A 139558-nucleotide genomic window follows, 5' to 3' on the forward strand; every position below is an offset into this window, starting at 1 on the left:
ATTTTTCAGGACAATATTCAGCATGATTTAACAATTAAGGGTTGTAGGTCAACGGAATCATCTATCACCGAACCTGTAAAAGCGAAAGTCATTGATGTTTAGACGAGAAAATTCTGTTTTCAAACAAAGTGGTTGAGTTCATTGTCTGATTTTTTGAAAACCCAAGCAGCCAGCCAGTTTTAATAAAAATACTCGAGAATAAGCTTACAAAGGGTATTTTAAAATGGATATGGGGATAACGTGAATGGAATTCGGAAGAAAATAATGAGCTCCCGGACAATGACAATAGAAATAAACTTGAAATGAAATTTAAGCGACAAAATAGAATTTCTTGATTTTTTCCTCAAAACCGGAGGAATGTCCACGTGGACAACAGGGGGAGGGGTATAAGAAATGTCCACGCTTGTCCACGGAGGGGGAGGGGGGTGTCTAAAATCATGCTTTTTCTGTCCACGTGGTATGTGGACAGCCCCATGACATGATACATGCTACAAGTTAGAGGCGAATGAACTGCAAAGTTTAAAGCCTCTTATTTTTTGTAGAGTTCTTTTGTAGTTTATAGAAATAAAGAATACGTAGTGATAGAGTGAAGCTTAGTAATGTGCGATTCACATAGCACGTTACGGAGAAGAACGTCTACGTTCCGTCAACGTCTCCACCAATTCACACATGCAGTCAATGCTTCCACCAGCACCGTCACGTCAAATGCCAAACGAATGATTTATTTAATTTTATTCATGGTGTCGCCACCTACAACAATTTTAAATTGCAATGCCCTCTTTCAAATCAGCATGCCTAGAATCAGTTCAAAATTTTGAAAAATTCAATGTGAATCATTGAATTCAATTATTTAAAAGCTTAAACCCCGTAGTCCGACCCTTATGCAATAACAATAATACATAGAATAATTCTTTCAACTAATCGCGAATGATTTTCACTCCGAAATTTGGAGCTAAGAGATATGTTGGCATAAAAAGTACAGTTAGTTACTTATAAAGCGATATGCTGAGGCACCACTCAGTGTCGCATTGGAGTCGGTTTTGACCAGTAATTGGACATTTGCGACTGGTGGCGACTTTCAATGTGGTGCTATAATTTGGGCCCCGAACTCAATGTTTACAAAAATGTCCAACTAGAGGTAAAAATGTCTAATTAAACGTGTTGCATCACAGATCTGTTCAATTAGCCTTATGTCGATGTAGATGTAAATTACTGTATAACCAAATCAAAACAAAAGCCGAGACACAAAGCCCAGACAAAAACCAAACGAGCCGTCCGTCTCCGTCAATTATTCTTTTCTACAAACCCTGCCGGTCGTTTTCGTTGAACGTATGCTGACGGGTCGTTACGTTGCTGGTGTATGTGAATGTTTTCATGAGAATTGCATGGTAGAATCATTGACGTATCGTGACGTGACGGGACGTGAACGTGACGTGTATGTTGTATGTGAATTGCACTTAAAGCAGTTTTTACTTCAGATTTATTTATTTATTTATTGCATTGACACACAATACAGACTCGAATAAGAGTACCTTCATTGAGACTAGCATGCTCAAATGCAGTTGTAAATTTTTATACATTGAATGAAAATTATTTTCAAATGTTGTTTGCATGGTCAGGTTACATAGTCCGGATCCGTGTATAATCATCACTAGAAGAACTCCTAAATCTTTTCACCAAAACCTTTGAAAAGTGGACATCAAAAGTTGGACGAATTGTCTTTACAATAAGAAAATTCCTTTTGTTAGTAATACTGAAAAATATGATCATATCGCTGAACCTAACTGTCGCTCGATTTATATAGTCGTTCCAGATTATAAATTAAGATATTAGCCCAGAATAGTGTAACCTTTCATCAAAAACAGATGAAACCTGATACCTCGAATAGCTTTAACGGCTCAGGATGGAGATTGAGCCATTGATAAACAACCGTACCTGAAATCTTCATATCAACGCGTTGCATTTCTTTCCACCAGGTATGTAAAATTACCCTCGATGACCAAACGACTTCCTCCGGCAGTGAAATTAAAAATATCTCCCAGACCCACAAATACATTGCATGTTGCGTTTTCTCCCAATAATGGCTCCTGAAAAACGCGAAAAAAATCATTACTAGACACTGTTTTCGCTCACGATATGTTTATCACTTGTACAAAACTCGTTACACTTTTACTTAGAATATTCATTTGATACGGATAATTTGATTTTCAGAGAAAGTGTCATTGTTATTAAATTACTCGTTCACGAACTAGGTTGGAAGGGAAACCCAGTTACCAAATTCCACACACTAACTGGGCTGACATGCTAAATGTCAAATAAAACTGAGTGGAACTTCGATGGATCGTATGATTGGCACTAAAAATAACACGTGCGCTTGTGAACGGTCCAATCTGGCGCTTTATGACAGTGCAGTGTACCATTTCTAATTGAATTCTCTCAGCGTGAAATGTTTCCATTAAAATTCCATGCAATTTCATCAAGTGTTTTTGTCAAGCGAAAATAATGTCAATTTTCATAACACCAAATTGTATTCGAATGTTCCACACATCTTTTGACAGCACATGAATTTGACGTCTATTATCGATCCAAGCTGGAGCTGGAGTTCGATCCAGGATCATTGTTGCTGCAGTTTGTGAGACAGGCAACGCCCAAGGGAAATATTTGGAAATGCTATTTTTTCAGGATAAATAAATTTGCGCTTAGTTTATTCCATTGTTGTTGTTGTCATTTTTATCGGCCGATAGTTTATTAGGGCTGCTAGTGCAAACACCAACCTTTCTGAGTTGGTCTAACCTCTCCGTACTGATTGAGAAGCCGACCAAACTTTTGGACGACAAAAAGCCTGCAGTCCGTGGGGGCCGTATTTCCATCGAGGTGACACTGAACAACATTTGATATGATACTTTACTGAGTGAAAAGGTATCGCTCCGTCGATGGTAACACTGCATTCTCCACTTCGGGACGATAATATTCGGCTACTCGTTCAGTCTGATCGATTGGTTTTTAGTGTCAAGATGTACAATTTACGAGAACGTGTATTTTTAGTGAAATCGTATTACTCGAGCAATCGAAGCATTAATGAAAATTTGTCCTTTATGGTAAGAATTTCAACATTTCTCGTCGTCGATTACTTCCTCTGGGGGTACGCGAAGAACCATTGCTATGTTAATAAGCCACAAAGTTTGGAGAAACTTGAAGAATAAATAACTCGGATTTTCAACTGCATCGAAGTCGTAATGTTAGAGTTCTGCATGAAGAAATTTGTTCACCGTTTAAAATTTAAAATTTAAAATAAGCTTTATTTTCGTTTTTCAAAAATAAAAAACGGTTCACTTTTGTAAAAGTTATTAAAATTTATTGCGTGAGCGTTTAATCTGAAAGACCCTGTATAAAAAAAATCGAAGATGGATAACGAATCGACGTCTGGTGGCGAATTTTAATTTGGGGCCATTATTAAGAGTCCCAAACTCGATAGAGAAATCTCTAAAAGAATTTTAGTATGAGATTTTTTCACCACCTGCAAAAAAAGTGTTTTTTATTTAAATAGAATACTAATTTGATACGGAGAATTTTCATTTATAATTAAAATTTTAAAAACGTGTTCACTCCGCCTAAAAATCAGTTATTCATCCTTATTCTTTTTTTCGAACGAATATAAAAGTATCAATGTATGCCCCATCATTCCATTCGATGACACATACTCTGGCTGATCAGCAGTTCCGTTCATTTGAAGACATTAAAAATGGCTTGATTTCCAAAGCAGACTTTTACCCTGACGATATTCGAGTTCTGCCAGAAAAATTGGAGAAACTTGTAGCTAGTATAGTAAGTTACATTTTATGCGACATTCCGCTAATTGGACAGACCTGTAATGCGACACGTTTAATTACATATTTTTACCTCTAGTTGGACATTTTAGTAAACATTAGTTTGGGGCCCAAATTATGGCCTCACATTGAACGTTGTCACCAGACGTCGACATTATACCACTCTCATCACCAATGTACAATTACAGGTTAGAATCACCTCCAATGCGACACTGAGTGGTGCATCGGCATGTAGCGTTAAATGTAAATTACTGTAATTGACAATATTTTTTTCTCAGTAAAGTTGAATTCTCATGAAAGAACAACGAGAACTTAGTCGTGCATCTAATACCTATATACACATTGTCAAAATCGATCGATTTAATAGCCTACGCTAACCAGAAATGTCTCAAAAATATAAAAAAGCTAGGGAAACTAAAACGAAACAATTACAAGACTCAAGCGAATTAAACACAATTCCTCTGAACATAATTTTTCGAGTATTCATTAAACAATCTCAAAATGCTATTTGCCTTTGATTACAAATGACACTCAAAATCGTCCGCTACCAAGAACCAAAGACCTTAAGGCCTTATGGCAATTGGACGGAACCTTAGCCATGGCCGACGAAAAGATAGATGTTGGCATGTTCTTCAGCTCTTTCGTGGCCGCTTCGATGTCAGCTGCTTTCCCGCTTTGGTCACGAAATTATTGAAGTAAATTCTTTGTTTAAGGTTCGGCCAAAATTTTTCTATCGGCCACAGCACTGCGTACTGTATATCTTCCCGTTCACCACAAACCCCGAAGGAAAGAACAGCTGCTTGCACATTCCTTCTCGCTGATCGTCACTTACAGAACGGCCTTCTTTGGGAAATTGGTGTAGGGGATATATTTGACGTCATCGCTTACCTCCATGATGGGAGACGTAAATTATCTTATTGCCATCCAGCATCACGGTTTCGTCATCCATTTGAACGACGCCGCGCTTCGCCGTAAAGATGCTTCTCACCAACACCTCAAACCGCTCCTTCTGTGATTGTCTGCAGCTCAGACACAGCCGGCCTCAACTGACTCTTCCACATAAGAATGTCTAATTTGCCAGGTTTGCCAGGTTTCTTCATCATTTGGCCGGTTGCTCCAACCTCCCGACTCAATGGAACTGATGAGGTCATCTGAGAATCGTTCTATCTTTTCGAATGTGCAGTTCAAGCAAAAAGAGTTCAAAACAAGCTGTAATAGTTTAGAGTTATCCAAATACGTAGAAGGATTTTTCTATCAAATAAAGGGTGTGTCACATCAAATTGCATCACGAAAAAACGCTGTAGAAATTTAATTTTTAGGAATTATATCTTCAGCTTTCGCTTATAATCAGATAAGAGTGTATAGATCACGTTGGCCATGCTTCACTGTCAATTTTTCGTAAATTTGGAAAAATGTCGTCGAACGAAAAAAAGCGTCGTGAATTAATCCTGTGCACTCATTTCGAGAATCCGGAGTTGTCACATCGGGACATCGGTAAGATGCTGGGAATCGTCCAATCCACGGTCAGCAGAGTACTAAAACGATACTTCGAGAACCTAACCATCGACCGGAAGGTGAAGAACGGCAAAAATGGATGCTCCGTCAGTGAAAAAGATCACAAGCGCGTAGTTAAGCAGTTTAGACGTGATCCGAGAAGTTCGGTCCGGGATTTCGCCAATAAGCTGAATTTGTCAAGTTCATTCGTCCAGCGGACCAAGCAACGGGAGGGCCTGCGTACATACAAGGTTCAGAAGGCTCCTAACCGCGACGAAAGGCAAAACATGGTGGGGAAGACGCGAGCCCGGAAGCTGTACACCGAAATGCTGACGAAGCCGCATTGCCTTGTAATGGACGACGAAACCAACGTCAAAGCGGACTTTCGTCAGCTGCCGGGCCTGTTGTTCTTCTCCGCAGAGGACAAATTCAGCGTTCCGGAGGAGATTCGCAAGCAGAAACTATCCAAGTTTGCCAAAAAGTACATGGTGTGGCAAGCGATCTGCTCTTGCGGAAAGCGGAGCGCTCCCTTCGTGATGACCGGCACGGTAAACGGGCAGGTTTACCTTAAGGAGTGCCTACAGAAGCGCTTACTACCACTATTGAAGCAGCACGAGGGCCCGACCATCTTCTGGCCGGATCTCGCTTCGTGCCACTATTCAAAGGACGTGTTGGAGTGGTACGAAGCCAACGGGGTCACCTTCGTGCCAAAGGAAATGAACCCGTCCAACGCGCCGGAGCTTCGCCCAATAGAGAAATATTGGGCGATTATGGAGCAGGCCCTCCGGAAGAACCCAAAAGTTGTCAAATCGGAGGCGGACTTCAAGAGAAAATGGATTTCTGTTCAAAAAAAACTACAACCTGACGTTGTACAGAACCTTATGGACGGGGTAAAGAGGAAGGTGCGAGCATACGGGCTTGGGCTCGAAATATGAATAAAAAGAAAATGCCAAAAGTTGTTTAATAGTTTTTATTTTACTGTCTAAAATTTTCAAAAGGATCGGTCTACTGGGCGAATTTCTACAGCGTTTTTTCCGTGATGCAATTTGATGTGACACACCCTTTATGATCCTCTATCTCCTCCCGCTCCTCCAGCTAACTAACACCCGATATATGCAAGCACTGCTGTATCTGATGCAATATGGATCGTGCACTCTACATATTGCAAGCCAAAATTAGACTTTTGATAACATTTTATTTTTACAAATTGCGTTACTCTCCAATTTAATAAAAATTCACTCACCCTGCTGATTCGTTTCATTCAATTGCTTCAAAACTGTGAAAAATCGAACATTATCGAAGATAAAGTACATACCTCACACAATTTACTGTTCTCGAATTCCTATTGAAAAATTCTGTCGGAGCGCCATGTGAAGATTCAGGTAAAACAAAATCGAAGAATATAAAATAGTCAAACCTTGCTTAGCAATTAGGCAAATACAGTTTCACACACAAATTTCCCTGTGCATGGAAAACCCAGTCATTACATCTTCAAGCGCTGGCTGAGCAGAACAAACCCCAACTGCAGGTAATCTAGCAATTCAAAGCAATAATATTTATTACTGTTCTCTTGGTGAGTTTCTAATCGAAATTCACATTGAAATAAAGAGAAATGAATGAACTAGTCCACATTCTGTCTCTATCGCTCATCCATGTATTTCTTTGTGATGTATCCTCAGAAGAAGAATAGTATTCTGTTGTGAAGATATATTCTGGGAATGAAAAGCATTTAAGCCAGCTGTATTCAACCCTTCAACCCTAATAGAACGCTTAATAACAGAAAACATCAAAGATATGCAATTAAATCCTATGAAATTCTGAATTCGATCAGCTCCTTGAAGTCACAATAAACGAGAGGCATTTCATTTTGTATTAAGATAGCCATCCAAAGTGCTTTGAGCTAGTTCATCTTTTTGCTTCATGGTTTTTACGTTTACCCAAGTTGAAATATAAATTCCTTTCTTAATCCTTGATTTTTTCACTCTGTAATTTTATGTGGAACGCTTCAATTCGTTTCAATTTTCGCTAAATTTTCATCTAACAAAAAGTTACTTTCGACTTACCATATTTGGTAGCATAAAAAAACTATTCTGGAAAATCATACAATGCTTTCATATACAAGATTAAATAATTCTGCTATGCCTGATGCTAAGATGTGAAATGTAGAAATGTCACGTCGTTAGGAAGAATCTCAATCGGAACTGTCAATGGGGAACACAAACAAAGAATGTTAGTGGGGAACACGATATGTTCCCCACTAACATGCTTTGCGTTCCCCACTGTGGTCACGCGTATTCTAGAGCTTGCCACTCCAGAACACATTCAAGGCGTGTTTTTTGGCACAGAAATCTCAGCTAAGTACTACTAATAAACACACACAAGCCATGACACAAGTAATATTTACGCTGAGAAGGCCAAAGTTTCACTGGGAACGTTAGTGCCATCCAAGAAGAAGAAGAATCAATGTCAAAGTTCAATACCAGGACCCTGCAGGACTTGCTATTGCTTCTGTCAAACATTGCGGTTTTAGTGTAAAGTTATAGTCTCAACAAACAGAAAGAAGTGTCATGGCGCCAAATCAAGTCGTTTTTCGGCGTGAAACTTGTGGAATTGAAATTGAAATATAAAAAAATATATATTGCAAAAAACACACACTTTATATACAGTCAAACACGTTATGTCTCTAAAATATGTACTCTATGAAAGCTCTGATGGCATCAGAAGGCCCTTTTTCTAGTCCTTGCAAATTTCTTTTCAAACTCTCGCTCTCGCTCTCCCTCTGTCATCAACGCACTCTCCCAGCTTTTTCTCATTCGATGCAAATTGAGTCCTTTCCCCCATTTTCTCTTCTCTCTTTTTCTACTAAACCAATGGGTCCTTATCCGTCTTCCGCGGAGGGTTGATTTTCAACCAGCACAGCTGTATTCGTGGAACCATTACGCTAACGTGGGAATGTGTTGCTTCCGCCTTTGATGTCTGCGCGCGTACAACTTTCGATTGGGGACGCAAGGGTGAGTGGGGCTGCATGGTTTCGGAAGGAGTCTGGCCAATAGACAGACAGTTTATACACATAGGCAAAGAAGGTGTCATGGGCGTGCGTTCGTAAGCCGAGGAAGACAACTTCTGGCCGCAGCAATTCTTGGAAAAGAATCAAAATTTTGCGTTTGCACGCCTTGAATCGGCTGTTTACATTAGTCATCTTGTGATTGTGCACTGTGATCGGGTTGAACGGATAGTTACTAGCGGTCGTGATAGGTGCAAGGAAGTGATTGTGATTCATAAGGGATAAGCTTTATTGATTGCACACTCTTGCAAGGGTGAATGAAATTTTCACTCACGGTGCATTCACTTTTATTTAGTTCTGTGAAAGCTGAGGGGCGCGATTCGAAAGAAAGTCAATTTGTATTTTAAACTGAAGCTTTGTTGGAAATCATTCTGATAGTATGGATTTGAAACAAAAGGTAGCACTCGTTACGGGTGCAGCAACAGGCCTTGGTCGGGCGTTTTGTGAAGAGCTTCTGAAGCATGGTGGCAAGGTACCATTTAATTTAAAATCGCGAAATATGGAATTGAATATCGAATGAGGATAATTGCAGGTATCAATTTGTGACTTGGACTCGGACGCAGGTGAATTAACGGCAAAAGAGCTGGAACATGAGTTTGGAGCGAATCGAGTATTATTCTGCCATTGCGACGTAACCGATTACGTACAATTCGAAGGTAGGAAACGCCAACGCTATGTATGAATCTCGATTTACGTTGTTCTTTCAGAGGCGTTCCAATACACAAAATCAATATTCGGCAGCATTGACATTGTCATCAATAATGCAGAAATCATGAACGACAAGTTCTGGGAACTGGAAGTGGACGTTAATTTGAATGGTGCCATCCGCGGAACACTACTCGCCCAGCAGTTTATGAGCAAAGACAAGGGCGGTAAAGGTGGGGTAGTGGTAAACATTGGCTCTGCTGTCAGCATGAAGCCGCAGCTGTCGACACCAATTTACACGGCGACAAAACATGCCATTCTCGGATTAACCAAATCATGCGGCGATATTTATCACTACAACATTACGAATATCAGAACAATCGCATACTGTCCCGGGCCAATTGAAAATTCTGTCTCACACAACAAGCGATTTAGTTCCCCTGCTCACGAAAAAGCGTGGAAACTTGACATGTCAGATGTTCAATTTCAGAAGTGATTGAGCCAACCTCGATTACCACGCATCAAAACAATTCTAATTGATCCCTATTTTCAGGTTAGAGCATGTGGCGAAAGAGTTGATACCCTTGTTGAAGAGTGCACCAACGGGCTCTATTTGGCTCGTTAGTAGCGGCAAGCCACCGAAAGAGATCTCCTACAGTAGCGTCTAAAGCCAACTCAACTTTAAGGCTCGGGACCCACTAAACACACAGTATTTCGGGATTTACCGCATGAATGAATTCCTCATTAGCTACGAAATCATCTAAACTATGGCGCAAATCATCAAAGTAACACTTATTTATCCGTTACAATATAAGACAACTAATTGCGAGGACGCAACTTATTACATTACTGTCTCCTACTCAGTACTATATGACTCGCTTTTTGTACCAAAACTGGAAATAAAACATCCATAATTTAGGCGTACAAGAATATAAATTTTATATGACACGACTGGTTTGGAAAACCAAAAAAAAACAACACAATGACAACGGTATCCGTAATGCAAACACTCGACAAATTTATATATTTATAATCAAGCAACATTGATATGAAGCAACTACTATCGCTTTTGATACCATACCATTGCAACAATAAATTTAAAGAGGTATAGAGTAGAAAATGCTTTTACTTGTTTTCTATTCGATCTGGTGACCAGGTTTCATGCGCAAATTACGTAACGCATGACGGAGGAGGGAAGAGGATTGAGCAGACGCTACTGTTTTTTATGGGTTTCTTAAGGAGGGGAAAGGATTCAAACTAGGATAGCTAACCCTCCTGCAAGGGCAAGTATTTTAGATATGTCTCTTTGCTCTTCTTCATTATCCATATTTTTATTGACCGTCAATGAATCAAGTTCTCGTAAGTTCGACATAATCCGACAACCCTGGGTTTGCCCTAATCGTTCTCAACACCTTCAAGCTTCCGATCGTTAGTTCCATTAAGATGATTGCTATGATCCTGCCGATCGGCAGTTCTTGAACCTGGCCAAGTCGAATTTTTAAAGTGGATGTCTAAAACTAGTTTTCGATTCGCATATTCCATCAAGCATATATTCTTTGAAACTAAATGAATCGTGACGGATTTTAGATTTTAGATCCCCTGCCCTCCCTTAGGCAATGCAATTCCTATCTCTAATACACAGAAAGTAACCCCATCCCCAACCCGTGCTTTACCAAAGCTGGAGAAATAGATAGCCCAAAAAAATGGAGTATCGTCAGATACCTTTAGAGGTTTTTGACAATCTGGTCACTTTAATATAATCGATCTTGTCGAGCAATTCTGGCCTTATCCAATAGTCAGTGGATCGGTGCGGCGTGTTTAGCATGACATGTACGGCAATATATTACGTAATTGATCGATGGAGGGACTACGTAATTTATTAGCGATAAAGAGTCATCTATTAGCGACCTAACAGTTTTTTGTCTTCCTGTGAACGAACCATTAAAACATTTTAATGATCTGTCAATGTCAAAACGTTAATCAAAATCCTAGTTTTCATCATGGTGAAATACACGAACACGCAACGCCTAATAATTATTAAAACCTTCTACCGAAATTCGGAGTCGGTGGCTGCAACTTTAAGAGCGCTTACTTCAATTTTCGGTCAGATGCAAAAATCACATGTGCTTCAACATGTAGTTAATAATACCAGAAAGCGTTCAAATTATTATTTTTTTTTATGTTTTTTAATGATTTTCTCCAAAGAGAAATTATGATTTTGATTTGTCCACCTCCGATCATGGCTTTTCCGAAAAATGATCATGGTTTGTTCTGATTTAGAAATCACCATTTTTGAATGAAAAATTGTTTGTCCATCTATGAACATGGTTTATCCAAAAAATGATCATGGTTTGTTCGGGTTTAGAAATCATAATAATTGAATGAAAAAAAAAACGAATTTTCAAATAGATGTTGCATTTCTCATCGCTTGAGTTCACTATCATCATATTAATCCATTCATAATTTAAGCTTTCTTCAGAATATTGCCTTTTCTTGGGCATTTTAAAGGTGAACATTACTCAACACAGAGAAACTTTATTTCTGCTTCGCGCGAAGGTCAACAAAACAAAACGAACAAACTGCATTCGGCCATAGTTCTGTGCGCATGGTATCTAAGGAATTTCTCGTGAAATTTAGTTTATTCAATCTGATATGTTGGACAAATCATGAGTTTGGACGACATAATCTAGGATAGGTGAACAGATATTTTGTTTAATCTCAGTGATTAATTCGCATAGAAATTACTTTGATGTTTGGGGGCAAAGTGGTCATAGGTGCATAACGACTCACAATGTTCTGTTTACTAAAGCTAATATACCTCATCACATTCTGCTCTTGAAGATGATCCTTTTGTGGCTTTGACCCTGGAAAAATATGCCACTCAGACTAAACCAAGCCTCATTAGGAGCTGTCCACATACCACGTGGACAGCTTTAGAGGGGGTAGAGGGGTATCAAAATGTCCACGCTTGTCCATGGAGAGGGAGGGGTGCTATAGACTATGTCCACGTGGACACGAAGAATAAATATTTTTTTCAAATATAATCACCGATACATTCTAAATTAAATAAAAATTTCTTCACTGAAATCCATGCTCTGAAAATAACTCACGTAAACTGTGTACAGCCGTGCTATTTCATATGATCCTATGACTCTTATAGTTACGGGCTATGCATAGACGTTCATAACCAAAAACTATGAAAATTAAACAATTTCATGATGGTTGAGTTTTCATGATATTACGCATATGAGTTTTTCATCAAATATAATTTTATTTATTTATTTATCACCGTCTCGAATTGTTTATAACTCCTCAGACTGAATCCTTATATTAAATTCTTAATCCTATTTTTAAAGACAGTTTTGGACACGTTAAAATCGAACACAGCACAAGCACTATTGAATTCACGGAAACAATTCTCTAAGGGGTTATGGAATCCGTAGGAAGTCCTATGGCGATTGATAAACAATCGATCTCACTCACGTAGTTGTCGAAATGGTACATAGAATGATACATTATATAATAAGGATGGACAATCAAAATTTCCATTTAACAGATCAAACACAAATATTTTTTTAAGGTTGGCACGCTTAGAAGCAAACGATTCCAACGCGATCAGTCTGCAGCGGCTCGAGTAGTCGGGGAGATGGTCTGGATCTATCCAAGGCAGTTGTCGGAGAGCATATCTAATGAAACTACGCTGTACTCTCTCCATTCGTGTGATTTGGGTGCTGTGAAAAAGAGACCACACACAGACAGCATACTCCAAAATGCTACGTACTAATGAGCAGTATAGCGATTTGATTGCGTAAACATATCTGAAGTTATTGGTGCACCGACGAACAAATCCAAGGGCAGCAAACGCTTTAGTGGTAGTGACGCAGATATGCTCATTGAACCTTAGTTATTTTCTATAGATTTTGTTCTATCTCGAGAACAGTTAGCCTTAAAACAAAAATGTCTGTTGTTTACAATGCAGAATTTCGTGTAAAATCAATTTTTTGTATTACTTTTTTCGAAAAAATACAATTTTTCATAGTATTGGAATTTCGTCAATTCCCAGGATTTAATATTTACATTTGCGTAAGATGATCCATGCACCACTAGTCGTCATAATTTCCTATGAAAGAGTTCCTCTCATCTCTCCCCGCTAGTTACCTTTTGTTTACACCGAGTACCGTTATCTATTGTCCATAGAAGCAGCGTATTAACTCGTGATCAACTTCACTAGACATTAAAATTCCTATATAAGAAGTGTAAATCATTGCATGTGATTGGATAAAGTGTTTAGTATGATTCCTTGCTGTGATGACTGAGAGTAGACATACGACCGCAAAGGATTAATGAATTGCAGAATGGTCGATAAGGATTTGAAAAATAATAAATTATTTTAATACGCTTTCAATACCCTCTGAAAAATTTCCGAACTATGGCGGAAAAGATTTCGTATTGCGCTACCGACTAAAGGTGAATCCGAAATTCAGAGTGAAGATGAATCGGCATTTGCTGTGATCGATCATATTCCAGAGTGAGCAAAGATCTGCACTCAACAAAAAAAGGGCCAGAATGCAGCATCGAAAATTCTAAGTGGGTTTTGGAACGATGTAAAGTGCGATTCACATACAACATCCTCGTCACGTTCACGTCCCGTCACGCCACGTTACGTCAGTTATTCTACCATGCAATTCTCATGAAAACATTCACATACACCGGCAACGTAACGACCCGCCAGCATACGTTCTCGGGGTTTGTTTTGATTTTAGTTGTATTTTGACGTAGGACTACGTCTAACCGGAAGATATCGGGGGTGAAATGGAAATCTAGGCACTGAACAAGTAGGAAAAAATGCAAGATTTGGAACGCTAATAACTCGAGCATTTCTCAATAGATCGCAAAGGTTTTTGCATCAATTGATAGGAAATATATCTACACATCTATCATAACGAATAACATTTCATTTTTCTTGAGATAAATAATTGAATAATTGTGAAATATCAAGCATTGTCCAAATGCACTATGTGCCCATTTTTGATTGGTCCATTTTGTGCTCCTCAAATCGTACCGAATAAAACGGGCAACCAGAGCAGCAGCGAAATAGAATGAAGCACGATTGGAAAGGAAAAAGAAAAAAAATGAACGAAACATTGGTCGCAGTCTCACACATGCGTAATTCTCGAGCCAGCCAGTCTGCTTAAAAATCCCCGCTCCGCTGCCGTAACGATCATTCTCATTCAAACCGTACACCACATCGGTTCGCATCACAACACATCAACAAACCAACCCAAGCAGCCATGTCTGGACATGGCAAAGGAGGAAAAGTGAAGGGAAAGGCAAAATCCCGCTCGAACCGTGTTTAGTTTCGGCCGCCGAAGTGATCGAGTTAGTTGGCAAAGCTGCTCGCGACGATAAAAAAAACTGCATTCGGATCAGAACACATTCGGTGGACATCAAGACAACAACAGGCAGTTGCAGCGAGTGGCGAGTGGCAAACGCAATCGCAAAAAGGCAGTTGGCAGCAGAAAAAAAAAGTTTGTTCTTTTTACAATCTGCTTTGGTGGCAAATCCAGAACAAGGCGGCATCGAGGGCGTTCGAAATGGTTTTTTTTTCAAAACCACGAGTACAAAGTTTTCTAAATTGGAACCATTCCATAAAACAAGGCGCTTATCAGGGCCATTAAACCTTTCAAAAAAGAGTTTACGAAATACAGTTTAATGCTTTCTAAAATAATATCCAAAATAATAATAAAACACAAATTGATTTTTTTCATAATTTGTTTGCCAGGATCTGATGCGTATGTGAATTTGGCAGTTGTTCTGAGCTTATTGATACTTGGGAACTTTCCTGATTATTCAATTTTCACCAATTCTTAAATTGTTTCCAGATTGAAAGTACAGCGATTTACAATTAGTTCGACATTTAGCTAATTGGACGGACATGTAATGCGACATATTTAGTTGAACATTTTTGTAAACATAGAGTTCGGGGTCCAAATTATGACCCCACATTGAAAGTCGACACTGTATCACTGTCATCGCAAATGTTCAATTACAGGTTAAAATCGCCTCCAATGCGACACTGAGTGGTGCTTCGGAACGTCGCATCGAATGTTATTTACTGTAAAACAAGTCACAAAGCTGGATGGGAAGAAATTTTCCAACTGTGAAAGCTGTGGCGAGTGGCAACAAATCGCTAAACAGGAAGGTTTAGCCGAACAAGATGGGGATATCGAGTGCTAACAAAACAATAAACTCTTTAGATAATTTTGTGATCCTGAAAAGGACCCTTTTTAGCCTGTATGTGATCCAACGAGCGAACAAATCGTAATGAATGTATTTTTATGCCATCGCTGCCTTTAAACGCTCATTCGTTCGTCTGGTTGGACTCGCCCCTTTGGCTGAGTCTGCCGATTTGTCTCTATCCTGTGAGTGTGTACCGCTAGAGTACAAAAGGCGCGAATCCGCTGAAAAATATATCATTCTCTTTCAAACCGTAAATCAGTGTGGTTGTATGGCATCGTTTCACATCACATCGCATCAACGGATTGGTGCCGGAGCCAGTATACCTAATAGCGGTTATAGAATTTCGGCCGCCGGAGTGCTCGAGTTGGCTTGCAAAGCTGCTCACGACAATAAGAAAACCCGCCTACAGAACAGAGCACATTCGGTTCGGAGGCAACAACTAGTTTCAGCGAGTGGCAAACGCAATCGCAAAACGGCAGCAGGTAGATGAAGGAAAAAGTTTGTTTATACAGACTGCTTTGGTGGCAAAACCAGCCACCGTAAAACACCGCGCTTTTCAGGGCCATTAAACCATTCAAAGAAGAGTTATTAAAAGTTATTCACAATACCAATGCATTCTAAAGTGACATAATATAACATATAATATAAACTGATTTATTTTGTTTATGCTTGTTCTTGAACTTATTGATGGTTGGGGTCTTTTAAATTGATCATTCAGTTTTCACAAACCCATGCTTGGTTTCCGAATTAAAAGTGGCTTCAAATTACAACACATTGTATGCAGGATGGCATTAACGAATTTTCTCGGTAGCAAGAACTGCTTTCTTTGGTTGATAACTGATGTTGAAAATTGACTGACGTTACATCTGCATTGTATAGAAAATTAACTAAGGATCAACATGATGAGCTATGTTTTTCCAGCTGCTCTGTTCTTATTTTAAAGGACTTTAATCCGAAGGTCATCCGTCCCTGTATTTACTGTTGGTTTTTCAGAACGCTTCTAGCTCGTTTATTTCTCGACAGATCGTAGAGTTCGTCTCCAAAACCTCAGTTCTTTTTCATTTTTATTTACTCTGTTTGCGGAGACTACAAATCTTACAATTCATTTGTCTCCGAAACCACAGTTTAAGGTACGATAATATGCTCAATAGTGAAATATATGATAGTGAATGAGCTGATAACCACCGATGCATTTCCTATCACAGCCATCATTTTGATTGTACGATATGTGCATACGCCGAAAGATGTCCGGCGTTGAACATTTAATAAGTACAAAGCCTTCAGAAAAAAAACAAGAATCAAGTTTGTAAAAAAAAAACGCAAAAACACAGAACCCCCAACATGTTCATGAACAGTAAACAGTAAACTAATCCATTTTTCAGGTAGATAGGTAGGTATTCACGTAGGAGAAGAAAATAAAAATATATATTCGAAATATATATTTAGCAAAAGCTGTCCCCTTTGTATAGTCCTACGTCACTCCGGTTATGTCCCTGACATTACCCACCCGTCTTTTTTATACCAACATATCTCTTAAGCCGGGTTCAGACGGTGCGAGTAAGCATACGAGTCGATCTAGTCAGTTACTGCAGTGCAGCTACTCACACCGTGTGAACACATCATGCCAGTTAGTGTCATGTGTGATTCGGCGTGCGAGCTACTTCAAAGTTTTTTGAATTTACTCGCACTCGCATCCCTCAAAACGTCAAAAAACAGAATTTAGCGTTCGAATCAGGGATGCCAAATGTAAACAAATGTCTCTATTTTTAAGATATTTGAAAATATGCGAAGATATTTATAGACTTGAAAAATATTGGAAAAACAAATAAAACCCTAATAGTTTCTAAACGGAATCGTTGTTATTTTGTTTGGCACACTGGCGGGGCACGTTTTCTTATTGAGACAGTTTTATTGGGAATCTAAATATAAAATCATCATCGGGCACAATTTTCATTCAAAATTCACTCACAACTTGCAAAAAAAAGTATTGTTCTAAGAAACAGAATACATATTCGATTTGAAAAAAAGTATATTTTCATTCATTATTTTAGTTTTTGAGACGTATTTATTCCTCCGGCGAATCTACTATCATTTTCATTTCACAAATTGGTACACGAAGCTGCTGTCAACGCGAAGTAAATCAAATTTTGAAAAATCTTTTAGACTGCCATTTGTAGCACCACATACTTTCGGAATTAATTAAGCTATGGATGCTTTCGAGGTTCTAAAAAATAGCGACAATAATCTGATATATATTCCATATTCCAGAAGAAAGGCACATCATTTCTAGTTTCACTCATGAGTGTATATTGGCGTTGTATTTGTGGAGCAATTAAATCCAACAGTTTTTTCACTTTTTCAGGTGTTATTTCCAACACTGCTCTGTACTCTCGGGGATCATCATCGTGGAGTTACTCCAGTATTGTATTTGTTACTCCTTTTCTTTGCATCCAATTCCTGGCCCGAATCCTTTTTTCTTTCTGCTTTTTTCGGATAGTACCCTCAGTTCAAAGAAATTCAGCACAAAGTATTTGTAAACACGGCCAGCGTGTGTCTCGCGATAAAATTTAAAATTGTGTAATGATAAATTCAACTGAAAACCTAAGCCGAAAACAGCCAATAAATAAGTTGATTTCGGATCAATCATCTGTCAAATTCGGACCTGATTGCTGTTTCTGACTATTTGATGGACATTTGAAAAATCGTCTGGCATCTCTGGTAAACCCGTACTTAGTATCTAGTTTCTTGTCAGCAGCTCACATTGTGTGAACGGACAAGGCGAGTCAACCATTTGTCAAGCGAGTTCACCGGGTCAGTAGCTGCTCGTTGTGAAGTCAGCTACTAGCAACGTATAAATGGGCCTTTAGTTCCAAATTTCGGAGTCAAAGTCATTCGCGACTAGCTGAGAAACAATGTCTATTATTGTTGAATAAGGGTAGGGACTACGGAGTTTAAGCATTTAAATAATAAAATTCAATGATTTGCATTGATTTTTTCTAAATTTAGAACTGATTCCAGGCATGCCGATTCGAAAGAGGGCATTGCAATTTAAAATTATTGTAGGGGCGACACCATGAATAATATTAAATAAATCATTCGTTTGACATGTGACTTGACAGTGTTGGTGCAAGCGTTAACGTAACGGAGACGATAATGGAACGTAGACGTTCTTTTCCGTAACGTTCTATGTGAATCGCACATAACTCTGTCTGTTTCGAACGATGCATTTTGTAGAACATTTCACAATTGCCCATTGATTTGCTGTGCAATCGTTATGTCATGAAATATTCATAATCTAAAATGAAAGGATAATTTTTCATCCGATCACGAATGTGAAAAAGATTTCAATTCGAAAGATTTTTCGAATGTGAAAAAGAATTTCATATGAATCGAATGGAAGCGAATCAATCAGGTTAATTGCATTTTTACTGTCGAAGATGTTCGGATTGCGGATGTGCGGATTTCCAGAAGGAATAAGTCCACTTCTGAAATAAAGCTGTGAACTTAAATTAACATTATTGTATCTATGTATTCTATGTGATATCAACACTGAACTATATGAAAAAAAAAACCGTAAACTAAAATTGTATTTGGAAATGATTTTAAATCTATTTAATTTTATTCGATTGGCGTTTGCAATCACAATTAGTAAAGCTCAAGATTAATCTTTGAAGTTTGTGGTTTATATTCAGATGCGGATTGTTCCTCATCTGGTCAACTGTAAATTACGAGTTTCCGTGTTTGCAAACTAAATAGACTGCATATCTTCGCTGACAATTGAAAAACAAAAAAAAATTTGTTTACTCACAAGTAGGGTAAATGATCTTGGTTATAAAATATGATCATGATTTGCCCACTTTTTTGAATGCTCTAATTCAGCGCTCCTGTGTCAAATACGGCCTTCGAATGTTTCGAAACATATAAATGAAATTGTCTTTTACATGATTTATAGTAGTTTGATAGTATATTTTTACGAAATCACATGTTTTAAAGGATTATAAAATACACCTTCTATTTGTGTCAATGCGCCCCTCATTCGAGTTAACTTTTAATCGATAACCAGATGATTATTTGGCACGTATTCAGACCTTTTCTGGATATACACTAGAACATACAACACTTATAAATATTGTAAACATCATGCTTGCTCACCATTTGTATCGGATTTACATAGCTAAACCATTAAATTAACGCATTTTGATGAACTCAATTCTGATCATGAGTTGTCCAATTCAATAATGTTGTTTTGTCCACATGATTTCTATAGCAACCGCTTGGCGCGCTGCGGTTTGTTTATGTTTGTTTATGGTGTGCTTCGCGCATAGCAGAAGTATGGTTTTTCTGTGTTGATTGTGTTGAGGTGAACACTTCTAAAATGCCCAAGAAAAGGCAATATTCTGAAGAAAGCCTAAATTATGAATGAATCAATATGATGACAGTAAACTCAAGCAATGATAAATGCAACATCTAATTCTGAATTCGAATGTTTTCATTCAAAAATGGAGATTTCTAAAACCGGACAAACCATGATAATTTTTTGGGCAAACCATGATCATAATTCTTCTTTAAGGAAAATCGTTAAAAAACATAAAAATTTGAATAATTTCAACACCTTATGGTAGTATTAGCAAGACTTGTGGCTTTTCAACAAACCCAAACTCGTATCGATTATGTGTGATTTTCATGAAGAAAAATCGATTTGCATTTACTAGTTGCGTAAAAACACCCCAAATTGGACAAACCAAGATCATTTACCCTATTTCTAAATTAAATGAAACATGTACTGAGTTAGGCGCAATCCTGTTATTTCCTTAATTATTTTAATTAAAAAAGGAAAAAATGTCCACGTGGACAAAGGGAGGTAGGGGTATGAAAATGTCCACGCTTGTCCACGGAGGGAAAGGGGGGAGTCTAAAATCGTGCTTTTTCTGTCCACGTGGTATGTGGACATCCCCTAAAGGGATTCATTTTCACGATGAAATCACAATATTTTGATTCAGCGATTAATGGTAGATACACCCTATCCAATCAATAGGACGTACACTCGCGAAAAAGAGTATAGCAAGCAAGCTTCCAAATGAACGCAATGTATACAAACAAAGCACTTATCATTCTTGTTTTTTGGTACCCGAAGTAAATGTATTGATCATTCTCATTCTGTAACAAACAAAAAATATTCAATGTATTAACCGTGTAGATGCAGAACAAATGAGTGAAATCACCATGAGTGACGACGAAGAGCAGGAAACGGACTTTCAAGCCAGTGAAGATGAATGGCTTCCGGAAAAGTCCGATGGACGACGACTGCAAGTGGATCGCTCCGGAACGGAGTCGGACGAGATTTCGGGTGAAGAAAATAAGCGACCAGCGTGGAAAAAACGAGAACATGGCGGCGCCAAGGGAAGATCTAGCAGGACTACTGCGACAAGGTAGGCAAATATGTTCTCATATATATATATATTCTGATAATACAAAATGTTTTATTATAGAAAAACTCGTGGATCGATTAAACCGACTGTATCATTCAACGCACAGCGCAAGAAAATGGTTGTCGAAACAAATGATAATTCGGAAAGCAGCGGTGATGAGCATCTGGTGAATCCTAATATGTTAGATTTAAATTCGGACTTCTTCATGGAACCAGCAAATGATGCGGCTTCTAAGGCTGTCCCAACATTTGATTGCAATGCTGGGACGCATCTATCGGATTCATCGGGGGATGAACATGAGGGCAAACAAACTGCTACTGAGAAGGACAAGATTGATGCACGAGAATCGAAAAGAAAACTAATCGCCAAAATCAACCAAAAATCACAAGGTCTAGTAAATTTCGAAAGTCTCAATGAATTCAATCGTAAGATAGAACAAGCAAAACAACAATTACTGATATCTAAAACTAAAAAGTCGGATGGAAGCGGCTCGTCGAGCATCAGCAATATTCTCGCGATGGGTGAGCATAAAGGAAGTGACACACAATCAACAAAAACAGGTGAAAAGAAAAAGGATGAGTCGGACTCTGATTGGGAGGATGTTGAAGAGAAAGAGGAAAACGGTTCTCATAAAGACGTCGAAATCACACTGGATATGAGACCTGTCGTGAGCCAGAAAAAGAAACGCGATGGAATCGATGTAGAAGCATGCATCAGAAGAATTGAAAACCGAAGAAAGCGTGAGAATCAAATAGTTCTCCACAAGGTAAACATTCTTATGGCTATCAGCCACGGCAACTATGTTAATAATACGCTCAACAGTACAAAATTACTCTCCTTGGCATTAACTTTGGTCCCATCCAAGAAGTGTTATCCAAAGAATCGAACCAATCTGGAATACTTCGAGCAAGTTACCAAATTCTATCGTGAAATAATTGACCTCAAAGATAAGCGAATGTTCAATCGGTTCAAAAAGCTTTCATCGCTGGAAACATCGCTTCGGCTGGAAATGCTCACTAAAGCTACCACCTGCAAACGAGATCACATCCTCATTTTCATAATCCTTCTACGAGCGATTGGGATCCAGTGCCGTCTGGTGATGTCGTTGGTCGTGGCTCCCAAAAAATTGCCCCAAAGTGAGTTAAATCCATCCCAAATGGAATCGACTAGAAAGGTAGATGCTAAGGGATCAGAAACTTCTAAAAGTTCTACAAATCAGTCAAGGCAGGCCATTGTGATCCCCCAATTAGACGGCAATGATGATTCTTGTGGCGAACCATTCAAGAAAAGAATATTGGACAACACAAAAAAGCAATCGAGCAAGAAGAATAATTTAGATGCGAAACCTGAATCGAACACGAAATCGGCGCTATCACCTAAAGTAAGTGTTATAATCCTCTCACGCATTATTAACCCATTAACATACGATTAAATTTTCAATTGAGCGGACCAGATTGACACGCTTCGGACAGTCACGCATCGTGCTATTTCACTACATTGCTAATCGCTCTAGAACCCTTTGATATGCGAATATAGCACGAGTAAGACTAGATGTTATAATTTTTGTGGCTCGATGTTGTAGGTTTAAGGGTTAAGCAACATCTGGAGAAGATGACGAGTGCTCACCATGTGTTAAACCTAAAGTCCAAAGCGCTCAAACGCCTATCGAAATATTTTTCAGGTCATTCTCGCTCTGGAACAGATATACTCAACCTGTGGCCCACCAACCAACCTCTTTTGGTTAGCCCGTCTGGCCCGTTATCATTTTGTATGTGTAGAAATCACAAAATCGCTTAGGAAACATGAGACGGAGTTTAAGGCCTTCTACACATTGGGAAACCGAAACCCGATTATTTTTTTTATCTGTATTATAGTAACTTTCAACCCATTTGGCTGGTTCGTCATTTTTACTTACATTTTTGGAAGAATGTCGGGAGTGAGAATTGAACTCGTGACCTTCAGCGTGAGAGACATGAATGTTACCACTACGCCAGATCGCCTCCCCCAAACCCGATCTATGTTGGCGATGTCAATCGCATCTCCAACTCAGCTCTGCATATTGAGACAACTCAATTTGCAAGCGAAAATTTAATTTTTGTTAGTCTTTTTTGCGATAGCAATTAAAATTCATAAACTTCTGAAATTGTAGGAATCATAATTGAGGGGCTTAGAATGCAAGGGGTGTAAGTGACTTGATCGATTTCTCTTCATCAACTTTTTCTTTAGTTGATAACTCAACTGCAAAATCGTTCCAATATGAGTTTGCTATACCATCCGATAGATGAGGTTCTGACCTTTCTTCAAGATTGTCAAATACAGCTGGGAATGAATTTGCTGCTAAGATATGACCAAAAGAGAGAGAGTCGATGTAGAGAAATCGATCAAATCACTTACACCCCTTTCTTTCTAAGCCCTTCAATTAAAAGCATTACAGGTCCGTCCATTTAGAAAAATGTCGCATTACATGTAAATCAGGACACGAATCAAAACCTCAAAGTAAACTGACAATGTGATGGTGAGAGAGTGAATGAAAATTTACAACGTCTTAGGAATTTTTTAACGTTGAACTCGGTCGTTCTTTGCGCTAGCGAATGCACTTTAGTCTGAGTTGTGTGTTTCTTCACACTCCGCTATAAAATTTGGAGAATGAAAAGATCTGGGAAAATCACAGGTGAAAAAAACATCACGTGTTAATTCAAGTTAAAGTAGAATCTCGATTATCCGCGGAATAGTCGGGTAAACTCACCGCGAATAACGAAAATCGCGGATGATCCATTAAAGGACCAAAAAAGAAATGCAAACACGAAGAAAGATGTTTCAACATAAAAACTATGTTTTATCAATACAGAAATCATTAAACTATTCAGGAGTTCGGGTTGAGCATCGGTGCGGACTAGACGTGCTCGTTTTTGCTCTATCTTTTCTCGTAGCAAGTGTCGGTGTTTATTTGGTGTTCGGTTAAAAATGTGTTAATTTAATGTGAACATGTGCTTTCTGTCTAGATACAATGGGATCCAGTGAAATTTGTTTCAATTCCCTGGATAATTCATGTAAATATTGAATGCAGAATATGTTGGTGTGGACGCGTCCGTTGTCCGCTCGGTTCGTGTAACGACATGTTCGTTTTTTTTTCATCGCGTGTTTATTTTGTATATGTGTATGCACATTTTGGAATACAGAAGATAGGGCATGAGAACGTATGAGTGTTCGTTTTTTTGGTATTGAGTGTGAAGTTATAATATCGTTGTGACTGTATCACACCACAAGAATCATCGACAGGGATGGACTGAGCGGGAAGCTGCATCAGAGGTGTACACATTCTCTCATATGGAGAACCTGTTTGTACGCAGTGAATCACAAAAAGATACACAATCCGCGAGGAACTGTGGACAGAGAAGGTGGAAAAGAAGAGAACGTTACAGAATCGGAAACCAAAGGAATAATTCACGAGCATGCAGTGGCGTCAGCTAAGTTTTATTTCTTTCGTATACATACATTATCTAAATTCTTTCGTTGCATAATTGTTTAATCTCTTATTTCTTCATTTCTCCAATTTAATTTCTTAATTTTTTTTTCTTGAATGTGTTTATCATTTCCTCATTAACTCTTCAATCTTGAATACTTTAATTATTCATTTCATTAATTATAATTCATCAATTCCGTCCAGCCGTCGCTAACAGAATATATCGCTAGTACGAATCATTTGGGGGTAGTTCTCTCGGTTACCTTCTCAGGTTTCCCAAATATAACTCTCCGCCATCGCAACTAGAGTTCAATAAAGAAAACTCGCGGTGATCAGCGATATAAATTTTCGGTCTGGGGTTCTCTCGGTTACCTACTCAGGTTTCCTAAACATATCTCTCCTTCGTCGCGATTGGGTTTCGATGAAAACTACGTGTTATAAATAATAGATGAAAACGGAGTCAGAGCAATAAACTTTGTAGGTTTTGCTTCTCAGAAAAAAAATACAAAAATCTAAAAATTTACAAATCTAAAGATACAAAAATCTTAAAATCCAAAAATTTAAATATTTACAAAGCTCTAAATCAAGAAGTCTGAAAATATAAAAAAATATAAAAATATAAAAATCTAAAGATTTATTAATTTGAAAATGTAAAAATTTTAAACTCTAGAAATCTAAAAAATAAATTTAATAATCCACAAATCTAAAAATTTGAAATCTAAAAATCCAAAAATAAATTACCAAAAAAAATTGTTCAAATGCTACTTTGCAGCATTGTGTACGCACTTCTAAATATCTAAATATCTAAATATTCATTTGGAGAAAATTGAAAAATTAAATAAATTGAACTTGACAGGTAGTTTGTGTGTAGACATGTGACATCATTGTAATGTACGTTGTAATTTTGTAATTCTTCCTTCTCTAATTCTTTAATTGTTTAATTATTCATTCTTCAATTATTCAATACTGTAACTCTTCAGTACTTTAGAGTTTTTATGAGTTATGGCCTTCTCAGGTCAGGAAACATATCTATGTACTACGAACAATGAATAACGAAATGCATGACCGGTCCGATAACAATGTATATTTTCTTCTAATCTCATTTCGCCGAATAGTTGAGAGTTCACGTTTTTAGAATCACATCACTTACCGCAGTGAATCCTGATTTTTCTTAACCATTCCCACTAACAAATATCCTTTCTATGAGAAACGCTAGGGAACCACGCTATAGAGGCGACCCTTCTGGCCTTCGGGCGGCGAATATCATACTAACATTCCTTCCCTTCCCCTGGTGACTGTAAGGACGTGGCCGGCGTCGTTATTGACCATTTAAAGCTCGAATCACCGAAAATTGCACAACGAGAATGATTTGCTAGTCCCAAGCGTCATTCTGTGTGTTCTTTATGCAATTTGGTTGGTTCAGGTCAATCACGGAGAGCAACTACGAAATGTACAGTCTACCTAAGCTCAAGCTCAAGCTCAAGCTTACAGAAATCATTAAACTATTCATCTATAAGGTCGTGTATATCAGTGGCTGAATAATGTAAAAGCCATGATCACAACAAAAGATTATGGGCCTACCACTCACCAACAAATTCCGGAAAGGCCTATTGATTTACTATGGAACTCGCAGTCGCAAATAATCCGCACGGCGGATCACCCGCTCGCGGATAATCGGGGTTCTACGGGGGTCATAGTCTTAATTACGGAACAAAAACATTTGCTTGCAGATAATATAACTTGCATATATTTTCGCAAACTAAAATAATCTGGCATCTCTGAAACTGAAAGGAACAGTCTGTATTTGTGAAGCGAGTATTATGATGTGTTTTTGAGAAGGAAAAACGAGTTTCAAAGTATAAATTATAAATGAAAATTAACTTTTCCGAATCAAATTAGTATTCTATGTGAATGCAAATCACTTTTTTTTCTGCAAGTGATGAGAAAATCCCATACAGAAATTGTGTCCGAAATTGACGTTATATTATATTAATAAATTTTAGTAGAAATATCTGAAAATTCAGAGGAAATAGGTTAAGTTAGGGTTAGGACTAAGCGCTTCAACTAATTAAATAATCCCAAGTAGATATTTTCATTCAAATATTACCAATTAAAAATTGCCTTTTAGCCTTCTAATCTGATGGAGAATAGTTTGGATATTTTCGTTGTCTCCGGTTGAGGGCGATATTGACCGTGTAAAGGTAGGTTTAGAGTTCCCGTGAACGTGAACGCGGACAAACACTTTTTTGTTAATAATTCATCAGTCCATATATATAACGCGAGGACATCTTGAAACGATAGGAAAAAACATATTCTAGTTGAAAAACATGTTTAAACACAATTCATATTGATAAAAGTGGAATAATTCAATATTTCACAACGATTCTGAATTTCCACCGTGGAATCGAGATGTTGGTGAACTCACCATAGTTCACCGACTTCGGTGAACGTGAAAACAGTGGTGAATATAGACGTCAAAATATTTCCCCGTTCACGTTCGAATGTCCCAAGGCATTCTGAAAATTATTTCACCGTGAACTTAAAAGGATTTGTTTAGCAATTCTCAAGTTTTCAATGAAAATTTTGATATGGATGCAATTTCATTCAATCGGATCTTTCCGCGGGCTAAAAACCTTCGTTGGTTTGGGTTGATTCGTGAACAACTGTATATTTTATCCGAATAATTTTATTGAAGATCGATGTTTATTTACTTCACGTTCACTGTCGAACTTTTAATATGAACGTGAACGTGAACAAAATCATTTTATTCAGCACGATTTTTTGAGCTGTTTGTTCGCAATGTAATTCACCGTGAAATGACCGTCCTATTCCACCACCTGTTCAAGTTCACGTTCACGGGAACTCTAAACCGGCCTTAAGGTGCAAAATATTGATTCAGGTTAGATCGGATGTCGAAAGCCTAGCTGTCACGATATTGAAGACACTTATTGTCAATCATTTTGATCGTGTAAGGGTGGGTTTAGACTAGTGATATATTCATGTGAAGAAATATGATGAGATATATAGAAATCGCATCAAACGTTTACACTAGCGTGAACTTCTATAATGAATATATTCATATTTTCGGTGAACTTATTCACCTGAAGTAGAACTGCAACCACCTTTAGTGATTTCTCATTCACAAGCGTTTACATATGCTGAATTTATTCAAGTTATATATACCTCGAATAAGTGTATCATATTTATTCTCACCCGTTTACATCTATTTTCACGTGAATAAATCCATCTATAGCTATAGATCTCCCTAATGTAAACCGGCCATAAGGTGCCCAAAACGTGATGAAATCGTTCAGTTTTTATCCGTCATCATACACTAGCAGTGATGCCGTTCCGTTAACTATTGAAAGAAATCATATGAGAAGAAATTTATGAAAAATGTTTTTGAAAAAAAATAGAACTTTACATGAGATTTGTCTTAACATGAGCGAAATTAGAAAACAAAAGCATTTAATTTTTGCAAATAGCATCAAATAGAATGTATGCGCAACTTTTTAAAAAATTGTCCAAAATTAAGTTATGAGTTTTAGTTTCCTTCAATATGGCTGTGAAGACATTTTTTCGTACAATGTGAAAACATCTGAAAAAATCCCCTGGCATCCATGATTGAAACTCAACGAACGCAGAAATTGAAATGTTAACAGGTTGCCGACACACATCACGCGCGACTCGACATGCTAGGTTGAATCGAAAAAGTTGGCCTGACCTAAGTTGGCAGTTGCCTAGTGTGTATGCTCCCATTTGATTACACATGCTCTCAATTTTTTTGTGACATTCGTTAAGTTGGTTTCCAACCCAGGTTGCCTAGTGTGTAGATGGCCTAACACATTACACCTCTACACATTAATTAGTTGTCTAGTTAAGTGGTATTAGTAGATTAAATATCATTTAATCCGATCATTAGGGCTAATCCTGTCGACACTAGTGCATCAACATACAAATATCGATATGAAAAAATGAATATGAAATCGTTACCATTTTTTGACATAAGAATACGTCTTTCAGTACTGATACCAAATCATAAACTGGTCGCGGTTTTCTATGAAATTGTTTTACCGTGAATAATTATTTTAGCTATGAATGAATTTTGATGGTTTGCATTCCAATCGGATCGTAAATTCTTTAATTTTCCGGTAATTTATACACTACGGTTCCCAAACCCATAAATGATGTATTTAAAAAATTGGAAATTGGAAGAATACACATTTTCCTATCGCGTTCTGGTGCCCAGGAATATATGAGGGAGGTACAATATTCAAACATCACTGCTAATAAGGCAGGCGTTAATCGGTCGCTCGAGATGCAATTGCAACATCGTAGAAAGAATGTGACAATGTGATTCACGATTACAAAACACAGTATTCACAATTCATCAGTCATCTAGCTAGCGACCAGACGGCAGCGAGTATTTCGAATAACTTTTCTCAAGGCCGAGTGTTTAGTTGGGTATTCCGAATTGGTCTTTTTCAAGCCTAGTGACGAATGAATCGATGAATTTAAAAGCCTCTACTAGAATCTCAACTTAGTGGACGCGGGGTTGAGTAAAGAATCACTAAGAGATGTTTCGTGGAACGATACATTCATATATACGGCTGACCTTGAAAGTCATGAAGAACTACATAGCAACACGCCGCACCAATTCTATTTTTATTTACACCTAGCTGACCCGACGAACTTCGTCCCGCCCAAAATAGATTTTTTTATGTGAATACTAACTCTTACTAAGTGAACGTTAGTGAGTCCAATCACTGAACTCTTCATTGATTGATTACCCTTTGACCCTTTAAAATTTCCTTTTACTATAAATTGTCTAGTACTTCTACAAAAATTCGTCCTTATAATATAAAATTATTTTCAGACACAAGACTCGTTCAAGACTCTTCAAGCATTTGGAAATAACATGTTTCTCCGTTGCATGGAATACATGTTTGATACAGAGAATATTACAAAATAAAGACAGCTCAAATCGGACCATTCCTTCCTCGGGTTTAGGGCACACCAACACATTTGGCCTTCCATTTTTGTTTATATAGATAGAAGATATAGTAATGCGTTATTCCGTCTAAAAATCCTTTTCCATTTTCGAACAAACATCAATTTCGTTAGCGCCAACATCAAATGAACTGAAAACGCTTAGCTAATTGTAGAACATATGAGAATTCAATTTTCCGAATTTTCCGATTTTTCTCTCCGCTATATCTTCAAACATTCACGTTTTCTTACTATGAGCAAGTTCATGGGTTCAATCGCAGAACTGTTCAATGATTGATCTTCTAATCGACCCCGTTGAATTCACCTTTTACTGTAAAATTCTTAGTATTTCTAACAAAACCCATCATTATAATATCAGATTATTTTCAGACACAATTCTCATTCAAGATTTTTCAACCACTTGCAAATAACATGTTTCTCCGTTACATGGAATAAATCAGCCCTAAATCGGACAATTCTTTCCTCTCAGAAAAATGGGAGGAGTGTTGAACCACTTTAGAAATGTTACTTGCCCCCTAAAACCTCCACATGCCAAATTTGGTTCAGGTTGCTTGATTAGTTCTTGAATTATACATAAATGTATGCTTCATTTGTATGGCAGTACAACCATCCCCCCCCCCCTCTAGAGAGGGGAGGAGTGTCTATTCACCATGGAAACGTTTCGTGTCCCCTAAAACATTCGCATGACAAATTTGGCTTTATTTGCTTGATTAGTTTTCGAATTATGCTGAAATTTGTCTTTCATTTGTATGGCGGCTCCCCCTAAAAGAGAGGGGTGGAGTGTTTAACCACCGTAAAAACATTTATTGCACCCTAAAATCTCCACATGACAAATTTGTTTCCATTTGTTTGATTAATTCTTAAGTAATGCAGAAATTTGTGTTTCATTTGTATGGCAGCAATATGAAATCGTTACCATTTTTTGACATAAGAATACGTCTTTCAGTACTGATACCAAATCATAAACTGGTCGCGGTTTTCTATGAAATTGTTTTACCGTGAATAATTATTTTAGCTATGAATGAATTTTGATGGTTTGCATTCCAATCGGATCGTAAATTCTTTAATTTTCCGGTAATTTATACACTACGGTTCCCAAACCCATAAATGATGTATTTAAAAAATTGGAAATTGGAAGAATACACATTTTCCTATCGCGTTCTGGTGCCCAGGAATATATGAGGGAGGTACAATATTCAAACATCACTGCTAATAAGGCAGGCGTTAATCGGTCGCTCGAGATGCAATTGCAACATCGTAGAAAGAATGTGACAATGTGATTCACGATTACAAAACACAGTATTCACAATTCATCAGTCATCTAGCTAGCGACCAGACGGCAGCGAGTATTTCGAATAACTTTTCTCAAGGCCGAGTGTTTAGTTGGGTATTCCGAATTGGTCTTTTTCAAGCCTAGTGACGAATGAATCGATGAATTTAAAAGCCTCTATAATTCAAAACATCATCATCATCATTATTAAAGTCGTCTCGCTCCAGCTATCAAGCAGCCGTCTTTCTCAATAATAATATCACACAAAATGGTTTTGCTCGATTCTAAAAAAGAATGAATGATATATATGGCACTGTATGGTGCAATTTTGTTCGGTGGGGTGGGCTTTTATGCATTCTGGAGCGTGTTTGGATGTTTTGGTGTGATGATGTCGTTTTGAATTGTAAAGGGTTTAGGCTTTTTAGTTTATTCGTCTCTAGCCTTGAAAAAGACCAATTTTAAATATCAAACTAAACAACCCGGCCTTGAGAAATACTATTTGGAAAGCTTTGCTGCTTGGATGACTGATAAATCGTGAATTACTGATTTGTGATTTTTTCAATCGATCATTCAACTTTCGTGATTTGTGATTGTTTGTTTTCGGGTTGAAAGTGATGTGAGGTACTTTTCATCGTTGAGAGTTGTGTTCTACAGTGAAAAAATTAAGCTGAAATTTTGTTTCGATGGTATTGCTTTCGCCTCCGCAGTCACCACAAAATAGGTTTGGTTTGGATTTTCTGTTACCGTTCTGCGTCTACTGAGATGTTTTGTTCTGCATTGGAGATGTAGTTTTGCTACTGAAAGACTACTTAGATATTCAAGAAGTTCAGTTTTCCAGTTTAAATGCATTAGACAGCGAGCAATCAACAGAACATGTTGATGCTTAGAATTAATTTGACAGTGAAAGCAGTCATTTGTCGGCCCTTGTCATTACTATCAAATATTTGTATCAAAGAGTTTTATTATTAAATTTCTTCAATGTTTGTGCTCGCCGGCAATAATTTCGTAGTTCTATGTGAACAGTGCGGTCATGTCTTGAAAATTACCTTCTTCATTTATCTTTTTTTCTTTGCGGTACGCGACACGTGTTTGTGGCCCCTATAAAAAAAGGCTGAGTACCACTGCTCTGGAAGATCCTATCGCTCAGCTAATCTAAAGTCAACATGGCTTACTGAAATTTTTCGATCTTCATCACGCTCGCTCTGATTCCGAATTTCGTGTGCTCACCAAAATTGGAGACTCCTTTTTTCGACTTTCGAACGACCTGTTATAAGCGATAGTCAGCCAACACAGTCAAATTCTTGATACCTTGCGAGGTGAGATAAAGAAAAACGCAGACAAAATAAAAAAAGGAAAACAACAGCAGCAGGGTTTTTCTAACCGGGGTTCGCCAAAGCGTCCCCGCATCCAAATCGATCCGCCCCAAGTCGAAGAGGGTGCCATATGTACGCTTTGTGGTAGCAAAGGGTCAGACCCCTCCTTTTCGTTGTATTCGCAAAATGGAGTAGCCATTGCTGAGAGTTTTGCAGAAATGCAGAAATTTGTGTTTTATTTGTATGGCAGCCACCCCTAAGAGAGGGGGGATGGGGTATCTAACCACCATAGAAACATTCATTGCACCCTAAAGTTTCCATATGCCAAATTTGGTTTAATTTGCTTGATTAATTCTCGGGTAATGCAAAAATTTGTGTTTCATTTGTACGGCAGCCCCCTCTAAGAGAGGGGGAAGGAGTATCTTAACACCATAGAAACATTTATTGCATCCTAAAACATCCACATGCCAAATTTTGTTTCATTTGCTTGATTAATTCTCGAGTAATGCAGAAATTTGTGTTTCATTTGTATGGCAGCCCCCCCTTTGAGTGGGGGAAGGACTGTCTAACCATCATAGAAACATTTATTGCACCCTAAAAGTTTCACATGCCAACTTTGGTTTCGTTTGATTGATTAATTTCCGAGTAATGCAAAAAATTGTGTTTCATTTGTATGGCAGCTCCCTCTAAGAGAGAGGGAAGGAGTATCTTATCACCATAGAAACATTTATTGCATCCTAAAACCTCCACATGCCAAATTTGGTTTCATTTGCTTGATTAATTCTCGAGTAATGCAGAAATTTGTGTTTCATTTGTATGGCAGCCCCCCCTTTGAGTGGGGGAAGGACTGTCCAACCATCATAGAAACATTTATTGCACCCTAAAACTTTCACATGCCAACTTTGGTTTCGTTTGCTTGGTTAATTTCCGAGTAATGCAGAAATTTGTGTTTCATTTGTATGGCAGCCCCCCCCTTAGAGAGGGGGGAGGGGTCTCAAAATATCACGAAAACCTTCCCCGGCCCCAAAAACCCCTACATACCAATTTTCATGTCGATCGGTTCAGTAGTTTCCGAGTCTATAAGAATCAGACAGACAGACAGACATCACTCCATTTTTATATATATAGATTATATATATAAATAGATAGATAGATATATATAGATTAAATTTTTGCTGAGAGTTTTCGTCGTTTAGGTTGATGCAAGTGTGTGATATACCGAATCAAAACAATAATTGTTTGAATCTGGTGTTCACTACTAATAAGAAATCCTGTCATGTTGCTGCGACGAACCCAAAGCACGAAATTCACCGCGTTGCGATTGCTACTGCTTCTTCTTGAATGGCGTTAACGTTCCCTGTGGAACTTTTGCCGTCTCAACGTAAGCATTAACTAGCGTCATTTATTAATACTTAGTTGAGATTTCGTAAGCCAAATAACACGCCTTGAATGTATTCCGAGGGGCAAGCTCTTGAATACGCTTGACCACAGTGCAAGTCGAAGGAAATTTCTTTGACGAAAAATCTCCCCGGCCAGAACAGGAATCGAACCCGAACACCCCTCATGATAATGTGAGACGCTAACCACTCGGCCACGGGTGCTACTGTTACTCTGCGCGAAGTGGAAGTTGGGAAGTTCAGACTAGAATCTCAACTTAGTGGACGCGGGGTTGAGTAAAGAATCACTAAGAGATGTTTCGTGGAACGATACATTCATATATACGGCTGACCTTGAAAGTCATGAAGAACTACATAGCAACACGCCGCACCAATTCTATTTTTATTTACACCTAGCTGACCCGACGAACTTCGTCCCGCCCAAAATAGATTTTTTTATGTGAATACTAACTCTTACTAAGTGAACGTTAGTGAGTCCAATCACTGAACTCTTCATTGATTGATTACCCTTTGACCCTTTAAAATTTCCTTTTACTATAAATTGTCTAGTACTTCTACAAAAATTCGTCCTTATAATATAAAATTATTTTCAGACACAAGACTCGTTCAAGACTCTTCAAGCATTTGGAAATAACATGTTTCTCCGTTGCATGGAATACATGTTTGATACAGAGAATATTACAAAATAAAGACAGCTCAAATCGGACCATTCCTTCCTCGGGTTTAGGGCACACCAACACATTTGGCCTTCCATTTTTGTTTATATAGATAGAAGATATAGTAATGCGTTATTCCGTCTAAAAATCCTTTTCCATTTTCGAACAAACATCAATTTCGTTAGCGCCAACATCAAATGAACTGAAAACGCTTAGCTAATTGTAGAACATATGAGAATTCAATTTTCCGAATTTTCCGATTTTTCTCTCCGCTATATCTTCAAACATTCACGTTTTCTTACTATGAGCAAGTTCATGGGTTCAATCGCAGAACTGTTCAATGATTGATCTTCTAATCGACCCCGTTGAATTCACCTTTTACTGTAAAATTCTTAGTATTTCTAACAAAACCCATCATTATAATATCAGATTATTTTCAGACACAATTCTCATTCAAGATTTTTCAACCACTTGCAAATAACATGTTTCTCCGTTACATGGAATAAATCAGCCTTAAATCGGACAATTCTTTCCTCTCAGAAAAGTGGGAGGAGTGTTGAACCACTTTAGAAATGTTACTTGCCCCCTAAAACCTCCACATGCCAAATTTGGTTCAGGTTGCTTGATTAGTTCTTGAATTATACATAAATGTATGCTTCATTTGTATGGCAGTACAACCATCCCCCCCACCCTCTAGAGAGGGGAGGAGTGTCTATTCACCATGGAAACGTTTCGTGTCCCCTAAAACATTCGCATGACAAATTTGGCTTTATTTGCTTGATTAGTTTTCGAATTATGCTGAAATTTGTCTTTCATTTGTATGGCGGCTCCCCCTAAAAGAGAGGGGTGGAGTGTTTAACCACCGTAAAAACATTTATTGCACCCTAAAATCTTCACATGACAAATTTGGTTCCATTTGTTTGATTAATTCTTAAGTAATGCAGAAATTTGTGTTTCATTTGTATGGCAGCCCCATACAAATCACGAAAACCTTTCCCGGCCCCAAAAACCCTTACATACCGATTTTCATGTTGATCAGTTCAGTAGTCTCCGAGTCCATGAGAATCAGACAGACAGACAGAAATCCATTTTCATATATAACTAGCTAACCCGGCAAACTTCGTCCCGCCCATTTACTTGATTAAATTTCGAGTAATGCAGAAATTTGTGTTTTATTTGTATGGCAGCCACCCCTAAGAGAGGGGGGAGGGGTATCTAACCACCATAGAAACATTCATTGCACCCTAAAGTTTCCATATGCCAAATTTGGTTTAATTTGCTTGATTAATTCTCGGGTAATGCAAAAATTTGTGTTTCATTTGTACGGCAGCCCCCTCTAAGAGAGGGGGAAGGAGTATCTTAACACCATAGAAACATTTATTGCATCCTAAAACCTCCACATGCCAAATTTTGTTTCATTTGCTTGATTAATTCTCGAGTAATGCAGAAATTTGTGTTTCATTTGTATGGCAGCCCCCCCTTTGAGTGGGGGAAGGACTGTCTAACCATCATAGAAACATTTATTGCACCCTAAAAGTTTCACATGCCAACTTTGGTTTCGTTTGATTGATTAATTTCCGAGTAATGCAAAAAATTGTGTTTCATTTGTATGGCAGCTCCCTCTAAGAGAGGGGGAAGGAGTATCTTATCACCATAGAAACATTTATTGCATCCTAAAACCTCCACATGCCAAATTTGGTTTCATTTGCTTGATTAATTCTCGAGTAATACAGAAATTTGTGTTTCATTTGTATGGCAGCCCCCCCTTTGAGTGGGGGAAGGACTGTCTAACCATCATAGAAACATTTATTGCACCCTAAAACTTTCACATGCCAACTTTGGTTTCGTTTGCTTGGTTAATTTCCGAGTAATGCAGAAATTTGTGTTTCATTTGTATGGCAGCCCCCCCTTAGAGAGGGGGGAGGGGTCTCAAAATATCACGAAAACCTTCCCCGGCCCCAAAAACCCCTACATACCAATTTTCATGTCGATCGGTTCAGTAGTTTCCGAGTCTATAAGAATCAGACAGACAGACAGACATCACTCCATTTTTATATATATAGATTATATATATATAGATTATATATATAGATAGATAGATAGATATATATAGATTAAATTTTTGAGTAAGGTTTTCTAACAGTGCATGTAAAATGTTATTTTTCTAAAATAGTTCATTATTACTTTTCCAACAAACTTGTCAAACATCATATTTAAATCAGACATCTGGAATTTGAGTTACGATTTTTTTGAAAGAAAGGTAAATTATTTTGAATACGCCCTTTTAAAAAAACAGTCGTAACTTACTTTGGACATAATGTTAATGTAAAATGTGATTTTGGGTAGTTTTTGGGTCAAAAGTACCAAGTACCAAACACAAACGAACAATTACACCAACCGGTTTTATGCAGGCTTTTTTTTAAGAAGCCTGCCAAATTGGCTTCAATTTGATATGTCAATCGTCTGAATTGGTCCAGTAGTTCAAAAGTTATGATTTTTTGAAAGTCATTTTTGAAAAAAGGGGAAAAAATATTTTCCGGCCTCTTTAAAATGGAAATGGGAACCCTAATGAAAAATTAAAAAAAAGCCAAAAAAAGTCTAGTATTTTGCGGCTAGGAATAAAACTATCAATTTTTATGAAAATCTGAGAACCACGGTTCGACATGGAATGGCTGGATTGGCAGAACATTACAACATAAATAATCATTCATAGATTGTATTAATTTAATACATAAACATCTTCTTCATTCCAGACAGCACCAAAATTGCTGGAAATATGCAAGTTCTCACCTAGGAAGACGCGTAAACAGCGTCAAGCACAAGCGGAACCTTCCTCCTCCACTGGAGCAACAGATTCAAAAAAGCAAAAAATTAGCAATAATACTGATGCACCCTCGTCGTCATCATCGATTAGTATTGTTTATACGAAAAAAGAACCTTCAGACCCTGCTAGAGATAAGAATAAACGAAAGCAATCTTCCAAATGCGCTAACACAGATACCGTGCCAGCTTTGAGCCTTCAACCAACCCAACTCCCTAAGAAGTCCGACGCGGGTGACAAGCAATCACGAAAATCAACTGTCGAAACAAGCAACCCCACAAGGGCAATAAAGACTGAGAAGTCCGGCAAAAGTAAGACCCCTCCCGAGACCAAACCCCCTAAAATACTCAAAATCGAATACATTGATAAGAAATTAAAGCGGCGTCTGGATCGACGGGTTCTTTCCACCGACGACGAATGCATGGCCCAGTCTGGGGATAAGCCGAAGTTGAAATCCGGTGTTAACTTGTGGGTCGAAGTGTACGCCGAGGAAGAAGAACAGTGGATCCCAGTCGACGTGATTGGTGCAAAGGTACACTGTGCTGAACAGATCGCTAGACAGGCGTCCTCTCCACTGGTCTATATTCTCGCCTGGAATAACGATGGGACCATTAAAGACGTAACGGCGCGGTATTGCAAAAATTATGCCACCAGCACGAAAAAGTTACGCATAGAGCAGGAATGGTTGGACGAGACATTGCGAAAGTACAAGGGCAAACAGAGTGCTCGCGATATCGAGGAAGATCGCAGCTTGAATCAAACTCAATTGGAGCAACCTCTACCTACGGCCATCGGCGAGTACAAGAATCACCCACTGTATGCACTGAAGCGTCATTTGCTCAAATTCGAAGGTATTTACCCACCGGACGCCCCCACCCTTGGTTTCATAAAGGACGAACCAGTGTATGCCAGAGAGTGCGTCCATACGTTACATTCGCGGGAAATTTGGTTGAAGCAGGCCCGTACGGTGAAAATGTTCGAAAGCCCATATAAAGTTGTTAACGCAAGGCCAAAGTTCGACCGGGTAAGTTCTCGAAATAGTTACAATTTTATACATTTTTATGTACTTAAAATGATGCTACATGAAGAGATTGAATCTTATTCACAAGATTGTTCCGCCAAAGAACTCGGTCCATAGCTGCACTTCTCCAACTCCCGGGTGCACCTATTCTTACCAAGTTTTGCTCCTCCTGGTCCAATCACCTCGCTTGCTGGGTTCTTCTTTTTCGACTTGGCGACTTTCTAGATACTGTGAAGATGCGTGAAGCTGCGCCGGTTCGGGGTTCATTCATTCTGCTTCTCCATACTCTGTTCTCCTGTACACAACCGTATATTATTCTGAGCACACATCAAATGCTTCCGAGTCCTCTTTAAGCATCGTCCATGCTTCGTGCCCATAGAGAACAACCGGTCGAATCGGGGAATTGTACATGATACACTTCGTTCGGGGGTCTCCTGCTAGCGTTTATTTAGTCTTAAACGCGTTGATTCTAAGTCCTATCAGCTCTGTTTCGTGTTTCAGTCGGGTATACAAGTCCGCTACCTTCGCATGTGTTCTTCCGATTATGTCCACGTCATCGGCGAAGCAGATAAACTGACTAGATTTGTTGAAAATCGTGCTCAGCATGTTGAAGCCTGCTCTCAACATAACACCTTTCAGCGCTAAGTTGAAGAGCAGATAGGAGAGTCGAAGTCGAAGTCTCCTGTGAGTCCAAACGACTCCGACAGATCGCCTAAGATCCGCACACTACACCACACACCGTTCATCGTTGCCTGAATCAGTCTTGTCAGCTTTCGAGGAAAGCCGTGATCGTCCATTATTCTCCATAGCTGTCGTCGGTATAATGTGCGATACCAGGGCTGTGAAGTCGGAGAAAAATTGACCCCGACTCCCCAAAATTATTAGTATCGCCTCCGGATCCTGTTGAAAAAATTAAATATTTCGAAACCAGGTTTTTCATTAGGATGTTTTTTAAAATTTGTTACATCCCACAACCACAGCTTTCATAAATTAACGACATGAATTAAGGTGAAGACGGTTATATTTTCTTACTTCACGATTCCCTATTGTTTGTTGTTTCTCCTATTGATTCACAGATACAATCACATGTTTATCTTGTATCAATGTCGTAACGCATCACAACTAGACCCAAATTTTATTCAATTTTAGTAAGTCTGCAGTGGGTCAAGAAGTGGTGACTGAATACAGGTTTAATAATCTCAACGTCACTGGTTCGAATCTCGATGTTGCTTTTATTTTTTTTTACTTTCGGAAAATGGAAAAATGTTTCCAAATTGATTAGTCCTTGGTTGGGTGTTTCGTAATGCGAATAATTTTGCTGTATTAAGCTTGTTTTTCAATCCTTCACAATGAAGACAAATTCATGCGAATGTTTGCGAACTTTTTTCGCCAACCAATCAGAACGAAGCGCGGGATCACTAGCGAAAGAGCGAAAAAAGATAGAACTTCCCAAGCTTTTGCTGCGAAAAATTACGAATTCACGGTACATTGACAGTTGTCTCTGCCCACATCAGAAAGTTGGAACGAGTCAATCAAGATGGATGCAACAAGATATGAAAAACTTTGCTCAGCTTCACATCGATGGAACGATGTAAGCAATATTCAAGTTTGCGGCAGGATAGTAAATAATTTTCCGAATTTCTGTTTATACTTTACTGAATTTTCTAACATTGAACTGTATGAAGTTCAAGATATACTTGAACTCACATTTGTGAGTAATATGAATTTGATTCACCAATCTCGTACAACTTGTTTTCGTTGTAAGGACGATAGTTTGACAGATTCGCATGATTTCGTAATTCAATGTGAATGACTTTAGCGAAAACATTTCGCAAGGACGAATTTCTCAAGTGAAAAATTCGCTCATTCTGAGCAAGCTTTATTCCCACTTAGTTCGCATTATGACCCACTATCAGGGTTTCCAACTATAATTTAAAAAAAAAAGAAGAATGAAAATAAAAATCAGCAGAGCTAACAATGGGTTGTCCGAAGAGTTCGTGCTGATTTTTTAGAAAACAAAAGTATAATTTTTATAGGGAGCCATCTTTTACCCAGCCTTTAAATTATATCCTCCCATGTGACATTTTTATGATTTCGAGAAAAACGAAACTTGTAGTTCAGTGCTCTGCAATTTTCAAAGCATTTAATTTTCTCGTTCAATGTTGTTCTCAGAAATGTTAGCTACTCTCTGGCAATACTCTGACGCATAATAATCGTAAAAAACATCAAGTATCATGCCAAAACGACAGTTTTTTGACTGACTATACGTACATGGTCCACTCAAACTGAACCAAATGAAGCATTTTTTATGATTTGGTTCACTATGACTGGATAATTTCGAAATATTTCTCAATCAATTAACAGTTGAGTCAAAGTGTGCCATTCTGTTATGAAATTTAGAACGAGAAGCGGTGTGAGATTGCAACTTTGTAAACATTTGATTGCGATCAGCGTAATAGTCTCTGCCATCTATTACAGGCATGAATATGGTTGCACGGCAAACATGTTAGAGCATAAACTTCCCATTTTCAATCATCTTAGACAGTATTCGTCAGGAGAATTCGAATTCATTGTCATCGTTGCTGTCTAAATCGAACTCAGAAATTGTACATTTGGCGATCATTCACACTAAAGACCAGCATTTTTTACTGATCTGTTCAGTCAGAGTGGACCAAGTTTATTTTAACCCATTACTGCCCAGGTGTAGGTTATGTTTCCTTTGCGACTTTTGCGGGAAACTCGAACTTTGCATGCTTCAATACACAACAAAACAACAAAAATGTCAACATAAATAAAAAACATAAAAAAACATAAAAAAAACTACAACATAAATTGTCATGTGGTATCATTTAAAATGCGCTTAACACTTTAGTTTCATCAAAAACGGGCATTTTCGCGTATTAAATTTCATAAGCTGGGCACTAATGGGTACTCAGAATGTGCACATTTTACAATTACAATTACTTTACCAAAACAGTTGCAACATTCCTCTCCCGTAGGCTTCCGGCCAAATGCAAGCAGCCCAGCCTTTGGATTTATTCGGTTACTGGCAAACTCAGGACTACGAACCACCAACGGCCGAGAACGGAATCGTGCCCCGCAACGCATATGGCAACGTGGAGTTATTCAAACCGTGCATGCTCCCAAAGAAAACCGTTCATTTGCAGCGTAAGACAACCCCCCCCCCCTCCCAACCAACTTTTGATTCTATTCAATTTATTCTCACTGCTGTTTCTTACGCATTCACAGTTCCAGGGCTGAATCGCATATGTAAGAAGCTGGGCATCGATTGTGCCCAGGCGGTGACCGGATTTGACTTTCACGGGGGGAGCAGTCACCCGGTTTATGATGGCAGCGTCGTTTGTGAAGAATACAAGGACATCGTGGTGGACGCATGGTACCAGGAACAAGAGGAAGGAGACAAACGAGAGCAGGAAAAGTACGAGAAAAGGGTGTATGGAAACTGGAAAAAACTCATAAAGGGTTTACTGATAAGGAAGAAGCTACAAAACAAGTACAATTTCGATAACTTGTAAGGAGTGTGAAATAATCACTGATTAAATATTAATTATCACCTACCGATTAGAGTTCAATGGTTTTTATTTCAATATTTAAATAAACAGTACGCGTTCTATCGCATAGTTTTTTATGAAGTGATGTTTACCATACGAGTGAATTCAAGCTCAAAATAATAACTCCGCAATCTCTTCAACAACTGAATGCTAATTTTGAAACATCACAAATGATGTTAAAGTTATATGGAAATATGTATGCAACTTACTGGACCCGTAAGCTAAATTCATAAATACTCTACCTTTTAACCGATAGTGGAATAATGCGTGCTCCCCGTTGACGTGAAGTTCAAGGGCGATTGACAGAACGCCGAGCACGGGATGATCGCGTATTGCGGCGGCCAGATGGTGGACTATCCGACTGTTGCTGATACGACTGATGGAATGGTCTGGTTGGACTGTCAACTGATGAGCCCGACGGCTGAAGCATTTGTGACGCCGATGGACCAGAACGGTTGAGAGCTAAAATGAACAAATTGATAATTTGTCTACCGGCGATCCAAGCGGATGCCTGTATACTTACAACGGCTTTCGTTCCACGTGACGTTTCTTGCAGTACTTCCCCGTTGGCCAAAGCGACGACCACGGCGCGTAACCGTGGTTTGCCTTGGAACGCTTCGAGATCGCGTATTGCTGCTGGGTGTCTCCAACACATCAGCTTCACTTCCCTCATCCATCTATGAAAGAAAGCAAATCAATCTTACAAATCTCATAACGTAACGTAACTAGCAGCTTACCGGGGCCGAAACAGATGCTTGTGGTCTCTCGCCTTCTGAAGTGACTCCGTCGACGGATTCTTCTTCATCGGGAATTTCTGCACTCCTCTCTCGATCTTCTTCCATATCGGTATCTAAGTCCTCATCGTCATCATCATCGTCAAGTTGATCTCTCGATTTATCTTGACACGCAGCCGTAGCTTCAGATGTGCTGGCCGTTTGTTCAGCTTCAACACTTTCCACTGTATTTGACTCTGTGATGTCGTAGTCGTTATCTAGCCACGGATGAGTATTAACACTATTTCCTACCGTTCTCGCGTCTGAGTTACCTTCAGCAACAGAGATGATGATTTCTGGCACCTGTCCTTCCGCCTCATTAGCTGTGCCAGTTGTACTAAGCACTGAAGGACCTGCAGCTACCGATTCATCTCTCTCTTCCTCGGATCTAATTTCTCTCATGATTCCGATAGTCACAGATCTACCACTCGGGGCTAGCTGTTCCCCACCAGCTTGCTCAGCCTCGTTGCTACTGTTGGTGGGTACCGTGGCATCCGTCGAGCCATGGATGATAGCCCGTTGATGTTCGTTCGGGGAGGTTTGCTGCGGAGTGGTTGGAACACTGCGACCAGTGGCACTGCCACCGATACCGGACGATTCATCGAGTTGAGAATAGTCCATCCGGGTTTCATCGATGTTTTCAGGCATAAGATGGGCCCGCACAGAAACAACGCTGGACGACGAGCGAGCTGTTTCATTGAATGTAAACCGACTGCTTGGGACCTGGGGATGTGGCGAGCTCACAGCATCGCTGGAAGTAGATTGTTAGAGATTTGTAAGTACAGTTCGACGCTCGACCCATTTTTTTATTCCAGGCCTTAGGGAGTTCTGAAAAATAGTTTGTTTCTATGGTTTTGCGAACATGCTTATTTCGCAATTTTCGAACCGCCCAACTGATTTCTGATCTTTTTCACATCAGATAAAAACATTATATTTGTTCAAATATTAACTCTATGTTTTACCATCATGTTCGACTTCCCAATCGGGATTTATTAAGATGTCTGACATTGTGGACAAATCATCACGTGTTTTAATGTTCCCGACTCCGTCAGATCCATCCGCCTTGATGGCATTGAGCTTCGTAATACGGAATGGGAGAGTAGGCATAACAATATGGGTTTGCAGAAGATATGAACACACTTTCAAAATAAAAATTATTTTTCCCAAATCAAATTAGTACTCTATGTAAATGAAAATCACTTTTGCTTGCAAGTAGTGAAAAAATATCATACAAAAATTGTGTCTGAAGATAATTTTATTGTCTGATGTGTCTGATTTATATAATGGTAAGTTTTGGTGAGAATATCTGAAAATTCATAGAAAATAGTTTAAATTAGGGTCAGAACAACGTACTTAAATAACGTCAAGAAAAAAAATTCTTACAAATTTTAGTAATTTAAAACTGCCCTAGGGACTGCCACGTCAGTCACCGGTGACTGACATATAACAAATGATAATAAAGGTAACTAATATAAGCATATAAGCTTATAAGCATTCCCATTCGAATAAAAATACCTTCCAATACGATAATACACGTTGGCCCTAATACATTTAAGATATCCATAGAGTCGCTATAAAACCGTGGCACTCAACATGTAAAAGATAATTTTGCAGCAATTGATGCAAACATGGCCCTTCCTTGCAATGATAATCTTTTTCGATGGCTAATTTTAACTTTTTGCGGTCGCTTGTCTGCTCTCAGTATGATCTTTTTTACCGTTCTGGTCGTTTCTCTGCTCTCAACCACCACAGCAAGGAATCATACTAATCTTACACTTTATTGAGCCATGTATCAATTTAGACTTTTTCTTAACGAATCTTAATGTCTGGTGAACTTGTTCACGAGTTAATATGGTGCTTCTATGAGCGGTATTCAGTATAAACAAAAGACTATTAGCGTGGAAACATAAGAGGATAGTCACGATGCACCATCTTTCAATGGATACGTGTCAAAATTTGACAGCAATCGATAGCAATGATTCGTGAGTTACAGCATTGAGAGTGAAGCAACTTTTGTTATTGTGAAAAAATGGAAAAATCACAAATCAACGAAAACGATGGCAAAATTGCATGAATTGGGCTTCGAATTGCTTCCGCATCCACCGTATTCTCCAGATCTGGCCCCAGTGACTATTTTCTGTTCGCAGACCTGAAGAGAATGCTCGCTGGCAAGGAATTTAAGACCGATGATGAAGTGACTTGTAGGTTATTATCGTGTTATATACACGAAGGGGAATTTTAAAATATGTGATATATGCTTTTCCAATACACCCATATAAAAATTTAATACGACCGCAAGGGGCTCATAGAGAAGCCGGAGATATCACTGTTTTACAGAGGAATTGTCGTAGTCTTATCACGAAAATGGATACGTCCAAATTTTTGATTAATAACACTAATTGTGATGTTTGTCCGAAACATGGCTTTCTTCGCGAGATGATCTCTTTTTCCATGATTTTAATATTATAAGTTTGGACCATGATGACAGATACGAAGAGGTGCTATTGGGGATAAAGGGTGTGTCACATCAAATTGCATCACGGAAAAAACGCTGTAGAAATTTAATTTTTAGGAATTATATCTTCAGCTTTCGTTTTTAATCAAATAAGAGTGTATAGATCACGTTGGCCATGCTTCACTGTTAATTTTTCGTAAATTTGGAAAAATGTCGAACGAAAAAGAGCGTCGTGAATTAATCCTGTACACTCATTTCGAGAATCCGGAGTTGTCGCATCGGGACATCGGTAAGATGCTGGGAATCGTCCAATCCACGGTCAGCAGAGTACTAAAACGATACTTCGAGAACCTAACCATCGACCGGAAGGTGAAGAACGGCAAAAATGGATGCTCCGTCAGTGAAAAAGATCACAAGCGCGTAGTTAAGCAGTTTAGACGTGATCCGAGAAGTTCGGTCCGGGATGTTACCAATAAGCTGAATTTGTCAAGTTCACTCGTCCAGCAGACCAAGCAGCGGGAGGGCCTGCGTACATACAAGGTTCAGAAGGCTCCTAACCGCGACGAAAGGTAAAACATGATGGGGAAGACGCGAGCCCGGAAGCTGTACACCGAAATGCTGACGAAGCCGCATTGCCTGGTAATGGACGAAGAAACCTACGTCAAAGCGGACTTTCGTCAGCTGCCGGGCCTGTTGTTCTTCTCCGCAGAGGACAAATTCAGCGTTCCGGAGGAGATTCGCAAGCAGAAACTATCCAAGTTTGCCAAAAAGTACATGGTGTGGCAAGCGATCTGCTCTTGCGGAAAGCGGAGCGCCCCCCTTCGTGATGACCGGCACGGTAAACGGGCAGGTTTACCTTAAGGAGTGCCTACAGAAGCGCTTACTACCACTATTGAAGCATCACGAGGGCCCGACCATCCTCTGGCCGGATCTCGCTTCGTGCCACTATTCAAAGGACGTGTTGGAGTGGTACGAAGCCAACGGGGTCACCTTCGTGCCAAAGGAAATGAACCCACCCAACGCGCCGGAGCTTCGCCCAATAGAGAAATATTGGGCGATTATGAAGCAGGCCCTCCGGAAGAACCCAAAAGTTGTCAAATCGGAGGCGGACTTCAAGAGAAAATGGATTTCTGTTCAAAAAAAACTACAACCTGACGTTGTACAGAACCTTATGGACGGGGTAAAGAAGAAGGTGCGAGCATACGGGCTTGGGCTCGAAGTATGAATAAAAAGAAAATGCCAAAAGTTGTTTAATAGTTTTTATTTTACTGTCTAAAATTTTCAAAAGGATCGGTCTACTGGGCGAATTTCTACAGCGTTTTTCCGTGATGCAATTTGATGTGACACACCCTTTAAATAAGTCCCACTCATTTTTTCGAATTGACCTTCCACCTATTGGAGGAATCGAAATTGTTGCTTGTCATGCAAACATCAGAGTAGAGGTGGGCAAAACGGTTCATTTTAGTGATCGAGTCAGAGTCATTGAAACGAGTCGGCTTTTTTTGAAACTCCACCCTTTTTTGAGCCGAGACTCTTTCGAAAAGCGGCTCTTTTTTGAGCCGAGACTCTTTCGAAGAGCGGCTCTTTTTTGAGTCGACTCTTGAAAAGCGGCCCTTTTTTGAAACGTGGTTCATTTGAAAAAAACCGTGGATCGTACGCTCGTTCTGACGAACCGGCTCAAATGAGCGGCTCGTGAGCGTTCGCCCATCTCTACATCAGAGGCAAAGACCTCGTATTGTCAGCTTGCATTGGCCTCCAGGAACTGCGGTTAGCCGCGACAACTTGTTGACATGTGCTCATTCCTTCCTGAGCCACGATTGATCTTGGGAGACTTCAACCCTCACGGAACCGCCTGGAGGAACAGTACGACGACAACCGTTCATTGTAACAGCTTCAAGATGACCGTTTTGAACACTGGAGAATCAGCACGTGTATCGAAATCTCCTGCAAGGCCAAGTGCTCTTGACCTTTTTCTTTCAATCAAAATTTCCCTTACCACTAGGTCGAATTCTTCTGAATCTAAAAACATAGCATATGACCTCCCAAGACACATTGACTGGAATGAATATATGGACGCGATTGTTCTAGCCATCAATTCCAGAGATGGTTTGCCTCCATCGTAGGAGTATAACTTCCTTTCTCGTTTGATTTATGACAGCGCAGTTCGCACTCAAACGAAACCCATCCCAGCTTCCACCATGGTGGGATAGCCAGTGTTCCATGCTTTATGTAGATAAATCGAATGCATTTAAAGCTTTTCGGAAACGTCGAACCATTGCCAATTTTCAAACGTATTTAGCCCTTGAAAATTAAATCAAAAAGTTGATCAAAGGGAGAAAATGTGCTTATTGGCGAAATTTCGTGGAAAGTTTGTCACGAGAAGCGTCAATGAGATAAATAAGGAAAGTGGCTCAAAACATGAGAAATCGCTCTTCAACGAATGAAAGCGAAGAATATTCACATCGAAGGATTTTAAAAATCCGACATTTCGGAAATCTTATGTATTGTAATAGGCGGCACAAATGTTGTTTTTGAATGTAACCGACAGAGCTTCTCATAAACCAACCGGACTATACATTTCGTTATTCATCGCTCGTAGTACTCCTCACGGTATATTTCTAATCACGGCGACAGAGGTTACCTTTGGATCACCTGAGAATCTAAAAAAATTATCGAACTAACGATATATTTTGTTATTCATCAAGCGTATTACATGTTGACGTATTCTTCCAATCGCGGCGGCAGAGATTATCCTTGAACAACATGAGCAGATCACCGAGAAAACTCCTTCAAATTTTATCGAATCGATACTATATACTTTGTCCTAGACTAGGAATGAAACGGATATCTGGTAACTATCCGATATAGAAAAAAATCAATAATAATCAACAAATATAAATAAATGATTTTTTTTTAAATTTAATTAATACCAACTCATGACATTGGTTCATGAGCACTATTACTTTTGTTATAATTTTTTTAACTGACCGTTTTCGGTTTGCTTTCTAGACCAGGCCAGCTTCAGAGAACAGTCTTTCACTGTAAACACTACTGCAAGGAACTGGAAGATAAACTCCTGCACACCTTGCCAATTGGGGGTACTGCTTAGAGTTTAATGACCACCAAACGTAAGGGACTATCTTTTTCATTTGCCACAGGTAAGCTGATTATCTTTTTCATTTGCCACTTCCTTGGAACTGTCCTAAAAGGTCGTCGTGAACTTTGTTTGTAAGGTTTTTTTCAGTTTCGTCCCTGTTGCTTCGTTGAATTTGATTTTTGGTGGATTAATCATCCGATTATCATCCGTTTAGACAGCTCGAAGTTTTTCAATCTTCAATGAAAATAATTGATTGATGTTCTTTGATTGTTTGAAACAATAATACTCACTCTCCCTCGACTAGCATTAAAATTATTTCAATATATCCACAAAAATTTCATCATTGTAAGATGAAATGAAAATGAATCTGTTCAATATTTCTTGCAGAAAATAAATGATACTTTAAAGAGATATTTATTCTATACCGAAAATTTGATCATGGCTCATTATTTGTATGTAAAATGTGTTTATTACTCCCTAAATGTATTTTTTTATTTTCTACATGCACACATGCAGTTTCTCTCAGTTTGGTATTCGCAAATAGAGAGCCGGATATCCGGTTGCCGGTATCTGGCCAAACTACTATCCGTTTCATCACTATCCTGAACACACCCGCATTGTTACCGTAGGGCTACGAACTTTTAGAATTTAATTCGTCTGTTCATCGATATTATCTAAGGAAGGAACAAAATTTTATAATTAAATCTTTAATTAAATTTATTTTATAACTCCAAAATCACACATTGTCATTTTGTTGATACCTTATTGTAGTCTTCCGAAATGAATTTTCTAATTTTCATATTAACCCTTTCTTGTACGACATCGAGTCTCACTAGTGATGTACATGCATAACATAGGGCGCTAGAACGCTCAGCAGAATAGTCAAATCACTTGATGTGTGACGTATTAAATAATACGGAAAAATCACACAAGGGGGAAGTACATGAAATCGTGGTTCTAAAAAAACAATTTTTTTGATGCCAAGTGTCTTAAAATTGCATGAAAAGTCGAGATTTACTGTTATTTTATCTTTGTCTTTTTGACACTTGGTCGTTATTCCGTCTGAAAAATCGATTTTTGACAAAAAAAATTGTTTGAGATAACGTTTCATCCAATTTGAAGACATTTGGCATCAGCAATTATTTTAGAAACCCCGATATCTTGTAAAAAAAATTATTTGCTGAATTCAGCTGAAATTTTGCATAGGGTACATTTTTAATAATTTTAAAATTTTTAATTATTTTAATAATTCCGTCGATATGAATCAACATTTTTAATCAAGTCTCGTTTGAAAATTCGAGATGTCTATTTTTATTGGCATTCTAATGTGCATACAAGTGATTCCTACCAATATCATAAATAATAAACCATTAATTCATTTATTATTCTTGTGTGTTTTGATTTCCGAAGGATTTTCCATTCTCCAGTACAAGCTGGAAGGAGTCGTGCACAAATTACGTAACACGATAAGGGGGAGAGGGGGGTTGAGGTTGCGTTACTTTCTGTGTATTAGAGATAGGAAATTGCGTTACGTAAGGAGGGGAAGAGGAGGTGGTCCAAAATATGGATTTTTAGCGTTACGTAATTTGTGCACGACGCCTAAAGAGAACCACAAGGTGTGTCACACGAAGCAGATAAGTACTAATCATAAAAATTAATTACTAAATATTCAAATCGCCAAACATATGGTTCAATTTTCGCGAGACTTTTGGAAGCGACCTGTCTGCTTTTGTCGGTTCTTCATTAATTTTCTCTTCCGATAACCACGGTCTTGCAGACAAATTTTGCGCCAGTCTAGCCACAAAGTTTAATAAACGAGATTCTCTTCTACGCTGCTGATCGTTGAACACAGGAAGTGCTTCTACCGCTGAGTAAGCCATGAATCATCAACAGTGAATTGTTGTATGTTGTTGATCGCGTAGTAAAGCTAACGCGTATTTTAAAAATTCTTAATTTAAAATTTTAATTTTAAAATTTTCGAAATTTCGTTTTATCGAGTGTTCGATAGTTCGCGTCTACATAATCATATCACTTACCTCCGTGAATCCTGATTATTACCTCTCCCCACTAACAACTCGCTTAGGAACCACGCTATAGAGGCGACCCTTCAGGCCTTCGGGCGGCGAATATCATACTAACATTCCTACCCTTTCCCCTGGTGACCGAAACTCGCACAATTAGTATGATTTGCTACTCCCAAACGTCATTCAGTGTGTTCTTTGTGCAATTTCGCTGGTTCAGATCAATCACGGAGAGCAACTACGAAATGTACAGTCTACCCAAGCTCAACCTCTCCAGCTGTATCCAAACGGTCTTTTACAAGACATAAGTATCAATTTTTAACGAATCCTGAACTATCAACATCGAGGACTCCTCCAGCCGAAGGATCCGCTGTTCCTTTCAATGGTCTCTCTAGATATTCCCTGCTCTCCATTTGACATCATCCGTTGGGAGATCTACCTAAGTTGGGATATAACCTGTAGAAACCCCCGCCTCCAGACTGGTCATACTTTATATACTCACTCCTACTTAACCCTCTATAAACCAACCTCGCCTTTAGACGGGCTTCCCGGATTTTCTTTTCAAATTATTCAGACATTATTTTCAATGTTCATCCCCACTAGAACTTCTTTAGAATATTTTCATTCCTCACACATACACATTGGTTTTACGCTGGCAGCTTTCCAGGAGCTAGGAGTATTTTTATGTTGAATGTCGGAAATTCGAGATTAGACAAATAACAAAATTGGGTCTTAGAGGGTTAATGTACAAAATAGAACAACTGTTATGTTTTTGTAATGCGGCTCCCATATCCGTTAACCGAAGAAAAATAAGAAAAAACGCATAGGCGAATATGCTCAGCTTCGGGGACATATGTCGTGAATTTGTGCAGGGCAACGCAGGTGGAACGGTAAGCACCAGCTGCTGAACGATTGAGACAACAGCGTTATCGCGATCTGCAATCGTCGATTTTAAAAAAAGTTCCACGAATGTACAGTTATAATGCGCCGCTTTCCAATATGACTGCACGTTTGACTACAGCGAACTGTTTCTATATTGTTTGAGCCCAAAGATGTATATCGCCAATGTAGCAAGAAGCTAAAGTTTCATTAGGAGACACTATTATTGTGTTGCGCAGGTGGCAAAATCAAATTACCACCATTGTCTTAACCGGAGTTCTAGTGCTATTTGTTTTACGGCCACTCACCCAAATCAACAGATTTCTTGACGAATGCCCATTATTTGGTTGCAAATCACGTCATTCGGTGCGAATATTGCTGAAGAAAGTAGATTTAATCCTATATTTGGATTCACTCACCATAAGGCTGCATATCTTGAGAACTAATAAAGCAAATGGAACCAAACTTGGCATGTGGAGGTTTTTTGGGTACGAGAAAAATTTCTATGATGGTTTGACACCCCTCCTTCCACTGGAAGGGGAGACGGTCCCATAAAAATATTACATATATTTAAACCAAACATTTGAAAATTTTCGGAAAACTTTGAAAAAAATGGGAAAATTATTGATAACAAAAAATCCATTTAGGACGGGATAAAGTTTGTCGGGACAGCTAGTATATCATAAATGCTTCAATTTTTGAGGAAACAAAACTGTGAAAACATGACAACATATTCGAAACAGGAATAACACATGGCAACGTCTAAACAGTGAAAATATTCGAAATATTCGAGAAAAACTGAAACTTCGTCGAAAAGTCAGATTACACACACACACATATATGCACTAACAGAGCACTGCCAACCACCAAGTCAACAATATCATAGTTAGAATAGATGGACTAAACTATGTAAGCTTTGAACCAAACAAAAACATTCTCCACTAAAGCACGAAACGAAAATCCACTCGATGACGATAGAACCAGACAGGCAAACTATATGTGTGTGCATGTAAACATAATCACTAGTTTGTGTTTAACTATGAGGAAAAAAATAGGAAAATAAAATAAAAGAACTAAAACCACTGGATTGATTGCTTTCACGAAAGTGACCGTTTATTTGATTTGTTTTCCATTTCCGGATGTAATTAATGTTCCTGACTACACGTAGCTAAACCGTTACACAGTTTACAACTTCCAATCATGCTCGTATCTAGCAGCGTATCAAATTTGTTCACTTTTTTTTCTTAAATATTCATCATTGTAGAGATATCAATAAGTCTTACGTTTCCATGCATGTCCTGTTGTCTAATCGATCCTTTAAAAATCATTAGTGAGGCTTACCTACCTAATCAGAAATCTCACATTCCCCGCTCATTTTTTCCTTCCTTCAATCATTTGTCAGAGTATACACCAATCAGCTTGATGTAAGTATTCATTGCGGACACACTTCAGAACAATGAGCAAAACGTGTACACTCGATTGGTTTCAATTTAATTAACTTTTTTGTTCTTTTCAACATGAAAGAACTCCTGGTTTCTGGTTCTGGTGCTATTTTTTTCTCATAGCTACGATGGTTTGCTCCAACAAGAACTTTGTTCACGAACTAGCTTAGATTATGGTTAAAACACATATGTTGTTTGCCTGTACTGGACTATCGTCATTGAAGATTTGTCGTATTATTTGTATTATAATTAGGATAGTTATGGTTTTCATACTATGAGCAGAGACGGACGCACGTGGAGAGAATTATTTCCTGCGATGCGAATATTTTCACATAGTCATTTTCGCCTTAACATTTGTTGTTTTTATCGTGGCGGTTAGTATAGTATATGTAGATATGATGAGAACGTGGGGCTAATTTTGAATTTGAACCGTAATTTATTCGACTATATTCAGCAGCTGTGGGAGCCCGATGTGGCGCGATCATAATCTACTGTGCTAATGCGATACGGATGTGGTGATTTACGTCCTTTAAATTTTGGATGAGAAGATACATAATAGAAAATACAGATTAAAAATAAGTTGAGCCAAATGCTAGGATTCCGATAAAAAAAAGTCCCGTTCAATGGTTGGACTTAGCATCGACGCAATGTGTGAACACGGGAACATAAAAAGCTTACAAGAAAAAAAAAACAATTTACTTACCCGTCAGTTCGTCGCGGAACGTAGAGAGTAGGGGTGCTGGGCACTATGCGATCGTCTGAACTTTCTTCATAGTTTTGTTGCATGAGAATGAGTTGTTGCTGTTGCTGTTGTCGCCCTAGCGGAATCACGTGTCTTCGGCTTTGCGAAGGCGATGCGGCCACCGCTTGCGAGGTGCCAGAGGAAGCTGCAGACGTACTTGCCGAAGATGGGGAAGAAGAGGACATAGATGAGGACGAAGTTGAGGCGGCAGTTGCGGCAATGGACGAGGAAGACGAAGTGGATGGGCCAGACGGTTCACCACTGCCACTGGTAATGCTTTGAATCTGCTGAACATCATCAGTGTTCTGCTGGCTGCTACTTTCCAGCGTTTGACCATCCGTTGAGGTGGATGGCCCGGCATTGCTGCTCTGTCCCACACTGGTACTGGAAGTCTCCGCATCAGGAGTGACCTGTGCGGTCGATGTCAACGACGAGGATGTGCCGGACTGGTTAGGAACTTCATTATCGTCATCTATGTCGACTTCATTGTTCGCCGACTGAACATTGTCTTCGTCAATATCGGGTCCCTCGCCCTCGTCACAATTGCCAGCCATTCCTGGCTCGTCCTGTTCATAGGCCTCCTCCGCTTCGTACCCCTCAAAAGGACCATCGTCCGCTTCGGCGTTACCCTCGTCGGCGGTCCCCTCGTCAGCCATGCCTTCTTCGTCCTCTTCCGAATCTACGACGATGATATCGTCCTCTTGATCCCGCTGCGATGACGTTGGGACCTGGTACTCTACATCCATGCCGGACTCGCTGACTCCCTACAGAATAAAAGTGTTTCAATTAATTTATAGCGAAAATTTTGATGGTTTTTAGATATACACAGTTCTAAACACAACTCACACGATATTCCGAATACATAGAGGAATTGCAGGAAAAATGTATCTGAAAAACGTCATCGACAGTAGAACGACACCGGGGAAAAAGTTCCACTTAAGATATCGGAACCAAACGGTATGTTGTGGAACTATGGGCCCTATTCTATATGACGAGACGAACGAGTCAATGGCCTCAACTTTAAGAGCGCTATGTCCAATTTATGGTCGTCATAATCGTCCAGCCAGGTCAACAATTGAGCGTCTAGTGGAAAATTTGAATCCACAGGCACAGTACAAAATGTTCCCGTGCCGATGAGACAAAGAAGTGCCCGTAGTGTCGAGAATATTGCTGCCGCTAGCGCATCAATTGAGGAAGACCCAAATCAGTCTCTCAAACGTAGTCTCAAGCGTTGGGTATCTCTGTGACGTCGTTGTGGCGAATTTTGCGAAAAGATCTTGGCCTACATCCTCACAAGATCAAATTGACGCAAGAACTGAAGCTGCTTGACCAGCAGAAGCGTCGTATGTTCGTGAATTGGGCTGAGTAACAACTTGAAAATGATCCGGATTTTCATCGAAAAATCATCTTCAGCGATGAGGCTCATTTCGGCCGATTTATGCTCGAAAACCGTCGAAAATTGGGTTCAGCGTCTGGACTTCTGCAAGCGTGCCCGTGGTGGTTAAGCAAATAAATCGAGTTCCATATATAATGGCATCAAATGTACTTGTACCTGAATAAAGAATTTCATTGATATCCGAAACAGTTTTTGTTTTATTTAAAAAAAACTTTTGTGGCGCTCTTATTGAAAAACCCTGTAAAACCCTATTCCTCAACTTCTGAAGGTTATACACGTGAAAGAGATGGACGTCATGTGTTCACTCAGTAAACACATCAGCAAATATAAAACTGTCAAAATTTAGACTTTATTTTAATTAGACTTATCCAAGAGCGATATGTTTCACAATGCTTTGTGAGAATACGAGATTCAGTTTTTTAAATCTCTGGAACAGAAGCAGCGAAACCTAACCACTGTAACATGTGAGCATAACGTCAGATTGTCATGGAGTTTTGTTTGAAGGTGAGTACTATACATAAATCACATTTAAAACAAATGGAAAATTTTCACCAATTTTTCAAGCGTTAATCTTAACACATTGCGGACCGCTCACGAGTTTTCTCGTATTTCGCGTTCCGTCTATTACGGATGGATCACGAGATAACCCGTGTTTTCTACACTTGATGGTTAAATCCTTGATCTGCCAAGAACCTAACAATGTCTAGCGATGACTCGCCTTCGCGTCATCCACACTGAAGGAAACGATCCCATTCGTGGTATCCGAACAAAGGAAGCGTACAAGTTTGCCCCAAAACGCGCGGTCCTTAATGGTTAACACTTGGTGATGAAACCACTTGTGTATCGTCAATCATAGTAATCCATGAGTTTGCAAACAACATTTTACAGCGCTTTCAAGTAAACTGTTTGCTGCGAAAACAGTAAAAGAACGGGCATTGGGCCGGGAGGTCGGTTCAACGGGCCAGATAGTGAAAAAATACCTAGCGGAGATGGACATCATCAGCGGAAACGTAAGTCAAGATCGGTCGTGTCAGAACAGCAAGCTTTGACCCAGAAACAAAGGCTGAAAGTGATGTTAATCGATTTTTTCCGGCGAAGCGGAAAAACGCAGTTGTCATGGACGACGAGACGTATTTGGCAACGACTGGCAGAGAAACAGGTACGTTACGTCCCCCACCCAGCCAGGTAAGTTTCGACGTGAAGCACATCTCCCACACCATGTTCCCAAAAAAAGTCATTCTGTGGCTAACCATCAGCTAAAGCCGCTCTTCTTCTGTTCGGAACATGCGGTGAACAGGGAGATTTACAGCAAAAAGTGCCTGTCGAAAATTGCCTGCTTCATCCAAAAATATCATCCGAACGAGGTTGTGGTGTTTTGGTCGGTCCTGGGCTCCGTCTATTACACGGAAAAATCGCTAGATGAAATGAATTGTTTCCGCAGTCCGCCAACCCATCGAACATCCCCCACCTTCGCGGAGGGACAAACCTCCAACAATTTCGTGGATTTTCAAAAAATAAATTTCAGTGCAAAACAAGGTGAGTCGCATTTACATCGTATTTCAAAAAGTTGGAAAAATTCGTGCCACGCTATGAAAAATACTTCGAACGTTACGGCGATTATGTAGAAAAATAGAAAATAAAACGTAGATCACCTTGTTTTTTGTCCTTACTTTATTTTTCCGCGATTTCTGAGCCACTGAAACTTATTTTTGAACGACCCTCGTATGTTCTCGACAGCAATGGCGAAAGTTTCGACCAACTGCCATGACCATGATCATGTTGGTCAATAAAACTATTTAGGGGAAATTTGTTTCATTTACCTTTTGTAGTTTTTATTTATCGCTATCCGAAAATTGTCATTTTCAGCATTATGGCAACAGTTGCTTTATCTATGTTCCAGACCGGAATCCTAATGCATTGTAATACATTGTTGAAATTCTCTAGGATTGATTACAAATGGTTTAAATTGCGGAAGTTAGAAGAATTCCCATTTTCCAATACATTCGTTCTGTTCATTACTATGTTTACCTATCTGTGCTGTCAATGGCGAACAACTAGAGTATCAGCGAGGTGCAAAGCAGTGTTTGCTCTAAAGACAATGTGGAGGGAATAAAAATTGCAATGTATGCTCCGTCCGTTTTCAACAGAGTTTTCCTATCACAACCTGAACAAAGATCTGAGTTAAAGCTTTGCTCCTGTGACGCAATGTGTTTTATCACTCTGTTCGCCTTAAATATTTTCCACTGTAGATATGCAAGTACAAGCGTCCAGATGCGCGTTTTCACCGGAAAACCGACCAGAGCTTCCGCTTTTTTTTTGGGTAGGAGGTGAGAATCTTTGAAGGACAACATGTTGGTTGGGGAGATTTTTACTCACTAAACCCATCCCCTTGTATTCCTGTCTACCCCCCGGTATCACAGATTAGCGACTTCTTCTAAGAGGGTTGGGCTCTTGCACTTCTTCGAGTGTTATCTTCCATATCCTGCTGCCATTTGGCCATCGCCTCCGCTTTCATTATTATTCGGATACCTCCAGTAGTAGCACTTGCTGTCTTCCTTCAGAGTGATGCAAATACATACACAACTTCCAACGAGATAGTCATATATACGATTCCGACACGCATAACGATGAGCCGGAACCATCATTTGGTTTCGGTAGGTATCAAGGGACGTCAACCACGTCCAGTGCTATTTGACATGATTCTGGACACCACGTTGATGGCCTTGACGCCTTCTCACAGACACTTAGTCGATGTGATGGTACAAGTTTAGCTGGTCGTGGATAATCACTCCAAGATATTTTACTGCACGCCTCGAGGCAATGGTATGTAATCCGACTGAGACTTCTGGCCGCAGCACTGTTTTGCGATTGTTCACAAATAATTTTTTTTTCATTTGTTCACTCCACTTTGTGACGTGCCGTCTGGAGCTTTGCACCTTCCTTCCAGCTACTAATCGAGTGTTTTGCCTCCGACGCCAACATCTCCTCTTCTTGGCTCGTCTCGTCGATTGCCGTTGTTACGGTGTCGTCCGTGAAACCCATGATCTTCACGCCTCTGGGTAGCGCTTCAGTGTGCATTGTGTTCCAATTGTACATTTGTACATTGTACATTATGTTCCAAAGCGTTGGATCTAGGATGGAACCGCCGATATATTGTTCAGTTTCTATCCTCTGTCTGTATTGTATACCAGAATTATGGAAATAAATCATAATCCTGTACATATAGCTAGGGACCTTCATTCTGCCTATTCTCTCCAAGAACTTCACTAGAGTTTCTAGCAAACATATACGCCTATAAATGTTTCTCCTGTTGGCTTCTTGAAGAAAAGAATTAATGTTGCCATTATTATAAAGGCGCCGGTGTGCACGCTAATGCAGGATCCGTAATTGTAACCGGATTCCCTTTCGCTCATTTTCTATGTGTTACGAACGTTGTATCTTCATGTGGCTTTCCTCGTTTCGGAAGCAGCAACAACTTTTGGATTCTTCACTCTACAGGGAATTGACCGTCGTTCAGGCATTTTGCCGCATCATTCTGAACATGTTAAGTATCGCCGAATTCGAGGCCACGTTGGTGGTTCCTTCGGGAACAGGTGCTTTCTTTCCCTTCAATCCTTTCGCAACCTCCATGAGTTGCATCTTGGTGTATTGTACATGTTCAGTATCTTCCTCACTGTACGGTATATGCAGCCACGTTGGTGCGTCGTGTTACTTTTCCGGACATACTACTACTATACCTGATGAAGCTGCTCCGTTGATCATTTCAGGGTTGGATAGAAACTGCACACGAAAATTCTATTGATTTGGCAATATCATCCAATTTAAAATACCAGATGTTTCATGCAACTAGTGATCCCCGATAATCGTTCGATTAATAGAATACTTCCTACATAAATCGATTATTAATCGAACGAATACTGTGCAACCAATAATCGAAGTGAACGAATAATTTTTGTCGATTGATCGATCCAAATTCAGAGAAAAAACACCGGTATTATCTCTGCATTTTTGCAGAGATAATACCGGCGTTTAATTGTTTTAGAGGTGTTTCAATTATATTGAATTTACAATGTAGTGGCTAATTCGATCTTGTAAACGCTTTGGTCTGCATGTTTTTGTTTTCTTTTTCATTCAATACTTTGTTTCATCAACTTTTCCGTTCAGAATGTTCTTTTGGATGGTAGTAAAAAAATCAATGCGAGAGAAAAAAAAATGAAAATCGATGGGCAGTAAATGAGCTCAGATAAGAAAAAAAAATGAGCAGTAATCGTTGCTTTCCTTGCAATCCATCGTGCTCGTGCTGATCTTTCGAATAAAATATTTTGTTTTATTTGTAAGTTGTATCTTTTAAGCGCGTTTGATGGCACAATTCGACTCTGGACATTCTTATTATAAGAAAGGCCTTTTTGAGAAAATTCTCCCCTAACCATCAAAAATTTATCTCCAAAGATGCGAGTCGGAAAACAGCCAATCCCATAGGGTTCACTATTTCAAGTGATCTCCTATGATGAGAAGAAATTCAAAAAAAAATTTTTTTTAAATATCATGGAGTGATTATCCATTCTATAGTAACATGTCCGAAAAAGAACCTGAAACTATTGAAAACCAGAACAGAGGGTCCAAAGCCCCTAAAAGGAGGAGGATGGTTGTAATAGCTGTTATCCATGGTTATTATGAAAAGAAAGAAAGGGATAAACTCTTTATCACAATACTCACAACAGTGGATCCTGATTCTTATCTCTCCCCCCACTAACACCTATCCCTTCCTTGATAAACGCAAGGGAACCACGCTACAGAGGCGATCCTTCTGGCCTTCGGGTGGCGAATATAATACTAATATTCCTTCCCTTCCCCTGGTGACTGTGATGACGTGGCCGACGTCGTTATTGACTATTTAAAGTTTGATTTGCCGAAACTTGCAAAATGAGAATGATTTGCTGCTCCCAAGCGTCATTCAGTTCATAAAAACCGGAAGGCCATGGCTTTAGAATTTGATTTGGGCAGCTTGTTACCATGTGACCTTTTTTTGATTTCGAGAAAAACGAGCTTGAAGTTTGGTGCTACAAGAGGTTTCCATTGAGCACTCGAAACCATTTCGATACGTTATTCCTGCTGCAAGCGTGATTTTTCAAATCTGATTAATGTGGTATGTAGCTTACGACATGGTTAACCTAATGTAATCAATAACATGAAATTTTCAATTTTGCGACTTAAAACCGACCATGTGCTAACAAGTAGTATATATGCTTTGAAAAGCTTAATCGAGCAGTATCCTATGCATGCAATGATATACAAACTACAACATGCCGCAGTTTGGAGGAAACCACATCAAATAGGTTATTTAAACTGATTGAGAACTAAATGCGATTCAAAAATTAGAAACTGGTTGTAATTCACGCGAAATTTCAATACTGTAAATCGTGATAGTTTTCCATCTGATTCTACTCATGTTACTCTACTCATATCATGACGGAACAATAATGTAGAATGTCAACTTTCAGAAAATGATCCGTTTTTTATTTCATAATAAATAATAGAAAACGTACATTGCAGCTGAACATTACTGAAGTATAGTATTACTATATCATCCACTGATTACAGTACTTCGGCGACTTCTTCATCTTGGTAGAATGAATGATCTTCTACTGCCAATATGAATAGCTGGATCGCTCCAAGTTTATTTCTTCATGAATATCGAATATGTAGAATTTCAACCAACTAGTCCAAAAAGTTACAACAACAATCTTATTCCACATGCGAATTCGTCAGAACAGCTGCAAAAGAATAACGATGATCAACGATAAAGAGAGGGGGGTCTTCGTAGCCACATTGGTTGCGCGTTCGCTTAGTAAGCGATTGATCGTGAGTTCAAAACTCAGGTCCCTCATTGACCATCTTTGTGTTGTTACAGAATAACTACGTCCACTCAACAATCATCAGCGATGGAGATCGATCTACGATCGAAATAAGATCGATTCATCCATATAACTGCTCTGATCTGCAAGACACATCGGGCTGCTGTTCTATAAATAACTCAACAATGATCAATCAACTGTCTCCGCTGTCCGGTCTAACTAGTTAATGGAAGAACAGAAGGAAAACTCTTACGCCTAAATGGCTACTGTGTAAATATGTACCATACGCAATGGTATAGAAGGGAATACTCTAACGCCTAAAAATGGCAACTGTGTAATGTGCTAATTATAGATATGATAAGCATATGACATGTACACGACTAAAATTCGGCTCTGTTGCAGCTAAAATGCTAATGAGCCTAAAATAAACAAAAGGGTTAAAAAAACGATCAAGAGAGCCAGAACACCAATTTTAACGACTTGTGAGTGATTCGCGATTAAATTGTGGCTGAAAGCATTCATCTGCATGGAAATGACAAAGCTGAAGAAACCGGGCTGTTTAAAATGTTTTCGCACATTCGTGCGGCACTATGCGATGTATATCATGAATATAAATAATATCCAGAATTGAATGGTGTACAGAATAATTTTTTTTTTATTTTAGAATTTGAATTTGAATCCAATTACAGGTCACAATCGCCTCTAATGCGACACTGAGTGGTGCCTTGGTTAATTGTTGGTAAACAGCAACCGTAGCACCACTAGTAATTTAAATAATTACAAATACAATTAATTATAACGGCAAAAAAATCTAGCAAATTAGTAAAATTAGTCTAGCTAATAATTATTTCTCTTAGTGTGGCGATTAATCGATTAATCGATTATTTGGGTCGATTAATCGTATCGAATAACGAACAGCTGAAAAATATTCGATTAGTCGATGAACGATTAATTTCAAAAATCGGGGATCACTACATGCAACCACAACGTTTTTGTGTATTAAAAATGTTAAAAAATTGTGCCTACGAACTACAATCTGCTCGCACATTATTGATTTTTTACAATAAACTAAAAAATCCGCTTCCGATTCGTATATAATGTTAGCGAAAGCTCCTGGCGAGCATTCTGTCAGTAAGTTGTGTTGGTTCAAAACTAATAAATTGCGTAGGAGAGAGTAAAGTGAACAACCATCGAAAGTGTGGAATTGAAATCTTTAATGAACAAAGCCGATGGCCAACCTCAGCAACAACTCGCAGAACAGTTAAATGTAGACCCATCAACCGTTTCCTGACGTTTTAAAACTTAAAGGTTGGAAGATGAGTTCAACATGATATGACCGACAGACGACAAGAAAACCGGAAAAGCGTTTACGAAATTTCGCTTGTCATGTGCGAAGGAAAGTCATTTCATGATCGGGGATGGAAAGTTGGAATATATTAGGAATCTCAAGAGCAAAAGATCGTTTATTTACAAAGCAGAACGGCCATATTGATTTGAAAGGCACAAGGGGGGTCGAAGTTACGTTACGTAATGTGACATAGGAGAGAGGGGGTAGCCGTGATCGTTACGTAACAAAATTCTATTTTTATTCCTAAATAAATTCACACGAATCAGGTGTGTAAATGCATGTGTAGTAATGCGTTTAACAACAGCCAATGAGCAGGCACCTCGTGTTCGTTTAGAAAGGTAATAAATATTTTCGATTTATCATTTTAATCATATGAATCTTGATGCAAATATTTGTTGCTACAAATGCTCCAGGACGCAGTGCTTTCAACCGAGTTGAACGTCTGATGCTCATCTTTCCCGAGAGTTAACAGGTTCAACAGGATCATGAGGAATATCACTTAGCATTAGCATTAGCATTGAGCAAGTTGCATAATATCGTAGGTGGTATGAATTCAGAACAGTTAAGTTAAAAGCTAGCCTCCAACCGTTGCTGATGATAGGCAATATCTCATGATCATGAGGGATATCACTCGGGTGAAAAACTCAAAACTGGAATAGAAACATTTTGAAAATACAGGGGAATCGAAAGGAACCGGTGCATTGTACCAAATACCGCATTTTTAGCGTTACGTAATTTGTGTACCTCACCAAAGGAGATAATGGGCCTGATCACGAACGTCACTTCACGGTGAAAACGAAGTGAATTGTATACAACCTTATTACGGCTGTCACCGTTTGTGTAGAATCCAGAAGAGTTCATCCGTCGTGACAACTTTGATGAACTCGGTGTTATTATGAATACCACGATACTGTCATGTCACGGAGAAAAACAGGTATATTTGTCACTTGTGTTTAAGATGGTGAAAGCTAGTCACGCGGAATGAAATAAGTTTAATTTCGTATTTATTTAGCTTTTCTGCTAACATTTTGGATCTTGTCTTGACTTGTTTAAGAAACAAAAGATAAACAAACAGCAATTTACCCGCCTGGTGGCGTTTTTAGAACGAAATTCTGACGTATCCAGAGGACGTAAATTTGTTGATTTGGATTCGGTAAATGCGCTATGGGATGTAATTAAGAATTAAAAATGTAGTTCCCGTAGGCCCATTGAAACATGGTGAAGGTCCACTTTCGATTGTCCTGAATGAACAGTTTTTTTTTGTTTCTATTTTTAGGATTAGACTAAGAAAGAGTTGCAACACCATAAAATGGCAATGAAGGCCACTGGCCCAAATACGATCATTATGATTGATTATGTATAATATTGATTTGTTGATATTCTGAATATAAAATAATAACTGTAAAGTTTTTCCAACATTGCAGAGCTAGTTTTTTGTAATTCAAACATTCACAATTGGCGGACCAGACGAAAGTTATAACTTTCTACGTTATAGATATTTTGAAAGGTATTGTTTTGAAGACATACTTTGAATGGAAGAATATTAAAAATGTGATAATAAGTTTCAAACAAGGAAAAAATGAGTCTATCATTGCAAAGCATTCACAAGGTACTGTTTTTAAATTCTTCTCTAGTTCTTTTTCCATAATTTTGATATCCGTCTGAAAAAAAACCTGACTCACTTTCCGCTTTTGTCAAATTCCTTGAAACCCATCAGATGTTTTCTATGAGGATTATGCTTCTTACCGACGCTGCTGACCAGTTTCTGTGTAAATAATTAAATCAAACCTCATGTCCCGTATATCAAATTACACGAGAACGGGAAGGATAAGAGGATTAACTTCAAAATCCCATATGGGAGTAGCTCCGATTATATTGATCGTAAGGTGGATAAATTCGGGTTTGTTCTGAGATATAGAAGATATGATTATTCATCAAAATTTTAGAAACGGTTTATAAAAAATAATTCCAAAAAAAATTTTCACTATTCAAATGAGTAAGACAGAGCTAAGTACAAGAATATGCGAGATTTCGATTATTAAACATAATAGCCATGTTTTATCTGTAGCGTAAAATTACATTCACATATGTTCAACAACTACATTATTCCCATGAACCAAGTATTCCTCCTCATCTTTGAGCCAGAATTCAGAATTCAATCAGCAAAATTATCATCGAGGTATAATCGCAAACTTGTCATTCTAAAATATACGATTAATTAAATGGAATATTATCTAATACGCTGTATTAATTTTACCTACATTACGTTCAAACGTCCGAAATTATGCAACCGACACAACGTTCAAACACCCGACATTATGCAACCAACATAAACGTCTCTTATAAACGAGAATGAACACTTTCACTTCACGGAGTTTATTTTTACACGCAACTGTCCGTGACAATGATGATAGACACAAGAGGAATAAGTGAAGTGTAAGTGACGTGAAAGCGTACGTGGCTTTGATGTTCGTGATCAAGCCCAATGTTGTGCGTTTTCTGGGTGTGGTGTAATCGGTGAAACTGTTAATACAACAATTCCATGTTCTGTAAAATCTCATCTCTTAAATCATTGTATAATGTGGCGTCTCGTCCACCTGTTTAAACTGTTCATAGAACAATCTCAAAAAAAATATTCTTTTTCACATTTGTAGATGAATTATCGAAGGTAATTTATTTGTAATATCCATATGATCCCGAAAATCCTTAGTTTCTTCTCTATTTGGGGGAACATTGTCCACCGTGAAGAATGTGATCTGATAAGCAGTAATGTCTACAGTGTTCAATCCTTTCGTCTGAACCCGCCGTCATTCGACCAATTTTCCGCATTTTCAAGTGCGACAGGCAAACGCAATCAGCTATGTATGAAGCGATCACTACTACTAATGCGCACCTTGCGTAAAAATATTTGAGGCTCAAAGTTCTCTGCTAAACGAAGCCGATGGAAACAATAGAACACACACACACACATACCATTGATGATCGAACAGGTAGCTCACTTGGTCACGCGTCGCCTCTGCCAAATGATTATACGAGATTTGTTAAAAGAAAAAAAACTACTTTTGAATTTCCGTGGTTTACGTATATTCGATTATCCTTTTTTTGTGGCGTTATATTGGTATTCATGTCTCTCACTCATGTCGACTAGAAGTTGAATTCCGAATTATTTACTCTATCTCTACCAGTATTCTCCACTAATTTCAATTCACTCCTTAATGTACCGAAAATAGAATCACTTGATCGGCAAGTAACAAAATTTCCCACCATCAACAACTACTCTTCGGACATTGTAGAAAAATATTGATCAAGACCGAAATTTGGGGATAACTTTTTATAGAACAAAATAATTCACATGATACACGCAAGATAATCAACATGAAATCATCTCCTAACCAAAAAACATCGAAATAAACACAAAAAATACAACAAGATGCAAACATTTCATACCTGAAACGTTTCTCCACCCTGCATCCGCGTCCGCTTGTTTACCGGGACGGACTTATCGCCTTGTTGTTCTACGTTGTCCGTCGAACTGTCCCCCTCGACGTCCCGCGGGCGCTTGTGTCCGGCGGCAGCCTGTGTCGTGGTGACCGTGTTGCTCGAGGTCGAAGCCTGATGATGACTGCTGAGGGCAATCTGTTGAGCCTGAATCAAATCGTAAAATAACATCAATGTTTAACTCTCAATATTCAGGGTTAACAATCGTGATAAGATACTCACATTGGACGAGGTTCCACTGGTGCTGGGCGCCGGGTTCTGTTGCTCTTGCGGTGGTTGCTGCAGTTGTGGCGAAGATTGAGCCGACTGGGCAACGCTGCTATTCTGCGAAGTACCCTCAATATGTGGCGAAACGAGAGCTACCGCCTGCGAGGGTTGACCTGCCGAAACATGAAGCTGGGATGGACCCGGTTCGTTGGGTTGTTGAACTGGAATGCTTTCATTTTCCTGCTGCGAGCTGCTCTCGGCAGTGGAGGAAGTAGACGCCGTACCCATCGGAGGGACAGCGGCGACTGCAACGTTGGCAGAACTGGTTGCGGGCATGTAATCGGTGTGAGAGCTTGTCGGGGATGAGGACATTGATTCGTTGGAATTGTTGTTGCTACCGGTGGTGTGCACCTGTTGCTGGGGAGGAACCAATGCCGTTACACTGCTGCTGCTACCAGTACCCGTGGTGGAGGAGGAAGACGAGGTTGACCCCTGCACGATCGCGACGTTATTCGAAGTTTGGCTTGTGGGGAGAACCGCTGCGGTGCGACTGCTGGTCTGAACCGACATTGGACGGATACTCGCGAGAGGAGTCTCACTTCCCCGACGAGGTGTCACCGTTGCCGATTGCTGTGCACTTGGGCCCGGAATGGGCTTCACATTGGCCGTGCGTGGACTTTCGGTGGATGCTTTCTCACAAGTACCTGAAGCACTGGTAGTAGGTTTTGATGCCTGCTGTAAACCCAACTGTCGAGTCAACTGATTCAGTCGAATATTTAGCTGCTCGTTCTCACGTGTCAGTCGAGTGATTGCATCGGCCTTCTCCTTATCCTGGTCGGCGTTTTCTTTGCTGATTCTAGAGATGCGCACCTCGTATTGTGATTTCAACAGTTCGTTTTCATCCCGCACCTGTTCCAGAGATTGTATGTGCGCCTTCGCGTTGGTCAGTTCTCGTGTCACATTGTTTTTCATCTCAGTGAGGCTGAGAATTCTGTGCTTAACATCCTTCAAAATATCCTGGTTGCGTTCCGCTTTCTCAAGCTTGCTTTTGAGCAATTCATTTTCCTTCCGAAGAGTCTCGTTTTGTTCCTGTGTGGAAGTAATTTGGGTTTTCAGCTCGGACAAATTATTTTCCACGGCCTTATCCTGCTGTTCGCTGGTACCCTCACCCGACGGCTCACCGGAGGCAGCTTCACTTGCAGCAGCTTTGCCAACATCACCCTCGTCGACCTGCTTCTTGAGCTCGATGTATGAATCCTTGTATCGCTTCGCAATCTTTCTGATCTGCTGTTCCTTGCTTTTGGCGTCAGTCAGCTGCTCCTCTTTGATGAGCATCTCTTCGGTAAGTTTCTTCAGATCTTCATCGCGTTTCGATAGCGAAGCCTTTACCTCGCCAATCTCATTGGTCATCTTGGCACCAGCCTGACGCAACACATCCAATTCTTCGGCATATTTCTTACTCTGCTCCGTTGCGCTTCCCAGTTGTTTCGTCAAATTTGACACCTCCATATCGAGCTTGCACTTTTCAATTTTAATAGAGTTTAGCTCATCGTTGGCCTTTTTCAACAGCTCCTTCTCGTTCGTTAGCATCTTGGCGAGATTCTCACGCTCGGTTTGCAACCGTTTCCAATCTTCCGGGCTAGTTTTGTTCGAACGCTCGACAAGTAGATTCGCCCGTTGTCTCCATCTGGTTGCTTCCAAGCGCAACGTGGAGCTCTCATTCGTAGCGGACTCGATCTTCACCGTCAACTCACGAACCTTCTCCTGCAGCGGGAATAACTCATCCTCTGCCTTCAACAATCGTTCGGATAATTCTTTTATCTTCTTGTTCATACCATCGCGCTCCTCTCGCAGCACCCGATTGCTATCTGTGATCGCATTGAATGTTTCCAATTTTCGCAGAATCTCGTCGTGTTTGGTAGTCGTCACAACACCCGTGACGGACTTTTCTCTCTCCGAAGTCAATTCGGCTTGTGACTCTTCCAGCTTCTTCTGGAACATCATCAGCTCCGACTGAACGCGTACATTCTCGGATCGTAGAATGTCAAACTTCGCCACGGCGATATCTTTCTCCTTGCGCAGGTACTTGATGATTTGAAGCAACTGTTCGACGGAACGTTTCTCCTCTTCCGAAATCGAATTGTTCAGCACGGTGGAATCATCCATGTTGCTGTCATTCATCGATTCATCCGCCGCTTTTTGCTCCAAGCACTTCACCGCACTAATGGAAAGCTTCGTGCTGAGACTCTGAATTTGGTCGTGCAGAGCGGCGTTTTGCGAATTTAGATCCGCCAACCGCTCCTCCAGCTGATCCGTTTCCTTCCGCATCATTTCCTCACGATTCTTCCAGCATTGCTCGCTGATGTTGAAACGTTCAACAGCCTGATCACGGGCCAGCTTGAGTTCATCGAATTGCGCTTTTGTCTTCTGCATTTCCTCCTTCAAATTGGTCAACTGTTGGATATCGGACGAATGCTGCACCATTTCATTCGCATATTTTTGCTCCGCCACCTGCAGCTGCTCGAGCAGTGAGTTGTTTTTCTCGCGCAGCTCCCGAAGATCTTTGTTATTCTCGCTGATTTTCTCCAGCGCTTCCTTCAGCTCAACCTGCGCTTTGTGCAACTCGGACTCGCTGTCGGTCGACGAGGTCAGTTGGTCACCAGTTTTCTTGAGTGAATTTTCCGTCTTCAGCTCTTCCACTTGTGCTTTGAGATCGGCTTCGCTCTTCTTGAGTGTACCCAGTTCCGTCTCACTCTGCGTTTTGTAGCTACCGTGAAGCTCGGTAAGTTCCTTCAGCTGCTTCTCGGAAGACTCCGCCATGTTGCAGTACTGCTTGACATGTTCCTTAGCGGTAGCCAACTCCTTGCGGAGAGATTCAACTTCGATATCACCTTCGCTCAGTTTCTGCTCAAGTTGACGAATCTTTTTGTTGGCTTGGGTGACCGGGTTGTCCTCATCGTTGGGGGAAAGAGTGTCCTGCAGCTTTCTGCTAAGGTCATCAATTTTTCTCGATTTAATTTCCAGCTCATCGCGAGCGTTTTTCAGTTCCGCTTGCACGGTTTCAGCGATGGCAATCTCTTCTTCCATGCGCTGTTTAGCGGTTTGCATCTGACGCTCGAGATGCGTTGTTAGCTCACGGAAACGATCCTGTTCCTCTTGTAGACGTCGCCTCAGCGCCGAGCATTCGCGGGACGTCTCATCCAAACGTGTCTCCAATCGGATACGTCCCTCCGCTTCCGATCGTTCCATTGTGACTTTGATCATCTCGAGATTGTTCAGCAAAAGGTTCTGATTTTGTCGCTCACGGTTCAGTATCTCCCGCTCGGTTTGCAGCCGCGATTCAGCATCCTTCAAGATACGGCACTCGTGCTTCAGATTCTCGACCTGGACTTCAGCACGGGCGAGTTTCGATTGTGCGCTCATTGTCTCGTCCTTGAGATACATGATCGTAGCTTCCTGTTTGGAGATAGTTGTTTCATAATTTTTGTTCCTTTCCTCTAGCGTGGAAATCTGTTTTTTATACGTTGCGACGTTCTTTTGCTGGATCTTGATTTGTTCGTTGTTGTATTCCACCGTTGCTGCGAGTTTGATGTTCTTCGAAGATAGTTCACGAATTTCTGTTCTCATTGCGTCGAACTGTTCGTTCATCATCTTATCGTTGGTGAGTTTTTCCCGGCGATAATTATCATGCTCCTCCTTGAGGGTTGTAATCTGTTGCTGAGTTTCTTTAATCTTTGCCTCCAGCTCTGCAATCTTCTTTTCTTTCTCGGCCACTGCCTCACTGGAAACTACGCTCGCTGTTACGGAAACAGTTGGAGTCTCTTCGTCCAAAGCAACGTCTATATTTTCGCCCGACAAAGACCCATTGAGGCTGGCAGTCAAATTAGCCTTATTGCCGGCTGCGTTGTAGCTTCGCATCGCATCGTGGTACATTTTTTTGTACCGATCTCTCTGCTGAATACATTGTTGCATCATTTGCGTCTGATAGTCCTGCGTCTCTTGCATCTCCTGCAGCCGTTTGTTATACGAAGCTATCTTGGCTTCAAACGTAGCCTGACTCATCGCGTTTTGGGCAATTTCCAATTCTTCCAGTTTAGCGCTGAAATCCCTCACCACCAGCAGAAGCTTTACGTTGTTTTCCTGCAACTCTTGGATATCGCTGAACGTCACAAGCTTCTTCGTGATCACCTCGTTAGCACTCATATCCGACGAAATTGATTGATCCGCCTCGGAAGCATAGCCTCCTCGCATCTGTTCTATTTCACGCAGCAGATGGCAAATCTGGCGACTCAAATCACCCCGCTCGAGTTTGAACTTTTTGTTCTCAGTGTCCAAGTAACGAACCTTGTCCTGCAGAGAACCCAATTCCGAACGAACTTCGGCGTTTTCTTCGATCAGCTTATTCAACTGCAAACTCATTTCCTCGTTGGCATCCTTCAGATTTTGGTACTCATTCTGTTGACGCGTGAGTTCAGGGGCTCGCTCTTCTAGCTCCTGTACGATGTTTTTAATTTGCAGCTGCAATTTGCTGTTTTCCTTCTTTTCGACCTGAAACGAACGGAACGGATTGATTACTGCTGGTGTTATCGGAAAATCCTTTTGCCCCACTTACCTGTAAATCCTCAGCTGTTCTAACGTACATCGTGTACAGCTCTGTCAGCGTCATTCCGGATTTGATCAGGCGACTGGTGGCCGCTGCTGACGGCGCTAACTTTTCCACCGCATGTTCCAAGCTTTCCTCTCTAGCAAGCTTCAGCAGATCGTTTGCATTCTTCAGCTCGTCGTTCAGCTGTTGAATGGTCTGATCCTTCGCCTCGAGTTCCTTCTCATGCTTAAGCACCAGAGATTTCTGCTGGGTTTCGAGTTTTCCGTAAGCGTCACTCGCCTCGTTCAGCATTTTTTTCAGCTCCGTCACGGCATTGCCCAACTCCTCGGTCTGCTTCTTATTGTCCTCACTGTCATCCTGGTACAATTCACAGAGCTTGGTCTGCGACTGCAACTCTTTACGGTAGTGATCCATCATTTTCCGAGTTTCTTCACTCTGCTGAAGCATCTTGGCAGCTAGATCCTCCGCCTTAGCGCTCAGCTCTTGGTTTTGTTCGTTCAAGTGAGCGATCTGAGCTGTAGCAATCTTGAGCTCTTCAGTCTTTTCGGCCAACTTTGTCTCCGTGGTCAGAGATTTAAAATTCTGATCGCGGCGAACATTCTGCAGCTCCTGCACGGTACGATTCAAATCTTCGGTCAATCGTTGAATCTGATTGTCGCGCAAGGACAGCTCCTTATCCATGCGTTTTTCTTTGAAATCCAGCGAAAATTCCTTGCTCTGAATCTCCTCCAGCTTGGCCATCGCTTCGCACTTGTTAACGTTGGCGCTTTTCAGCTTCTGCTCCAGTGCAATAACATCGGCCTGCAGTCGTTCAATCTCTAAGGTCTTACGCTCAACAGCATTAAGCAGCGTATCGCGCTCGTTCACAGCTTCGTTACGTTCTCGGCGGAAACGGGCCGTGTCTCCCTCATTCTGTTTAACTCGCTCTCTCGCTTGAGTAAGCTCTTGTTTAGCATCCTCCAGTTCCAGGCGAAGCTCCTTGATACTCTGCTGGGAGAAGTGAAACTTGGACGATTCATCCTGGTACTTTAGCGTAAGTTGCTCGATTTGCTTCTCGTAATCGATCTGGAGTTGCTCTGCGGAGGAAACAAAAGTGTTTAGATAATTCACCCTTGACCACGAGACACACACAATTCATCTGCAGACCGGTCGAACTTGAAATGTGTGGAATCAAAACAAAAACAAAAATACGCGCCCCGGCAAATTCTCATGAAAACAATCGACAGTGCTGACATCGTTCGACCAAACTTGAAACTAACACCAGTGGTCTAAGTTCATCGCTGACAATCAAATGAATTCCTAACTGTAGCCAAAAAGATTCCTACTCATTCACTCCCTTCCTCTCGCTTCAACAATGGCTGTCTTTTTGCTGACAAGCAAACTTCCGAAATAACCCAAAAACTGCACCAAATTTAGTGGGCACTGCTCGCAATATGCTTACCAACATTCGTTTTCGCCGTTTCGCAAAGAGCCTTCGCTGTCAAAAACTCCTCCAACTTGTGCTCGTAATGGGCTTCAATCTTCTTTGTCGTCTCAGCTGGAATCGAACCTAGCTCCTCGTCAGATAGAATCGACCGCAGGGTTCCTGCATTCTCTCCTTTCGGAATAGTTTCCTGTTCGGATGGGGCACTGCTGTTAGCACCAGCAGTCACTTCTGGACTTTCGTCCACTTCCATTGCAATGTTTTAACTCGCTACGAAAACTGTTCAGAAAATGAAGTTCTGTATCCGCAGAATTGCGAACGGTCGCAAAAAGTCGAACGCAACTGTCTCGATGGTTGGTGAAAATATATGTGCGTGTAATCTCAGGTAATGGAAATCAGAAAAAGGTACGGAGAAACACCGACGGTATCACTTTTTTGGTTGAAATAACATTTAAAAATGCTTTAGTCAAACTTTCCACCCGTTTTCAAGTAAATTTAATCGTATTTAATACACCGATTTTTTCTATCGTTGGAGACAACGCAACGGCAGAACACGCACACGAGCTTAACAATAATGTCGGCGTTTTGTGAATGATGGCTGCCCAGCTCGCTGCATCGTCTCGAGCTCAATAATCATGTCAAAGTGTGATCTTATACCTGTAGGAAGTGGTATACATTCATCGCTGGCGAATCTTCGTGTCCAAGGTCTACAAAAATGGTGGGACAATAGTGCTGAATGTAAGGTTTTTTTTTGTGGGAAATAGTCGGCTGGAATTGAAACAAATTTGTTCCACCGACGGCGAATTTAAAATATTCACCCTTATCATAGTTTTCGAACGAATAGGATACGTACGCAAATCCCATCCTTGTTTTCGTACGAGTCATTCGTCGTATTTTCAATTTACAGTCGTACTAGATCAAGTTATTGGTGTACTACTTTATCGACATCGTTGACAGTCAGGCGGTGTTTACGTTTACAATGTTAAATGCAAATTCTCAGGAAAAACCAACAGACCGGTATTTTGTGCCGAATGCTGATGAAAAACAACGTTGAGAATGCAACTGATCCACCACAAATGCAACAACAGCAACGATCAACCCAACAGCCGCACTATCCATCCCAACGTAAGCTTCAGTTCCATACCCAATTCATAATGCAGAACGCTTTACTCCTTAAAAAACTGCAGGATCAACGCAAGACGCTTTGTGATCAGAACAGTCGAATTGCTGCCGCTGTGATTAACAACGGTGAACCAAATGCAGCTGTGCAGCAATTCATACAAACATGCAGCGAAGTCTTTTGGTTCTTAGTCAAACTGCTAACCGGCCGGTGATATATTTCTACACATTTCTCGGCAAAGCCGACTACAGGGGCAACTACCTTCCGTCACGCACAAATTTTGTCAACAGAAATGTGGTGGTCCCATGAGCGCTAGAACATCTTAGGAAGCATCGAATTTCACAGATCAATTATTACATGTTACGAGAGAACCGGATTCTTACAATGCATTTACCAGTGCAGAATAGGTTATCTCTTGCAACATTCATATTTAATGTTGTTTTGTACTATATATTGCCGCTATTTATATGATCACATTTTTATATGTTTGTGGATATTCTTTTTCTTTTCTTACCTTTCATAATAACGTGCTTCGTTTCATCATTGTCATATTTTTTATGCAAGCGGAATTTTAGATACAAATTCTCACTGTCAGATTTATATTTTGCAAAATTGCATCGATTGATTTGTCGATAGGTTTTCCCATCAAGTATATTAGTATGAGACGATTGTTTATAAATTATAGGAACGAATGTTCATTCTTTTCGCTTTGTTATTTTTTGAGACTGCAATTGGTAAATATTTTTCGGAAAAAGCCGTTGTTTACCCTCACCACCAGCAAGCGTTTGCATCTCGTATATTGCCTAAAAACTGGCTCAACTATTCTCATATGAAACTTTTATCCCTAGCTTCGCGTTCGAGGTCTCGAGGAGAAATCGAAAAGTGGTCTCGATGGGCACGCTACCCTACGGAGGTCGGCATATTCGTCGGAAAATTTCTCCAGGAGTTGGATGGCACCCGGAACAGATTTGCTCACGTCGATTTTTCGATGGTATGCTTGATCCTAGGAAGATCCGAACGATAATGGCGGCACCTATTCGCCCAAATGGTCGCCCATTCCAATGCACACAGGCTTCAGTGGGAAACCACCACCAGCTTCAGTTGCACCAACAGCAGCAACAGGTACAGCTGGTCATTCTAATGTGGTTCCTCTGTTGTCATCTGCAGATGGAAATGGTCTTTCAGGTCTGCTCAGTGATGAAAGCCACGGTGGTGGTGTCATAATAGATTCGCTTGAGGCGGAGCTCAAGAAAGGCATCACACTGCAGGATCAGCTCGAGCGAAAGAAACTGTCGAATAAGAATGAGTAATATGATCGCATTCGGAAGAGTCAACTAACCTATTCATTCATTCGCAGGGTCGATAATGGCAAGTCCGATAAAAAGATGCGAACGCTAGGAAATATACAACATGATTAATGAGTTGATTCATTAATAAACATTTTTAGAAAAGTGTTTAATTTCTCGTTTCTACGACCGCTTCCTCCTTAGCTCCATCCACGTCGATCCACAACCCTAATGCATCGTACATTTATTCCCGAATTAAATCCAGAAAACTTACTACAAGGTCTCCATCAATAAATCCCTCGCAACGTTCCGTTCTCATTTCGGTGTGTAAACTAAGCTAATACGAATAATCAATTCTGCCAACAGATTTGTTTATGTCAGTCAAACTTTCTTGTAACTTTCGAAGAAATTCATAGTTCATAATCAGGTGGTATTCGTGTGACCAGATCAATTGCACCGCTGATTATGCCAAATAGCACACAGCCCGTTGTCGGCGTCGTTCGCTCACCGATGTTGTGCATCACGAGCGAACCGTGGCGGAATATATTCATCATATCACTGAGATGGGATTAAGCTACCTCTGGTATTTGCTGTCGTTCGTCATCCGTTGTTGCGCCCCTTCAAATAAATACAAAAATTGTTCATATGATAAACCGAGCTACGGAAATCCTATTTACCCATCTTTTAGGCAAACAAATACATTGTTGCTGTTATCCGCCCCGAGGAAGGCACCGTCATCTAATATTTTTACTGCTGTCATTCAATTTGGATTATAGTCGCGAGCGGTCTCCTCAAAACAACTTTCCGTTGGATAGCCAATGCAGCAGCGTGATAGATCGCATCAAATCAAATCAATCAGAAAGAACGTTACTCTGAGGAAGACAAGTGATTGCATTAATCTAGCTTACCCCAAATTTTACAATATAATGCCAACACATTATTGAAATGGCTACATTCAAGTCGCAAATCCTGATCATCAGTCCATTCATGCAATCGTACTTTTTAATTGAGGCTAGCCAATACTCGGCCGTTGAACTCATCGAGGGAATAGCACGCACCCTTGATGTCCTTCTCGCTAACTTCTCGCTAGTGATAGATGATAATCCTTTTTACTTTGGGTTCTAGTTGCTCTGGATTGACCAATGCTGTGCCGACAATGTAAAAGTATTCGAATCGTTACACAACTACACCGAAATCAGTGACATAGTCTACTCCGTTTGCATGAATTGAGGTGCATGTAGCACCTCGAACGTATTCTGCTCGTTGATATGTAGACTTGAATTTCAGCTTCTTAGCCGAACTTGGCATTGCTGGCTCCTGGATTAAGCAGACCCATGTTGTTTGAGGAAGTTACATTTGTCGTCAGAGTTGGCGCGCTCTAACTCGAAGGAGTCAGTCCACTCGAGTCCTGAAGATCCATTCGCACCGTTATAACACCGAAACGACGTACCGACTCACCCATTGGTACCGTTCGAATGCGCAACTTTTGAACCTCATCAATTATACCAAAAATAACAGAATTTTTGATTGCAAGAGCCTGATCGGCATTTAGTGAGCACATATGATTTACTTTTTTCACGTTGACATTCGAGAAAACCAACTTGTTGTTAGAACTGTAATTATCGGTTAGGCAATCAGAACAGGCGAACACGTTTGTTGTCGAAAGTGACCGGAAAATTTTCAGAAGTCAGCTGGATTCCAAGCGTAACTTTCTTTGGTCTATTACTCTGTTGGTATTTTTCTCCATGACGAAGCAAACATAGATATCGGTCCAAAAACCTACTGCAACCAGTTTCGAACGGCTGGAGCTTTCATTCATGGGTGAGTGTGATAGTGCTGAGGGAAAAGAACATTATTATTGTGAACATGTTCAATTAGCCGTTTCATACCTCTTTTGCACCAACTTGTCTGCTTTAATTGCAATGTAATGTCGTAGGCAGTTGCACACAAACTGGCATGGATTTCACGCGACTACGCCCATGCGCTTATCATCCGGCGGATTCCATTCACATACTATCGATTTGTTATCACATTAGATCAATCGTGCTGTCATTGGAGTAACACGATAAATTTGCCTATAATCGACATTCGCACAACAAAATGTCTGTAGGAAATCGGGAACTTCGGTTTTTTTCTGTTTCTTCCTCCGATAAAGACTGTACACAATGCTCCTAATCGAAAACAAGTGTAAAAATAAAAAAAAATTCTGTCATCGATGTCGATAAAGCAGTTTGCTCAAGTAAATCTAGTACACAGAAATACGGCCGTAAATGAGGATAGCTTTTTCTATGACGACGTATCGCATCCGACGAATGAATATACGGATACGGCCGTAAATGAGAATAAGGGTGATTATCAAGATAAGTACCTATTGAGTGCATGCTGATAATTATTGTGCGTTTTTAAATCAAATTATAATCACGGCTGTGCTGTGTTGTGTATCGTTGTTTTGTTTTTTTGTTGTCTCTGCTTTTGCCATTGCTGCCGCGCGGGGCACTCTCGAGATGAACGAGTGCAAGGCGTGCGACGGCAAAGTAATGATCAGTGATGATCCTGTTGTTTGTGTAGGTAAATGCGGTGTTCGATTTCATCGGCGCTGTACTTCGCTTACAAAAGCAACAGCGAAACTGACAACAGAGAATCTGAACATTCAGTTTATTTGTGATGAATGTTTGTCGGACCAGAAATGTGACGTGCGAGGTGATGCTTTAGACGTTGGTGGATTGCAAAGGGAGATGGAAAAGATCTCACTTTCGCTCTCTGGTGTTCGAGAAAGTTTCACCGAGCAAAAAAAATCGCTCAATTAGTGCTAATTTGGACACTCCGAGCAAGAAAATTATGTTAACGAATAAAAATAATGATTTGAAAGAAAAAATGTTTAGAAGTAATAATAATAATATTGAAAGTTTCGCGAATGTCGTGGCTCGTAAGGCTCGTCCAGTCATTGTGGTACAGCCAATAGAGTCTGACAAGAAAAATGATGATACAAGAAAAATGTTGAAGACTAAATTAGATCCTAAAATACACAAAATAGAGAATTTCAGGAACGGTAAAGATGGCTCGATCATTGTTGAGTGTGCAGCAGGGGATAATATTGAGCAAGTGAAAAGTGGAATTGAAAGCAATCTTGGAAAAGGGTTTAGTACTTTTATTCCAAAGCCTATAAAACCAAAATTGAAAATTATTGGGATGAGTGATCGATATTCCTCTGATGTTTTCATTGACTACATAAAGAGTCAAAATGAAAACATTTCGATCAAGGATGTCAAGGTCGTTGTTGAATATGAAAATCCACGCTTGAAGTATAATAAATACAACACAATAATTGAAGTTGACCATGATACTTACAGAAACCTGATGACTGCTAGTAAAGTAATTGTCGGGTGGGATAAATGTAGCGTGGTTGAGGCCTTTAGTATTTTGCGCTGTTTTAAATGTGAAGAATTTGGGCATAAGAGCACAGATTGCAAGAAAGAACAAACATGTTCAAAGTTTAATGAGAAACATTAAACATCTGAGTGCTCATCAACTAAATTGAAATGCATAAATTGTTTCAAAGTGAATAATGAACAGAAGTTGAATTTGGATGAAAATCATCCAACTGATAGCACCCAGTGTCCTGTCTATCGGAGACTGCTGAAGAAGAAAAAAAAGCGTCATTTTTCAAACCAAATAGCAATTCAAAAAAAATATATGTGTGAATAAGTTAGCATTAATTTATCTGAATATAGCTGGGTTTTCTACAAATTACGCAGAAATGCGTAAGAAAGCATGTAGAAAGCATGCGTCCTCAGATGGTTTTTCTTTCTGAAACTCACATAATCGATGAAGAATCATATGATCAGTAGAAAATTCCGGGCTATAAAGTTGCTTTTTGCTTGTCGCACTCCAAATACACTGGAGGTGTTGCAACTTATGCAAAAGAATCAGTCAAATTCAACATTCTTTTAAACGAAGCTGTTGAAAATAACTGGTTCTTGGCTATTTCAGTTGAAAGAGGCATGCAGATGGGAAATTATGAAATTATATATCATTCCCCAGTTCTAGTGACCAGCGTTTTCTAGATATTTTGGAAAACTGGTGGGAAAGCATTGTTGATTGCAGTAAGTTAAATATAATTGCTGGAGATTTGACCATTGACTGGCTTAATGCCCGAAGTTCGAATTAATTGAAACAATTATCACATTACTTTACCTTGAAACAATCTGATAACGAAGCCACTAGAATATCTAAATATAGTAGAACTCTCATAGATCACGTGTATTCAAATTTTGCTACTGTCCATTCTTTTACAGAGGCCAAATTCAAAATAACTGATCATGAGACAATTTTTGTTTACATTGAGAATGGACAGGATGACCGTGATGGAAATAGAATAAAAATTAAAAACTGGAATAGATATTCCAAAGAAGCCATGTCTCAGCTTGTTTCGACAAGCCTGGATTTTGAAGCAATGATGAGACATCTGAATGATAAAGCAGCTGTTCTGACCGATATTCTAAGAGAGTGTACAAATACATTAGTCGTTGAAAAATATATTGAATTGAACAATTCGAACAGCTGGTACTCTTTTGATCTGCTGCGTCTCAAACGCAATAGAGATAAAAAGTACAGAAAGTTTATAAGGACTAATTTAGGAAATGATTAGAATAGATACACTTTCGCGCGGAATATATACTCACAGGTCTTTAAAAGGACTAGAAGTGAATATATACAGAGGAAAATCGATGGGCATCAAAATAATAGCAAAAAACTATGGAAATTATTGAAAAAGTTATTAAATTCTAAAAATAGTACACCGCGATCCATAGTCAGAAGGGTCAGAAGAACAGTCAGACCAAACTATTGCCGATAAATTCAACAGTTATTTCGTTAATAGTGTTATGTTGATCAACCAAAGTGTTGACTTGGTCAGCGAACCTGACGAAATAATACAGCCGATTAATATCAATTTTAGACTAGATTGTTTTTCACCCATCACTTTTGCTGAGTTAAGAGATATTTGTTTTTCATTGCAAAAATCGGCTGGTATCGATAATGTCAACGCAAAAGTGATACAAGATTGCTTTCATGTCATTGGACACGATCTACTGGACCTAATTAATGAATCTTTACGAACTGGGCACGTGCCAACGGTTTGGAAGGGATCCCTTGTGATTCCGATCCCCAAAGTTAATGGGACGGATAAAGCCGAAGAGTACCGCCCTATTAACATGTTGCACACATTAGAAAAAATACTAGAACTTGTTGTGAAAGTCCAGCTGATGCATTTTGTAGATAACAACAATTTGCTAATACCAGAACAGTCGTGATATCGAGAGGGACACTCTTGTGAAACTGCTCTGAATATTGTGTTAGCAAAATGGAAAGAGAATATCAAGGCGGAGGAGACTATATTTGCGGTATTTCTGGATCTTAAACGCGCTTTTGAAACAATTTCTAGGCCCTTATTGTTACAAACATTGGAGCGCAATGGAATTGTAGGAATGTCATACAAATGGTTCGAAAGCTATTTGTGCGACAGAACTCAAAAGACTCGTTTTAATGATTCTATTTCCGATCCCATCGGCAACTCACTCGGTGTGCGCCAGGGAGGTGTCTTAGGGCCCATTTTGTTTATTTTATATATAAATGATCTGCGACGGGTTTTACGATATTGTGATATTAATTTGTTCGCGGATGATACTGTCCTGTTCATCGCAGCTAAGGATATAAAAGAAACCGAGGATCACATAACGGGTGTTAAATAAAAAATGAGAATTTTATCAATACCTTTCAGTAACTCAAATAAAGAGCGTAAAATTTTCTTTCTCCAAGAAAATTGCTCTTTGGGTTCCCTAGAAACAGTAGGCGTGTTTGGTTTTGCTAGTTTGAATTTAGTCAAAGCAAAGATGGAATCGAAACAGCACGTGCTCCGCGAACGCATTGTACGGTTCTACGAAACGCATTTCCAGCAAGGAAAAAAATTCAGGGTGGCACATTTTAAGGAAGAAAATGTACCTGTCAGTACGGTATATCGTATCCTGGGTTCCCTGAACGTAGAGCGGAAGGTCGGAAGTGGTCGTCCGGTGACGATAATGACGAAGCAGAGGAAGACATAGTTAAAGAAGCTGTTTGACAACAAGGACGCAACCAGCCTGCGTGACGCCGGTCGAAAATATGGCTGCTCCCACGTATTGATCCATCGGACCCTCAAGATGGAAGGAATCGTCTGCAGAAAGAAGACGAGGTCGACGGAGTACACGGAGGAGCAGATTGAGACGGTTAAATCACAGTGTCGGTGGATGACCAAAAATACCGCGGGACGTCTTTCGTTCTGGACGACGAAAGCTATTTTTCGCTGTCCAAAACGCATATTCCAGGAAATGATAATTACTACTCCAGCGACAAGTCATCCACACCGCCTGAAGTGAAATACAAGTTCAAGCACAAGTTTGAAAAAAAGGTTATGTTGTACATCGCCATTTCCGACCGGGGCATTTCAAAGCCTTGGTTTAAGCCGAGCGGTCTGACAATCAACCAACAAATCTATCGAGAAGAGTACCTCGAGAAAATCCTGCTGCCGTTTCTGAACGAGCATCACGCGGATGGGAAGTACGTCTTCTGACCGGACAAGGCGTCTCTCCCTTACGCCAAGAAGACGCTGGCGTATCTTGAGGAGAAAAAGATACCGTTCGTGCCGAAAGATCGTAACCCAACAAACTTGCCCCAGTGCCGCCCAATAGAGGATTTCTTTGGCTCCCTCAGTGCCCTAGTATATTAAAACAATTGGACACGAAGCAACTGACTACAAGAATCCGGAATTGTATCCGGAAAATGGAAGTAAGTGCCGTACAACGTTCTTATGAGAGCATCGCGACAAAGTTGCGTCGAACAGCAGACCACGGCCCTTATTCAAACATTCACTGACATTTTTTTGAAGAAAATACATTATATTATTAATAAAAAATACTGAAATTGATGAAAAAATTTTTTTTTTCTTTTATATGTGATTGAAAAAATTCTCATTTTTTATTTTACACCCGTTAGCTACTTAATTCGTATCGTACCAAGCGTTCCAAAAATTGAACAGCAACTTTGATAATTTTTCTTGTCTTTAGAAAACAAGCATACGGTAATTCCACTACTACAACTCTTACAATCCGTCGAACTTCAATTCAGTTCATATAACAAACGATTATTCCAGAACCATCCATTGGAGTATTGAATGAGTTCAATGTTACTTTTCTTATAATAGTCTACTACATAGGAAAAGTGTTGTTACTAAAGGTAAAAATAAGTAAATGAAATGAACGAACTAGTTTTTTCCACTAGAGGCGAATGAACTGAAAAGTTTAAACCCTCTTGAATCCAACAAGAAGAAGAAGAATTAATTTCCTAATCAATGCCTTAACCAATGCTAGCTTTTTCCTTAATCAATGCTAACGTTCAAAATCATAAGGATCCAACATTTTAACAGAAACTGAAATTTGAGTGTTTTTGAAGTGTTCTTAATTTCAATTTAATTTTACTTCTCGTTACGTCTACCAAAAACGTAAACGAACAAAGTCAGAGTCACACAATCTTTCGTTCCTTTGACGGATAAACATTTGACAGTGCATGGGAAAAAAAAGTAGCAAGTTTTTTTTCATGTAAAATTAACTTGAAAAATAATTTTAATTGACTCTGTATGACTTATATTGAGACGAAAAGTTTTCCGTTTGCGTCTTAGTTTTAGACGACTGAAGTTTTCATCATCCTAATTGTGAAAAAAGTATTTACAATTGCTGACAAAAGTCAAACTTCCATAAAGTTGCTCTAGAATCCAAACATAGTAGACATTAGAATACTATTTCTGAAATCAAAGAAAAATTTAAACATTGTAGTTCGTGATGTTGTTTTTATTTCATAATGCGGAAAATATGATTTGGAAATCTGTAATTAGCTTCTGTATATTCTTTTTCAACGTTACTCGTTGACACATTCAATTTTGTACCATTTGCGGGCGCTACACGATTCGTCCAACGTTTTACTCGAATGTTGGACTCAAACATTTGACTCGATGAATCGACAAATGTTGTGATGAATGTGCTGCTACACGGTGAAGTGAATGATCGATTCAATGCAATCGGTCCAAACAATCGGCGAGTATTTGGATCGAATGTTTATTGTTTTTATTTACCATCAAAAACGTTAGGAAACTGGATGACGATGCGAGTATTGAAATTGCTGCCGTAGCAATTGTACTGATATCGGGCTGTAAATTAAAAATGCTTGAAATCAACATTATTAAACTGCAATATTTTGCCGAATATTTTGAATTTTATGAATCGATTTCATAGTTCCCTCATCTAAAACTTGTAAACAAACCAATCTGTCAAAGATATATTCGGACGAATCGTGTAGCGGTGTATCGAATGTCGAATCAACGAATGACAAAAATTCTTTGACTCGTGCCACTCGTGTTGGAAGGTAATCCACAACGAACGGATTACCTTCCAACGCGAATATTCGACACTTGACATTGGAGGTACGTTGCTCGTCAGTCGACTACACGATGCGTCGAATCATCGAGCGTCCAACATTCGAGGGTGTTCGTAGCATCGTGTAGCGCTAGCTTAACACAATCAAAGTTCAACACAACCAAAACCCGAGAATCTTCCCACCTTCTATTCTTCATCTCGGTGATGATGTACACAACTCTATCTGTGTAAGTCGGGGCTCTGGCAACCCTATCCCATCCAATGCAAATTGAGCGTAGGCAGCATAAAACAGGGCTCGCGCTTAGGAGGCTCACGTATTGTTTAATGTTTGGAGTCATATATGTTAATATTTGATTACGTTGGATAGTTTTTTTTTTGGCAAGCGATGTTTGGATACCCATCCGGAAGCTTTCTTGACGATTTGCAATTCAAATCACAGCCGAAGAATCGCGCGGAGCACTTCATTTTGAATTTTAGGTTATGATTTCTATGCTCATGATTTTCTATGCTGGCTACTGAAAGGCGGCCATCTTAGCAATCCCTTGGTGTAAGTAATTGTGACCAAGATGCTAAACTATAGGTGTTTCGTTCTTGACACTTTCATGACAATACCTGAGACGAGTAGCGAGACGTAGCTTTCTGAATTATTTACTTTTTGTTTGGTTGTGTGGTTATGGTTTCATATCAACTCGCTGAGGAAAACAACTGAAGGAAGAAATAAACAAATATATATTCGTGAAAAATAGTGTACTATAGCTGCAATAAGGTATTTATATTATATATTATAACCGCTCCATGTAATGTAATTAAACATACACATACTCTTTACAGATACACAGGTCGGAGGCCACTGATCATTCAACAAGAGCCAAAGGTTGTACCGCTCATGGCAACTCTACACGAGCTGAAGATTGTACCGTCCAGTGACCATTCTACCCTGGATTCCTCGAGTCAAGAGAGACGCACCACGATTGATATGAGGTACAGACTAGGGGGGCGTCGCTGATCAATGGTCAGTTATACTCCAATAGGAAGTATCCCGTGTCGGCCACACATACATAGTACTGGAGACTGCAACATCCCAATTATGAGATCTTTGTAATACTAACCTCGAGCCAACCGCGAGTAATCGGTTACATATTACTAACATAGTTGTAAGACAAAAATTGTTAAAATATTGGACTCCCGGCCCCGTCAAGCTACGTGCCTTAATAAAATATATATTTTGGTAAAAAACTTATATATTATTCAATATTTTTGGGGGACAGTGAGGATTTGATTAGCTTGTGAGTGTGATAAAAGTGCTATAAGTCTAAGAAATCTGTTGTCCAACTCCTCCACAGATAATCGTTCATCTCGCGGTTCTCTATCATGCCAAAATTATATTGTGAATATTTTATTTACTTCAGATGCCGTATTATTGTGCAGTAAAAGGATGTGGAAACAAGGTTCTCATAACGAAAAATAACCCGGACATTGTTTACCACACTTTTCTCCGAGATGGAGATAAAAATCAAAAATCAAATCATATGCTCACGTCATTTCCATAGAAGCAGTTACGATGACCGACATCAAATGCGCCATGAACTTAATGGTACGAGGAAATATAGGATGTTGAATTCCAAAGTTAAACATTTTTTCTGCCTTATATGTATCAGCCATTCCATGTCTAACCGATATAGTGGTTCTCCGATTTTCGTGGAAAGTGGTAGATTGTAGACTTTATTGTAAAATATTAGACCCGTCTTTTCTTGTTTTTTTTTTTATTAGGGCTGTGTGGTATACGTTGCAAATCGTGAATATTGTCACCGGATTAAGGGCATTGTAGTGATGTAGAACGTTGAACCTTTGACTAGTCTGAAATCGATCCACCGCCGCAACAATAAGAAATTTCTCACCGTGCAATTTTTCAAAATGACTGGTATACTCATCGGCAGTGCGGAAATACTCTCGGCATACAAAGCAGCAGCGCAAAGAGGGGTCCAAATTGTGTTTCAGCATACGTTCCACCGTAGTAACATAACGAATTTCCGATAGAAGTCGATTCACCGCTACCATCTCTTTAATTTCCTTCAAAACTATGTCGTTTTGTAAAATTGCATCCAGCATACGCAGGAATTTGTTTTGCTTTTTGGAAGTCAACTCTGAAAAATCAACAAATATAATCATTCTTTAGCGTAATAAATATATCAAACCGACCTACCAGCGTGATTGTTCTGTTCTTGCTGCTCCAGTAGGTTTCACAACCGCTCCATGTTCAATTTAAAATGATTTGGTCGATTGCCATTGGCATGCTGTTGGATTGGCTCATTACGTGTTATCAAATTGTGGTTCATCAGCACCCAGCCCAACTCGTCCATTTTCACACGAGTGTTGCGGCGCAGTTTTATCTCTACGAAAAGTTTTTCGCGTAGTTTCCGTTTGATGATGCCTCCGTCCTTGATCAGATTGTGCCGATAAATTCGTACCACGTACGATTCTATTTCATGCTTTTGCCCTGGTGATAAAACAAAAAAAAATAACACTCTCTTTTAAATGCTCAATAAAACCACATACGAAAAACGCTGCTTGCTTGGAAAGAAAAGCATTGATTGCGTGGCTAGAAGGTAAAATATACTCAAAACATCCTTCTGCACTGTTTTTAATTCGACCGCTGATTGTAGATATCTGAAAAAGTAGAAGCAATTATGAGAAATTGTTATACAAAAAAATCCAGAAAATTACCTGCCTACAGTGAAGCGCGAGCAGCTATTTTGCCAACAAATGCATTTGTCACCAAAAGATATGATTTGCTTTGTAAACAAATTTGTTTTTTCACGAGCAATGGCCGAACAGCAATTTTGACATTGCGGTCCACCTATAGTATAACGCCTTGATTGTGACGATTAAACAAATCTAGCACACCTGTAGTACTACTTTGAACCAAACCAATTTAATTCACATGGCGATAAGTGTTTTGTATTTGGCGCGCATATGGATGTTGGATGAACACAATTGCACAAATTCATGATTTCACATGTCTAAAGGATTCTTTGTACATTAAAACGACATAAAATTTTGTGCATTATCCAGTTGGAATGTTTTGTTAACATCGTAGTAACCAAGTTTCATAATTTTCATTATCATAGTTTCAATGTTCAATATTTCGTATACCTCGTAATCCAGCAAAATGAATCGTGCGCGTCGCAATGTAACTGCTAAAAAGAAACCTATCGTAGAACACGACGAAAAGGATGACGACTTTGAGAGCGACGGTTTCGTTGATAGCCATGAAGACTTCTCGGCAAGTGAGGATGAATGGCTCCCAAAACCGGAAGGTGAAGGTAAAGGTGCTAATCACACATCTCCATCGGATTGCGAAGAAGTAGATACTTCACACGATGAAGAAACTTCAGATGACGACGGGGACAGCGATGGGAGCGTTGTGGCACCGTATCAAAATTATAAAAAGAAGCGGTATGTTAGAACTTGACACGCTGGTTATGTTTTATACTGTAGCTAATATTTCAGGCGTATGAAAAAATCATCTACGCAAGTCCAGACAAAAAGAAAGCGCCTTTCACCAGGAACAAGGAATGAGCTATATAAGCGAACTAAGAATCAACTGCTGAAGGAATTGAATCCCGAGTTGCCGCCGTTGAATGCAAGTTTGACTGAAATTCTTAAACAGTGTCAGTTCAGGAAGAAAAAAGTAATCACTCGGTCTGCAGAACCAGCGGCTACTACGAGCAAGAAAAAAGTGAACGATGATTCGGATAGCAGCGGTGACGATCATTTGATCAATCCCGAAAAACTTGATTTGAATTCAAAATTTTTCGATAAGGTTGAGTCGATGAAAAATAACACACCGCCGCCAGCATTCGACTGTAATGCCGGCATGAGGCTTTCAGATAGTTCCGATAACGAGGAAGAAGTTGAGGGACAACTCCCGATATCCATAGAAAAAAGTGTAGCAGTCAAGCTGATTAACAAAATTAATGACTGCTCGAGCGGTTTCATGAATTTCAATAATTTGGGGGACTTCAATAAGAAAGTGGAGGAAGCGAAACAACTGCTGAGAGATTACCAAGAAAAGAATTGTTCGAAATCGAAATCAGAACAGAATCCAAAGACAGATGACGTATCAAATTTATTGGCCCTTGGTGAGGCGGATACCAGCAATTCTCCTGGAAAAATGATAGAATCCCGTAATGCTAGCGACGAATCGGACTGGGAAGAGGTGGAAAACGTGGAGAAACATGATGCTTCCCAAAAAATAGCAGAAGACTATCAAGTAACGGTGGAAGTGGGAATAAATAAAACGAGAAAACAACGTTGGGAGGAAATCGAGGTTGAACTTTACATAAAGCGTCAGATTAATAAAGTCAAACGGGACAACCAGTTGGCTTGGCACAAATGTAGCGTCTTGTGTGCTATCGCCTTGGGACAAAGGCTTAACGAGCTAATCAATTCAAAGCAAATTCAGGCAATGACACTATCCCATATGCAGTCTAAGCAATGCTTATCTGAAGGAATTTCGGATTCAAAATTTGTGGAACAACTAATGAAATGGTTCCAGGGTGTATTTCAGCTGAAAAGTCAGCAAATGTTTGATCCCAAAACATTCAATGTACGATTCAGTTTGGCTTTAGCATTGTTCTCTCGCAACGTTACCTGTAAACGGGATTATATACTAATGTTTTTGACATGTTTGAGGGCAGCTGGGGTGGAATGTCGATTAGTAGTTTCCGCCAATGTTCCACCGAAGCGACCCCCTATGAAAGATCTTTGTCCCATATCCGAGCGAGAGTTGATTGAAAAATTCGAAAAAGAGTTTCGCAAACATGACCAAATAGCGGAAGATGATGCTCACGATACATCTCCAAGTGCTAAAGATTCAAATGATGCGGGTGTTGTAATTGATATTGACCAAAAATCTTCAGAGGATGGCCCGAAATCGAAAAGTCCCAGTCAACCTGAAGCCAAGTCAATGGAAAGCAGCATTACCTTGCGAAGCACACATAAATCTGAAGTAACTGACATAAAAAAAGAGAAAACACCAATCAAGAGTGACAATCAAACGATGAAAAGAGTTCGCACACGAACCAAAAGCAATGATATCAAACAACCTAGAGACCTCCCGGAGGTAACCAGGAAGAAAATTCGACTTTCACCCGTACCCAATAGACACGATTCTGAAATCCCAACGACAGCTAGTCCTCCAGCGAAAGAAAATGACAAACCAAAGAAATCTATCCACAAGCGAGTGTCGCCCCGAATTGCACAGAGAAGCATTCGAAACAATTCTCAAATGAGGAATGTCCTCAATAATATCAGTATTCCTCAGTTGGATGGTGTCCATGACTTAGACTCCCCTCCAAAAAGTATTCCACTTTCTCGAAGATTACGTAGTCGTGCCACGAAGAATACGGAAGCAAGCAGAGATAAATCTAACAATACCGGAACGCCTTTCTCCAAACGTGAACATAATACACCTCTGGGAAAACAACAAACTGAGAAACAACCACGAAAGGTGTCTAAACGAAAATTATTTGTTGTGAACAATACAGTTCAGGAAACTGCGAAGAATAAAACGAACCCAGTAAAATCGACTAAGAACAAAGTCCCCACTAAACATTCCTCGTCTGATTCGGAAAACGATGGGGCCTCTGTTGTATCAGAAGCTTCATCGGTATTTGGACAGACACGACCGAAGGCTAGCGACAAAACAAAGCTGCATTCAGACCTCGATAGTGATTTCGAACCGCCCGAAGGAAAGAAGTCCAAGAAAATCGTTTTATCATCTGGGAAGGCAAAATCAGAGCCACAAACTAAGACTAAAAAAGTAACCGCAACGAAGAGAGGCGGCAAAAAAACGACGCGAGACACAAGCGTCAGCGCAGTTTCTGCAAAGACCGATTTGTGGATTGAATTTTTCTCCGAAAAAGATCAGAGGTGGATCACGGTGGATCTTTTCAGTGGAAGGATTGATTGTGTGGATACCATAGTGGTGAGTCTCATTCGAAGAAATTGATGTCGTTGTTAAGGAATTTAAAACAAACTAATTCAGCGAGTAAATTCATGTCACGCTTTCCGCCCGCCTCGCACTAGAAAGAGACAAACAGCTATGTGTGGTTCCTGTGGTTGTTCTCCTGTTTGTGGGCGTTCTTAGTGCGAAGTGTTTTTTTCATTTGTTTGCGATGAAGATGAGAGTTTTTTTTCGAGAGCACGTCTTTAAGATGTTTTGACAGCATCCGAAATCGGGTGTGGCTACACTGTTTGCCAAAAATGGTTGCATTTCTAAAAAAACACCATATGGATGAAGGTATTGTGTTCTGGACCGAGCTTCGTGCATTTACGCAAAGGCCACTCTGAATTGGTTCGTACACAAAGAAGACGATCCCCAAACATATCCCAGGCGCCGCCAACCTAGTCGTATTGGGCCATACTGTCCTAGTCGGTGTACGAATATGGGAAGCCACCACAGATTCTTGCCGAAGAACTTGTTAATACCAAAAGAGCCCCATGTCACATTAGCTATAAATTCGCTCATCGCTCGCGTATGATCAGAATTTTACATCATATGCAAATACACCTTCTTTATATATATTTATATTTGCAATTGTTCATCAGAACACGTCGTTCATACACCCAAAGTTAATTTTAGCACATGTTATGGCATCCCGATTTATTACATTAAATGAGCCGAAAAATAACAGAAAATGCTCTACTCCCCAATACGTGTGTATCATTTGTATAATATATATATGCTAGAGCCAATATGAGCGAGCAGAACAGGAGACACATTGAAATGAAAACATATGAAAGCTTTTCGTATAATTTATTAAATACACGGCCCAGACAGAGGAAGATATATATTTTCGTTTATGCTCTTCTTTTTCCTTTTAGAAAACACTTTCAAAATTCATTTTACAATGAGGTGTAATATTATCACGCTTTTATACAACAGCACTAGATATGGATAGCGTGGTCGTGTGAAACAGCTTTGCATTTCAGCCGGCCTTGGTTCGATCCCCATTGACATTTGACCCTCCAGCACACGAAAAATTTTAATTTTTCAAAAATTGATTCGGCAAAGATCGATTCTTTGGTACCGATTTAATCAGTGGATCGATCCCTACACCGTTTGCAAAAAGCAACCGAGTGGATTATACAATCAGGAACAACTTGTCGACATCTGCCAGGTGTTTTCTCCCGAAGCTGTGGGAATCTTTGAAGCTACCACTATCCCGTCAAGCAAACCGATCCTGATAGTTACCGACTCGGCTAGCGTCATCGATGCCGTTGGCGCGGCTATATCTAGGCACCCATGGATACAAGCTATCAGAAGGTATCTGCTGCCGGATACGATCCTCATGTGGGTCCCCGGACATAGTGGGATAGTCGGACATGAAGCGGCTATCCAATTAAGAATGGGCGCAATATATCACACAACGGGGTTTCTTTCATCCTCTTTGCGATGTGTGAGAAGTTTGCAATTCGCTCGAACACATCGTTTGTGTTTGCCCGAAATACGAGAACCTTCGAGACTTCCACGTGAGCTCGTGAACATTCGTGATGTGCTTGATGATTACCCTTCAAAAACTGCTGCACTGCTCTGTCTTTTAAAAGATGCCGACATGTATTTCAAAATGTGATAAAAGGACTTGTAATCAAATCGAAGATCCTTGTTGTTGTCCTTCGCTATAAAGGAAACAAGAACAGTCGGTATCTTCGAATGGCGCGGATTGCCAACGGTGGCCATGGTCAGCTGAAATCCTCGCCGAACAACCAGGGAGAAGAAATCAAAAGTTTAAATGTGTGGAAATTCTCAGGATAATTTGTGACTCGTAACTCAAGTTACCGGACGCAGACTAAGACGCATCAAACCTGATACTGACTGATCAAATCCGTTGCTTCGTTCTCAAGTTAAATCGTGAGGAACGAACACCAATTCATTTTCATTTATATAGATTGCCAATTGCTTATCCGCATATTAATGTTAGTAATAAGATTATTGTAAGCGCATCTCGCGGTACTGTTTCATTGTTGTTGAGACAACCAGACATTTTTCAGTCATTTCGATGTCATTTTTTTGTATAAACACTAATCACTTTTTCCCTATTTTGCAGCGTCATGCCACCACACCGATTAGCTACGTGTTTGGGTTCGACAACGGGAACCACATCAAAGATATAACGCCACGCTATGTACAGCATTGGAACACGGTTAGCCGTAAACTGCGAGTTGAGCCCAAATGGCTTAATAAAGCCCTTAAGCCATATCTCGCGGATAAAACCGAACGCGAAATGCGGGAGGACACAGAGCTGAATAAAATTCACATTGACAAACCGTTGCCAACAACCATCGCTGAGTATGTTGAATGTTTCTAATAGCATAGGGTTTTATTTAGATTCAATACCCTAAAATTCTAGAAACCCACGCTTTCTTCATGATATTGGGTGTACAAGTGTGCTTTGAAAAAAATTATATTAAGTTTAAACGCCCGTTGCCTTTAGACACAATGATATGGCCTGTTCAGCCACTCCCATACATTTGCTAATTTCATTTCAAGATTGACACGGAACATAGTTCAATCTTGTCTTGTGCAGGCCTTCCTTCTTCGCTTGTGTCGATATATCTATCCTCTATTGAACAGTTGAAACCAATTTTCACATGATGAAATTGATGAAGCATGGTCCTCATTGAAATCATACAGCATTCTATGACGTTTTGTCGTTCTTTTCCACAAATGCAAACAAAACATCAAAGCATCCCGCTTTGATTACAAAAATAGAAACGTTGTTTACAGTACAGTTACCCACTAAAACAAAAAAACAATGACGCTTGAACAAGAAAAACGTTAAAAAATGCGCGATACGTTTTAGTGCCACTAACGTTTTTTTGAAACTCACTTGTACACCCAAAATAACATTTATTGTATTGATTAAGGCTTGAAACATTTAGAAATCCGAACCACAAAACCAGTTGTAGCTCAGGATTGGTCAAAGGTACGAAAAATGTTTTTATACCCAAATGCAGATAATGTATTGTTCGTTTCCGATATAATGCTGGAAAATTGAATCGCTTTTTTTTTTAACCAGTTCATTTATTTGTAAGGCTCAATCGCATAAGCTTTGCGGAGCCGCTAATTCAAGGTTTGTTTATACAAAGTTTCAACTAATTTCTATGTTTAGTAGGATTCGACCGAATACTCGCGGTTTACTCGAGGTTAAAAGGGCAACATTTTTGTGGGACGGGTCAGGTTGGGGATATGGATATGAGGTATCGTTGTCTCAACCGAGGGTTGCCGCACGCACTGTAGCATAGTGCATAATGACCAGGGATAGCATCTGGTGTTCGACTAGCTGTCGAGGGTGGGCGATGGTGAGATGGGGGGACAAGACAAACAAACTAATAACGAAAAAGAAAAACACAAAAGCATTAAATACTTATACTAGACCGTTTCACAAACATATAGATCAACTGCATATAGCAGATGTCGCGAGTTCCCAACACGTCTCTAACAGGAACATAGGGTTGTCTTCCTTGGACCTCAAGGGCATTCAAAAGGTACTCTCTGGCTGCGTAATTATCCGTACATTGCCAAACTGCGTGATCGATGTCATCGTAACCGTTTCCATACCGACAGACGTTGCTTTGAACAAGATTTATTCTGTGGAGATACACATCTAGCGAGTAGTGGTTGGACATAAGTCTACTCATTACACGAATGAAGTCACGACTTAAGTCCAAACCTTTGAACCACGCTCTCGAAGAAACCTTTGGAATAATTGAATATAACCACCGCCCAAGACTTCCAGTGTCCCAATCGGTTTGCCAACTCAAGAGGGAACTCTGACGCAGTAATTGGAAAAATTCATCGTATGAAATCTGTCTATCAAACAATTCGCCTTCCTGGGCACCCACCTTTGCGAGAGTGTCCGCCTTCTCATTGCCAGGAATTGAGCAATGAGAGGGGACCCAAACAAAGGTTAACTTATAAGATCTTTCGATCAGTGCACTCATCTGCTGTCTCACTTTTGTGAGGAAATAAGATGGGTGCCTACTAGTTTTCATCGACTGGAGAGCCTCAAGCGAACTGAGACTATCCGAGAAAATGAAGTAATGGTCTGCAGGCTTGTTGGAGATCATCCCCAATGCGAAGTCGATTGCTGCCAGCTCAGCAACATAAACGGAACAAGGTTCCTGCAGTTTACGGAAGGCGCTTGAATTTTCATTGAAAACACCGAAGCCAGTGGATCCATTGAGGCGAGACCCATCAGTGAAGTATCTTTTCATGCAATTGACTTTTTGGTACTTTCGGTTAAAAATACGGGGAATGAAAGTTGGTCGAAGCTGATCTGAAATCCCAAGTATTGCTTGTTTCATCGACAGATCGTATTCAATTGAGGAACTGCTGATGGTGAAGTGAGCACGGTCTGGAGTAAACGATGGAAGACAAATATCTGATGAAATATAGTGATGATAAATTCTCATAAACCGAGATTGTATATTTAGATGAAGCATTTTATCAAAGTTTTCAATCACAAGTGTGTTCGTGATACCGCATTTCACCAGTATTCTGAGAGAAAGTTCCCAGAATCGGTTCTGTAGAGGAGTTACTCCTGCCAGAACCTCGAGACTCATGTTATGCGTTGAGTGCATACAGCCGAGAGCTATACGCAGACAATGATATTGAATTCGTTCCAATTTTAGAAGGTGACTTTTAGCTGCTGAGAGAAAGCAGAAAGAGCCATACTCCAGAATAGATAGAATAGTTGTTTTATAAAGCGTTTTGAGATCTCCCGGATGAGCTCCCCACCACGTGCCGCAAATCGAGCGGAGAAAGTTGACCCTCTTTTAATATTTTTGCTTCAAATACGTAATGTGGGTATTCCAAGTGCATTTTGAATTAAACCAGACACCAAGGTACTTGAAGGTCAATGATTGGGTAATGCTTCTGCCCAAAAGCTTGAGTTGCAGTTGGGCTGGGAACCGCTTTCGAGTAAACACTACCAGTTCTGTTTTCTGCGGCGAGAATTCGATCCCTAAGTTCCTTGTCCAGGAAGACAAGTTACCTAGGGAATTTTGCAATGGTCTTTGCAAGTTTTCGGCATGGGAACCTCTGACGGAAACCACACCATCATCTGCAAGTTGTCTTAGCGTGCATTGTTCTGCCAAACAACTGTCAATATCTTTCACATAAAAATTATAAAGAAGGGGGCTGAGACATGAGCCTTGGGGTAGACCCATATAACTATTTCTGGAAGTTGTTAGCTGTCCAAGGGTGAAGTTCATTTGCTTTTCTGACAACAAATTGTACAAGAAGTTATTCAAAATTCCAGGAAGTCCACATCTGTTCAGATTGTCTGACAGAATTTCTATGGAAACTGAATCAAAAGCTCCCTTAATATCCAAAAATACTGAAGCCAGTTGCTCCTTGTGCGCAAAGGCCAGTTAAATATCTGTAGAAAGCAACGCTAGACAATCGTTTGTTCCTTTGCTCTTGCGAAACCCAAATTGTGTACTTGATAGTAAATTATTTGTCTCGATCCATTGATCGAGTCTTCGAAGGATCATTTTCTCCAGCAATTTTCTAATGCACGAGAGCATAGCAATCGGGCGGTATGAGTTATGGTCAGACGCTGGTTTGCCAGCCTTTTGAATTGCTATCACTTTGACCTGTCTCCATTCGGGTGGCACAATATTGTTTTCTAGTAGAGTATTGAATAAGTCTAGCAAGCGTATTTTCGCGATATGGGGAAGATTTTTTAGAAGAACGAATTTAATCATATCGCTTCCGGGTGAAGAGTTGTTCGATGAAAGAAGAGCCATAGAAAATTCCAGCATTGAGAATGGTCTGTCCAGAGGTCCACCGCTTGGAGACGTTTCTCGAAGAATATGTTGGGCTGGAACTGAGTCTGGACAGACCTTTTTAGCGAAATCGAATATCCATCGGTTGGAGTATTCTTCACTCTCGTTGGTAGATGAGCGGTTACGCATGTTGCGAGCTACCCTCCACAAGGTGCGTATTGAGGTTTCACGAGAAAGACCATCGATGAAATTGCGCCAGTAACCGCGTTTTTTTGCTTTAACTAATTGTTTCAGCTGTATTTCAAGCTTTGAATATTCCTCGAAGTGTGTGGATGTTCCATGTCTGCGAAAAGCTTTGAAAGCATCAGATTTTTTCAAATACAATTTTGTGCATTCATCGTCCCAGCCAGGAGTGGCTGGTTTTCTTTTAAATGAAGCACTTTGAACTTTTCTTTTTTGTGCTTCCAGTGAGCTTTTATACAATAAATCGACGAAGAATCGATATTCTTCCAATGGTGGAAGTATATCTATTGATTCGACACCGATTGTTACCGCCGTTGCAAATTTTTGCCAGTCGATGTTCCTAGTTAGATCAAATGGAATTGAATCGCTTGTTTGAGAAACCCCTTAAGTCCATTTGACGCACTTGCGAGAAAACGCAAAAAACTGTTTTTTCTCAAAATTTTGATCCAAAACATATTATTTGGGACCACTACTTCACCAATATAACTTATTCAGCTCAAAGTATAACGCTTTGAAGTTGATGGACTTAGGGGAATTCTCAAACAAACTAGAAATTATCGGTATATTTGACGGTTTTGAAGTGATTCAATTCAATTTTATGTACTTTTAATGTTCATGATGCTCATACCAAGTAAGAAAAGGGCTATTTTTATGTTATGCTCTGCATTAAAGGAGGGATGGGTGGTAGGGGGGCCAGATAAGTGTTATTTATTTTACTCTTAATGCATAAGGAATTTAGCGTAGCGCATGTGATTCTTTTCCACCGCCAAGTCCTTCAAGAGCGAAAAAGCTGGATGAACGAAAACTTGAAGTGGATTTTTTGGTCATTTGGGGTTTTCCGGCCACTGCTTTCCAACGAAATGGATGTTTTCTCACGTAGTTTCTGGTGGTTTTCTCGATGATGATATGGTGGGATATTTTCACGGGAGACGACGAAATGTGTTGTATTTGTACATGGTTAGTTACAGTTCTCAGCTTGGGGTTTCCGAAAGATGATTTGTCTCTCAAATCGATTGAGTAATGTCACAGCTGGAACATCCTTTCCTTTCCTATTTTTGTGTCCCTTTCCATTGACTCTTGCCCTTTTTAAGCCTTCCGCATTGTTTTTCGTTGTCTCCCAAACACCGCGCTTACATTTCGCGGTCATGTCTGGGTCACAATTCAAATCAGAAGGCATTCCGATTATGTTGAGTTATGCATGCTTCTTACGACATCGGATGTAATCAATGAACGAAATTGTATATCTATCGCAGCGTTGCCCATAGTGATAAGTAGAAACATGGACTTATGGGGTTTCTCAAACAAACGAACATTTGAAACCCCAATTTGAGGGGGTTCGTAGAACTAACTTTTTCTAAAATTTTGATAGTCGATGTAGGTACCCTCAAGGACTCAAAATCTGCCAAAAAGTCAATTTTGATAAAAATGGCGTTTATGGGGTTTCTCAAACAAACGATTCAATTATTCTGTAACAGTTTTGATGAATTTTCGTACTTTTCTTCGGTTTGATTGTAGATTGTATTCTCTGTTGATCAAAGATTGTATTCTCTGTTGGTCAATCTCAGCGACCATTTTATTACACGATATCTTCATTCTTCTTCTTCTTCTTCTTCTTTGTTTTTAAGAGGCTTTAAACTTTGCAGTTCATTCGCCTCTATATCTTGACGTCTGCAGCATTCCGAGTCACTTAGGCACATTTCTTCAATTTCCGCTTGATAAATACCCAATATTTTTTAATTGGGCGGAATTGGGGGCAATTCGGAGGATTGAGGTCCTTCCCAATGTAATCGACTCGATTGTCACGGTACCACTGAAGCTCCTCTCGACTTGCCAAAGCTTCACCGGGCCTTTGTGAGCTTTAATAAACGGAAGGAGATGTTTTCACAGACATCTAGACATTTTCGAGTTGTTTTGTTTGTGACGAAAAACTTGGTTTTTCTATCCACAGACGCAAATCTCTTGACAAATCAAAAACTTCCTGGCAAAATTGTTAGCGAAAAAGAACTTCAGTTCGCTGGGGACATCTCCCCTGGCAGTGGCCTTATTAGAATTATTAGAAATTCAGAACTGGAACCTGTTCAACATCCATCTTCAGGTACGTTTCGTCATCCATCAGCATGCTTCCATCGTACTTCGTCGAAAAATCGTTGTACAACTTTCGATCCTTTGGCCACCACATTTTGTCTCAACTTCCTGTTTGGTTGTTGGAGGCACGGACATTACCATAGCCTTCTCGCATGTGGATTCTTCGGCAGGTTCATCGATTGAAGTTGTGTTGACGTAGTACGAGAGTCACGGCTTTGCCCTAATTGCTCTCAACATTTCCAACCGCAGGTTCTGGTCATAAGTTCCATTACGGCGCGTCCTCTGATCCATCCGAACAACAGTTCGTGTGTTCACGGAAATGATTTAGCATATCATACACGGTGGATTTAGAAAAAAAAATAGAAAAACCGGTTGAAACTTCTTCTCTCGGTTTTAACGTGAATTTTTTACCGTCGAAAGATACAAATTTTCAAACAGCTTGCTGTCGAATGATTTCAGATACGCCTATTAAGACCGCTGCTATGAAATGAACAGTGATTCCGGATTCTAAATGTTTCAAGTTTAATATAATATTTACATCAGAGAAAAACAATAAAAAAAAACTATATTTCAGGTGCAAAAACCACCCGTTATATGTGTTGAAACGCCATCTGCTGAAGTACGAGGCTTTGTATCCACCGGAGTTACCCAGCCTGGGATTCGTGCGTGGAGAGGCGATCTTTGCACGTGAGTGTGTGTTTGTACTCCAGACTCGAGAGAAGTGGTACAAGCAGGGACGCGTAGTGAAGCCTTTCGAGACAGCCTACAAGGTGGTGAAAGCGTGGAAATACGACAAACCAAACAACGAGTGGAAATTTCTACCCTGTGACATTTTTGGAATCTGGCAAACGGAGGAATACGATCCACCGACAGCTGAAAATGGCAAAGTTCCACGGAACGAGTACGGCAATGTAGAGCTGTTCACGCCGAAGATGCTTCCGAAGAAGACGATTCATTTACAACGTAGGTGGAATGTTATCCCAGCCTTATGAATGTTTCTTTGATCCTTCCTATAGTTCCAGGGCTTAACAAAGTTTGCAGACGTTTAGGAATCGACTGTGCCCCAGCTCTAACAGGTTTCGATATGGCTCAGAAACGCATGGTGCCAGTGTATGATGGGTTCGTCGTGTGTGAAGAATTCGCCGAACAGGTCGCTGAAGAGTGGCTGAAAGAAATGGAGGAAGAGGAACGCAGAGAACAAGAGAAGCATGAGAAACGAGTTTACGGTAATTGGAAGCGTCTAATTAAAGGACTACTGATACGCCGAAAGCTGCAAAACAAGTACAATTTCGATAATTCGTGAGCTTTGATAGCTTTCTTTATTATATTTTAATATTTGTATGTTATTGTTTGTGCTATATCACAGATTTTTGCGTTATAAATTAGATGTTGCTAATATGTTTGTATATTTCACTTCAATAGTTTCCAAAATTATATTTGTTTCTCAATCTGTTTCTTATTAACAATCCTTTGATCAATTTTGCCCACCTATCATAGATTACTTTTTCTCTTTTCTCAAGTTTCCTCCTTTCTTGTTCAACCTGATCACGCTCGTACTCTTCCAATACCTGTTGTTCAAACTGCTTGCAGATGACAATCCCTTCAAAAACCGGATGATTACCCCCAGCATGCAAGCCGAATCCCACAACTGCTGGTGCGTAATCCACTTTTAACCTCCGGCATATACGCGATATATTTATTTCTGTAAAAACTATACGTTGCAATCCTTCATTACTCCCGTTGAGGCAATACTTACGCTTGAGATGTACCGTCCCTTTAGGCAGCATGCAGTCCTTGAATATTTCGATATTCCCATAAGCATTTCGCGGCACACGCCCATCTATCGGTTCCGGTGGAATATAATCTTCCGTTTGCCAGTAACCGAACAATTCTAGTTGAGTCTTCTCGCGCTTTAGCTTCGACATAACTACCTTATAAGGTTGCTCATGCATTCGTATAACTTTCGCATGCCGCAACCATACTTCGCGTGAATGAAGAGTGCGGACACAATCGCGGGCGTAAATTGGCTCGCTACGGAAGAAACCCAATGGTGGGATGTCCGGTGGATATATGCCCTGGAACTTCAGCAGATCTCGCGCCAAACAGTACGACGGATGGTTTTTGAAACTGTAAAAAACGGGTTGTTAATATTCAGAGCCGAAAACTATATAATGCAAAAGTAGCAAAATTACTCCGAGTATTTCTCAGGGACAGGAGCTTGATACCGCAGTTGCTTAAACTGTAGCTCTTCTATCAAATCTTGGATTGTCTTACGTCGTTTGCCGAAATGATGAGTCACTGATTGTAACCATTTCTTATCCACTCTCAATTTTCTTGATGCCATCTCGTTCCGCCACCAGTATCGAGGTGTTACATCTTTCAGTGAGTTATCATTACCCCAGGCAAATACGTAAACTATAGGGTGTTCAAGAGATGCTATAAGATCTTCGAGACAATCGACCTTTCCGGATACAACGTCAACCGTTACCCAGCGTTTTTCGATTGGTACAAAAATTTCCACCCAGCCTGAGATTATGTTCAATGAAACTTTCAATTTGGTATTGTCTCTCGTATTCTTCTTATGTGTCGTTTTTTTGTTCGATACGTCCACCCGTCGATTGAAAAATGATGATGTTGTCTCCCGATTTGTCTGTGGTGGACATAATTTGATAGAACTCAAACCATACTTAGGCTTCTTCAATCTTAGTTTCCATAGCTTTGGCTTTGATTCGTTAGTGCCGTGGTCGAGACGGGTTCTCTTATCAGGAATTACATCGGCATTACCGTCCATTTGTGGTATTCGAGAAAAATGGATAAACTCAGGCTTTCTTTTTAGAATTTCCGTAGTTGTGAGAGGCACATTCGGATACCTTTCCTGGAAGCTAGACTTCATGTTTCTTTTTCTACTACCATTCACAGAGGGTTTGATTTTTGATTTTTGTGGGACAATATTCTTCGAGGGCACATTCAAATGCATAACCAATCGAGTTTCAATTGAAATAAAACGCATTATAGCAACAAATAAAATAACCAGCCACTCTTCTGAATTTTTCATGTTCCTATCAAAATTCACTGGTTTCCAATTTAGAACATTTGCGTGATTATCGGTTATTACTTTTTTAAATATATCACAGATTGTCTTGAGACATAATACATTGATTGAATCTAAATCGACCATTACCATTTTTTCGAGAATTTTAAGAATTTCCATGCTGTTATTTGATATCAGACGACTGATAAGCTTATTGAGATGAAACCCTCGACCGATCAAACAAAGTAAGGAAACACAGTGTACCTGTGAACGCTTCTCCCTTTGCTCACTTTGAAGCAATCGCTTCAATTGCGCTTCTACATCAAAAACCTTTCCGTTTTTGTTTGGTGGTTGACTAACAATTATATCTACATTATGCGGCTCGTAAACTCCTATCTGCTCCCATTCATCATCGGATGCTTCCTTCTTACTACAAGTGCTTTCCATGTTTTCATCTTCGATGCCTTCAGTTTTACAAATAACCCGCTGAATATCCTCATCTCTTTCTGCGTCGCATCGGTCTTCAACCTTTTTCTCGCTTATATTCGTTCCTGCTAAGAGCTGCTTCGACTGTCCAAATGTAGCTAATTGAGTCAACATTAGATTCACCCGATCATTTTCTTCTTCATCAAAATCCGATTCGTCCTCACTCGATACTACTTCCGGTTTGATGTTTTGATCTTTTCCAACTGCTGGCTGTGGATACTGTTGACTAAAAAATTGCGAATCCAAATCGATGTTCTCCAGGCTGACCAAATGGTCATCTACACTACTGGAGCTGTCGGAATCTGGACCATCGTGTCTAGGATCAACAGTTGATATAGCGCTTTCAATTATACCATTCGCCGAAACATCTGGTCCAAATTTTTTTGGAAGTCTGTTGAAAATTTTCGAACGAAGCGACGGATTGCTACCACAGAGCTCTTTCGACATTTCAATGATTTCAAAAGCTTTACACTAGAAAGGTTCTTTTTGCTAGAAAATAACCAACATACTTTTGCTTTGTTGATATTTTTGTGATTCGTGTTGTTTTTTCTTTTTCGCACGGACACCAATGATGCCAGATATTTTTTTAACATCATTCCAGGCTCAAAAAAATCGTAGGGTTGTATCCGAGATACGACCGTTTAGGACGTAGGACCACGCAATCTTTTTTGTAGTTTGTTGGTTTATCATTTCGAATATTATTTGCGAATACGTCAAAATTTCATAAATAACTTTTCGGTAAAAAGTTCCAGGAACCCTGAAAGGGTTTAATGGCTTGCGTGGTTTTGTGGAATCATTTCGAGAAGCAACGATCCTCTTGTCAATACACTAATTGATCATATGCCGCAATTTATTTCTTTATATGAATGCAAGCATTGCACTGAGAATTCTACGAGAGGCATCTTCCGTGCATCGCCATACAACGAGCATCAAACACGCTTCTAACAGATGCACATAGTTGCAGCGATATACTTCAAGTGAATATTCGCCAGCTTTCACAGCTCGAGGGGGAATCTTCTAAAACACAAAACAAGCAGAATCATCGTCCTTTGAAAGATTCTGAGAATTTTACTTCTGCTTTTTCTCCTTCTTCTGCTTCTTGAATTAAAGAGACTTCAAACTCATAGAGTTCATTCGTCTCTCCAAGAATTTTACTCGGAGAAGATGCAATACTTATACGCTAGCGACAGCTTACTTACTTCGCAAATATTTTCTTTTCGCTATTCCCCTTCGTTGTTTCTATTCTTCTTCTTCTGCTTTTCCTTTGTTTACCGAGACTTTAAATCTAACAATTCATTCATCTCCGACTGTTTCTATTCTAGCTGCTGCATAAGTTGCTCGTTATAGACAGCTCTGTTCGGGAAAGCACACAAATGGACAGAACAAATGTGTGGGGAAATGGGAATGCTTCCAATTTTCATCAATTTAAACCATATAAAGACTATGGGATTGTAATGTGTAGCATACAAAAAAAATGTCGCTGTTGTGATGAAGCTCTTCGTTTATCATGAAAGCGCGGATGAACGGTGTCACCAAGAGCCTGTTTGTGCACCTTAGGCCAGACACGAATCCATCAGGAGGAGAGTGATGCCACAAACGGTTCCCCGGAAAGATCTCGAAGCAGCCGCTACACACACACACACACACACACGCGCGGAATTCTTTCCGTTTGGATGCCATTCAGCATCGAGAAAGATCCGGAAAATAATCTGCCAGTTCCTCTAGGAATTTAAAAATACATTCATGTGAAAGAGTTTATTTGAATGATTTCTATCCATGTATTTTTTTTTATAAATTCGTTTATTTTTACAGGCTCAGTTTCTTTTCATGTAACACTGTGACCAAATATGTTTCAATCAAGTGCTATTAACAGATGGTTATCGAGTTAGCATTCACCACTGGTGGGCTTCCAGTATCGAGGAAAATGTGGAAATATCCAATCGTTACTGAAAATAATCTGCCAGTACCTCTGGGAATTTAAAATTACATTAATGTGAAAAAATTTATTTTAATGTTTTCTGTCCATGTAACACTGTGACCAAATACAATTGGTTTTGTGATTTTTTAATTAATCGCCGCAATTAACAGGATAGCTTCTGAAGATTATTCTTCCCCATCAGTAGGATATTTCCGTATCCAATATTGTATGCGCCCGCAATCGATTATTGCTCAGTCGCCGAAAGTTCCGAGCTCAGAGAGTTCATTCCCCTCTAGTTTGCCTTCCAAATTGCCATCGTAAACCACGACTTCTCTCGATTCAATCACGCACAAAAAGCATACTTAAGCGATATTCTGGTGGTGAGACGCATTAATTTTTCGTGAGGACATCGACAAGACAACATCGTTGCTGAGGATGCTGGACGGCGAAGGATCGAGATTTGCCCTGAAACGCGAGCAGTTTGTTTGAAACTGTGAGGGAGCACAGAGAAGCCGATCCTTCAGGAGAAGAGAAGGTGACCATCGAAGCAGTCGCTACACACACATACACGCAAGGAATTCTTTCCGTTTGGATGCCATTCAGCATCGACAAAGATCCGGAAAATAATCTGCCAGTTCCTCTGGGAATTTAAAATTACATTCATGTGAAAGAGTTTATTTTGATGTTTTCTATCCATGTAACACTGTGACCAAATATTTTTCAATCAAGTGCTATTAGCAGGTGGTTATCGAATTAGCATTAACCACTGGTGGGCTTTCAGTATCGAGGAAAATGTGGAAATATCTAATCGTTACTGAAAATAATCTGCCAGTTCCTCTGGGAATTTAAAAATACATTCATGTGAAAGAGTTTATTTGAATGTTTTCTATCCATGTAACACTGTGACCAAATACATTTGGTTTTGTGATTTTTCAATCAATCGCAATTAACAGGATAGCTTCTGAAGATTATTCTTCCCCATCAGTAGGATATTTTCATATCCAATATTGCATGCATAAAACCTTGTACCTCCAACGTAACGCTCTCGTTTTCGAAGTCCCCCAAATATTCATTAATTTATCCATTCAGAATGGATTCCGATTCAACTTCAAACAAAGGATCACTGAATCAACGATAATCCTACGTCACCATTGCGGTTATACCATAGATATAACCCACTTTCTGTTTTTTTTGACGAAGAACTACGTCTTTCAGGAAGGTGCCAAATCAGAAAACAGGTCACGTTTTTATGAAATAAAGTTAACGTTAATAACTATTTTCACTGTGAACGAATTCTCATTATTTGCATACCAATCGAATCGGAAATTCTATTTTTAAGATTTGTCTGATATGCTATACATTACAACTCGCTAATCTCTAAATGATTTAAATTCATGAAAACTGGAAGAATTTCTTTTCTCCCATATATTTGTTCTGCCGATTTGTGTGAACCCTACCCGTATTTCGAATGCTTATAACTCGCACATTTCTTAACAGATCGGAAAGATTGTTTGCATCAATTGATTGGAAATATTTCTACGCGTCTACAATTAATAAAATGTTATTTCTCATGAGATGAACAACTAATAACTGTAATATGTCAAGCGTTATCTAAACGCCCTAACTGCCAAGGGTTGATTGGCCTGATATACGGTTTCCCCAACACAAACTTCAAAATCGATGTACCTATGGAAATTCGCTTTGCAACTATACATGCAAGTCGGGAGTATTTTTGTTCCCACTGAACTGTGGTATCAAAATTAATGTGCCTGGGGGAATCCGCTTTGTCAAACCATGCAAGTCGGGGGTATTTTTTCCCACTGAGATGTGTTTCCCTAACACGGACTTCAAAATTAATGTGCCTGGGGGAATCAATACAATGATTGTTTGGAATTTTTCCGTTCACATATTTTGGTAGTCCTAGGCATCATATCAAACGTACTAGGACGTTCATTAAATTATCCATTACATCATATCCATAATCCATTACAAAACTTCGAAGCATTCTGAAATAATATTCGAAGTGGTAAACAGGTGGATTGCATAATATAATTGCGTATTTCTACGTCGAAAATATGCGGTCGTGTCCTAGATACAACCCCTTACAATTTTTTCGTTTTCGTTTTTCGAAGTTTATTTTGAGGTCAATGTAATGGTGGTGAAGTTTCCAGTTGACGAGGATAAGGCATCGAGACGACTCATGCCGCCAAGATGATGTGATCGTATTTCACCGCCGACCAACCGTTGGAAGCGGCGGTCTTTCGTATGCAAACCTGTGTTCCACTGATTGCCCGGTTAGTTTGAAACTGTATCCTACCCTTTAGCAAGGTCCGACCGAACTTTAGCGATCGTCGGACGGCATACATTTGTCTGGTGCATTACGTTTGCCCGGTTAATTTTGGTTTTGAAATATATCTAGAGCAACATGTCAAAAGGGCCTAACTTGAAAATGTAAATAAACTTTTTATTGCATTGTTTGTTTGAGAACTCAAATATCTATCCATATAATTAACAAAAACTACTAAGAATACATGGAAAAACACGTAAAAATCATTTTGAAAAAACGGCCTAACTGATAATACTGAACTTTGCAGATAGACCCTTTTATGAAAAGGGATCTAACTTCAATTGGATCTAATAAAAAGTTAGGCCCTTTTATTGAACACATTCGTTTTATATTTTCTGTCAACTGTCTGTTTTTATACGGAAGTTATAAGATATATATCTGCAAGAGTATACAAATCCAACTATTCTGTCTTCTTTGGATCTGGCATTGTCCTTCATAGAAAATTTGCCATTTAATTTATCGCGCAAGAGTGACGAGACGAGCTATAGCAAATATCAGTGTACCTTCGTATCCACCACTCAATGAGGCTCCTGTAAATATAAGTATACCTAGATTGTCTGAATTCCATCTATATGTCAATAATATTCAGCATGCTCATAATCCAAGATTTCTCATATGGTTGGATATGAATGCTGGTACCTATCGGGCAAGCTTTCAATTTGAGAACCCTACAGTACACTATTCTTCACTGAAATCCAGTCCATATAAAGACAGGTGTGCCACCATAACAAACCCACTGATTCGTACCATCTTATAGTTCTATTGATAACATGCGAATGTTTCCAATGTTAAATCGCTGAAGTGATTTCGACATATAGGTCGCTATTCATAACGCGCCCTTGCGATTGCGATCGATCGCGTACCTTTTGTTACACATCTAAACGTTTTGAAATATATATTTCTCGTGTATCTCGTGTTATAGGTACAATGGTCGCCAAAGTTAGTACATTGTAAAGAGTATTGTTTGTTCCAAAATTAAGGAAATTAATCGGGCTTATACAAAGAGTCATTTCGTTCCATCCAAATATATATATATATATATATATATATATATATATATATATATATATATATATATATATATATATATATATATATATATATATATATATATATATATATATATATATATATATAAAGAGCGGAAGATGAGTTTGTTTGAAATTTGAACGGTGTTCCTTTCAGCAAAATATGAAATCGTTCTGCATTTTCGTGTTGGTTACATCTGAATCTCTATTTGCTGGCGCTTGAGGTCGCACTGCTCACCGCACTCAGCATGAGCAGTTTCCTCCTCCTATTTATTGATTTATTTGTTTTTTTTTTATAGTTTACATGGTCTCGGGACCAAGGGAATCCTATTTCTTATAATTTTTTTTCTTGAAAGCTGTTTGTTCACATAACATATCCGAATTACAGGGAGATGTCTTTTTTCGTTTATGCGTTATGATTTTTCAGAGTTAACATATTTTAAGTTTTCGTTCAATATTCCTATGAGACTATACTACATCTATGCAACTAAAATCCAACTTTTACGCAAGTGTTCAGCAAAGTTGCTTGACTCTCAATGCTGTAACTCACGAATCAATCGACCGATTGCTATTAAATTTTGACACGTATCCATTGGAAGATGGTGCTTTGGGATAGTCAAGTAGATTTTTGCAAGAGGCGTCATCTAGTCGTCAACCTTATGAACTTTTTAGCTGAACTGTTATATAATATAATTTGACATATTCGTATATCGCCCTCACTTTTGCATGTTGTACGCATCATATATCACTCAAATGTGACTTGGATATATGTATATCGCCTCCGTTTATGGCATTTGATACTATTTGATGTTTGTTGGGGTTTAGATGTCTGGTGGTGATTTTCAATCTGGGGCCATGATTTTTGAGTGGCAAGCTATAGATTACGCGTGACTACAGTGTTAAGTGCGATTCACATACAGTGCGCTACACATGCAACGTCCCGTCACAGAAAATTCAACGTAAAGGAATGAAATGTCAAATATCCTCCCATGGAAATCGTATGGTAGCATTCACATATACCATCACCGGCAACTTTGACCTCGGCAAAATAAGTCCAAGAGCATAGTTGACGGGACGGTGACGCTATATGTGTAGCGTACTTACAACATTCACGTTATGTCAATTATTCTCCCATGCAATTCTTATGGAAACATTCACATACTCCGGCAACGTAACGACTCGTCAGCAAACGTTCAACGAAAACGATCGGCAAGATTTGTAGAAACAAATAATTGACGGAGACGGACGGTTCGTTGGGTTTTTGTTTGGGCTTTGTGTCACGGCTTTTGTTTTGATTTTGGTTGCATTTTTTATGCCAACATCTCCCAGTTTCATATTTCTCAGTGAAAATCATTCGCGACTAGCTGAGAAAAATAGTCTATATATTATCATTATTCTTGAATATTTTTTTTTTAATTTAATTTAATTCAGAACTGATTCTATGCATGCTGATTCGGTAGAGGGCATTGTAATTTAAAACTGTTGTAGGTGTCGACTCTATGAGCCTGATCACGAACGTCACTTCACGATGAAAAGGAAAAGATTTGTATGCGATTTGTATGCATTTCATTCCGTTTTCACCGTGAAGTGACGCTCGTGATCAGGCCCTATGAATAACATTAAATAAATCGTTCGTATGACATTTGACGAGATGGTGCAGCCGCAAGCATAGACTGCATGTGTGAATTGATGAAGATGTTGGCGGAACGTGGACGTTTTTTCCGTAATATACTATGTGAATCGCACATTAGTCGGAAGATGTTTCTTCCGCTTTGATACATACATTTCGTAAATAAACGGTCTCCGCGAAGTGATCCACAATTCGGAACTTAATTGTCTTCAAAATAAAGTATGTTTTCACATTTGGCATCCCTGCCCCCATGTACTTAAGGGCAAGATGGTGGAGTTAACAGGTGGCTCGTAATTTACACTATTTAGAAAAGACGTATGAGGAATGGCAAGACGAAAAGTTTGGATTTGTTTATGTTATTACTTACGTTGGTATGGTCACATTTGATTTCGCCGAAGGTATTTGAAGCAGTATAATAAATAAACAGTTGTCGTTGAAAATAGTAACCTAGTAACCTTTATGCATATGCTTCCGCCAGCTGGCTCGGCTAATGTGATATGATTTTTTCAAGGAATGCTTTGATCGTGGTACCGCCACTGGGACAAAATTTGCAGCTTTGTTTTTTGTGCTGGTTCATAACGGCAATCAACCGTGCCGGTGAAACTGTAGTCAATGTTTAGTGTTGTTTGGATACCATCCAAGGTTCTGGAAAAAAGGTAATGAAGATGGTGGTTTTTTAAGCGACATAGCATGCGCTGCCATAACTATTTCTCAAATAGTGACGTCAGTCGTTGTGTTTATATTTGATTGCATACCACATCCATGTGAAAATGCTATTTTCAGGAAGTGTTTTATCAATTAAAAACGTACACTTTATTAGTGTTTCTGCTGAATATGAAGCTAATGTGACAGCAGGCAGTGATTATTTGTGAATTCACATCGAAAAAGACGGATAAAAGTGATATTTCCATGTGCCATATTCACTCCCCCACGTTCATAGAAACGAACGAAATTTCATCATTTTAACGTTACGAAGTTGATGTTTTGAAGGCTTTCAGTGTCGGTGTGTATATTGTGAGGAAATAATCGGCAATTGATTAAAAAAATCACCGAAAATGTTACTGCTTTCGAGATCTAAGTATACGACTGCTCTTTGGACCTTTTTACTACATAAATAATCGAAATAAGCCACAATACAATTATCATCTGTTAAAAACAAACAGTTGAATGATTTCATGGGAATTTCGGCTCAAATTATCATGCAACCGTGAGTACTTTGAACATTGTTTTGTTTTTTCCATATACGTTCCATATCGAATGCAAATAATGACGACACGATATTTTGCTTTCCAATACAGATATACTTCGCCTACTGCTCCACCTCAATATGTACTTCATTGGATACCATTTATGTAAATAGTGTAAATAAGTTCAAACCAAGGCGTTGTACTATAGGTGGACCGCAATGTCAAAATTGCTGTTCGGCCATTGCTCGTGAAAAAACAAATTTGTTTACAAAACAAGTCGTATCTTTTGGTGACAAATGCATTCGTTGGCAAAATAGCTGCTCGCGCTTTATTGTCGAATCATAACAGTGCAGAAGGATGTTTTAGTATATCTTTTCGCCTTTCTTTCCAAGCAAAATGTACTTCTGTTTGGCTCCCATCGGCGGGGAAAAGAGTATTATCAGCTTACGGCGTTGGTGACAAAAAATAACGCTGATTGTGGCTCCACTGATTTCGCTCAGGGAGGAGGAGAATGCTGTGCATATACCGGGAAGGAGATCCGGAAAGGGCCGTTACAAGTAATTGGCTAGAGCAAAAGAAGGTTGTGCACTATATTCCACGAATATATATTTGCTTATTTTTTCCTCCAATTATTTTCTTTAGCGAGTTGACATTGAAATCATAACCACACACCCAAACAAAAAGTAAATAATTCTGTAAGGTTACGTCTCGCTATTCGTCTCACGTCATGTCCTGAAAGTGTCAAGAACGAAACACCTATAGTTCAGCATCTTGGTTCAAACCAAGGAGCTGGAATTGACAGGTGGTTCGTTTTCGACAGTATGATGATAAGGCATGGAAGATGCGAGAGGGGATAATAAATGACAGCGACTATTTTTGTTTATAAACAAAGCAGGTCTAATTTTTATGCTACATAGCGGTCCACACCAACATATACATACGCTGGGCCGGTTTCAATCGAACTAGCTGTTGTGTCTAACAACCCGCACGATCATGTGAGTCTCCAGCTAAAGCAGCAGTCGCCGGGAAACGATATGCATGGATATCCACAGCGTATCGCTATCACTCAATCCTAATGGGTCGCCAACGACTAATTCCACCAAAGCGAATGGAACTTAGAGCAGTACGGCACAAGCCCGCCGGTAGTGACCCTTTCATATACCCACTAGCAAAGCTCCCACAATCGCTGAATTGCCAATCCCAGTAGCAACAGCAACAACCCTCACGTTCCGTAAAACAGCAATGCAGCCAACAACTTGCAGCAGTCACCAAAACATAACAATGATGCCAACAGCGTAAACAAAACCAACGTTTATGCGCAGCAAACACATAGCGGTATGCACTCATCATTGCATGCCATTTGTTATCTTTCTCGGAAAACTCTAGCCGTTCGTTTGGTCGCTGTCAATTCGAACTCAAGTAATGGCTGAACAGCAGTTCTGACATAACGTTCCACCTTATTATACACCTTGGTTCAAACTTACGGGATACGTCCTAACGGCGATTCTGGCATTACGTTTTACCTTCCACTTCACTTACCTTGCTTAAGGGATAACTTCCCTTACTTCAAATGAAAACACAATTTATTTTTGTTTGGACGTTTCAATCTGCACTCCTCTGATTACATATTGTTTATCTAGGCAGATGATAGTACACGGTCATGTTTTCGTTTCTGTTCGGCAAAGTTCCTCAAAGAAAAATGATATTTCGCTATCGATTCCCTCAGCTTGCACAGATCATATTGGAAACCACTCGTTACTATTCCAGTGCTCACCGAAAATTGCAAATGGTAAGACAACCATACGACCAGCTTAAGGACCTGAAGGAAAAGCTTTCAAAAAATTCGACTCCGTCGTCTGTTGAATGGAATGAGATTCGAAAAAGCCTGATAGACGAACGACGATTCACGTCGTCAAACATCGATAGTACAATTCTTGGGCTCTGCGAGACACTGGAGAGTGGAAAATCGTATCTAAACTTCCTACGTTCCAAAGAGGTACGTCTCAATCTTGCGGTTATTGGCAGATTGCTTAGGCTGTACCGTTGCAAGAGTAATTTGAGTGAGCAGGAGCAGCAAGAAATTTTGGATATCTATACAGAAATGAGGGAGAATCATTCTGTTCTAGACGCCAACACATGTGAGCATTTAGTGGTAGCTCTGACACTGACCAACCGTTGGCGTTTGTCATTTGAACTACTGGATATGATTAAATTAACTGGAATACCCAACAGTGTGGCGTATAGTTGCATAATTGCAAAGTGCTTCAACGATGGAGAGCCGGAGACAGGTTGGAAAATGTTAGAGGAACTAGCAACAAATAAGAGATATCCTAGTGACGATGTGTTCATGGCTTGGATCGATTACAGCATGAAGGATGGAAAAACGTTTGTACGTAAGCTAAGCTAAGAGTTGCTGCTGTAACAATCAATAAAATTCCATTTTGTTTTCTAGCAATCCAATCTCCTGAAAATGCTAGCGTTCACTAATGACAAGGGATTATTTGTATCGAAACAAGTTGGGAATGCATTGCTGCAACTTCCTGTCACCGTGGGCATTCACGGGATGGAATGTCGCATTACTGATAAAGGAAAGTGTTCCCATTGTAAGTCTTCGTTAGCAAGTATAGCTGTCCCAGAAGAATCCTTCCGAGCGCTCAAAGATGCTTTCCTACAATCAGTGATAGTGAAAAAGGAGATCTTCAACAAAACTACACCCGAAGAGCTGAAACGTTTTCAACATTTCGTTAAGCAAACGAAACCGTACGATGTGGTCATCGATGGTTTAAATGTGGCATTTTCCACTGGAAACCAGAAATCTCCAGCCACTTACGCGATGCAGCTTGCATCCGTTGTGCGTCACTATGTGCAACGCAACAAACGTGTGATGGTTATTGGCCGGCAGCACATGAATCGATGGAAATCCAAGGACATGAAATACATCAGAGAGAAGAGCTATCTGTTTCTGACCGAGGACCTATCTCAGGACGATCCGTTTCTATTGTATGCTGCGCTGGAAAGTGGACCCGATACAGATTTTTTCTCACGCGATCTGATGCGGAAGCATTCGTTTCTGCTGGGAGAGGAGCTGAGTACGGTATTCAAACGGTGGCAGCAGCAGCATCAGTACTCGTTACTCTCGGTTACTCCCGAGGGAAGGGTTCTCGTGAAGGCGCCGTTCCAGTTCGAGTTGTTTGCTCACAGCGTGCCGGATGATCCAAAGCGGTGGCACGTTCCTCTGGTGGACGATAGCTTTAGGGTTCCCAAGATGGAGAAGCAAGCGAAATGGGTTTGTTTGAAGTTTGATTGAAAATTAGACAAATATGATACTTTACAGAAATACACCCTTATTCTTGTTAACGGCCGTATCTGCTCTCGTACGAACGCTCTGATTCGAACACGTTCGGAAAAGGTATCATTGGTTTCGTTCGAACCTGGCTGAACGAATACACATTCGAATGTAAACACTGTTGGTGTTAGGGGCTGTCCACATACCACGTGGACAGAAAAAGCACGATTTTGGACTCCCCCCTCCCCCTGTTGTCCACGTGGACATTTTTCTTTATTTTAGTAGAATAATTCAGAAAATAACTGAATTGCGCATAAATTAAATTTTAATTCCATTTAAGTTTATTTTGTTTCAAATTTTACTTGCTGAACTCTGCCACGTTTGCTGAGGCTCATTGATGTTTTATGACAGAGAAATGAGTAGTAAAACAAAGCAAATATTCCATATGAGTTTATTTTTGAAATATTTGTAATACATTATTTTTCTATTATCTTCGAAGATATGAACTGGTTTGTCAACACGGAAATGCGCAATATCCAGTTGAACAATCCGCATCCGAATATAAATTACAAAATTCCAATGATTGATCTTGAGCAAAGCCAATCGAATAAAAATGAATTGGTTTAAAATCATTATCAGATACAATTTAAGCTCACGATTTTTTCAAATAATTTTGTTGCTATCACATAGAATACATATTCAATACTAGAAAGTTAATTTATTTTCACAGCTTTATTTCAGAAGTGTGCTTATTTCATCTGGAAATCTTAAAGCTTCTTGAGGCGTTGGCAGTAGCAACAACAGTTTTTGAAGTGGCTCGTATGTTGTGTTATAGAGATCTCGAGTTTTCGAAGCGCATAGAAACGAACAGAACAATTTTATATACATAGATCATTTTTCTATCATTGAAAAAGAATTTCAAAAAAAGAGAGATAATGTAGGAAGCATGCACTGATATCTATAGATCTTCACTTGACAAAGGATTGAGGAATAAAGGGTCGAATTTTTTCAGCAATTTCGGAACGCCTGTATCTTCGATATAAATGATGACACTAAGATGAAAAATACAGCATGTTCAAGCTACAAATTTCTAGTGTGTGATGCGTATATGTGTTGTAGACAAAATAAATTGCAAGAAAAGATAAAGCGTTTATGGTTTGTTTTCAAAGTTTCTCTAGATTTTGAAAACACATTCTTAAAAGCAATCCAATCAACATGATTATGTCGCTTCCATTTGATTCATAGAGAGTTTCAGTAGAACTATTTACTACAGAGGTATTCTCTATCGAATGAAATATTATCCTTTGATTTCGAATTAAGAATATTTCATGAAATAATGAACACACAGCAAACCGATGGTCAAATCTACTCATCGTAATCTTGGAAATATTTAATACATCCCATTAATACGTCCAGTTGTTGCTTTGACGAATGCATTATTTTATAGTTCGGGAAATTTTCAAAGGGTATTAATTAAAATATTTTCAATATCTATATATTTTTTATTTTTCAACTGCTTATTGACCATTCTGCATTGAGTGTCTAGATAGCTTCCAAAATGCTCGTGGGGAAAAAAACATCAGAAAACTCACGACTCAATAATTGTTTACTAACCTTGCACGAAAAGTTATTTGTATTGCTCTTTAGTTTTCCTCCGCTCAAATCCTTATCAAAACGTCACTAACGTCACAGTTTACCAGAGAGCAATTCAACGCCAAATTAATCCTCCGCTGCCGTGATCCTCCCCATTTTATTAATATTTCGTTAATTTTTTCCAAAAATAGCTTTGAAGCCTGTTGCCCGATTGAAAAATTTTGTTGGAGAAATCTATTAACCTTCTATTATTTTTTTTATAAATGTTTCAAGAAAACTTTCTCATAAATTTAATAAAATATCGAAAACTATTATATCTGTTTAAAATATTGTTATATAGAGGTTGTTAGGTAGCTGACCAGGAATATTTTAGGAGATAGGGAACCATAAAAAATCCTGCACGCTTATGATCAAATCTTAACTACGAATAAATTATTGAACTTTTGCTTGAGACCGGTTTTTTGCCTTAAACTGACTTTAATTCAAAAAGTGCGCTATTTTGCACGATTGAATTGCTTTCACGTGAGGAAGTTTTGCATAAAATTCTGTTGTGAACTCATTTAAATTAGGGGAAGATAGCACAAAGGATAACAATGTGGTGTCAAGGAAGGAACTGTAGAATGGTTGGAGAGCTTCAATATGACTGATAGAAATAATCCAGTTTATCATGCATTTTTGGAAAATTAGTTAAAAACACAAAATTTGAAGTTTCTTCTTTACATTTAAAAGTTGATTCTAGGTTTCAATTATTTGAAAGTTTTATAACTGCATTCTATACAAAATTTTCTTATCTTTCAAATGAACAGTATAATTATTCTAAGGAGCGTACTTTCTAAATTAGAGTCAGTTCAAGACATGCAATTAGACTTAAGAAAAGTTCAACAATGTCCTAGTTGAGAATTGACCACATGCGTAGGATTTTTTTCATCAAATATGATCCTCTATCTCATCCTGAAATATTCTATAATTTATCAGAACACTGGCTCAATTGTTTTAAGACGACTAGTGATGCATAGACAATCTCATGCAAATGTAAATATTGATTCCTAGAAATTAATGGAATGAAAATACTTTGGAAAAATGATTTTACACGCCGTTCTGTATGAAAAACAATACAGACATTATTATCATATACTGTTCTCGAGATATAACAAAATGTATAGAAAATTATATTTGATGAAAAATTAAATCTCAACCATTATGGAATCGTTTAATTTTTATAGTTTTGGCTATGAGGTCTATGCATACCCCGTAACTATGAAGGTTCGATCATAGGAAATAGCTGGTCATTCACAATTTACGTGAAATATTTTTATAATACAGATTTCACTGAAGAACATCCATGATATGAGAAAAAATATATGAAGGTTTGACTGGGCAGCACTCTCAAGCGGCGCAATCCCATTATTGATAAATATGAAGAGAAAATTCTTCCTTCCCCCCTCTCCGTGGACAAGAGTGGACACTTTCGAACGTTTTATATTCGTTCGAAAACAAGAATAAGCGTGATAGTGTTTGTTTAACTTTTAAAGGTAATAAATCTCGCAACTGCTGTGTCTTTACAATCTCTATAACCATCTCACGCGCAGAGAATTTCTCCGTGTTTCCACTAAAATGGATGGCATTGGCTTTGCGGAAATAATCGGCCGATTTGTCGGCTAACCACGAATCGATCCAATTTTTGACTTCATCAAAATTGGAGAAGGGCTGGTCAACCAGGCCATGTTGCATCGATCGAGAAAGATAGTAATCGGACGAAGCAATGTCTGGAGAATACGGCGGGTAGGATAGGACCTCCCATTTCAGCGTTTCCAAGTATGTTTTGACCGGTTTCGCGACATGCGGCCGAACATTGTCGTGTTGCAAAATAACTTTATCATGTTTTTGTTCGTATTGTGGCCGTTGGTGGAGGGCCCCGTAATGGTTTCATTCGGTTTTAGCAGCTCATGGTACACCACACCCAGTTGGTCCCACCAAATAGACAGCATAACCTTCTGGCCGTGAATATTCCACGCGGGCGTCGATGTCGATGCATGGCCGGGGTATCCATACGTTGCCCGATGTTTAGGATTGTCATAATGGACCCACTTTTCATCGCGATTCTATGCAAAAAAACCCTTTCTTTCATGCCGTTGAAGCAGTTGTTCGCATGTGAAAAAACTTTCGATGTCTCGCGGCTTCAATTCATATGGCACCCATTGTCCTATCTTTCGGATCATTCTCATTGCTTTTAAACGATCAGATATGGTTTGCTGAGCTACTCCAAGTGTACTCTGCAAGTTCTTGTTGCGTTTGCGACGGATCTTGATCGAGTAAAGCCTCCAATTCTTCATCTTCAAACTTTTTTGTCGGTCCGTAACGTTCTTCGTCTTCCTAGTCAAAATTACCACTTTTAAACCGTACAAACCACGTCTGACACGTTCGCTCAGTTGCAGCATGTACATCATAAACTTCCACCAAATCCGATGACTTTCCGCAGCTTTTTTTTCTTCATATTGAAGCAATGAAGTATCACTTCCCGCAAAAACACTCTCGTTAGTACGAAATTCGACATATTCGATGTGGCAAAAAACTATGTTGTTTACGCTTCAACTTTTTGACATATACTGAAAAAAATGCGCATTGACAGTAGCTTTCCAACGAATGTTTGGGAAGTTGACTCACTGGAATAGCAATCAAGTTACGCTATCTGTTGTAAAACCGAAGAAACTTACCGGTACACCTAATAGAAATCGAGTCGGGTTCCCGGAATAAATCGCTACAGAAAACGACTGCAACAGAAACAACCGCTCAGAAAAACTATAGTAGACTAGAAATATTGGGCCCTATTATAGAAATCGAGGCGATAAGAATTTTGCTCGTTAGCTCTGTTTTACTATTATAGAAATCGAGCAATTCGATAGCACCGAGCGAGTGATAGCTATCGATGCAAGTGTCAGAATTTTTCGAGTTGTTTGGTTCGCTTGTTGTAAATCTTCAGAGAATTGTTTTGTTTTGGTTTGCGTCCCTGATATTTCCCTTTGGGAAACATTTCAGAAACGCTTAGATATATGCAATTTTCAACACATGTTCGTTTGTTTTGATCAGTATTTGTTTTACGATGCTGCCAGAATAGGCTATACAAGGTAAGTGTACAATCCAGCATTATTTAGATAAATCATGTTAAAATTTATAATGCAGAACCTACTTCCAGCGTATATTTCAGTGGCTGAAAACGAATGGACAGACAAATCACCAGCAGTTTGAACGACTCGTTGAACCAATAAAAGCGAATGTAAACATAGCTCGAGGTTTTTGTGGATGCAGTTCAAATAGAATGGGAGAAATTCAGTGAGGAGACTGAGACCATCAATGCGTCTTGGTTGGAGGAGCTCAAAACTGATGTACCGAACTTTAACACGAGGTTTTTCACAAAGTGCAGCAGATTGCCATCTATCTCCCAGTCTGTCAATGTCTTCAGAAGTAGGGCTACCATCTCCTCGTGCTGTCGATTCTTTCTCAATTCATAAAACAGAATTCTCAATCCCACCAGACTTAAAGAATGACTTCCTCTAGGTAAAGCTTTGGGGATAGCTAATAGAGGTTCATTTCCCATGCCCCAAAGATTTTTTTCGATCAACTTTGTTATAAATGATAAAACTTCTTATCGCCCATCACGATTTGTTTAAAAACTGCGAGTTTTCGTTTCATTTCCCTCAATGACTCCCTAAAACAAATGAACGTAAAAATCGATCGCTCAGTTGATCATTATTGATAAATATGGCTTTTCTTGGAAATTCAGAATAGATTGGACGTAATGTTGAATACAGAAGTGATTGCTTTTTTTTAAACATTCATTTAACGAGTCCACGTGGACATTTTCGTGTCTCTTACTCTCCCTAAAGCTGTCTACGTGGTATGTGGGCAGCCCCTTACTGCTGTGATTTATTCCGGTCACGCAGGATATATGAACATCTTTTCGTTTTCACCGTGAAGTGACGTTCCTGATCAGGCTCTGAGTGGTGCCTCGGTATTTCCAATCAGAGACAAATCACTGTATTTCCGGCCACAGGCACAATTGTTGCAAGTTTGAAGAATAAATATTAGATTGATTCATTGAACGTGGTTTCGATTCTCGAAGTAGGACATTCCCCTTTATTGTGCACCACAAGTGATTGGGGTAGCAAAGTTTCTCGTTTTATTCTGGGAGCCACCTTACTTTTTAGTTCCTATTTTACCCTTTAACGGGCCGTGAAAACTTGGCATGTAATCAACGCAAACTATAATATAACGACATGTTTACATACTAAAACATACAAAACATTCCTTTTTCAATACGCAAAACAATTAAAAACATTGAAAAAATGGAGACAATATAGCTGCCACTGCTCGGCTAGTGAAAATGTTGGTGGCAATATAGTTGCTACCTGCTCGTTTAGCGCTAAACACATTGTAAAAAAGATTTTTTTTTCTCGAGGCGAATGAACTGAAAAGTTTAAACCCTCTTGAAGCCAAAAAGAAGAAGAAAAGATTTTTTTCTATTTGAATTTTTCTATGTTAGTTCCAACAAAAACAACTAATAAAACTGATCCGACTCAGCAAGTCCTAAACAATTCATAAGTATTGAAAACTTCAATAAATTGACTGTTTTTCGATGACTTTTCAGAAAATTTTCTCTTGCTGCTCTAAATTGGGAGTTAACACGAAAATGACTCCAAAATCAGGCATAGTGCTAGATATCAGAACTGGTTACCGCATGAGGCTAGAAGTGATAATTTATTTATAAAGAGAAAAAAGATCGTTAGTTGCAATACAGTTGCCACTAACCGTGAAAGAATCAATACTCCAGTCGATAGCATCAGGACACGACTTCAAATCTCACTTAGTGACAAACTGAAGCCACGCCATTCGCCTCTTGGAGTACTCTCACTTCAGCCATCTCACGTCATTCGCCGCGCGGAATAAAAGAGATTGAGTTGAGTTAATCGATCAGCGATATTCACTTATATAACATGAACTGGAAACGAAATGAAATAGACAATATTTTTCGGATACATGAACAAACAAAAAAAAGTGTAGTTAGCAGATAAATGATTTATTTTAACTTTTTCATGCCTACTGTCCGCCTCTCAAACGCAGAACTAAATGCAAAGTGCTCTCTTTTTGAATGTTGTAATCGGACAGTGTGCGACCATCTTCCAACTGCTTTCCCGCGAAAATCAGACGCTGTTGGTCTGGAGGAATTCCTTCCTTATCCTGAATTTTGGCTTTGACGTTTTCAATGGTGTCGGACGGTTCTACTTCCAAGGTAATTGTCTTTCCGGTTAGAGTTTTAACGAAAATTTGCATTCCTCCGCGGAGACGAAGAACCAGATGAAGAGTGCTTTCCTTCTGTATATTGTAATCGGACAAGGTGCGTCCATCTTCCAATTGTTTACCGGCGAAAATCAGTCGCTGTTGATCTGGAGGAATGCCTTCCTTGTCTTGGATTTTAGCTTTAACGTTTTCAATTGTATCGGACGGTTCAACTTCCAGGGTGATGGTCTTTCCGGTTAGAGTTTTTACGAAGATTTGCATTCCTCCGCGAAGACGCAGAACTAGATGTAGAGTGCTTTCCTTTTGGATGTTGTAATCAGACAAAGTGCGTCCATCTTCTAGCTGTTTGCCGGCGAAAATCAGACGCTGTTGATCTGGAGGAATACCTTCTTTGTCCTGAATTTTGGCTTTGACATTTTCAATAGTATCGGAAGGTTCAACCTCAAGAGTAATTGTCTTTCCGGTCAAAGTCTTAACAAAGATTTGCATTCCTCCGCGCAGACGGAGAACCAAATGAAGCGTACTTTCCTTCTGGATATTGTAATCGGACAAGGTGCGGCCATCTTCCAACTGTTTACCGGCGAAAATCAGACGCTGCTGATCTGGAGGAATTCCTTCCTTGTCCTGGATCTTCGCCTTGACGTTTTCAATAGTATCAGATGGTTCAACTTCCAAGGTGATCGTCTTTCCAGTCAAAGTTTTAACGAAAATTTGCATTCCTCCACGAAGACGAAGAACCAAATGAAGAGTGCTCTCCTTCTGTATGTTGTAGTCAGACAAAGTGCGCCCATCTTCCAACTGCTTTCCCGCGAAAATCAGACGCTGTTGATCTGGGGGAATGCCTTCCTTGTCTTGAATTTTGGCTTTAACATTTTCAATAGTATCGGAAGGTTCAACCTCAAGAGTAATTGTCTTTCCGGTCAAAGTCTTAACAAAGATTTGCATTCCTCCGCGCAGACGGAGAACCAAATGAAGCGTACTTTCCTTCTGGATATTGTAATCGGACAAGGTGCGGCCATCTTCCAACTGTTTACCGGCGAAAATCAGACGCTGCTGATCTGGAGGAATTCCTTCCTTGTCCTGGATCTTCGCCTTGACGTTTTCAATAGTATCAGATGGTTCAACTTCCAAGGTGATCGTCTTTCCAGTCAAAGTTTTAACGAAAATTTGCATTCCTCCACGAAGACGAAGAACCAAATGAAGAGTGCTCTCCTTCTGTATGTTGTAGTCAGACAAAGTGCGCCCATCTTCCAACTGCTTTCCCGCGAAAATCAGACGCTGTTGATCTGGGGGAATGCCTTCCTTGTCTTGAATTTTGGCTTTAACATTTTCAATAGTATCGGAAGGTTCAACCTCAAGAGTAATTGTCTTTCCGGTCAAAGTCTTAACAAAGATTTGCATTCCTCCGCGCAGACGGAGAACCAAATGAAGCGTACTTTCCTTCTGGATATTGTAATCGGACAAGGTGCGGCCATCTTCCAACTGTTTACCGGCGAAAATCAGACGCTGCTGATCTGGAGGAATTCCTTCCTTGTCCTGGATCTTCGCCTTGACGTTTTCAATAGTATCAGATGGTTCAACTTCCAAGGTGATCGTCTTTCCAGTCAAAGTTTTAACGAAAATTTGCATTCCTCCACGAAGACGAAGAACCAAATGAAGAGTGCTCTCCTTCTGTATGTTGTAGTCAGACAAAGTGCGCCCATCTTCCAACTGCTTTCCCGCGAAAATCAGACGCTGTTGATCTGGGGGAATGCCTTCCTTGTCTTGAATTTTGGCTTTAACATTTTCAATAGTATCGGAAGGTTCAACCTCAAGAGTAATTGTCTTTCCGGTCAAAGTCTTAACAAAGATTTGCATTCCTCCGCGCAGACGGAGAACCAAATGAAGCGTACTTTCCTTCTGGATATTGTAATCGGACAAGGTGCGGCCATCTTCCAACTGTTTACCGGCGAAAATCAGACGCTGCTGATCTGGAGGAATTCCTTCCTTGTCCTGGATCTTCGCCTTGACGTTTTCAATAGTATCAGATGGTTCAACTTCCAAGGTGATCGTCTTTCCAGTCAAAGTTTTAACGAAAATTTGCATTCCTCCACGAAGACGAAGAACCAAATGAAGAGTGCTCTCCTTCTGTATGTTGTAGTCAGACAAAGTGCGCCCATCTTCCAACTGCTTTCCCGCGAAAATCAGACGCTGTTGATCTGGGGGAATGCCTTCCTTGTCTTGAATTTTGGCTTTAACATTTTCAATAGTATCGGAAGGTTCAACCTCAAGAGTAATTGTCTTTCCGGTCAAAGTCTTAACAAAGATTTGCATTCCTCCGCGCAGACGGAGAACCAAATGAAGCGTACTTTCCTTCTGGATATTGTAATCGGACAAGGTGCGGCCATCTTCCAACTGTTTACCGGCGAAAATCAGACGCTGCTGATCTGGAGGAATTCCTTCCTTGTCCTGGATCTTCGCCTTGACGTTTTCAATAGTATCAGATGGTTCAACTTCCAAGGTGATCGTCTTTCCAGTCAAAGTTTTAACGAAAATTTGCATTCCTCCACGAAGACGAAGAACCAAATGAAGAGTGCTCTCCTTCTGTATGTTGTAGTCAGACAAAGTGCGCCCATCTTCCAACTGCTTTCCCGCGAAAATCAGACGCTGTTGATCTGGGGGAATGCCTTCCTTGTCTTGAATTTTGGCTTTAACATTTTCAATAGTATCGGAAGGTTCAACCTCAAGAGTAATTGTCTTTCCGGTCAAAGTCTTAACAAAGATTTGCATTCCTCCGCGCAGACGGAGAACCAAATGAAGCGTACTTTCCTTCTGGATATTGTAATCGGACAAGGTGCGGCCATCTTCCAACTGTTTACCGGCGAAAATCAGACGCTGCTGATCTGGAGGAATTCCTTCCTTGTCCTGGATCTTCGCCTTGACGTTTTCAATAGTATCAGATGGTTCAACTTCCAAGGTGATCGTCTTCCCAGTCAGAGTCTTAACAAAGATTTGCATTCCTCCGCGAAGACGTAGAACCAGATGAAGAGTGCTTTCCTTCTGGATGTTGTAGTCAGACAAGGTGCGCCCATCTTCCAACTGCTTTCCCGCGAAAATCAGACGCTGTTGATCTGGGGGAATGCCTTCCTTGTCCTGAATTTTGGCCTTGACATTTTCAATGGTGTCAGACGGTTCCACTTCCAAGGTGATCGTCTTTCCGGTTAAAGTTTTAACGAAAATTTGCATTCCACCACGAAGACGGAGAACCAAATGAAGAGTGCTCTCTTTCTGGATGTTGTAGTCAGACAAAGTGCGTCCATCTTCCAGCTGTTTGCCGGCGAAAATCAGACGCTGCTGATCTGGAGGAATACCTTCCTTGTCTTGAATTTTGGCTTTGACATTTTCAATAGTATCGGAAGGTTCAACCTCAAGAGTAATTGTCTTTCCGGTCAAAGTCTTAACAAAGATTTGCATTCCTCCGCGCAGACGGAGAACCAAATGAAGCGTACTTTCCTTCTGGATATTGTAATCGGACAAGGTGCGGCCATCTTCCAACTGTTTACCGGCGAAAATCAGACGCTGTTGGTCTGGAGGAATTCCTTCCTTATCCTGAATTTTGGCCTTGACATTTTCAATGGTGTCAGATGGTTCAACTTCCAAGGTGATCGTCTTCCCAGTCAGAGTCTTAACAAAGATTTGCATTCCTCCGCGAAGACGTAGGACCAGATGGAGAGTACTTTCCTTTTGAATGTTGTAATCGGACAAGGTACGACCATCCTCCAGTTGCTTGCCCGCGAAAATCAAACGCTGTTGATCTGGAGGAATACCCTCTTTGTCCTGGATCTTAGCCTTGACGTTTTCGATAGTGTCCGATGGTTCAACCTCAAGAGTAATGGTCTTGCCAGTCAAAGTTTTCACGAAGATTTGCATTCCTCCGCGAAGACGTAGGACCAGATGAAGAGTGCTTTCCTTCTGGATGTTGTAATCGGACAGGGTGCGACCATCCTCCAGCTGCTTGCCAGCGAAAATCAAACGCTGCTGATCCGGAGGAATTCCCTCCTTATCCTGGATTTTAGCCTTCACATTTTCAATAGTATCCGAGGGCTCCACTTCAAGAGTAATAGTTTTTCCCGTCAACGTTTTAACAAAGATTTGCATCGTGGAAATTCCTGTGAACAAGGCAAAAAAAAAACAAGGTTGTGAAATTACGATTCGTGAGCTGATTCATTGTCATCCAAAGAATGACGCACTTATATTCGTTCATTATATTTTCACAAAGCAATGCAGGACAACTAATGGCGTCATGTCTAGATTTGTGGCGAATAGGAATTCTGTCCCTAGATCGAATGTTTTCACGAATTTACTCTCAATTGCAGGAAATATGCTGATACAATAACTTTAACGTAATGAATGTTGAAATTAATTGAATTTCTAATTTGACGATGATGACGTAACACTAAAAAACAAGCATATTGTGAACCAAACATGGTGAACATTTTAATTTTACTGATTGCTCACACATCAAACACAATTTGATCTCCTGAGTTCACTCAATCAAGTTCTACAATAAATTTTCATAATGATTTTTCTTCAGACAGACGCCATTTTGTTTCGTCAATTTTTCACTGCATTTGAAAATCCTTTGTTCTTGTTTCTCGCATTCACTTTACGCGTAGTGCACTTGCTTACTCACCTTCCAGAGATTTTTCCAACAAAATACAATCACTTTCAAATCAAATCTCTTTTCAGATAACACAAATATTACAACTTTCACTCGATTGTTGAAAACTCAAGTACCACAATTAAAACTGCTGTTGCTGTCACTCGTTCAAGTATGTCTTCTCTTCACTGCGAAACGAATACGATTAAACCAAATTTGCCCCTGTCAGGGCTTTTATAGCCAATCAGGTACACTTTTCGAGAACACTGTAGAACAACACTGCGCACACATCGCCGATCGATATATCCTGCGGTAGTATTTGCCGATGTTTTTGTCGTCTACGTCCGCGTCACGCGTATTGTCTGGCTACCCATGGCATTGCTTGTTGTTACAAAAATATTCTCATTATCCGCCGCATTCCGCGTATTCAGAGGCGGAATTTGTTTTCAAAGTTTGCCAATTTCCTATGGATAGCGAGAAATGCACTCAACAATTCTCGCTTAACTTTAGAAAAGGTCCTATGTAACAAAAGTAAACAAATCGAGTTAATGGATGCACGCTCTTAGTTTTCAATCATTGAATGCATTACAAAAACAACAGGTTCATGTATCTATCTTCTTCATCTTTTTATCGCCGATAAAAAAAAATATCCAATGTGCAGATTCGTATTTTAAGCACTCCGCTGTTACTTCGGACGCCACTTTCCTCCGACGCTCGGAACGTCCGAAGTAACAAAGCAGTCAAAACAACACAAAGTCGTACTTCGGTCGTTTTGGGTTTTTGTTTCTTACAGGCGTTGTTAGCGATTTCAGTGCAATTCAACGAGTGATAACAACAATAATAAGTCTTTAGAACGAAATGCTGATATTTGAATTGCTGTTTAGTAGTTAGTTTCAGATTCGCATCGTGCAACGTAATATGTCCAATGTGCAAATGCGGGCAGTCAAAAGGTCCAATGTAACATTTTTCGCTCCTAGTCTTCAACTTTAATCTCAAATCACAGAACAACAGTTACGATTGGTTTTTCAGAGTTATTCTTGACTGCTAGTGGTGAAAGTAGCGATAGAGATCGATACCTTTCAATACAATTCGCAGATTAATGTTCGGGTCTTCAACTTCGTTTTTCTCGAGTTGACGAAAATGTTACATTGGACCTTTTCAAAAGTTACGCGAGAATTCGATGTTTCCTCAAGATCATTACCGTTTTTTGAGCGTATCGTGAATGATTCATTCGGCTGATCAGCTGATCGATTACACGGGGAATTGCAATATCAAATATTTACAATTTAATAATGTTATGAAATTTCGAATTTAGTAATACATTAAGTTTATTTTTTATTATATGTGTGTTGGTATTGAATCAACAAGCTAGTAAAACATTTCAAAATATAATTCTGCATAGGCAGTGCGTGTTTTGTTGCAGTGAAGTCTCCAAGTTTTCATATATGCCATCCTGTCGAACTCATAGTCCACCTTTTAACCGTAGCACCAGATGGAGTGTCGAACCCTTGATGATGCTATACTCTGTAAGGGTGCGTCCATCCTCTAGTTGCTTACCGGCGAAAATCAAGCGTAGCTGGTTTGGTGGCATTTCTTCTAGTTTCTCCGACACCTTCACTTTCAAAGCGTCTACTGTGTCCTCCGGTTCAGTGTCAATTGCCATCGTTCTGCCGGTTAACATCTTGACGAAGATCTGCATGCCACCTCGTAGGCGTAGAACCAGATGCAGAGTTGATCCCTTCTGGACGTTGTAATCTGACAGGGCTCGGCCATCCTCTAGCTGCTTGCCGGCGAAAATCAAGCGTTGTTGATCTGGAGGAATGCCTTCCTTGTCCTCGATCTTGCCCTTGATGTTCTGAATCGTATCGACGGCTTCGACATCGAGAGTGATGGTTTTTCCGGTGAGGGTTTTGACAAAGATCTGCATGTTTTATCTCTGAAAAAAGGACATACCAAATTACTTTAGAGGTGAGTGACGAAAGGTGATCGCTATGCCCGCATGTCACGTGGCGAATAGTGAGCCAAAAGGACTTGGCACCGCAATCGATCGGTGTTTCGTTTCCTTATTGGCATCTTTTGTGTGTCTATTATTATCATCAGACATGGTAATGAAGTACTTCCCAATAATAAATTAAATATAACACTTGATTTTAAAATTTGCTCTCACCTTTCTTCGAAAGTTGCTTTTGATAAGAATTTATTCTTTTCACAGTTATCGACTGTTGACTGTAGAACTACTGGCTGATGAAGCCACTTAGTTCTTTTAAACTGAATTGACAATGGTAGTTTATTGGGGCGCTTATATATCACGCACGTTGCTCACGAGATGTGAGATCCATCCACACGATAGAAAACCGATCAATTTGTTCGATTTTTGGCATAGTTACAAGCAAATGTTTGCCAAATTTTCCGATTGTTTCATGAAAACTTATTGAACCGTCATTGGTTAGATGAAATCAGCTCCAAACACAATATAATGCTCGCGATGAAGTGTGAATGACTCTGTCCTTCTGGCAACATTGCCATTCAAATGAACTTAAACTTATAATGTCGGCTGAGTAACCGGATGAAGCTTTGGTTCACTCAAATGGCGCGAAAGTACAATCATTTGTAGAGCTCACGTTACCGGATAACGTATCCTGACCTGGCGCGACAGTCGATTCTAAATATGTACAAATTACGTGAAGCTCTATTCGTAAATATTTTTGCATGGCTTCTTCAATCTTATAAACAACCGACACTGTCTGCTGTCGTAATAGGTACCAATATAATCGAGCTGCCTTGACAAGGCAAGGTAAGATACCACTTGTAAGAAAAAATATAGTAAGATAGTCGTTCGTTCTTGATGAGCAAGGTTCTCGTAAACATATGTTCCATTTGCGCTACTATCGATATTTCGTTATGTCGAACAACAATAAACAATGAAATGAATCATTAAAATCATTTCCTTTTGAATGTTATCAAAGTTGTATGTTCAACATTCTGATGAGCGTGCGATTATCTATGAGTTTGATATTCTACAATTATTTACTAGATATCCAACTCGTCGGTTATTTTTTATTTTTCTTGTAAAGCCACTTGGAGCCTGCAGTCTTTTTAGCACGGTCGTCGGAATTGTCTTTGATTTTTCCATTGCGATTTTCGATTTTCCATGACATCCATCGTGTAGTAAATGCGATATATTATAATGGCGTAATTGACAAATATCTTGTCTCTGTTATGGTGGCCGACAAGTTAGCCGGAAGGTAAACAGTGTTCTTGACAACAATGATATTTAGCGGTTTATGCACTTGGTCTACCACCATGCCTTGCCTCATATTTTCGCATCAAACGACTCGGGGTTCGTTTTGGCTTTGTCGGGGTCGGCTTTGATATAAAAGGAGATTGAGGTCTACCCAGCAAACATTAAATCGCATAACAAGCGTATATATAACATCATATGCCCTAAAATTTGGTTGGCATATAATGCGCCTAACTGGCATATGCATGCAACAGTGGAGGCCATATACATACATGGCAAATGCTTACCGAATTTGTTTGGATGCAACTTTGACCGGCTATAATAGCGATTATGTTGGAATTGAACTGCGATCTAATATGAATATATTCATGAATTGTCAAAGCACCAAATACAACTTTTGCCATACTTATATACGATTTATTACAGACATAGAAAAAAACAAATGGCGCAAAATATTTTCTTGAAATATTTATTACAACCTCACGAATCGCCATTTTTATATATGAGTATTTATGTTCGTAGAAATAATAATTGTTTGATTGACTTGTGTTGGGAGTGGAATATGAATGTTTAAAATGCCACAGATTGATGTTTGGTGGAAACTGCTCCGATGTGGGTTCGAACTCCGGTCGTCTGGATTATCATCCACCAGCTATCTCGCGCGGCTATCTGAAATTTAATTCAACAGCGGTTAAAACTTTCGATTGCATCATTGACATTTCAATATGATGTAATGTGTTCTTTATTAGGATCTAATATGATTTACTGTTTCATGATTTTCTTCAGCATGCAACACGATTTACTACAGTACTGAATCGATTTAAATTATACGCTTATACGACACACAAACTGCATCAGCGTAATATACGCATATGATGCGGATTAAATATATTTTACGACAATGTACATCATAAAACTGATGTTTATTATACCGAATTGCGACTTAATTTGATAATGGTATATAAAATCGAGTTTTTACATTTTATGCGATTTCAAATATACACGATACATACTTTGATTGATATTATATGCGATTATGATTTATTCGGATTTCTTGTAAGACTTGGCACGTGCAAAATTATACGATTTAATGTTTGCTGGGTATTTGGGTGCCCAGCAAGAAGGGCTGCTCATAAGGGCTGAAGGGCTCATAAACTGCCAAGAAGTCAATTTGGAATAAAAATGGCGTTTATGGGGTTTCTCAAACAAACGAATCATTTATTTTATTGTCATTATTTTCAATAACACAGTGCTACAAAACTCCAACTTTGTTTCTGCCATGAATTCTATGCTTTTTCATGGGCTTCGCACAAATCTGGATATCCTTGAGCTTGAGCCTTTTTCACCCTAATAAAAACATTATTTTGAATTTTTTTGAATTACAAGTAGATCCGAAATCGTTCAAGAATTGCAGAATTCTTGCAGAAACAGTACTTTTTCCGAAATCATCTCAGCGCGATTCGCCTCATTCTTTCCAGATACCTTCAGAGACCTCCAGAATGATGGTGAGCAGATCCAGTAAATAGCGATGACTACATTGCGACTTTCAGTTTTGAGCCAAACACAAATAAAAAATCATTGAAAGAAGCTAGAGAGAAAAATCTGTTGCACCGTGCAATTTTTTTCGAATATGAATTTGAATTTAAATTTTACTCATTGTATTCGCAGAAATTTAACACAGCTATCATCGACATCAAATTGTTTGTTTGGCAATCGATATTGAAAGCTTCGCTGTGAAAGTTTACAAACATTTTCGTATCCACACGGTTAGAACGATTGAAGAGTTGAACAGTAAACAGTATGCTAAATTACTTGATCATGGTAAGACAAGATTTCTTTCTCTTGGACGTTTTATCGAGAGGAGTATTTTTAACGGATTGCGCACCTATTTCCTTCCAAAGGAGACACGTTTGGCGCGATAATTTGAAACCCCATGCCTCAAACTATTGTTGCTTTTTACCAGAGATACCAGTTGGTGGTCTATCAAACATTTATTTTCTTGTTGAAAAGACGATGCATTTGCCATTGAATTTTTTATTATTTCTGATGATTTCATCAGTGTTCATAATAGTCTAGTTGGTTCAAACTTAATAAGTCTATGGAAAATTTCTACGATATTGTGTTGAAGAACATTGAAAAATGGAAGGCAGCCTAGCAGAACCACTACAGTATAAATGGTTTATATTGAAGCCCATTCCTGAACGAACAGAGATTGAAAGCAGCATTTAGAAGAAAAAAAAACAATTGAGGGGTTTAGAATGCAAGGGGTGTAAGTGACTGGATCGATTTCTCTCCATCAACTTTTTCTTTAGTTAATAACTCAATTGCAAAAACGTTCTAATTTAAGTTTGCTATAGAAACTGATAGGTGAGGATCTGACCTATCTTCCACATTGTCAAATACAGCTGGGAATGTATTTGAGGCTAAGCTATGACCAAAATAGAGAGTCAATGTAGAGAAATCGATCAAATCACTTACACCCCTTTCATTCTAAGCCCCTCAATCGAGATTGATAAAACCATTTTGTATGGCTAGTGGACAATTATTTTTAATTATAAATAATGAGATAAAAAGTTGGAACAAACAATCTGTGCTAGTTGCAAATCGTTTGGTGCAAATAGGGGAAACAAATTTCCAAATATGAACGAATAAAATTCGTTGTAGGGAACAACAAAGATAAATCTAAAAATGCTTGATTGTTTGGCTTTATTTTGGGGTTTTATGATTCATAAAGTTCTTCAACAAAATGAATTTTGTTTATTCTGTTTTGCCTACGTGCCCCGTTTTTATTCCTGAGCTATTTGGTTGGCCTATCTAGAGGCAGATACGAAAAATACGATTTGGAAATTTTGCTTTTACGTATCTTTACGTATCCTCAAGGATACGCTAAGAAGGAGAGAGCTCCGCGTAAATCGAAGCTCTCTGACCGGGATAAGCGGGAAGTAGTTAGAACAGCAAAATCGCTTATGCAAATGAAGCAATATTTGAATTTGAATGTTTCTCGGGTTACAATTCGTCAAGTTTTGGTAAAAGGTCCTCACATAAAAAGGGCTGAAAACGTTGGAGCTCCTTATCTTAAATCATCACACATCAGAAGACGTCTGAGTTTTGCCAAAGCTCACATGAACCGACAGTGGGGCCTGATATGTTTTGACAAAGAATATTTCCAGAAGAATACATTTTCCTATATACCATAACGAAAAGTTCTACAATGTATAGGTTATCTTCACTGACGAAAAAAGTTCAATTTGAATGGTCCTGATGGTTTCAACGGGTACTGGCGTGATTTACGGAAGAAGAAACAGTATTTTTCAACCAGAAATTTTGGTGGAGGCTCGTGCATGGTTCGGGCGGCGGGATTCTGTACAACCGGAAAGCTCAAGATAGCTTTCACATTATTCAAGAATTACATACATGTTCTGGAATCCTCTCTCCTACCGTTTTTTCATTCCAGCAAAATAATAGCACTGTTCATACCAGCAAGGTAACTAAGCAAAACCAATTTTTTTGGACTGACCGGCTCGCTCTCCAGACTCGAGATTATTGGCCGAAATGGTAAGGTTGCCAATTATAAACATGTAAATCAGCCGATCATTTTGAATTGTTCTTTGATAATACTTATGAATTTTGAAATGGTCTTATAGAAACTGGACAGCTGAAATTATCGTATTAGGCGTCGTGCACAAATTACGTAACGCTAAAAATCCGGGTTTCGGACCCCCTTCCCCCCTATGTATCGCAATTTCCTATCTCTAATACACAGAAAGTTACGCAACCTCAACCCGAACATCCTTCGTGTAAACTTCTAAGTGTATTGCCAAAGCATCGTGCGGCCGTTTCCGAGCAAAAATCGGAAGCTGGTTTCCCGAAATCCGTGAGAGTGAGTTCTGAAACTAAACATATAACTGTGGTATCTAGGTACAAATTGGTACAAATTGAGTGTTATTAATTCGTAGAGAAATCCGTGGTATTCAAGGATATTACAATAACATCCACAAAGATTGAATCGTCGATGTAACCTGGAGCAAGCAGATCACGCATCGCATGATACATTTGATGCTTCATCTAGTATACCATCTATATCTTCGGAAACTACAACTAAATACCGCCTTGCAAAGCCAGCTGTACCTGTAGTAGCCACCCGTCAGACTTACCATTTAGATATGGAAAACTTCGAGGAAAACCTCGGACGTACATTGTGTCAAACATATACCGGAAATTTGTATTTTTAAAAGAAAATGCTTCATTTATCATCTAAATTTATATTATCACTTTCAAAATAGGCCCCTTCCTAGGCAATACAATTTTCTCAACGAACAATCCAGTCATCGAAACCCTTTTTATACCCGTATTCAGAGATCGCCTTCAGTTCACGCAGTGAATTCGTTTTTATGTCTTCAATGCTATCAAAACGGATTCCACGAAGCGGTAATTTGAGTTTCGGAAAAAGGAAAAAAAGTCACATTGGGCCATATCTGGAGAGTACGGTGCTTGTTCAATCACATTCGTGCAAAAGAATTAATAATTTTGCAACTAATCTGCCGTTATACGCATAGTTGTCCCATGTTCCAAAATCAGCAACTGAGAAAAACGCAATCAAAGTTTTCTACCATATTTGACTACCAGAAGCTTTAAGCATTTAAATTTAGCAATACACCGGGTTTTTTAGATGCAGTTAACCATTGTTTGATGGAATGTGAAAAGTTCTCCTCACTGAATCAGTCTAGCTCAAATACGGATTCAAAAATTCATGGTAGGACAGTTTTGCCTAGAATATCAACATGGGACAATCGAACTTGATGTTGTTTTGTTTGTTTGTGTTTTTCCAAAAGATCATGCATGAAAAAATCGTTTCATGAAGAAAAGTGAAGTTTTCCAAAGAGTAACATGTGAGAACAATACGTAAAACTGCAGTTTAATTACATAAAAAAGTAATTGTAAAATTAGTGCCATAGCAAGTAGCATCGGAATGTAGAATATAGTAGTGATATCGCTTGTGAATCGTAAAGTGGTGTGAGCGCAGCGAATGATCTGCTACACCTTTGCAGAATATAAATCTCATTGTTATTAGGCATTCGCTAACTTTTTTTTTTATTTGTTTGTGAATAAGTTCGTTCATCCAGACCAGGAATGAGTGCATTAGCCCTGCTGAAAGCATCACATGAAATGCTTGTACTTGAACCGATTATTTTTTTATGGATCTACAAAAAATACATGCTGGGACAGTTATGCCTACAATATCAACATGGGACAATTAAGCTTAATGTTGTTTTTTTAAAAAGCTGGGAACCAACAATTAATTGTCTAGTGTCTTTCCGGAAGATTGTGCATAAAAACATCGTTTCATGAAGAAAAGTGAAAATTGTCAAAAAGTAACATCCCAGCAAACATTAAATCGCATAACAAGCGTATATATAACATCATATGCCCTAAAATTTGGTTGGCATATAATGCGCCTAACTGGCATATGCATGCAAAAGTGGAGGCCATATACATACATGGCAAATGCTTACCGAATTTGTTTGGATGAATATGCAACTTTGACCGGCTATAATAGCGATTATGTTGGAATTGAATTGCGATCTAATATGAATATATTCATGAATTGTCAAAGCACCAAATACAACTTTTGCCATACTTATATACGATTTATTACAGACATAGAAAAAAACAAATGGCGCAAAATATTTTCGTGAAATATTTATTACAACCTCACGAATCGCCATTTTTATATATGAGTATTTATGTTCGTAGAAATAATAATTGTTTGATTGACTTGTGTTGGGAGTGGAATATGAATGTTTAAAATGCCACAGATTGATGTTTGGTGGAAACTGCTCCGATGTGGGTTCGAACTCTGGTCGTCTGGATTATCATCCACCAGCTATCTCGCGCGGCTATCTGAAATTTAATTCAACAGCGGTTAAAACTTTCGATTGCATCATTGACATTTCAATATGATGTAATGTGTTCTTTATTAGGATCTAATATGATTTACTGTTTCATGATTTTCTTCAGCATGCAACACGATTTACTACAGTACTGAATCGATTTAAATTATACGCTTATACGACAGACAAACTGCATCAGCGTAATATACGCATATGATGCGGATTAAATATATTTTACGACAATGTACATCATAAAACTGATGTTTATTATACCGAATTGCGACTTAATTTGATAATGGTATAAAATCGAGTTTTTACATTTTATGCGATTTCAAATATACACGATACATACTTTGATTGATATTATATGCGATTATGATTTATTCGGATTTCTTGTAAGACTTGGCACGTGCAAAATTATACGATTTAATGTTTGCTGGGATATGCCATGGACACCACCCAGCAAACATTAAGTCGTATGAATAGCTATAATTGGAGGCGATATACATACAACCAAGACACATTTGTATGATATATGATGCAGATAACTAGCATATACACACAAAAGTGGAGGCGATATACGTATATGCCATATTTTGTACGCATATAAAGCCGTATATAACGATATGCGATGCTTGCACCCAAATACCCAGCAAACATTAAATCGTATAACTTTGCACATGATAAGTCACATATAATTTCGTATCAAATCACAATCGCATAAAATATCAATCAAAATATCGATCATATATATCTAAAATCGCATAAAATGCAAAAACACGATTTTCCATGTCATCGATGGATTGAGTGGTAACGTTGTCGTATCAAATCGCATATCAGTCCAAAAAGCATCGCATATCGTTATATACGGCTTTATATGCGTACAAAATATGGCATATACGTATATCGCCTCCACTTTTGTGTGTATATGCTAGTTATCTGCATCATATATCATACAAATGTGTCTTGGTTGTATGTATATCGCCTCCAATTATAGCTATTCATACGACTTAATGTTTGCTGGGTGGTGTCCATGGCATATCCCAGCAAACATTAAATCGTATAATTTTGCACGTGCCAAGTCTTACAAGAAATCCGAATAAATCATAATCGCATATAATATCAATCAAAGTATGTATCGTGTATATTTGAAATCGCATAAAATGTAAAAACTCGATTTTATACCATTATCAAATTAAGTCGCAATTCGGTATAATAAACATCAGTTTTATGATGTACATTGTCGTAAAATATATTTAATCCGCATCATATGCGTATATTACGCTGATGCAGTTTGTCTGTCGTATAAGCGTATAATTTAAATCGATTCAGTACTGTAGTAAATCGTGTTGCATGCTGAAGAAAATCATGAAACAGTAAATCATATTAGATCCTAATAAAGAACACATTACATCATATTGAAATGTCAATGATGCAATCGAAAGTTTTAACCGCTGTTGAATTAAATTTCAGATAGCCGCGCGAGATAGCTGGTGGATGATAATCCAGACGACCGGAGTTCGAACCCACATCGGAGCAGTTTCCACCAAACATCAATCTGTGGCATTTTAAACATTCATATTCCACTCCCAACACAAGTCAATCAAACAATTATTATTTCTACGAACATAAATACTCATATATAAAAATGGCGATTCGTGAGGTTGTAATAAATATTTCACGAAAATATTTTGCGCCATTTGTTTTTTTCTATGTCTGTAATAAATCGTATATAAGTATGGCAAAAGTTGTATTTGGTGCTTTGACAATTCATGAATATATTCATATTAGATCGCAATTCAATTCCAACATAATCGCTATTATAGCCGGTCAAAGTTGCATATTCATCCAAACAAATTCGGTAAGCATTTGCCATGTATGTATATGGCCTCCACTTTTGCATGCATATGCCAGTTAGGCGCATTATATGCCAACCAAATTTTAGGGCATATGATGTTATATATACGCTTGTTATGCGATTTAATGTTTGCTGGGATGTTACTTTTTGACAATTTTCACTTTTCTTCATGAAACGATGTTTTTATGCACAATCTTCCGGAAAGACACTAGACAATTAATTGTTGGTTCCCAGCTTTTTAAAAAAACAACATTAAGCTTAATTGTCCCATGTTGATATTGTAGGCATAACTGTCCCAGCATGTATTTTTTGTAGATCCATAAAAAAATAATCGGTTCAAGTACAAGCATTTCATGTGATGCTTTCAGCAGGGCTAATGCACTCATTCCTGGTCTGGATGAACGAACTTATTCACAAACAAATAAAAAAAAAAGTTAGCGAATGCCTAATAACAATGAGATTTATATTCTGCAAAGGTGTAGCAGATCATTCGCTGCGCTCACACCACTTTACGATTCACAAGCGATATCACTACTATATTCTACATTCCGATGCTACTTGCTATGGCACTAATTTTACAATTACTTTTTTATGTAATTAAACTGCAGTTTTACGTATTGTTCTCACATGTTACTCTTTGGAAAACTTCACTTTTCTTCATGAAACGATTTTTTCATGCATGATCTTTTGGAAAAACACAAACAAACAAAACAACATCAAGTTCGATTGTCCCATGTTGATATTCTAGGCAAAACTGTCCTACCATGAATTTTTGAATCCGTATTTGAGCTAGACTGATTCAGTGAGGAGAACTTTTCACATTCCATCAAACAATGGTTAACTGCATCTAAAAAACCCGGTGTATTGCTAAATTTAAATGCTTAAAGCTTCTGGTAGTCAAATATGGTAGAAAACTTTGATTGCGTTTTTCTCAGTTGCTGATTTTGGAACATGGGACAACTATGCGTATAACGGCAGATTAGTTGCAAAATTATTAATTCTTTTGCACGAATGTGATTGAACAAGCACCGTACTCTCCAGATATGGCCCAATGTGACTTTTTTTCCTTTTTCCGAAACTCAAATTACCGCTTCGTGGAATCCGTTTTGATAGCATTGAAGACATAAAAACGAATTCACTGCGTGAACTGAAGGCGATCTCTGAATACGGGTATAAAAAGGGTTTCGATGACTGGATTGTTCGTTGAGAAAATTGTATTGCCTAGGAAGGGGCCTATTTTGAAAGTGATAATATAAATTTAGATGATAAATGAAGCATTTTCTTTTAAAAATACAAATTTCCGGTATATGTTTGACACAATGTACGTCCGAGGTTTTCCTCGAAGTTTTCCATATCTAAATGGTAAGTCTGACGGGTGGCTACTACAGGTACAGCTGGCTTTGCAAGGCGGTATTTAGTTGTAGTTTCCGAAGATATAGATGGTATACTAGATGAAGCATCAAATGTATCATGCGATGCGTGATCTGCTTGCTCCAGGTTACATCGACGATTCAATCTTTGTGGATGTTATTGTAATATCCTTGAATACCACGGATTTCTCTACGAATTAATAACACTCAATTTGTACCAATTTGTACCTAGATACCACAGTTATATGTTTAGTTTCAGAACTCACTCTCACGGATTTCGGGAAACCAGCTTCCGATTTTTGCTCGGAAACGGCCGCACGATGCTTTGGCAATACACTTAGAAGTTTACACGAAGGATGTTCGGGTTGAGGTTGCGTAACTTTCTGTGTATTAGAGATAGGAAATTGCGATACATAGGGGGGAAGGGGGTCCGAAACCCGGATTTTTAGCGTTACGTAATTTGTGCACGACGCCTAATACGATAATTTCAGCTGTCCAGTTTCTATAAGACCATTTCAAAATTCATAAGTATTATCAAAGAACAATTCAAAATGATCGGCTGATTTACATGTTTATAATTGGCAACCTTACCATTTCGGCCAATAATCTCGAGTCTGGAGAGCGAGCCGGTCAGTCCAAAAAAATTGGTTTTGCTTAGTTACCTTGCTGGTATGAACAGTGCTATTATTTTGCTGGAATGAAAAAACGGTAGGAGAGAGGATTCCAGAACATGTATGTAATTCTTGAATAATGTGAAAGCTATCTTGAGCTTTCCGGTTGTACAGAATCCCGCCGCCCGAACCATGCACGAGCCTCCACCAAAATTTCTGGTTGAAAAATACTGTTTCTTCTTCCGTAAATCACGCCAGTACCCGTTGAAACCATCAGGACCATTCAAATTGAACTTTTTTCGTCAGTGAAGATAACCTATACATTGTAGAACTTTTCGTTATGGTATATAGGAAAATGTATTCTTCTGGAAATATTCTTTGTCAAAACATATCAGGCCCCACTGTCGGTTCATGTGAGCTTTGGCAAAACTCAGACGTCTTCTGATGTGTGATGATTTAAGATAAGGAGCTCCAACGTTTTCAGCCCTTTTTATGTGAGGACCTTTTACCAAAACTTGACGAATTGTAACCCGAGAAACATTCAAATTCAAATATTGCTTCATTTGCATAAGCGATTTTGCTGTTCTAACTACTTCCCGCTTATCCCGGTCAGAGAGCTTCGATTTACGCGGAGCTCTCTCCTTCTTAGCGTATCCTTGAGGATTCGATATTTATTTTAGACGATTCTGCAGTTTTCCAGTCCAAGGTTTTTTGGCACTGCCGACGATGTTGGCGCACCATCAGCTAAAGGCCATGATAATCTGCATTTGAGCTTTCTATTATTGGTAACAATGCGATGCTGGAATTTTTTTCTCATGTCGTAAAAGCAAAATTTCCAAATCGTATTTTTCGTATCTGCCTCTAGATAGGCCAACCAAATAGCTCAGGAATAAAAACGGGGCACGTAGGCAAAACAGAATAAACAAAATTCATTTTGTTGAAGAACTTTATGAATCATAAAACCCCAAAATAAAGCCAAACAATCAAGCATTTTTAGATTTATCTTTGTTGTTCCCTACAACGAATTTTATTCGTTCATATTTGGAAATTTGTTTCCCCTATTTGCACCAAACGATTTGCAACTAGCACAGATTGTTTGTTCCAACTTTTTATCTCATTATTTATAATTAAAAATAATTGTCCACTAGCCATACAAAATGGTTTTATCAATCTCGATTGAGGGGCTTAGAATGAAAGGGGTGTAAGTGATTTGATCGATTTCTCTACATTGACTCTCTATTTTGGTCATAGCTTAGCCTCAAATACATTCCCAGCTGTATTTGACAATGTGGAAGATAGGTCAGATCCTCACCTATCAGTTTCTATAGCAAACTTAAATTAGAACGTTTTTGCAATTGAGTTATTAACTAAAGAAAAAGTTGATGGAGAGAAATCGATCCAGTCACTTACACCCCTTGCATTCTAAACCCCTCAATTGTTTTTTTTTCTTCTAAATGCTGCTTTCAATCTCTGTTCGTTCAGGAATGGGCTTCAATATAAACCATTTATACTGTAGTGGTTCTGCTAGGCTGCCTTCCATTTTTCAATGTTCTTCAACACAATATCGTAGAAATTTTCCATAGACTTATTAAGTTTGAACCAACTAGACTATTATGAACACTGATGAAATCATCAGAAATAATAAAAAATTCAATGGCAAATGCATCGTCTTTTCAACAAGAAAATAAATGTTTGATAGACCACCAACTGGTATCTCTGGTAAAAAGCAACAATAGTTTGAGCATGGGGTTTCAAATTATCGCGCCAAACGTGTCTCCTTTGGAAGGAAATAGGTGCGCAATCCGTTAAAAATACTCCTCTCGATAAAACGTCCAAGAGAAAGAAATCTTGTCTTACCATGATCAAGTAATTTAGCATACTGTTTACTGTTCAACTCTTCAATCGTTCTAACCGTGTGGATACGAAAATGTTTGTAAACTTTCACAGCGAAGCTTTCAATATCGATTGCCAAACAAACAATTTGATGTCGATGATAGCTGTGTTAAATTTCTGCGAATACAATGAGTAAAATTTAAATTCAAATTCATATTCGAAAAAAATTGCACGGTGCAACAGATTTTTCTCTCTAGCTTCTTTCAATGATTTTTTATTTGTGTTTGGCTCAAAACTGAAAGTCGCAATGTAGTCATCGCTATTTACTGGATCTGCTCACCATCATTCTGGAGGTCTCTGAAGGTATCTGGAAAGAATGAGGCGAATCGCGCTGAGATGATTTCGGAAAAAGTACTGTTTCTGCAAGAATTCTGCAATTCTTGAACGATTTCGGATCTACTTGTAATTCAAAAAAATTCAAAATAATGTTTTTATTAGGGTGAAAAAGGCTCAAGCTCAAGGATATCCAGATTTGTGCGAAGCCCATGAAAAAGCATAGAATTCATGGCAGAAACAAAGTTGGAGTTTTGTAGCACTGTGTTATTGAAAATAATGACAATAAAATAAATGATTCGTTTGTTTGAGAAACCCCATAAACGCCATTTTTATTCCAAATTGACTTCTTGGCAGTTTATGAGCCCTTCAGGGTACCTCATTGTCTATCAAAATATCAGAAAAGTTAGTTCTACGAACCCCCTTTAATTGGGGTTTCAAATAGTCGTTTGTTCGAGAAAACCTCCAAGTGCATAAACTTCACAGCGGTATATTTTAAGCTTAAACTGTTATATTGATAAAAAACTGAGGAAATTTTTTTTTTTCATTTTTTTATTAAAGAGATTTTCAGCCAAAGGCTGGTTTATCTCTAAGAGGTAATATGTCTTGGGTGTAATAATCGGACCTGATGCTAACAAATAGGAGGATCAGTACTTGATTAAGGTTTCTATACCAAATAACAAAGCTAAATTATAAAGCTGGCACAATGAGAATGGTTTGTTACTCCCAAGCCTCATTCAGTGTGTTCTTTGTGTAATTTCGCTGGTTCAGGTCAATCACGGAGAGCAACTACGGAGTATAGAGACTACCCAATCTCAAGCTCAAGCTGAAATACCACGGCTTGATAATGATTTGAGAGACGAGTTCCTGAAGGTACCCAAAAACTAAAAAACTAAAAAAATCATTGATGACAAAAAGTCCTCCTTATTCTAGATATCCATCTAGGACAAGGAGTACTGGGTTTTAGTCTAAAAATTTAAATTGAATGAAGGGAAAGACGGGGTAAGACCGCCTCCTAAGAAAACCTAAAAATGTGTAACTGTTCATTGTATAACTTTTTTGACTTTTTTTCATCAATTTTTGAAGTGATAAAAATTACTTTTTATTTTGCCGGCGGGGTAAGAAGTACCATCTCGGGGTAAAACGGACTATGATGGGGTAAGACGGAGCGATGCTATTTTCAAACTTTTTTTTCACAACAGTTTATTTTATTAGGCTCATTTAGCAATTCAGCTGTAACAGAGCCGAATTCATTCGTGTACATTTTTCATCTTAAGATAACTTTCGTTGTATATTACACTATTACCATTTTTGAGGCGTAAGAGTATCGCTATCTATCGATAAACATTTGTTTTATCTATAACACAGTAGCCGTTTAGGCGCAAGAGAATTCCTATTCTATCGATGCACAACACATGTCGCCTTTTTTCGGCGTAAGAATATTGCTATTGTTCGAACGTTCACAGTTGAGCTGTTCACAGCCGGACTGTTGATATGAGGCTTCCTTTGTTGCGTTATTAATAGTGCCAATTACCGATGCAGCAGACCGAAAGTGTGAGCGGTAAGGGACTAATTTGGTCTAGTAAAAATAACAGGAACAGTGTTGTCTAAGGTACTAAATGTTCAGGGTTGTTCATAAACTACACACAAACTTCTGAAAGGCCATCCATATCACACGTGCTGAGTTTTGAAAATATTCGTGAAAAAATGACCAAATTTTCGGAATCTATAAGAAGGTTATCTACGTGAGTCTCAAATCTCTCAAAATCTGTTCACGTGAAGTCTGAATGTCACCAAAGTAGGTATTTATAGCTCCGATTCGATATGTTGTTTCGTTCTGGTAACTCGAATGCCAGTTCCTTGACATCTCGCATTGTGATGGCGTAGAATCAATTCTCCAGATGCAGCAAATGCTCCACCAGTTCTTGTTCCTGAGTAGTGGTAAAAACTGGGTCAATGGATCCGAGCTTCATCGTCGGTGGTTTATTTCCTTTGATTTGTTGGTGGTTCTAGGAATTCCAAAAC

At 39.3% G+C, this 139558-nt stretch overlaps 7 protein-coding genes, 1 long non-coding RNA gene and 1 pseudogene across 11 annotated transcripts; 4 read left to right on the top strand and 5 right to left on the bottom strand.

Moving 5' to 3' along the window:
* The first annotated feature begins 8211 nt into the window (after window positions 1-8211).
* LOC129777112 (15-hydroxyprostaglandin dehydrogenase [NAD(+)]-like) lies at window positions 8212-10133 on the top strand. The gene is made up of 4 exons (XM_055783183.1): window positions 8212-8857; window positions 8918-9041; window positions 9093-9522; window positions 9584-10133. The coding sequence occupies exons 1-4, from the start codon at window positions 8765-8767 to the stop codon at window positions 9696-9698; spliced, it is 762 nt and encodes a 253-aa protein (XP_055639158.1). The 5' UTR covers window positions 8212-8764; the 3' UTR covers window positions 9699-10133.
* A 10172-nt stretch (window positions 10134-20305) lies between these two features.
* Window positions 20306-41277, top strand: LOC129774652 (DNA repair protein complementing XP-C cells homolog). 2 transcript variants are annotated; one of them, XM_055778472.1, is made up of 6 exons: window positions 20306-20409; window positions 20468-20699; window positions 20760-22080; window positions 36562-37653; window positions 40650-40818; window positions 40900-41277. In XM_055778472.1, the coding sequence occupies exons 2-6, from the start codon at window positions 20479-20481 to the stop codon at window positions 41184-41186; spliced, it is 3090 nt and encodes a 1029-aa protein (XP_055634447.1). In that variant the 5' UTR covers window positions 20306-20409; window positions 20468-20478; the 3' UTR covers window positions 41187-41277. The 2 variants fall into 2 exon arrangements, with proteins under 2 accessions (XP_055634447.1, XP_055634446.1); XM_055778471.1 differs by having other exon boundaries at window positions 20341-20699; window positions 40900-41276.
* Window positions 41233-71580, bottom strand: LOC129774651 (nucleoprotein TPR). 2 transcript variants are annotated; one of them, XM_055778469.1, is made up of 8 exons: window positions 70983-71580; window positions 69548-70617; window positions 64951-69483; window positions 64678-64875; window positions 52593-53395; window positions 41960-42746; window positions 41746-41899; window positions 41233-41684 (listed from the first exon to the last, which is right to left on the bottom strand). In XM_055778469.1, the coding sequence occupies exons 1-8, from the start codon at window positions 71215-71217 to the stop codon at window positions 41512-41514; spliced, it is 7953 nt and encodes a 2650-aa protein (XP_055634444.1). In that variant the 5' UTR covers window positions 71218-71580; the 3' UTR covers window positions 41233-41511. The 2 variants fall into 2 exon arrangements, with proteins under 2 accessions (XP_055634444.1, XP_055634445.1); XM_055778470.1 differs by lacking the exons at window positions 41233-41684; window positions 41746-41899; window positions 41960-42746 and adding an exon at window positions 51535-52416 and having other exon boundaries at window positions 70983-71577.
* A 2034-nt stretch (window positions 71581-73614) lies between these two features.
* On the bottom strand, window positions 73615-78981 carry LOC129774307 (DNA damage-binding protein 1-like; annotated as a pseudogene).
* A 4906-nt stretch (window positions 78982-83887) lies between these two features.
* Window positions 83888-84478, bottom strand: LOC129775245 (uncharacterized). The gene is made up of 3 exons (XR_008742899.1): window positions 84389-84478; window positions 84036-84329; window positions 83888-83976 (listed from the first exon to the last, which is right to left on the bottom strand). It is a non-coding gene; the product is annotated as an uncharacterized LOC129775245 (long non-coding RNA).
* A 313-nt stretch (window positions 84479-84791) lies between these two features.
* LOC129778175 (DNA repair protein complementing XP-C cells homolog) lies at window positions 84792-97354 on the top strand. Its single transcript, XM_055784912.1, has 5 exons — window positions 84792-85288; window positions 85343-87821; window positions 89944-90185; window positions 96531-96919; window positions 96973-97354. The coding sequence occupies exons 1-5, from the start codon at window positions 85002-85004 to the stop codon at window positions 97257-97259; spliced, it is 3684 nt and encodes a 1227-aa protein (XP_055640887.1). The 5' UTR covers window positions 84792-85001; the 3' UTR covers window positions 97260-97354.
* Window positions 97129-100026, bottom strand: LOC129778176 (uncharacterized). The gene is made up of 3 exons (XM_055784913.1): window positions 98149-100026; window positions 97713-98083; window positions 97129-97658 (listed from the first exon to the last, which is right to left on the bottom strand). The coding sequence occupies exons 1-3, from the start codon at window positions 99918-99920 to the stop codon at window positions 97372-97374; spliced, it is 2430 nt and encodes an 809-aa protein (XP_055640888.1). The 5' UTR covers window positions 99921-100026; the 3' UTR covers window positions 97129-97371.
* Window positions 100027-109073: 9047 nt separating this feature from the next.
* On the top strand, window positions 109074-110940 carry LOC129774578 (mitochondrial ribonuclease P catalytic subunit). Its single transcript, XM_055778340.1, has 2 exons — window positions 109074-109972; window positions 110036-110940. The coding sequence occupies exons 1-2, from the start codon at window positions 109244-109246 to the stop codon at window positions 110888-110890; spliced, it is 1584 nt and encodes a 527-aa protein (XP_055634315.1). The 5' UTR covers window positions 109074-109243; the 3' UTR covers window positions 110891-110940.
* A 6575-nt stretch (window positions 110941-117515) lies between these two features.
* On the bottom strand, window positions 117516-124693 carry LOC129774577 (polyubiquitin-C-like). 2 transcript variants are annotated; one of them, XM_055778339.1, is made up of 3 exons: window positions 124564-124693; window positions 123866-124332; window positions 117516-121895 (listed from the first exon to the last, which is right to left on the bottom strand). In XM_055778339.1, exons 2-3 carry the CDS (start codon window positions 124321-124323, stop codon window positions 117557-117559), a joined length of 4797 nt encoding a protein of 1598 aa, XP_055634314.1. In that variant the 5' UTR covers window positions 124324-124332; window positions 124564-124693; the 3' UTR covers window positions 117516-117556. The 2 variants fall into 2 exon arrangements, with proteins under 2 accessions (XP_055634314.1, XP_055634313.1); XM_055778338.1 differs by lacking the exons at window positions 123866-124332; window positions 124564-124693 and adding an exon at window positions 122430-122608 and having other exon boundaries at window positions 117516-121905.
* Window positions 124694-139558: the final 14865 nt, after the last annotated feature.

The sequence above is a fragment of the Toxorhynchites rutilus genome, chromosome 3 (assembly GCF_029784135.1).
Source record: "Toxorhynchites rutilus septentrionalis strain SRP chromosome 3, ASM2978413v1, whole genome shotgun sequence".
Lineage (NCBI taxonomy): Eukaryota > Metazoa > Arthropoda > Insecta > Diptera > Culicidae > Toxorhynchites > Toxorhynchites rutilus.

Bases quoted from the DNA above. Each gene is read 5' to 3' on its own strand.
- LOC129777112 (XM_055783183.1), top strand. From the start codon at position 8,765: ATGGATTTGAAACAAAAGGTAGCACTCGTTACGGGTGCAGCAACAGGC. The intron at 8,858-8,917 runs GTACCATTTAAT...GGATAATTGCAG, and splicing joins TTCTGAAGCATGGTGGCAAG to GTATCAATTTGTGACTTGGA. The intron at 9,042-9,092 runs GTAGGAAACGCC...TTGTTCTTTCAG, and splicing joins CGATTACGTACAATTCGAAG to AGGCGTTCCAATACACAAAA.
- LOC129774652 (XM_055778472.1), top strand. From the start codon at position 20,479: ATGAGTGAAATCACCATGAGTGACGACGAAGAGCAGGAAACGGACTTT. The intron at 20,700-20,759 runs GTAGGCAAATAT...GTTTTATTATAG, and splicing joins AGCAGGACTACTGCGACAAG to AAAAACTCGTGGATCGATTA. The intron at 37,654-40,649 runs GTAAGTTCTCGA...CCTCTCCCGTAG, and splicing joins CAAGGCCAAAGTTCGACCGG to GCTTCCGGCCAAATGCAAGC.
- LOC129774651 (XM_055778469.1), bottom strand. From the start codon at position 71,217: ATGGAAGTGGACGAAAGTCCAGAAGTGACTGCTGGTGCTAACAGCAGT. The intron at 70,618-70,982 runs GTAAGCATATTG...TTTCCTCCGCAG, and splicing joins AACGGCGAAAACGAATGTTG to AGCAACTCCAGATCGATTAC. The intron at 42,747-52,592 runs GTAAGTAAATTG...ATCTACTTCCAG, and splicing joins GTTCCGCGACGAACTGACGG to CGATGCTGTGAGCTCGCCAC.
- LOC129778175 (XM_055784912.1), top strand. From the start codon at position 85,002: ATGAATCGTGCGCGTCGCAATGTAACTGCTAAAAAGAAACCTATCGTA. The intron at 85,289-85,342 runs GTATGTTAGAAC...CTAATATTTCAG, and splicing joins CAAAATTATAAAAAGAAGCG to GCGTATGAAAAAATCATCTA. The intron at 90,186-96,530 runs GTATGTTGAATG...ACTATATTTCAG, and splicing joins TTGCCAACAACCATCGCTGA to GTGCAAAAACCACCCGTTAT.
- LOC129778176 (XM_055784913.1), bottom strand. From the start codon at position 99,920: ATGTCGAAAGAGCTCTGTGGTAGCAATCCGTCGCTTCGTTCGAAAATT. The intron at 98,084-98,148 runs GTAATTTTGCTA...CGTTTTTTACAG, and splicing joins GTCCCTGAGAAATACTCGGA to TTTCAAAAACCATCCGTCGT. The intron at 97,659-97,712 runs GTAAGTATTGCC...TAGTTTTTACAG, and splicing joins AGGGACGGTACATCTCAAGC to AAATAAATATATCGCGTATA.
- LOC129774578 (XM_055778340.1), top strand. From the start codon at position 109,244: ATGTTTTCGTTTCTGTTCGGCAAAGTTCCTCAAAGAAAAATGATATTT. The intron at 109,973-110,035 runs GTACGTAAGCTA...TTTGTTTTCTAG, and splicing joins TGAAGGATGGAAAAACGTTT to CAATCCAATCTCCTGAAAAT.
- LOC129774577 (XM_055778339.1), bottom strand. From the start codon at position 124,323: ATGCAGATCTTTGTCAAAACCCTCACCGGAAAAACCATCACTCTCGAT. The intron at 121,896-123,865 runs ACTATGAGTTCG...AGGAATTTCCAC, and splicing joins GTGCTACGGTTAAAAGGTGG to GATGCAAATCTTTGTTAAAA.